General features: G+C 43.0%; 5 protein-coding genes and 2 non-coding genes across 13 annotated transcripts; 4 read left to right on the plus strand and 3 right to left on the minus strand.

Moving 5' to 3' along the window:
- The first annotated feature begins 571 nt into the window (after positions 1-571).
- On the plus strand, positions 572-30,811 carry samd14 (sterile alpha motif domain containing 14). The gene is made up of 10 exons (XM_023820860.2): positions 572-858; positions 3,484-3,531; positions 19,356-19,513; positions 20,215-20,533; positions 21,687-21,774; positions 21,864-21,932; positions 23,180-23,309; positions 26,310-26,423; positions 27,660-27,815; positions 30,032-30,811. The coding sequence occupies exons 2-10, from the start codon at positions 3,492-3,494 to the stop codon at positions 30,185-30,187; spliced, it is 1,230 nt and encodes a 409-aa protein (XP_023676628.1). The 5' UTR covers positions 572-858; positions 3,484-3,491; the 3' UTR covers positions 30,188-30,811.
- An 8,608-nt stretch (positions 30,812-39,419) lies between these two features.
- med24 (mediator complex subunit 24) lies at positions 39,420-55,404 on the plus strand. 4 transcript variants are annotated; one of them, XM_023820845.2, is made up of 26 exons: positions 39,420-39,899; positions 40,379-40,534; positions 40,732-40,814; positions 40,947-40,985; positions 41,095-41,168; positions 42,673-42,896; positions 43,263-43,374; positions 43,758-43,908; positions 44,697-44,810; positions 44,947-44,994; positions 45,119-45,201; positions 45,347-45,433; positions 45,551-45,662; positions 47,623-47,765; positions 47,984-48,021; positions 48,696-48,778; positions 49,631-49,809; positions 49,901-50,000; positions 50,298-50,473; positions 50,983-51,247; positions 51,367-51,548; positions 52,083-52,176; positions 52,564-52,663; positions 54,279-54,359; positions 54,448-54,596; positions 55,027-55,404. In XM_023820845.2, exons 2-26 carry the CDS (start codon positions 40,405-40,407, stop codon positions 55,141-55,143), a joined length of 2,964 nt encoding a protein of 987 aa, XP_023676613.2. In that variant the 5' UTR covers positions 39,420-39,899; positions 40,379-40,404; the 3' UTR covers positions 55,144-55,404. The 4 variants fall into 4 exon arrangements, with proteins under 4 accessions (XP_023676613.2, XP_023676615.2, XP_023676616.2 ...); XM_023820847.2 differs by having other exon boundaries at positions 39,888-39,936; XM_023820848.2 differs by lacking the exon at positions 39,420-39,899 and adding an exon at positions 39,905-39,917.
- Positions 55,405-56,900: 1,496 nt separating this feature from the next.
- On the minus strand, positions 56,901-60,592 carry csf3a (colony stimulating factor 3 (granulocyte) a). Its single transcript, XM_023820803.2, has 5 exons — positions 60,515-60,592; positions 59,752-59,933; positions 58,407-58,517; positions 58,148-58,288; positions 56,901-57,883 (listed from the first exon to the last, which is right to left on the minus strand). Exons 1-5 carry the CDS (start codon positions 60,525-60,527, stop codon positions 57,713-57,715), a joined length of 618 nt encoding a protein of 205 aa, XP_023676571.1. The 5' UTR covers positions 60,528-60,592; the 3' UTR covers positions 56,901-57,712.
- Positions 60,593-62,425: 1,833 nt separating this feature from the next.
- Positions 62,426-67,330, minus strand: LOC111848639 (uncharacterized). Its single transcript, XR_011991776.1, has 3 exons — positions 66,778-67,330; positions 65,168-65,305; positions 62,426-63,152 (listed from the first exon to the last, which is right to left on the minus strand). It is a non-coding gene; the product is annotated as an uncharacterized protein (transcript).
- A 26-nt stretch (positions 67,331-67,356) lies between these two features.
- On the plus strand, positions 67,357-81,674 carry kat7b (K(lysine) acetyltransferase 7b). 3 transcript variants are annotated; one of them, XM_023820813.2, is made up of 15 exons: positions 67,357-67,565; positions 68,771-68,918; positions 70,715-70,891; positions 73,647-73,886; positions 76,132-76,214; positions 76,317-76,406; positions 76,580-76,678; positions 76,814-76,924; positions 77,479-77,670; positions 78,010-78,099; positions 78,410-78,550; positions 78,698-78,791; positions 79,158-79,304; positions 79,487-79,593; positions 79,701-81,674. In XM_023820813.2, exons 1-15 carry the CDS (start codon positions 67,551-67,553, stop codon positions 79,800-79,802), a joined length of 1,836 nt encoding a protein of 611 aa, XP_023676581.1. In that variant the 5' UTR covers positions 67,357-67,550; the 3' UTR covers positions 79,803-81,674. The 3 variants fall into 3 exon arrangements, with proteins under 3 accessions (XP_023676581.1, XP_023676582.1, XP_023676584.1); XM_023820814.2 differs by having other exon boundaries at positions 76,814-76,903; XM_023820816.2 differs by lacking the exon at positions 70,715-70,891.
- Positions 81,675-82,257: 583 nt separating this feature from the next.
- On the plus strand, positions 82,258-82,369 carry trnal-caa (transfer RNA leucine (anticodon CAA)). Its single transcript has 2 exons — positions 82,258-82,295; positions 82,324-82,369. It is a non-coding gene; the product is annotated as a tRNA-Leu (tRNA).
- Positions 82,370-93,251: 10,882 nt separating this feature from the next.
- LOC111848671 (uncharacterized) lies at positions 93,252-97,049 on the minus strand. Of its 2 annotated transcripts, XM_023820879.2 has the most exons (6): positions 96,859-97,045; positions 96,642-96,692; positions 96,193-96,289; positions 94,902-94,934; positions 93,913-93,966; positions 93,252-93,688 (listed from the first exon to the last, which is right to left on the minus strand). In XM_023820879.2, the coding sequence occupies exons 1-6, from the start codon at positions 96,865-96,867 to the stop codon at positions 93,651-93,653; spliced, it is 282 nt and encodes a 93-aa protein (XP_023676647.1). In that variant the 5' UTR covers positions 96,868-97,045; the 3' UTR covers positions 93,252-93,650. The 2 variants fall into 2 exon arrangements, with proteins under 2 accessions (XP_023676647.1, XP_023676645.1); XM_023820877.2 differs by having other exon boundaries at positions 96,642-97,049.
- Between the last annotated feature and the right edge of the window lie 44,939 nt (positions 97,050-141,988).

Genomic DNA, 141,988 nt, shown 5'->3' on the forward strand with positions numbered 1-141,988 from the left:
ATAAATGGCAGTGGAATATTCCATGGGAAATTTGACTTGGAGATGGCATGACATGCTACGTTGTGTATATAAGTGTATGTACTCTGCTATGATCTGATATCGCATCCAGACTTGTGCCCTTTGCCCCCCGTATAGGCTCTGGGGCTGCCCACCACCCAGACCTGAATAATCAGCTATAAGTTGAATAAATTTAATTTGAAAAAGGCAGCCATCCGTTGCACTTTGTTTATGGACAAAAACATCTTTAATATCTCTGTAAGAGACCACAGCTCAGACTGCACCCCTGCTGCCGACCATCTTATCGCATTGGTCAGGATCTTACTATGAATCCTTTCAGCGGGGATCGAAGAGTCAGTATGGAGCAGCAAACTCTTTCTCCTCACCAGCGGACCACATTTTGCCCGGGCAGATCGATCTTTCTTCCCAAAAAACTGCAATCAGCATCACTCTCCCCGTCTGCTGCCCTCCCCCACCCTGAAACCTCCGTGCTCAGAAACACAAGAACACGGCAGCTCCAAATGTGAGACTGGGTGGCGGAGCTAAGATTTAAACGGCTGACGTGCGTGTCTGTCTTCCCTTCCCTCCGTCCCTCCCTCCCTCCCCCTCCTTCTCTCTTCAACATACTCTCTCTCTCTCTCTCTCTCTCTCGCCTCTCCTTCTCGCTCGCTCTCCTGCCTGTCCTTGGCTGAGCTGCCTCACACCGCTCGCCTGCCCGTCAGCAGATCCAGGAGGCCGCTTCACCCTGTGGATGTGTTCGACCGCGCCGTGGTCCCCAGGACGGAACGCAGGACCACGTAGAAGAGCGATGCTCACCAGCCACGTCCTCTAAGCGCAGCTGCGGCATGCCTGCAATTTAAGGTGAGTTTCAATTGCATGGCTGTCACCCCCCTGTATTTTCGAAGCCTGTCCTCTCAGATTCACATTCACACGGCATCACCGTCACGTCAAATGTCTCGCGCTGCCAGAACTAACAAGTGAAAATGAGATGGAGGGGAGGATGTGTCTCGCCCCCCTACACCCCCCCAGGTTTGTTTTGAAATTGTTGGCTTCCTACTCGGGCAAACGGGGCCAACTGAGACAATGATAGTCAGACATACAGGGGATCGGCGCTGAGATGAGCATGCTTGCTGTGTTGTTTTCCACATGAAAGTGCCCCCCCCCTCCCTCCCCACACCCCCTCCGCATCTGATAAGCCTCAACAACTATCCAAACTCGGCACACCTGCTCTTCTGAAGCTGGCTCACTATATAACACTGTGGCGGTCTCGCTTGTCAGAAGCATGCCGGTTCTGTTCGTGGCGTGTGCGTCGGTGGGACCAGCTTGGTCCCTGGGGACGGCATGATGCAAGGCCGGCCGCGTCTTGCCCGGCTGCTCTAGCTGCCACTGTGCAACTCCTCCCGAATCGGAGCTCCGGCCAGCTCCTTACCCCCCACCTCGTTGGTGCCCAGCGTGTCGCACGCGTTCCGCTCCGGAGTCCGTGCCGCGTTACCTGGATGTGCGTCAGCTCCTCCCACAGCCGAACACGTGTGTCTGTCCAACTAAACGCAAACAGTTAGAGGGGCGAGGCCCTCGTCATTTTGGCCCACGTTCCCTACTTCCCTGGGCCCTTCTTTCGCTCTCCTTTGTCCGTTTTAATCTCTCTATCAATCCATCTGATCTATGCTTCCTGGGGCGTTCACCCAATTATCTTTCATCTCCTTCGGTAGCTGGGAGCAGGGCTCTGTGACATCCCATTGGTTCGTGGCCGTGACCTTATTATTGCCTGGGGGGGGTCAGCTTCTGGCAAGCATACTCCCCCATTTGTCATATGTATTGAGTCAATTCCACAGCTGCAGGCATGACCCCCCTCCCCCCCCATTTTCTTTTTTATCTTTCTCTGAGGTTTATGCCCCTGTTGTTCATTCCTGATAGACCAGGACACCCATACAAGCCATAAATGAGCACTCACCCCACCGAAGATGAACGTGCATCACTAGGCCTGCTAACAGAGACACGATGTCTTAGGGGCGGATGATGCTTAAAAATTCACGGGGCAATTCCAAATGATTATTGCCCTCTCCGCTCCCTTGCACAGATTTCTTTGGGGTGAGCTCCTCCTGTGAAATGAATGCATTTGCATATATATTTTACTGTTAACGCTTCCTGTCCTTCCTGTCACCTGCAGAACTTAAAGCATTACCTTGACGGCCATCTTGGCAGTCTTGGGCCTGCATGACAGGATCATAAAATTGATTAGATTTATGGGCTCAAATCCAGTTTCCTGGCTACTTCCTTTATACCCTGGCCCATTACTGGAAGCCGATTGTCTTAGTCCCTGGTGGAATCCAGAGACCAGCAAGCTATTGTTGAGTGCTGGGCGTTAACCAGTCTCAGTCATATAGGAGGTGTACTGACCGCTCAGCCCCAAACCAGCCGCCGCCCCCTCCCCACCTCCCTGCTTGCTTTCTGCGCCGTGTGCGATGCTGTGGAGCCTCTCAGGCTGGACATGTCCATACCTCCTTCCGCTCCTCCATATGGAGGCCGGGACCGCAGGCAGCCGGGCAGCAGATGGTGCCGCTTCCCTCACGCCCGGTCGCCAGCCCCTGGACGATGCCTTACACGTGCCCGTGGCGAGCGGCCAGGCCACCCATCCGTGCCGCAGCTCAAAGCTGGGTGCTGCCTTTCAGTCGTGGCTTTAACCGTCCTGCAGTTGCCGCCTGGTGACAGACCACATCACTGCTGGTAATGGACAGAAGACAGTCAGGCAGAGAGAAGATCTCAGTTCACCTCGTCAACCCGCAAGGCTTCTATTATAGAGCAACAGTGATGCCCATAATCACAAAGAGTAACCAAGGTGTACGGGACCGACGCCGACGTCACGCTAAGCCAGAGACTCAGCTACAGGCAGACGGCTCCGTTCTGCCCTTCTGTCGCATTTCTTGCAGACAGGAATCTGCACAGGACTCTAATCACTGAGCTTAAGCATGAACTTCCCTCCATGATTATGACTTTTGAGAGGGTGTCACAGAAAATGGAGGCAGTCACAGTTGCCTGTGACTTAACCTATTGGAGGTACCTGCTGTTTCCATAGAATGGGATTTCCTGGGATTTGACTTCTCCATTGTATATTTTAAATCAATACAAATTTGGTCTTCATTACGACGTACACGACCTCTAAAGTTTTCCTATATACACCAATTTATTTTATTTTTTTTGGGGAGGGGAGGCTCTGCTATATGTATATATTCATCTAAAGAGCTAAATTAATCATGAAATATATTACAGTCGGGCACATGAAAAAAGGGTCTAACATGTGTAGTATTTGAATAAAATGGGGCTGACTAGCATCTCTGCAGTCAATGGAGAAGCCTCTAGTCATCGTGGCAGAGACCCACCTTTCCAACTTACCAATTTACCAGTTGTCGGTGTTTACAGTGCTCTGCTGGCTGACGCGGGAGTGTCTACAGCGATTCTTCTCTTTCTGTCTCCCTTTGTGTTTAATAGCCACTGCCATGTCTGCCTCACAGCCCGGGGAGATGGAGAATGTGTTTGGTGAGTCCCCACTAGCCGGCCTCCTCACCGCCCCGCTGACGTCACAGGTGCCATAACCCCATCTGCTGGGTGACGAAACGCCTGCTCCTTAGTGTGAGGAGAAGCTGCTACACTGTCGAATCCCTGTTACTTTAAGACTTTGAGGGTTATTTTCGATGATTTAGGCCTGCACTAAAAAGATCATTGAGTTATCCTAGATATTTTACAGCATACAAAGCAAATGCAGGCGTGAGAGACGGTAAAGGGAGCAGAGCTTTCCAAAAATATAGCATTTTATTGCACCTCTGTGCTTTCTTGCTACATCAGACAGTCAGCGGGAGCACAGATCCATTTGCACTAGGGGAACACCGGCATCCAGTTACCTGATTTGCCAGCCTGCAGGATTCAGTTTCTCCTGCCCCAGCAGCTCCTCGCTGGCCCTGCATGCTGCACTGAAATGCTTCCCGTTTCTTCTGTGTCTTTGAGCACAGAGGTTTCAGGCCCTATAAACGGCGCTGCATTCTTAAGCTTTCGCCTAAAAAATATGCGTTGAGGTCCCAGTTAGTCTCAAAATGTGAACATGGTCCTTTACTTCGTTGGAATGTATATGGTTTGTGGACATGCTGGGATGTAAGAAAACCTGCCAAACGCTGAAGTTACTAATCTGCCATACATGTATTTTCTGAAAACTGAGTTATGACCAAAATCAGATCTCTTATGCTGTGTTTTATCTTGTGGCAAAATATATCAGCTATGCTTGGTTTTGAAGAAAACACTCTCTGCTACATGTCCAGGTGGACAGTGTGCCTTTGTAGGAGAGTAATGTCAGCATTAGGTTACTGGACGGTGGGAGTTACCTTACTGGTTTCTCATTAAAATGCCTTTAAATGTTGAAGAAAGGCCATTCACACCACAGTCAGATCAGTGGGTAAAAACAACCCAGGATCCTTTCTGACACTGATGATATTAGGCATTTATGAATGCTCTCTGATTTCAAACAGCAGGTCTGCTCTGGTATTTTTGTAGGCACTAACACTTCACAAGCTGACTTATTCGGTCCCTCAGGTGGGATCTTCAGTTCAGTGAACTAATCCTCAGCAGTCATGCAAATTGTGGCTTTTGTGCCAAAGGATTGACTCCCAGCTGCGCCTGACCTGTTCCACCTGGACTAGAGGTTTACTATGGTGACCGGATAATCCCTGTCAGGGAGGACACTTCAGCTAGTAGCGGATTTGTAAACTATCATTTCAATTAAAAGGACCTGGATTCCACTTAAGAACTGAGTTCTTGCTGTGTGATTGGTCAGTTTGCTATAAGCATGTATGTGTCACTAATGCTAGAGTCTTTCAATCAAGGAAACAAACCAGTCACAGCACAAGAAGAACTGAACTATTTAGCCAAGCACAGGAGCCCTTCAGTTTCAGAGTAGTTTGTAAAACCTGAAGCAGCTCAAAGTGTCCCCCTGAAATGGATTATCTGCTCACCTTAAGGTTGCCTGGAGAGGGGCAGAGGCCTGGCTTCACAGACACAGGCATGGAGTTCATCTTACGCTGCTCCTATACCATCTTCCTGTCAGGACTGCAGAACAGACACTCTTGGGGGTGGAGCCGGTGGATTTTCAGACTGGGGGGGAAGTCAGTTTGGGGGTTTGGGGAGGATATTGTCTTCTTTTATTTATGAACCACCAAGCATCTACTGTGGGGGAGGGGGAGGTAGGGCTTGGTCAATATTTAGTGAAAATGCAGTCAAGGAAGGTTCTTGTGAGCACAGGAACTGAGGTGTGTTCAGTAATAAATAGTACTATATAAAAGCATTCACAGATTCAGTCTGTTGGTGGGGGCATTTGTGTTAGCATGCACAGACATATAAAGACATGCACCTCAAAGCTGTGAGGAAAAAATACCACTGAGAGGAGGGCGAATGCAGAGTTAGCCGTTAGCCATCCATGGCTACAGCTGCACTCTGTCCCGAATAACGAGGCATGACATAAAAATATATCTCTGTTTGTCATAGAGAATCATCATGAGGAATGACCAGAAGGGGCCAAGCTGCATCACTTCTCTTTTAGCACACAAATTTAGTAAAATTAAGGTCCCATTTAGCGCTTGTTCCCTTCATGGCCTACTTGAAAAAGCTACTTAGTGAAGCACAAATTGCACAGTAATAAAAATGATCAACAAAATCCACTGATCTTCCATATTTTGATGAAATGCATAGATCAAAATGAAATGACTTGATATTAACGCATCAGATTTTGTGCATCCGGTTCTATAAACAAAGTAAGGACCCCTTTCATGCTACTGCTGTGGCATAAATGAACCAGGGAATGAGGTCATGATGCTGTTAGCTGGTTAGTCTTGCTTCGGTAATAATTTGGTTGGCTCCATTCCTTCTGTGTGGGATTCAGCGGCGTAACTGCTGTGCCAGTCAGACAGCCCCATGGAGCTTCTTATCGTGCTTAAATGATCTGACCTCCTGAAGCCATAGTCCATTAGCCGTTTACATCACGCAGCAGAGTAGGGGCCTTCTGCTATCCAACAACCTCGCTTCACAGATCAGTTGATTTGGAGCAGTGAGTTTAGACTAAACATTTAAAACTGAGCTCATGCATCTTTAAATACGACGTGACCAGATGTGGGCAATCACGCGTGGCATTGCATTTAGGTAAGCATGAGTGTTCCCCTTTCTTTGGTGGGGAAGCAGTTAAATTCACATCAAACAGAGTCACAAAGCGATTGCGCTGAATTAGCCTCCGCTTAGACACCACAACGTTATTAGTCTGAGCAGTCGATCCTGAGATGCTTACTTTGGACAGGAGTGACAGTTACGACAATGATTTGTGTCTATAGACATGTCCGCCCTTCCACCCCAACAGCTTCCCAGCATGCCGTTGGTGCTGTGGCCAGAGGCTTACTTGCACAATAATAAGATAACTACCTAAGAGGGTTGTCAGCAAGGGGGAGGAAGGCAGACTAATTAGGTTGTGATATTGCGAGACCCGGGCTGTCCTTCGCTTTCAAAGGCCTCAGCATGCCTTTTACGAGAGCTCCAGCTCGCATTGGCCAGCCTGCCTCACCACTCTATAAATAACAGCATCACCTCATGGAAAATTCCCTTGTTTAAATCTGTGCTATTTATCAAAATGTGATGGGGAGATCTTGTAGCCCTTTCTGATGTGGTGCTCATGGAGTTATACATCTAACATCGCCTAGGGGAGACACTGACATGCAGGGTAATTTTTGGATCTAATGTAGTGTATACCTTATAGGACAATGGTGGTTCTTTGATCTGTCACCCAATGCTACTGAACTATAATTCAGGGCTGAGTTTAGGAGACACCATTCCATTGGACCCTGCAAGCCATCATGTGCCCCCCCTGGTTTTAATAGATTTAATTACTGTCCAAAGAGAACAAGACTTTGTACACCAAGCCTTCTGGATCCAAACAGTGAAGCAATTTGCATGAGCTTTTCATCTGAAAAGAACAACATAGACCAGCATGATTTTTATGAAGGTCTATGCTGGTTAGGCGCTGGTTAATGCTGGTTAGGTGCTGGTTAATGCTGGTTTGGTGCTGGTTAATGCTGGTTAGGTGCTGGTGTACCTGCTGGACCAGCATAGCTGTGCTGGTCTACCTGCACATGAAGTTGGTCCACCAGCAATATTTCATTAATGATTTTGGTCCACCAGCACTAAAAACAACAAATATGCTGATATAACCAGCATGCATTGTGCTGGTCATACTGGTATCCAGCTATGCCGGATACTATGTTTTTCCACAGGGTTTTTGCCTGTATTTTTTCTGTATTATGCACTGGCTCCTGAAGTAAAGGTTCTCTATTTATTCTAACGTGATGAATCAGATAGTAAATCCAATACACTGAGATTCTGAGAAGGTTTTTGCACAAGAAACTTATTTTTGAAGTTTTCCTTACAAATACCTGGATACAGTCATTCTTGCCTATCCTGCATGGTCTGTGTGCTCAGGGATTAAGTGAGTCAAGCTGTGGTTTTATTTCTGCTTTTGCTAATTATTACCTGAGGGCGTTGTGCTGCTGAGTTGGGGTAGTTCTCCGGCAGCGGGGCTGTTCTGACTAACTGACTCATTGGAGAATCTTCCGGAGGAGCTGAGCACCTGCAAGCGGTCAGTTGCTCATGCTAAGAGGTGCATTCTGGGTCTGCTCTGCATAAACCCCTATGCATGTGTCCTGTGACTTACAGAATGATAAATCCGCTACCATCTAGCAGAACCTGTGCTGTGTTCCTCCATGCGCCCTGATGCAGGTAGGTTCACAGATGATGAATCAAACTGCGTTGGCTCTGTCCCTGCCCTTACTCTTGTTGTCACCATTAACAAGGAGAATCATGCACACAACTCCAGAAAATAATGATGTAGATATTTCTTGAAATTCTTTAAAGTTACCTACCATGTACTGATTACACTGATTAGAATTACATGGAACGGGGTTCCCCACTTCCAGTCCTGGGGGGGTTATGACCACAGGTCTGGCTGCTAGCTTTGTTGATGGTGAAGATGTATTAGGCCATTTCAACTTCCTTGGAACAATCATAAACAACAAAGGATCCAATAGTCAAGATACACATCGCAGACATACACTGCAGACTGACACTTGGGAGAACTGCAGTGAAGGGCAAATAAATGAAATCGTCAGAAATCCTGCGATATCTCTCGACCAGAATCATTCAGAAAGTGATATTTTTTGTGACATTTACGCCTATATAGATGTGAAAGCTGGAAAATGGGACAGCAAGTGCAGCTGGTACCTGCACAATGTTGCAAAATACATAAGAAGCTACTGTATTTGGGGTATATTATGAGAATGAATGAATCAGAAAAGACAGTAAAATGTGGAAAAGCTGATGAAAAAATTGGAAGAGATGATTAGGAATAAGGTGGATGGGCTGAATTATCACAGTGATGATTGAAAACTTGGTATTAGGAACCTGAAGAGCCAGAGAAATAATAGGACATTTTGGAGAATTGCCATCTACATGGCTTCCATAATTATACTCAAATACCTGATTGAATGTTATCGATCTCCCTCTCCCTTTATCTCTATATATGGGGGGGGGGGGGGGGGTGTGGCTCAGTGGGTTATGATGCTGGGGGGTGTGACTCAGTGGGTTAGGATGCTGGGGGGGTGTGGCTCAGTGAGTTAGGATGCTGGGGGGGTGTGGCTCAGTGAGTTAGGATGCTGGGGGGGTGTGGCTCAGTGAGTTAGGATGCTGGGGGGTGTGACTCAGTGAGCTAGGATGCTGGGGGGGTGTGGCTCAGTGAGTTAGGATGCTGGGGGGGTGTGGCTCAGTGAGTTAGGATGCTGGGGGGTGTGACTCAGTGAGCTAGGATGCTGGGGGGGTGTGGCTCAGTGAGTTAGGATGCTGGGGGGTGTGGCTCAGAGGGTTAGGGTGCTGGGGGGTGTGGCTCAGTGGGTTAGGATGCTGGGGGGTGTGGCTCAGTGGGTTAGGATGCTGGGGGGTGTGGCTCAGTGGGTTAGGATGCTGGGGGGTGTGGCTCAGTGGGTTAGGATGCTGGGGGGTGTGGCTCAGTGAGTTAGGATGCTGGGGAGGTGTGGCTCAGAGGGTTAGGATGCTGGGGGGGTGTGACTCAGTGGGTTAGGATGCTGGGGCGGTGTGGCTCAGTGGGTTAGGATGCTGGGGGGGTGTGGCTCAGTGGGTTAGGATGCTGGGGGGTGTGACTCAGTGAGCTAGGATGCTGGGGGGTGTGGTTCAGTGAGTTAGGATGCTGGGGGGTGTGGCTCAGTGGGTTAGGATGCTGGGGGGGTGTGGCTCAGTGGGTTAGGATGCTGGGGGGGTGTGACACAGTGGGTTAGGATGCTGGGGGGTGTGGCTCAGTGGGTTAGGATGCTGGGGGGTGTGGCTCAGTGGGTTAGGATGCTGGGGGGTGTGGCTCAGTGGGTTAGGATGCTGGGGGGTGTGACTCAGTGGGTTATGATGCTGGGGGGGTGTGGCTCAGTGGGTTAGGATGCTGGGGGGTGTGACTCAGTGAGTCAGGATGCTGGAGAGGTGTGGCTCAGTGGGTTATGATGCTGGGGGGGTGTGACTCAGTGGGTTAAGATGCTGGGTGGGTGTGACTCAGTGAGTTAGGATGCTGGGGGGTGTGGCTCAGTGGGTTAGGATGCTGGGGGGTGTGACTCAGTGGGTTAGGATGCTGGGGGGGTGTGGCTCAGAGGGTTAAGATGCTGGGGGGGTGTGGCTCAGTGGGTTAGGATGCTGGGGGGGGTGTGGCTCAGTGGGTTAGGATGCTGGGTGGGTGTGGCTCAGTGAGTTATGATGCTGGGGCGGTGTGGCTCAGTGGGTTATGATGCTGGGGGGTGTGACTCAGTGGATTAGGATGCTGGGTGGGTGTGACTCAGTGAGTTAGGGTGCTGGGGGGTGTGACTCAGTGGGTTAGGATGCTGGGGGGGTGTGACTCAGTGGGTTAGGATGCTGGGGGGGTGTGACACAGTGGGTTAGGATGCTGGGGGGTGTGACTCAGTGGGTTAGGATGCTGGGGGGTGTGACTCAGTGGGTTAGGATGCTGGGGGGTGTGACTCAGTGGGTTAGGATGCTGGGGGGGGGTGTGGCTCAGTGGGTTAGGATGCTGGGGGGTGTGGCTCAGTGAGTTAGGATGCTGGGGGGTGTGACTCAGTGGGTTAGGATGCTGGGGGGGGGTGTGGCTCAGTGGGTTAGGATGCTGGGGGGTGTGGCTCAGTGAGTTAGGATGCTGGGGGGTGTGACTCAGTGGGTTAGGATGCTGGGGGGTGTGACTCAGTGAGTTAGGATGCTGGGGGGTGTGACTCAGTGGGTTAGGATGCTGGGGGGTGTGGCTCATTGGGCTAGGAAGCTGGGGGGGGGGGGGTGTGCACATCCATCCTTCCATCCATCCATCCATCCATCTTACATAACATTTTTCCAATACAATGTGATGCCCATTCCAAGAAGCACAAGACATTTAAACACTTACTCATCATAATCTAAAGGGTCCACAGGCTGCAACAGCAGACCAACATCATTGCTGCATGAATTCTCCACATTAAGCAGTTTTAGCAGCACTGAGACGATGGTTCCTCTGGTCCGGCTACAGGGAAGGAACAGAGTAATGCAGCAGACATTAGACCATTAGCACACGGCAAAAAACGCCTTGCCACCGCCCTGATGCATCACTTACCCCATTATTCGTAGTGATAATCTGCTGTAGCTGACAGCTTAATAGGACGACCGGCATGCAGCACCATGTCGCTGGGTTTTATGGTGCGAAATGGGAGCTCATAAAGATCACGCATCATCTGTGCACACACGTGCGTGCATTCAGGCACGTATCCAGCATGGCTGAGTGCCTGGCAGAAACTCTCACAGTTATCTGGGAGTGATATTTATCAAACAGGGTGAATTAAGTCCACTTACTGTGTGCCTTTGGATTGATTGGCACATGCAAAGCATCCAACACTAGGCAATGAAATTTTCTGGGTTTGTACTGAGGTAGCAATCACACTCCCTAATAAATACCGCAAAGCATTTCTGAAGAAGAGAAATTTCGGTATATGCTTAGAACTATAGATTAAACTAGGATCCATGTAGGAAGTCTTGGAGGTTGCATTTCAGTGCACTATGAGTGTGCATGTTACCAATTTCCATTGAAGGTTTAAACCACGCCTTGCAAAAATAAATTTATGTCCCCACTAATGTAATGGATGTTATCTGGTGTGCATGGGTGTGCATTATTGCAGAGTGGGCAGCAGAAGAAACAATTGTAATGCTCAAAGGAAGAAAAAATGAATGAAGAGTTTAATTTCAGAAAATGCCAGTTATCAGTTTTGTATATCAAAGTGTCTTCCAAAAACATTTTTCTAATAAAATGGACTTAAAAATAGAATATGTCTGTTGCTAGACAGCGAAAGAGAAATAAGTAGATTTTTTTAATAATTTGTGGTTTGGTTCATTTACTGTGGAATATAATTGAATTAGTATTCCACACAGGAAAGCTTGGTGGCATTGGATGTCCTTTGATGCAAACCGCTTCATTTAATAACAGCAAATAAATGCTGAAGGGAGTATGAATTCTGGTCCCTCTGGCATTAGCTACTGGGCACAGCTGCTTTTACACAATATCCGAACAATCCCTTGCATTCGTGCTGCGAACAAAGCAATCTCTTGGGCAGCTTTACTTGTCATTCCGGACGTGAGCGATTCATCAGTTAGCAAAGCCGAACATTTACATTAACGAAAAACAGCCACAGATCTGCCAAAACAAGTGTAGATGAAAGCGGTCTGTCAAGAGAGAGGTTTGGGGGATTTATGAGATGCGGCTGCTTTTCTGATGCCTGAGCCTCCCACAAAGTGCTGATCAATAGGCATAACACTCTGGATTTCATTCATACGAGTCACTCATTTTGTTTTAGCGATTTTCTTTCGGTTATGCTACACACTTGAGATTCATTTCTGAACAATCCCCAGTTTAGTTGGCGCTCAGTCACCAGTGCATTTCTCTCAAAGTCATGGAACCATTTTTAACCATGTAATCCAGTCATCAGCAAGCCCAAGCGAGCCCCAATTTCAATCACAGCGCACAGTGCCATGGTTCTTAAAATTCCTGTCTATTGAATGGGACGTTTGCACTGTTGTTAACGTTGACTTGTTTTGCTTTCCTCAATGGCCAATCAGGGGCTTCTTTAAGTACAGCAAAGCTGCTGTTTATACTGTATCAGTCTGCCCAGGGAGGGGAAAGGCCTTGGAGAATGAGAAAAAGCAGGATTTTATAAGAACAGTTATTGGCTTTTCTGAACAGACACTGCACCTCCTACAGCTGACAGGAGGTCATAACAAGATGATCGATGACATGCCTGCCTTTACTTCTGCATTTCCATTTTGGCCAATGCCGTTGTTCAGGCAAGCAATGTTCTGTCCTTTCCCGGTCCCTGATGGGCTGCTTTGGTACTGGGTGTATTTGCTGTTAAAATTTCAAAGCTCAGTTTGTAATAAAAGAAATATATACTGGGTTACACAGTGGTTAGCACTGTTACCTCTGGGACGTGGGTTTGAGTCTCTGCCATGACTCCATGTGTGTAGAGTTTGCATGTTCTCCCCGTGACCTCGTGGGGTTTCCTCTGGGTGCTTTGGTGTCCCCCCATAGTCCAAAGACATGCTGAGGTTAATTGGAATAATCAAATTTCCCAGTGATGTGTGTGTGCCCTGTGATTGGTTGGTGCACCATCCTGGGCTTTTTCCCTGCCTTGTGCCCATAGGTTCCAGACCCCCCGTGACTCTGAACAGGACAAGTGGTTTCAGAAAAGGGATGGATAGTATATACTGGGTTGCTGCTTAAATATAGTGACAATGCTGCCACTGACTCCCCAGGAATGAGTGGACAGAAATGTGGACTGTAGCCTGGTACTCAGATGTTACTATAGTGTGCCACAGGTTTGGTCTAACATGCTAAACCATTGAGTTACTGGGAGCAGCAGTCACTCAAGAGGGTGCCATTGTCATCTGAGATCCCCCGGCTTGGCTCCAGATCATTGCTCAGAGATCTGAAATGTAGCCCCGCCCCCTCTGCATTGGCGATCAGCGCCAGACTGGCATCCCATCCAGGTTGCACCTCGCTTTGCACCCGCATGGCTGCTGGGTAGAGAAGGATGATGTTACTGAACATATGCTGTGCGGGCGAGCTGCAGGAACAGGGTGACAGTCCCTCTGCTCGTTTTCACTTTTGTTCTCCTTTTGTGAACAAATGCAGAGACACGACATTGAACTCATGCAACATTTAACTTGAGTGATGAGGTCATAGCATAATATATCCCCATAATTATACCCCCCACCTCCTTGTTTTATTTGACTTAATTATACTGAATGGGCAATACAATTTGCCACGCGGGGGGGCAGGGTCCTGACAGGTAGACCCCCCCTGTTAAGGATCCGGGCAGGTTTCATGCGAGGACGAGGCATAGTGCGGGTCAGAACAGAAAATGTGGACGACCCACTTGCGGCTCACCAGACAGGGGTTTATCAAACAAAACAGAAGACATGAAGAACACTACAAAAACCAAAAGGACCACGAGGGTCAAAAACTAAAGGGGATAAACGAAGACTAAATTTACAAAAGGGTCAAGACAGGCAGACTACAAACAGAATATTCAAAACCATCACTGACATCCAACTATCACAAACATACATATCACCAGACACAGGAACTAGAAAAACTCATACAAATGAAACACTAGGGAACAAAATACAAAAACAGAGGGGGCGGGATTCAAACATGCAACAGAAGGCTGACAGACCACCACATGCTCAATGAGTTGAGCCATGCGGCCGACAGGGAGCAGGAGGAAAACACAAAGACTGACAACACAAGGGACAGGATGACCAGCAACACCTGCTGGCCAAACGGGGAAGGGACACAGAGTGGGACAACAGGAGCTGACCCTGACTCCCCCCAGTGCCCCAGAAAGTCTATCCATTTCTCCCACTTTATTGACGGCCCTCTTTATGACAGTTGCCACCTTTAATTAACATGATTAGCTTCACGTTGACGTTCATCTGGCACCATGAACATTCCTCTGTCACCTTTGATCAGCATGCAAGCAATACGCTACTGAGTGTATTTTGATCTATCTAGCTATGGGATTTTCTGAGCACACTGCAGAGCGGCGCTGTGGCAGATGGAGGTAGAGGAGAGCATCTCTGAATGGAGTGCCTCTCTGGCCAATAGCAGTCTGACTCAGTCACGGCGCAGGACACATATTAATTGATTTAATGCATTAGATGCTCCACTTATTTCCAGAGAGCTGGGCTGGTGAAAAATGGAAGCTCTGCAACAGACGGATATTGCATTTTTATTTTTTCTCAAAAATCTTCTCGTTGGTAATCGAATGACGGAAATGCTTTAAGTGCAAAAACAGGAAGTAACCCGAGACCAGCGTGCACATGGCATAGTCAGTGCTTCCACCTAAGGACCATGGTGAAATGGGAAACGTCACTTATTCTGCAGTCGGTACTGGGTTCAGGGAGGATCTGATTATGCTACAAGAGCTCTGATCCACTCCCAGAATGAGTGAGGAGCACATTTCCTCCATAAGGGATGGATGTTGTAACCCTCTAACCAGTTTATGCACCGTTCAGATCCTGATTTATTTTCACTGTTACTGTTTGTTCAAGGAAAATGAAAGTTACCAGTTCTCACTCAATATGACAGAGGACAGCATCCGTTCTCTTATGTTACAACGTCAACTTTCCAAAATCAATTCTGCGTCCTCTGGATAAGTCTTTTAAGTTGTACACATCTATATATGCCCCCAAATAAACTGTATATGTACACACACCCAAACCATTTAAAATTCATATAAAACGGTGGGGCTGCTGTGGGTATCGCTGTGTCCTCACATGTTCAGTGCTGGGGAGTTTCTCCCTGTCCTTTGCTCTGTGGAATTAGTAGGTTTTCCCTGGGCTTGTCTGAGTTTCCTCCCTTAGTCCAAAAACATGCGGTTTGGTGAACTGGCATGTCTGTGGCACCCATAGTGTGAGAGTGTGTACCCATGATTTACAAGCACCGTGTCAAGGACGCTCCCTGACCGGTGCAGTATGCTGCCTGGGATAGACCCCAGGCTCAGTATGGCCCTATGCTGGGTAAGCGCTTAGGGAAGATGAATGAACAAAGGAGCATTAGTTAGCTTTTTTAACACTGTTATTCATAATGTATTTTAACAGAATAACCTTGCCAATTATTAAAGAACAAAATCATATTAAGAATAGACAGAACATGCATCACATAGACTACTATATTTGTAATTCCTGTGTCTAGTTTCATGATAATCAACTGGTTTCATAATGTTTAACTTCTGTTTTTCAGTTAAAATTCCAGAAGGGCTGTAAATTTAAGGATAAGAAATGTATATAGTCTTAATTTTTCAAGTAAATCGTCTACAGGCATAAGCAGTTTTGAATAAAAATATCAGTTCATTAAATAATGGATTGTTAATTGGAAATTAGTTTTGAAAATATTAACCTGTCTTTATGGGGCATGCAGAGTTTGCTTGTTCTCCAACACAGGAGACCCCTGTCAGTATTTTAAGATGTCTGTTTTAGCACAGATAGGTATGAATGACTACCCACAAATGCAATCTGAATTGTTAATAGAAACAATTGAAAGTGCCCTTGAATTCGGCTATACTTGATTGCCAGAGTGGACAACCTTTCATATCTCTTTTTATAATTAATTACTTCTTATAAATGAAGGTGCATTGAATGAAATTGAATTCAACAGCACTGTTTTAAGATCCTGAAAGTAAATTGTATTATGTAGTTTTTTTACCAATTAACCATAAAAAAGTTTGACTGTATTATATGTTTATTGCAGTGTAATTCTAAAATGTCACTGGTTTAAATCACATAAATATGAGTCCATCTATATGAGAGTTTAACTAATATTGTTTTTCAAACAGAAGTATGGTCATTACTTTCACCTCGCATGTGTGTCTTCATTCCATCCAGAAAGGATTACAGTAGTGGCCCTAAGGTCAGTTACCCCCAGTTAATCATCATCATTATCTTCTCACCACTTTTCCTGATGAGGGTCAGAGTGTCATGTCCTGTCTGCCATGTCCACCTGACCCTCCTGTCTCCTCCCTAGCATGACCCTAACAAGCCACACCTGTTACTCATTTGTCGTACCTCTTGTTCCTAACCCTTGCGTTATTCACTCCCTGCTGCCTCTCGTTTGCTCCCTCATTAGTCCCATATATATGTGCTTCCCAGTCCTGTGTTGCCTAGTCCGGTTATTGACATTATACCCTCATATTGCCTGTGCCCTGCCTTCCTCTGTGACTCCCATTTTGATCTCTTGCAATCTGGTTTATTTCCTGTTTTATGTTCTGTGTGTTTAATTAACCCCCTTTTGTTTTGCAACCATACTTGCCATTGAGTCCTTCATCCCGTCCGACATGTCACAGTGACTTTTCAAATTAGGCCGTTCATTCCAGGGTCATAGACCCTAGGTTGTTATTGGGAATCCTCACCTATTCTCAAGGTTGCCGGGAAATATATTCCCTACAACGTGTCCTGTATCTGCCGCAGGACCTCTCAACAGAGCAGCTCCTTGCTGGCATCCTTGTGAGATCCTCGAATCACATCCCCTGTCTCCTCTTAAGGAGTACACTCACCAGAGAGTAACACCCACTCTAAATTACTTTGACTTTGTGCTAAGTATGCAGTTAAAGTGCTTACTACATCCAAATGAAGACTGTAAAGTAGCGATCTTGATACCCCATATTCCTGCAGCACCTCCCGCGTATGTATATGCTGGGGTATGCAACTAATATGCTTTCTCCACATCCACAAAACACTGATTAGTATATGGCTGCAAATAATCACACAACCCGAAGAAGAAGAATTGGTCCAATGTTCTACAGCCAGGTCAGAATCTGCAATATTTCTCCTGAATACTTGGTTCGACCATTATGCAGAATTTCCTTAGGGCTTAAGGTTTGTTAGATGCTGACCGTTGTGCTCCACTATAGCTAGAACACAGCCACTAGTCCTCCCATATTTCCAGATGGATTTCATCCACCCCTGCAGTCATTCCACTAGGGAGCCTTCTGACCAGCATAGAAACTTTAGCTGTAGTGATAGACTCTGATCTACCAGAAGTTTCCACCAGATGGACTTCCTTCCTTATGTATGCCTTTCACTGCTGCATCCCCAGAGCCGGTCAGCACTTATTCACTCCTGTTGAACACAACCTGAGCAAAGTCCTGTCTCCCCCTCACAATTACCGGTTTGTTAAAACATCTCCAAATTCCACCCATAGCCAAACTTCCTGCCTTTGTAGCAACCCTTCATGCCTGTCATTCTTTTTTATCCAACTCAGGAGAGCAGGACTGCCCTGAAGGCAGCTAAACAGCTTCCCTAGTCACTGGTGTCCAGCAGCAGGTCCTAGGGATGTCACCCTGACAAACTCCAACCTTTAGGCAACAATTGAAACCTTGAACATGTTTGACTCAGACATGTCACTGGCTTCAGTCAGCACATGGAATTCACCTCTATGTGTTGAGATATGGTCAGCTACATCCAGACAATACCTTTATGTCTCCCAAAACAGCTTAAGCTTCTTGTCTGTGGGGAAAGTTATTATATACTTCCTAATCCACTGTCCCATGCCAAGATCCATCTGCGTCCATCAGACCACCCTACAGTATACACCTCTTGGGGGGGGGGGGGGGGTCTTGGTAACCCTATTCCAGACAGGGTACCCTGATCTTTCTTGGTACCTACCCAAGGGCATTACATTGGGTTGAAGATTGGGGATGTTGAGGTCTAAACCCATTTAAGGGGCTCCAGGTGGTTCTATTGGCTGGTTTTGATTACGGGGGGGGGGGGTTACAACCCACCATCCCCCCATGATTTATGCCCATATACCTATCAGGTGGGGAAGTTTGATGGATTATAATATGTGGCTTCTTCCCACAGACCTATTCACCTAGGGGAGCCTCACCAGGAGCTCAAGCTCCAGACAATATAGCTGTAAGGATCAATGAAGCACAACCCCCCACCCCCCAACACACACACGCACACACACACACACACACACACACCACAGAGGGTCGCAGGGCTTGGAGAAGTCTACCAGTTAACATTATTGGCAAACATTCAAATAATAATTTCAAGGAAAGAAAAACTCCTGTGCCGCGATGGGTTGCCCACCACTTCCTGCCTTGCGCCCGTACCTTCTGGGATAGGCATTCTGCCCCCCACGACCCTGCAAAGAACAAGTGCCTATAGAGAATGGATGAATGGAAAAACACTACTTTCTGAGGGCTTTCTAGTGTTTCGTTTGGTATCAAAAACAATGGATAGATTCCTACCAGTCTAATCCGCCTTGGGTGTCAAGTAGGACCCAAATGTGCATGGTGTTAAGGTGAACCTGGCCGGGGATTCCCTGAGGAATGAGGGTGCTGTGCCGGGGATTCCCTGAGGAATGGGCGTGCTGTACCGGGGATTCCCTGAGGAATAGGGGTGCTGTGCCAGGGATTCCCTGAGCAATGGGCGTGCTGTGCCGGGGATTCCCTGAGGAATGGGCGTACTGTGCCGGGGATTCCCTGAGGAATGGGGGTGCTGTGCCGGGGATTCCCTGAGGAATGGGCGTGCTGTGCCGGAGATTTCCTGAGGAATGGGGGTGCTGTGCCGGGGATTCCCTGAGGAATGGGCGTGCTGTGCCGGGGATTCCCAGAGGAATGGGGGTGCTGTGCAGGATGGTTTTCAGTTCGCACACTTTACTGCAGTGTTTCAGCTCATATACCTCCCTCACGGGTGTGGCAGCACGTATCTGCTTTTGGTTACGTCTCCTTGCCTTTTCAGTCTGCTCTGATGTTGGATGGTGCTTTGAAGAGATGGCCAGACTCTGTCCTGTCTCAATATCCTCAGTCCAGAGGGGATGGGGTGGTGGGGGGTTATCATGTGGCCACAGGAAGGAAAGTGACAGGTGATGTCAGCTGGCTGGTGAGGCTGGCATCTGAGGCTTATTGTATGTATGATTGTATGGCTAATTGTATGCCTGAATGTGAAATATGCAGTAGGATCTTCCTCCTGCACATGTCCCTCCACTAGAGGGCACTCCTGTTTGATTGTGTAGCAAGAGCTCCGTTCACCTCTAGGGGGGAAACACTTATCAGGACTCAATCATGTATAGCAATAGTATAAACTTTAAATTATCTGCAAGTTGACATTGCAAGTTCTTAACTTTAAAATGGCCATCAGTAAGATTTAGAACTTGTGTATTTTCCACTTGAGTGTCTTTGATCATTAGTTTGTTTCTGCTCCGCTATCCCTATTAGATCTGAATGAAGCCATCCCGGAAACAGAGTTACTCGACAGCAGTCTGCAGAAGGCCCGCGCTCAGCTGTCCGTCAAAGCCAGGAGGCACCGCCCCTCGCGCTCGCGGTTCCGTGACAGCGTGAGCTCCACTGAGGGAGATGAGAGCCTGGAGAGGAAGGTGCTGCAGAACATGTTAACTCTGATGTGTTTACCGCAAAGTTTGGGGGAGATGGTCACCTCCACTGCGTTTACCGTAAAGTTTGGGGGAGATGGTCACCTCCGCTGCGTTTACCATAAAGTGTGGGGGAGATGGTCATCTCCACTGCATTTACCATACAGTCTGGGAGAGACCGTCTTCTTTTCTTGTAATTTATCGCAAAATACACTATTGTGTCATATTATGTCATGACAAAAACCAGATAAACATAGTGATTTAGAAGACTCATGTTTACTGGTGAAGGTGAAATAATGGCATAGGAGAAAGTTTGATATTGGGGAGGACACAACTTAATAATTTAAATGTAAAGGTCTATTTTTTGAAGGGGATGAATAAAGCCATATTAAATATTGGGTGGGAGCACATGCCCCCCAGTTCCTACACCCCTCAGTTACGCTCTATTTCACTGAATAAAGCATTTTAATACCAGCCACAAGAAGCCCAAACACGTCAGCTGCTTTTTAAGTGTATGTCAACATCCTGCATTATTAGTAAAAAGCAACATTACACATACAAATACGTATCTGCCATTATTCTGACAGCACATGACATATTTCCAGAGACAATGCGGTTTAAAGGTTTGCTGGAATGTAAAAATGAGACATACACAAAACACTCTATGCTATACTGCAGCTTGTCACCTTGTGTGTTTGCCCCCAAAGTCTATAGACAGCTATGGCAGCCCCATGCAGAACATGCGCTCTCCTCTCCACTCGGCCATCCACGGGTCGTCCGTTTCGCCTGACTCCCTGCTCTCTTCCTCGCCCGTGCTCCGGAGCCCGGCCTTCGCCTTCGACACCTCCATGGTGCGCCGAAGCCTGGAGGAGGGCGAGGCCACCCTGCCCGCCCCCCGGGGCCGCTATAAGCAGCTGACCAACACGCCGTCACAGGAGGCCCTGTGCCCCACCCCTAGGGGCTCACCCCCCAGCTCGGACAGCTCGCCCGTCTACATCCGCCGGGAGCAGCACGCCGAGAGCGAAGGTTACGCTGCTGTCACTATTCTCACACCTGACTGTCACCTTAGTGTCACTTAAAACTAGGGATTCCAGCTCTGGTACCTTAAAATGCCAGGCGTTATCTTCCATATACAGCTCTGAAAAAAATAAAGAGGCCACAGCAAAGTTTTCACTTTATGGGTGTGTGTCTGTGTAAAACTCTGTAACTCTAGCCTGGCTCTTCCCTGTTTCTAATTAACGAATGACTTTTTCCTTACCTTACGAGTCTTCAGTCCTGCTTCTAGGAGTCTGATACACACTGTCCTAGCAGTGCACTTCACACCTGCACTTAATGTTTCCCATTGTTTTTGAAGATCAGTTGAGGTCATCCTCTAATTTATGAGGCACTGCCGAATAAGTTGATGGTCATCTCCGGCATTAGAAAGTTGCTTCTGCCCTCTACCTGGCTGGTTTCTGGTCATTCCCAGTGTCTCCTGCTTCACCTTATTCTTGTGTACTGCTGTCTTAGAAATTTTGAACCTGGAAGCAACTTGCTGCTCAGCATAGCCTTCTGCCAGCAGAACCAGCATTACCCAGGATTTTAAAAAGCAGATTTTTACAAAATATATAGTGGTCTCTTCATTTTTTCCAGAGCTGTACAGTAATGCGATTGATTTTAGAGAGAACCTGCTGATGGGTTTCCATTTACCAGAAGGATGCTGCACTGCAGATGCTGTCTGTCTCTGCTCTGTATTGCAAAATCAGCCATGATAAGTTATCAAATATCACATGTGACAGGAAAATTGACTGTTTTGAGGTTGAGAATAGAGGAGTAATCATTGGTTTCATTGAAATGTAAATCACGTGTTGAGTTATAAATTGAAGGTTTGGGACATGAAAATGAAGGTTGGTATGTAATGTGTTACCAAATTATATAAAATCTTCTGTCACAAGCTTTCAATTTTTGGGAAATTCAAGGTTCCAATTTTCAGATAATTATTATTGAGAACAAAAAAATCAAGAACAGAATTACCTTCTAATGCTCAGTAGCTTTGTCCTGAGCTGCCAAGACTAGGCTTGGAATCAAAACATATTGCTACCCATTTCGGGATCAGTAATGAAAAGGCAGCTCACAGCTCAACATCACTGCTCTTTTGATGCAATGTTGTGAAGTGTTGTCAACACCTCTTCGTATTCAGACGATGGTCTCGACAGTAGCCCTGCGGAGCCAGGCAGTCCCACAGTGATCTTGGACAAAAAAACCAAGAGGAGATTCTTGGATCTGGGGTCAGTCCCTAGTGGTGTCTTGGGCGTACATTATTGATTTAACATGCTCGTTGTGAATTTTGTGACTGATCGCCTTTTTCTCCTGGCAGGGTTACACTGCGACGTTCCTATGGGAAAGTTAAGAAGGACAAGTCTAACAGGCTGTCAGTGGGAAGCAGGTGGGTTCACCGAAGTAACATTAACCCTGAGTGTGTGGGTAAACTGACTCACTGCCTTCCGTATAACACTGCATGTCAATACAGCAAGAGAGAACAACTGTAAATCCGCTGCCTCTGTGCATCTCTCAACTTGCCTTCCGTATAACACTGCATTTCAACACAGCAAGAGAGAACAACTGTAAATCCGCTGTCTCTGTGCATCTCTCAACTTGCCTTCCGTATAACACTGCATTTCAATACAGCAAGAGAGAACAACTGTAAATCCTCTGCCTCTGTGCATCTCTCAACTTGCCTTCCGTATAACACTGCATTTCAATACAGCAAGAGAGAACAACTGTAAATCCGCTGCCTCTGTGCATCTCTCAACTTGCCTTCCGTATAACACTGCATTTCAATACAGCAAGAGAGAACAACTGTAAATCCGCTGCCTCTGTGCATCTCTCAACTTGCCTTCCGTATAACACTGCATTTCAATACAGCAAGAGAGAACAACTGTAAATCCGCTGCCTCTGTGCATCTCTCAACTTGTCTGACTAACAAAAGCTAAGAGGTGCTTATTTGCACATCGTAAAAATAAATATGTAAAATGAACAAAAACATAAAAATATAATTTCATAACAATAATAATGAACTAAATCCAGTGTTCTTTACTACCAAGAATGGCACATATCTGTAGCGATAAACACCCCTACAGCCATAACTATTGTTTTTTAGCCCATTCGGAATTTACTGGCAAAAGCGCCTTAAGTGAATTGGGAAGACTAACATTTATCCAACGTGTTTCCAATATCCAAGTTTGGTATACCAGAGCCAACAGGCAGATTTGGTCTTATCAACGACTCTCTCTCTCTCTCTCTCTCTCTCTCTCTCCAAAATGTCCCCAAACTGCCGATTATGACTGACTGTAAGCAGCATTAGCAGTAACAAACTCACAGTCACTATTAGCATAATGTTTTTCATGTTGAACATTTACTTGTGAATTTAGATTCTGCCAGTATCAATACATGTATTTATTTCTTACATTGCGTTTACTAAACCGAAAATGATGTAACAGAACGACACGTGACAAATATGTGTATACTGTTACAGCCATAGTATATACCCATATGATGCAATTATGAGTGGCTTTATAACATTTCCACAGAATGTGTAACGCGGGCAGCAAGTGTGAGGAGAGGGTCTCTTTCGCCTTTTATGGAGACACTGTCTCTGTCCTTGTGGAGAGACTGACCCAGTCTACCCCACAGGGAGCCCTCTGAAAGTCCATCCAGGTCCTCTGGCCCCCCCTTCGTGCCTTTCTCCTGGTTCACTGAGAACATCAGGGGCTCTGCGTCCTCCCCCAAGGCCAGCTCACCAAGCTGCAGGTCTGCTTCCCAGGTAACCAGTAGCCACCACAGCAGCAACCTGAAACCATCTGCAACATTGCGTTTGTGTGTTTGATGGGCCTCTCCATGTGTCAGGGGTTGCTATACCGAAGTTCAGCAGTTTGTGCTTTTCCAAGGAGACAAATGACCTTGTTATTCTGGTTTTGTTCAGATATAGCATGAGATCTTGTGTGCGCGTTCTAACAGCAATACATATATATGATATCTTGTAGCAATAACCTAAAATAAATGATTGCACTGTCAAAACAAAAATGGAATATCATAAAATGTGAGGCTGAAATGTCTGCAGTGATTTTATAACATATAACTCATTGATGAACTGGATGAGGACACAATCTTTCATTGCCAGTCTCATTTTACTTTCACCATCATCTCCACCGGCATGTTGCTACCTTTAGGGCAGAAAAAAGTGTGAAGATCTAACACAAAGGTGCCAGGAAGAAGAAGAAAAATATGTAACAGTCTTTCGCATAATTTTCACATTTCTTTGAAGTTAGCTGTGGCTGCCATGTTCTCCGAGATCAAAATCTGAAACCTGAGAAGGCTACTGTCAAAGTGGAATATTTCACTTCAATGTCACATGGTTGGGAGGAACCAATCACAGAGAACAGTGGTGCTGTGGATAGTGCTTAAGGAAATGGAGGAGTAAACTGTGGATGAAGGACGGCAGCAATCAGGAGAGCCCCGCTGGGGTACCTTAAACACGTCGGAAAAAAAGCCGGAAATGGATAAACTGCTAGAGGATTGTAAGATATTTCATTTATTTTGGCAGAAAGCATCACTTAAAGTAGCAAGTACTCCAACAATAACCTTTATCTAATGGTAAAATCTGCAGCAGAATAAAAAAAAACACCCCAGAAATCCATAAATGCAAACTAGTTCAGCACTCTACCATCTCTGGAACTACAGAAAACCACCATGATTTTCATGGTGCTGAACCTTAGTATATTAGAGCCTTTTATTCTTGTTGTCCACGTCTTTATTCAAAGCCTGTAAACTGACCCACTGTCATTCCGTATGGAAAAAAAAAACTACTTTCCATCCTGGACTGTGGATGTTGGCGAGACTCTGCAGGGCTATTCTCAGAAAGGGTACAGAGATAACCCACCTACCTTACGCTTCTCCAAATGTCAGACTGTAACAGCCGCTGCTGTCTAATTCCTTTGTTCAGTGTTATAAATACAGCTGGATATTCTTGGTGCCATTATTCCATCAGCCCCATTTTAATCCCCGAAGCCAACCTGACTGCATCCCACCACAAATGCATTAATGGCTGGTTAGGTCGGTTTTGTAGAACATACATACCAATGCACCAGGTAACCCATAATGCACAAATTCCATTTTACATAATCAGAAAACACAGCAAGTCAAAGGGATTCTGGGAAGTTCTTTCTTTACTGCACATTCAGCTCTTTTGTGTATCTTCGTGCCTTTCAGTGTGAGGTTCTTATTCACCATCTGCAAATCAATTACGGGAAAGCCATCTCCATTAGGCTTCCTCCGCCTGCCCCGCCTGCCCCTCCTGGAGTAATGACTCCTTAACAAGCTTAGTAATTCTGCAGAGTCTGCTTCTGCAACTGCTGCTGGCCAGGCACTGGGAGGAAGGGACTCTGATTCTCTGCTGGGGGAGGCGTTACAATGACCCAGGACTGGTGATGTGTGCGGGGGGGGGGGGGGGTCATGTTTAAACAGCCTGTCAGGAGTCACTTTTACTTTGCACCACAATGAACCCCGGAAGCTCTCTCTCTTGTAGTCTTGCCCCTGTCATTATTTTTGTGTGATGAGCCGTGAGGAACCATCAGTGCACCAGCTCTGCTCCTCACCTGGAATCATTTCAGCAGCGATAGGACTCTTTACAGCTCCTGACCAGCGAAGCACATTGTCGTCACTGTAGCAGAAATAATTTTTTAAAATGTAATAAGTTTCCACTTCATGGAAGAATGATTCTCAAGTATGGAAATCTAATCGTGTGCTTTGGGGAGACATTTATCCAGACATATGTTCAGCCAGAACTGAGAAGTGCTTTGTGTTTGCTGTCTTTCTCTGTGTGTTGTACTGACTTACTGCCCAATTCTTTTTGTTTAACATACTTCCCCGGAAGGGAATAGCTGACATTTCGTAACTTTCATGCAAGATGATTGTTCATTGATGTTTTAAAAATGGGGGTGGCACAGGGGATAGTACTGTTGCCTCACACCTCTGGGACCAGGGTTCGAGTCAGTGCCATGGCTCTATGTGGGTGGAGATTGCATGTTCTCTCCATGTCATCGTGGGGATCCACCCCTCCTAGTCCAAAAAACATACTGAGGTGAACTGGAGTTACCAAATTGCCTGTAGATGTGAGTGTGCCGTGATGGGTTGGCACCCCACCCTGGATTGTTCTCTGCCTGATGTCCGCAGGCTCCAGGCCCTTCGTGGATGGATGGCGGATGTGTAGCTGTATTAGTCTGCCCATATAGTTGGGGCTAAAGCCGAGCTGAGGCTGAGTGGACACTCCTCCCAGCAGAGAGAGCCTGACACTGATCATCACTGCTAATTCGCTTCACCCGTCCTTGTTCCAGATATGGATATAACTCTGCTTTTTGCCCCAGTAACCCAGACTGATGTCCCAGCCCAAAGACTCCTAACACCGAGCATTTGTTTTGCTTGGTTGTCCCTGCCTCATAGTTTGCTCCCCTTTTACTTGAAAGATTTTATTTTTGGCATTTATTCGTTACAGTCCGTTACTCCTGAAAAGGAAGACCATTAAACTTGCTGTACTACCAAATCTCGTATGGTTCTGATCCCCCCCTGCCCCCCCCCATCTCAAGGTAATGGTACAGACACACATAAGCTGACGTATTCAAATAAACACAGGAGATATTGGCAATGAAATGTAATGTATTCATGAATTTATTAAATCCACCTGGGATCAGTAAAGTATATCTTATGTAATCTTAATGTCATTTGTAATAATGACTTTTTAGACTTTTCTCCATTTCACCTCCTCCAGGAGTCCACCCTGAGTGATGAATTCTGTCCTCGGAGCCCCCGCATGTCCAGTGGGTCTGGGGCAGAATCTAAGTCCTCGCACCCATACCAGACCCTCTCCCAGTCCTCGGATGAGGTAAGAGGATGCCCCTCCCCTCTTGTTCTTACCATGCTAAGGAGAAAGTCTTCTGTCTTCGCCGGTGCTCTGCTGAAGAGTTGCCCTCTTGAACTGTCCCATTTCCCCCGTCGAACTTCCAAAACACAACCTTAACAACCTTAAGCTTGTTAAAAGTGTGGCTGTTCATATTCACCAGTGCCACACTCTGGGGGTGTGATATCGTCAAGTTTCCTGGCCTCAGAGCTTCACTAGAGGCTTCCTGCCACTTAGCGTAAAAAACAAGCTAAATCCACTAGCAGCCAATGAAAGACAGGCCTGTCGGGGCATTCTCACTGCCGGGAGAAGGAGCAAGGGCACGGTTCATTTGTCACTCGGCTGGCCTGGATTTAGCCTGCCTGTCTCTGAAGGAGAGTGTGACCCGGTCCCCCCTGATGCAGTCTAACGAGCTGAGATAGTGAGGCGGGGCAGGCATTCAGACAGCAGGTCGGGTGGATAGTTGTGCGTCTGCGATCAGGGGCAGCGAAGTACCAGCTGCTTCTCTCGTAAAAGGATTAACTTCCAAATGGTTCCGTCATTACCGATCCGGCGTGCTGAATTTTTAATAAAGCACGCAAATGTGCTACGACGGATTAGCGAGAATTCTCACTGTATGGTTGTTCATCTGCAGATTATCGTCGTGTAACTGTGAGCTTTACCGTGGAAGCCATCAGAATAGCTGTGATTGAAACCGTGCCACCTTTCTCATTTCCTCACGCCAACGCAAGCCGGTGCTCGTGTGTAGCTAAGATCTGCTTTTATACACATCTCAGCTTGTCGCCAACATCCTGTCCAGGATTCAATTTGATATTAATCCAACTTACTTCAAACAGTATCGCACTGGGGGCATTCCCACCACATTGAGCATTATTATAAAATGAGAAGTCTGAATTTTCTAGTTATTTGAAGTAGTTTATATACCACGAAGTGTCCTGTGATGGGTTAGCACCCCATCCTTGCTTATTCCCTGTCTTGTGCCTGTTTTTTCCGGGATAAGCTCCAGATCCCAGTGACCCTGTACCGCACAACCGGGTATGGAAAATGAATATATGAATGAATGAATATTTACCCCGTTCTCATAGCGATTGTATGCATGACATGTAGAGCTGCTAACGTTCAGGAGTGATTCATCCATAAATAAATTGTACTGGGGCTACAGCAGCCAGATGTGACTCATGTCTGTCACCTTTCTGTCCCCTTCTGGTTCCTGAATGGCAGCTGCTGGACGAGCCGCTGTGCCTGGTGTCAGCTTGGAGCACGCAGCAGGTGTGCCAGTGGCTGAAAGGGTTAAACATGGAGCAATATATTCCAGAATTCACTGCCAAGGACATTGATGGAGAGCAGCTGCTGCAGATGGACAGCAACAAACTTAAAGTGGGTAAATAGAGGAAGACTGAAGTGGACAGAAGTGCCTAATAATTATGTTTGAATGGTGTTGTACAGCTCTCTCTGCAGTACTGCTCACACTTATAGCGGGGTGTCACTGGAAGTTCAGCCTAGCTGCACTTATTTATGCCTAGTCGACTGCTTAACAGCATGTTTGTAATGCGCTATTTCCCTTTACTTGTATGTCACTGTGGATAAATGTGTATGCTAAATGCAGTAAATGTAAATGCCACAGGATAACAGCTCGGTCTGTGCATGTGAAATATGTGGTGACAAAGTGGGCATCATTAGGTCCCACGATCCCTTCAGAAAAATCAGGGGTTTTGGTTTTGAACACCCCAATGGGCATCTATGCAAAACTTGCAAACCCTGCCGTTATGACTTGAATAACTACTCCAGGGGCCGATAAAGAGAGGCCATCTCTCTGTCTGACCCCTGTGCATCCTTACATATACATCCACAGTCAGTGTGTGTATGTACCTTAGAGTGACACACAGCCAGCGTGCTTATGTACCTTAGAGTGACACACAGCCAGTGTGCTTAGATTCCTTACAGTGACACAAAGCCAATGTGCTTATGTACCCTTACAGTGAAACACAATCTGTGCTTATGTAGCCTTGCAGTGATACACAGTCAGGGTGCTTGTGCACCTTGCAGTGATACACAGTCAGCGTGCTTGTTCACCTTGCAGTGATACACAGTCAGCGTGCTTGTGCACCTTGCAGTGATACACAGTCAGCATGCTTGTTCACCTTGCAGTGATACACAGTCAGCGTGCTTGTGCACCTTGCAGTGATACACAGTCAGCGTGCTTGTTCACCTTGCAGTGATACACAGTCAGCGTGCTTGTGCACCTTGCAGTGATACACAGTCAGCGTGCTTGTGCACCTTGCAGTGATACACAGTCAGCGTGCTTGTTCACCTTGCAGTGATACACAGTCAGCGTGCTCGTGCACCTTGCAGTGATACACAGTCAGCGTGCTTGTGCACCTTGCAGTGATACACAGTGCTTTTTATATATTGCTTTGCACACATAATGCTAATTAGCAAGGCGCTTCAGTGGGCAGCTCTTTTGCCTCACGCCTGCAGGGTCTGGGGTTTGAATCCCGCATCTGCTCTGTGTGTGTGGTGTTTGCATGCTCTCTGAGTGTCATGCAGGCTTCCCTTCACAGACCAGTCTAAAGATATGCTATTAGGTTTGCTGTCACTGCTTAACTGGCCATAGTGTGAGTGCATGTTCTGTGATGGACTGGCAGGGTGTGGCCCTGCCCAGCATTGTCTGGGATAGGCTTGGTGCCTGTTAAGTGACCAGATTACTGTGTCCCAAAAAGAAGGCCTCATTTTGGGATGACGCAGGTCAACTACCAAGCGACATTACATCCCTTAGCAAAGGAAACGTGACCATGTTACCCTGGAGAATCAAACTATCTCAGCATGTACTTTCCTTGATTCACCATGATCTTACCTTCTGATTGCAAATTGGAACTGAACTACTCCTTAAGGAATCCTAAATAGCTTAAACGATTATGACTGATGAATATATTCAGCTTTGCTCTCCATTTTCAAAAATTGTTAAAGGATGGAATATGTTACACAGATAAGTGAGGCGAGTTGGCAGATCACCGTCATCACATAGCCTTATTCACATTCACATGCAGTATATTAGTTTAGCGGACACTGTTTTCCAAAGTGACATACAATTACATCACAAGCATACAGCTGTCAAGGAGTCAAGTGCTGCTAGTCCTTAAAAGTGGGACAATGTCAACTGCTCACTCAAAAGGGCATGAGACTAAACACTAGTACTGAAGAGGATCAGCCCAAGTCAGTCCATCACACAGCACAGATGGAGACACACAAACTCACACCAAGAGCAATTTGGAGACACCAGTTCACATTGATACATGTGTTTTGGACTGTGGGTGGAAATGCCGACACACATGGGGAAACAGATGCAAATTCTAAGGGAAACAGAAACTGGAATAAAATGCACAACAAAGAGACTCACTCTTTGTTACCCACTGAGCCAACATACCTCACAGCAATATGCTATATAATCCTATAAAATCAGTGATTTGTAACACTGTCCTCTCTGCTGTCTTGATCTTTTCTATTGAGCTGTCTGTTGCTAAAACAGGTTCCTGGAGAAATTACAGCTCGTGCATCATCTATCTGCATCTTACCGTGTGTGTGCACCTGCGTAGGGTCTTGGCGTGACCAGCTCGTCGGACCGCAGCGCACTGAAGCGCCGCCTCAAGGATATACACACCGCAGCCGAGAAGGAGCGCAAGGCCTTGGAAAAGCTGGAGAAACAGAAGGAGAAGCAGCGGAAGAAGGACCAGGAACAGCGCAAGAGCTAGTAGCCACCAGGGGGCAGTGTGAGCACACTCACGCTCTCTCTGACGCATACAAGAATGAAGATGTACTGTAGAGAGTCCAAAAAATATTTTGACAAACAAAAAAACCCCACTCATATCTGGTTCAAAATGTACTTGGAAAACATTTTTCAATGCCTCATTCAGAATACCCAGTAAGTTATCGCATAAGCACAACACAGACAAGATGTTCAAAATATGTGTTTATTAATTCCTTGCTGATAGTAATGGTTACAAGTGTTTTACTCTTAAAATAAATTGGCTAACTGCCCAGAAGGAGTTCAGATTGGAAATGAAGCTTTTTTTTACGACCTGTAAAAATGACTTGTGGGACAAGTTATATGAACCAAATCCCCTAAAATCCATTTTGTAAGATGGGAGGCACTTGAATACAGATCATGAAGACAAATCCTGCAGAAACATGGAGCCTTGGAAGATGGAAAGATGGTCTAAACCAAGAGGTTGTTCGTTCACATTTCCTGGACTGGTCACAGACCTCCTTTGTTGCAACTGCACTTGCGTTGTTGTTTTGACTTGTCATTGTGGTTGTCATTTTGTTCCACTTATATAAATGCATTAAATTGTTGTAAACAAAAGCAGGTCATTCTATGAACAGTCCTGGGGCTCCGTTTCTTACACTTTCCTCTTTCCTCAATGGGCTCAGTTTCCATGTGCTGATAGTGTGATGAAGCACTGTTGCTTTTTACACATGGGCCATGGCAGTACAACAATGGTCAGAAAACCGGTTTTGGAGCGAATGCATTTAAATGAGATATTTACTGTATGCAAGTCCAGGGGTGACCTGGGCTGAAGCTTAGGGGCAAAAGTTTGTTTAGTAAAATTTAGGGCTGTACAATATATTGTTTCAACATGTGCAATAATCACATCGCAGGATGTGCAATGTCAAGTAAAGCAAATTAAATCAGACATATCATACTACAAATTTTTTGCGGCTTGATACAAAAAGAAAACTCGCACGGATCTCATTTTCCATGACAGAAGCCTGTCTGTTATGATTTACTCTGATTAAACTTTTTTAAATACACAGAGTTTGGTGCTAGTCAGTGACATGCGCAGCAAACCACCAATCACAATCGCTGCATGTTACAGTCGTGTAATTTTCATGTCCCAATGACTATCATACTTGCCTGGGTTAAGACAACAAGTTAACCTATAACAGTTTTACTTCGTCGTAGGGAACAAAACTTCAAAAATTTAATGATTGTGTCAAGATATACTGTGCCAGTCAAAAGTTTGGACACACCAAGCTGCTTACAAAGGAGTGATAGACTGTCACATGACTTGACCGGGCCACCTGACCTAAACCCTGCAGAAATGGGTTTGGAGGAGCTTGACCAGACAGTGAAGGAAAAGCAGCCAATGAGTGCTCAGCATATATGTGGAATACCTTTCAGGACGGCTGGAAAAACATCCCAGGAGGCCACCTCATGAAACTGACATAGAGGAGAAAGTAGGACCAGCCAGTCCAAGGGTCAGTTGGGGTTTTGCTCTAGAACACACTTGTGGTATCACTCTGCTGACCCAGGGATTTGAACTGGCAACCTTCTGAGTCCCAACCCATGGAGATCCCATACCGCCCAAATATTTTTTTCTTGTTTTTATTTTTTTGGTTTATAATTATTCTAAAATTTAGAGAACAATACAAATAAAGCTTTCTGTTTGTACAGTAGGTGTGTCCAAACTTCTGACTGGTACTGTAAAAAACCAAACTTTACTGCCGCAGCTTTGGAATGGGCTCTACACGAGCTCTTCAGGCCAGTTCTCATCATTTTTGTCCTTGCTGTCAGACTCATAGACAGTGTGGTGAATTTGTGAGAAGTTTAACAAAAATGAGTAAAGAGGAGAAAAGTGAACAAGAACTGCACACCAAAAGGTATTCGCCTTCAGCTGTATGGAAATGTTTAGTATTCCATACAGACGATGTTGAACAGAAACAAGTAATTTCTGTAACTGCTCATGCTGATCCTCCTGTGTGCCACGCCCCCCTCGCTACCTCGTGTGGAATCCCTGTGTCATCAGTTGTCTCTAGTTGTTAGAGTATGTTTCCCCAGTCTGGTCATTGATGTCAGTCCTGCATTTTGCTCCGTGTTCCTGCTTGTGTTCTCCTTAAATAAATCCCTTGTTTCCCCGACTCCTCCACTCCTGCTCCTGATTCCCCACTCCGTGCCCCCGCGCATGTGACAACCAAAACTTATTTGACACACTCTATTGATAATAACAAGTTCTACTTGGCTATAGTTTGTTTTCGCTAAATTTAATGTCCTTGTTTGTTTTTATAAATATTGCAGTATTATTCACAAAAAAATCAAATATTGCTGTGTTTTTTTTTTCAGTAGTGTGCAACCCTAATAAAATTCCCCCAAGTGTCATCAGCTTTTATTGTTGCTATCCCCCAATATGGGGACCTGTGCCCATGATAACGTGTCTCTGTTTAAGTCACATACTCCCATTTTGGATTGTCACTGTCAAGCTGCAGGTTGCAGTCACACTTTGAATATTATTTTATAACTGACTATGTGACCACTCACCCTGGGCATTGCAGATTATGTGGCCTATGTACCCAGCTCTTTATACATGGGAAACATTGTCCGTGTTTCAGTACATGCAAAGTGGTCTGAGTGGCCAGGAATGTCCCCACCTGCCTGACCTATAACTGAAACAATGATGCCCTGTCATCTAACAAGCAGTTTCAGTTTCAGCATCAGAAAATCCCTCTGGGATCAATGAATTCCATCTTAATCTTAACATCAGAAAAAAGAAGAAAAGTTAGAATTACTTTCGAGGTGTGGTTTTAACTGTGAAGGCAAAAAAAATAAAATAGAATTAGATAGCAATTATAATTAGTTAATAAACATTTACTAAATCTACTCAATGGTTTAGGTACATAAACGCACTATATAGACTAAAGAAACTAGTATACCTGCCTGCAGGACTTTTACTGGCAGGGAAAAAATGTCTCTCTCTCTCTCTCTTCTTCGCTACATCATGTCTTATAGATATTAATATTGTATTAATTAATTATGTATTGTATTAATATTAATATTGTAATCTCCCAGATTTGGTATAACCAAGTCTTGATCGTTGGCAGTAATTTTTAATAGTGTTTTCTGCAGATCTTCCCACAGTCTCTCATTGCTCATAATCATGCATGTCTTTCAAGCTTAAAACACTACAAACTCCAGCCCGTCTTCCAAATGTGTCCTAATGATACATAAACTGCCTTTTTCTTATTTCACCACAATTCCCTGCATATAAAATATTTTTTTGCTGTTACATACATACACAAGAATCCTTCCTTACCATTAATCAAAACAATACTAGAAGGAAATAAACACATTATTTAGATCAACCACTACACCAAACGGTTCCTCTGGTCCTGTCATTTTCATTAAGACATTTGGAACGATGCAAATAAATAATAATAAAACACAAAACGATGTCTATATAATTATTAAAATAGACACAAAATAAGATTCATAAATACATTATATGGACTAAAGTATTGGGACACACCTCTTATTCATTGAATTCAAATCTTTCATTCAGACCCACTGCAACAGGTGTATATAATCAAGCACCTAGCCATGCAGTCAGGGTTACTGCAAGTGAAAGAATAGGTCGTCCTGAAGAGCTCTGTCATAGGATGCTACCTTTGTAATGAATGAGTTCATGAATTTTCTTCCCTGCTAGATATCCCATGGTCAACTGTAAGTGGTATTATAGCAGAGTGGAAGCATTTATGAAGAACAGGAACGCGGCCGTGAAGTGACAGAGCACGTAATGTAACAGAGCGGGGGTGAGCAAGTGCTGTGGTGCATAGCACCTAAAATCTATTGATTCAGTAACTGCAGAGTTCCAAACTTCCTCTGGCATTAACCCCAGCACAAAAAAGCTTCATAGAATGGGCTTCCATAGCCAAACAGCTGCATGTAAGCCTCACACCACCAAGCGTTGGATAGAGTACGATAAAGCATGCCGCCACTGAACTCTGGAACAGTGAAAACGTGGAGTGATGAATCACGCTTCCATACAGTCGAACAGGATGATGTTGAAAATGATATGTTCATTTGTTACAGTCAACTGGGAGCAGAGAAAACACATGGAAATGATTGAAACCTCAGAAGCAGAAGCTGTGGAAGAAATGTGGACTGAGATACTGAGAATAAATGGAAAAGAGGTAACCTTGAAACTTGATACAGGGGCAGACTGCAATGCAATGTCAGTCAAAACTTTAAAAGCACTCACTAATAGAGGCAGACTCAGGGCTAGTCAAAGTAAACTTGTTGCATTCTTTGGCCACAAGATAGCGCCACTGGGTACGACAACACTAACATGCGAGTTTAAGAGCAAAGAATATAATATTGAGTTTGAAATCACGAAAGAAGTAGTTCCAGCTATATTGGGAGGAACCACTTGTGCAAATCTAGGCTTAATAAAGAGAATGCATGAGGTAGGAAAAGAATATGGCATTCTTAAGGAGTATGATGATCTCTTTAATGGCTTGGGTTGCTTGCCAGGTGAGCACAGTATTCAGATTGACCACACGGCACCAGCCATTGTGCACGCTCCTAGGCCATTGGGCACGCTCCTAGGCCATTGGGCACGCTCCTAGGCCATTGTGCACGCTCCTAGGCCATTGGGCACGCTCCTAGGCCATTGGGCACGCTCCTAGGCCATTGTGCACGCTCCTAGGAGAATCCCTGTAGCAATCAGAGAGTAACTGAAGCACTACAGCGTATGGAAAAAATGGGAGTAATAGGAAGACAAACAGAGCCCACAGAGTGGGGGAGCAGCATGGTAACTGTGGCCACACCAAAGAAAATTCGCATCTGTATGGATCCAAGAGATCTAAATCAAGCGATTAAGTGAGAACACTATCCACTGATATCTGTGGAGGAAGTTGTTCCAAGAATGGCAAGAGCAAAATATTTTTCTGTGCTAGATGCTAGTCAAGGATTTTGGCAGATAAAACTAGATGAGAAAAGCTCAAAGCTCTGCACGTTTAACACACCCATAGGAAGATACAGGTTCCTGCGACTCCCCGTTGGTATATCGTCAGCTCCAGAGGTGTTTCAGAGGGTGGTGGCACAGATGATCGAGGATCTGGATGGAGTTGTCAACATCATTGATGACTTGCTGGTGTGGGGAGATTCCAAAGAAGTGCATGACCAGAGGTTGAAGAAGCTCTTGGATATAGCAAGGGAGTACAACCTAAAACTGAACAAAAGTGCTTTATCAGGATAACAGAAATCAAATACATTGGACACATACTAAGTTCAAGTGGACTAAGACCAGATGAGGAGAAAGTGAGATTAGCGCCCCATTAAGGAATCTGCTTGAGGGAGGAGCAGAGTGGCACTGGGAGGAAACACAACAAAAAAGTTTTGAACACCTCAAACAACTGGTCACCAGTGCCCCGACTTTAAAGTTTTATGATGTCAACAAACCAATCACACTGTCAGTGGATGCAAGCTCAGAGGGTCGTGGAGCAGTCATACTGCAGGATGGACAGCCAGTTGCTTATGGCTCAAGAGCCCTCACGGATTATATCAGCGCAGGTATGCTCAGATCGAGAAAGAGCTGCTCGCTATAGCCTACGGCTGTGAGAAATTTCATCAGTATGTTTATGGAAAAAACATTCAGGTTGAAAGTGACCACTGGAAATCATCTTTAAAAAGTCTCTCCACCAAACCCCAATGTGCCTGCTGCTAATGCTGCAAAAATACAGTCTGTTATGTATAGACCGGCCAAGCAACTGCATATTGCAGACACATTAAGTCGAGCATTCCTAAAGGAGCAGCAAGAAGATCTGCTGGAAAAGGACTTGGAGGTGAACGCGGTTACGTCTCAGCTACCAATATCAGAGGAAAAGTTGCAGATATTTAGAAAAGCTATAGCAGAAGATGCAGAGCTGCAGCTATTGAGAGACATCACACTGAGAGGATGGCCAAAGGAAAGAAGTGCGGTTCCAAAAGACATTGAGCCCTACTGGACATTTAGGGATGAAATCACCAACATGTCTGGACTGATGTTCAAAGCAGTCAAAATTATAGTCCCAAATCAGTTGAGAAAAGAAATGCTTAACAAGATTCATGAGTCACACTTGGGAATTGTTAAATGCAAAGGAAGAGCCAGGGACATGCTGTATTGGCCAAAAATGTGTGCACAAGTTGAGGAACATAAGAACATAAGAAATTGTGTCTCAGTGTGAAATGAACAGCAACCCAAGAGAGCCACTAGTCCCATGCCCAGTACCAGACAGACCGTGGCAGAAAGTAGGTACAGATCTCTTTCATTACAAGGGATATGAGTTCATGTTATGTGTAGACCATTTTTCCAAGTATCCTGAAGTTGTCAAACTGAAGGATACCACCAATAACAGTGTCAACACTCCTGGTCAGGATGCGGGCAGGAGAGAGAGTCAGGATGCAAAGAGGAGAGAGATGGGAGCCAGCTGTGGTCCTGCACCACCATGAACTACCACGGACTTTTGTGGTTCGCACACCAGAAGGAAGGCAGTACAGAAGGAATAGAAAGTATCTGCGGGAAACATCTTTCCTGAGACAAAGGAACAAGACACTTACCGGAAGATGGACATAGAGATAAAAGACTTTGACACAAAGGACACAGAACGACAAGACACAGTCAGCTGAGAGCGCCAGGGAGGTGAATCAAGATAAAACACCTGTTGAACAAAGTGAAATACACACCTATCAAACTAGATATGGTAGACAGATAAGACCACCAATGAGATATAGAGAGTAGGTTGAGAAGGGGTATAGGATTCATGATTGCTGTTGATTTTGTGTTTATGTGAATGTATGATTAAGTTGCAGTAGTTACCGCTTAGTGAAGGATCTGGAGAATTTCTTGTTACATTTACAGATGTTACTGGTTTGAACAATTTGTTTATATACATACACAAGCTTGAAGGTTATGTTACTCTTCAATTCTGGAAAGGAGACTTGGTTAAACTAAAATATATATAAAAAAATTGTTAAGAAAGGGGATGTAATGTAATGGGATTTTGAGCCTTGAAGGTACCTGTCGTAGATGACGTGGCAGATGAAGGCTGCTGATTTGGTTCCAGAATTATCTATGTGTTGTGTATGAGGCACGAGCAAGTGTTCATTAAATACGGCTCTAAAATAAAATGTTGGTTGTCCAGTCTCCAATATATAACAATAACGATTTCTGGAATATTAAAGTTAAAGATTGGCTAATAATATCCCTCATCTCTTTTAAAACTATAGGTAAGATGCCATCAGGGCCCTGCGATTTATTTATTTTGAGCTTAGCTAGACTTAGTACCACATCAGCCTCAGTTACACATTATTGATCAAAGACGACACTGTATTCGTACTAAATGGTGGTAAGTTACTCATGTTCTCTACTGTGAACACCCGTGTAAAATAATCATTAAACTCATTTACTATATCAATTTCATTTTCAATTATAAGGCCCTTACCAGCCCGCAAATTAATGATTTCAAATTTTAGAGCTCTTTTGGAGTTAAAATATTGGAAGAAGTTTTTATTGTCATCCTTAGCCTCCAAAGCAATTTTTCTTTCTACATTACTCTTAGAGAGTCTAATGTTTTTTTAACTCAACCTGTAGACTTAGATACTCTTGCTTAGTTTTGAAATCATTAGTTAATTTCCATTTGTGGAACAGAGCCCTTTTCCTCCTGACTTTAGTAAACCACTTTGGTTGTAGTTTCCTAGATTTAGTTTTGCTGGAAACAGGTCCTCTTGCACTTGCAATAATGTGCTTTTAAAAAATTCCCATGCCTCTAAAACAGTTTTGCTATTTAACTCCATCGAGTTTACAGTTTCTAGTTTCAGTCTCATACCATTAAAGTTAGCCTTCCTAACATTGTATACTTTTATTTTGGACTTTGCTCTTCGGACACTAAAATTAACCTCGAATTTAACCATGCTATGATCACTACCATCCAATGGTTCTAAAACCTATAATTTTCCAACCCTATCCTGGTTATTAGAGAAAACAAGATCAAGAATGGCTTAAAAAGCACACTAGTGTTATACTACTTCATTACAGGCATAGTATTATACTAAAAACTACTAATTTCCTCTTTTTGTAAAACAGTTAATTTGGTCTTGTGTATCCGCTTGTATTAATTTGGTCCTCAAGCATCAATACCACCCACACTATCAAACAAGAGTTAAAACTAAACTAATTCACCTTGGTGGTGGGAAGCCTGGCTGTATATTATTCTTCACGATTTGGCACAAACCAGAACAAATGCGATAATATGTTGGTGGAACTAAATATTCCAAAATTATGAATGAATTGTGATTTATTTGGTAGCATTTCGTAATGTGCAGATTTGACTAATTGCAAAGTTAAAGGTGAACAAAATTTAATATTTGGTGGTCAAGGGATTTATCGATAAAAGGTCGAGTCTTATTATCAAAGAGTGAAAGTTTGTCAAGACTGATTTATTCTACTATGTTGTTGGATGTCCCAAAAGTGATAATTTCCCCCCTTTTTCTATTCTGTGCATTTACTCCTGTCTGTATCTTGCTGTATTTTGTTTGGAGCATTTGTTAAGTGTGTTCAAATGAGAACATTTGCTTGTTTGTTGTCTGGAATGCTTAATAATAATAATAAAAAGTTAGAGGTGCGCTGTTTGATGGATTTCCCCGTTCCGCCTACCTGGGGCGTCCAGTGGGGTGACCTAAAGAATTTCATAATTTCCTCATTTATGAGGAAACTTCATAAGCGAAGCCACAGATCAAATTTCACATGCGTATCTTTTATATTTCACACCCAAACGATTTAGCTTTGTATCACGATTGCGATACCGCAAAACCAAAAGAATAAAAACAACATAATCCCCAGAGTTTCCTTCTTTATCCAATAAAATTGATCTATATTGCTACATACAATATCCAATCGGCGATTGTAGTATTAGGGTCAAAGATGGCGAACCTTTCTCTAGCTTTTGGCCATTGAAACCGGATTTTATTTGAATTCTTTTCCCAAAAAGAAAAATTCATGTCGTAAATCCCGACTTCGTGCACATTGTCACTTCCGAAAATGTTACACCTACCGAAAATGTAACTTCCGCTACTACGCATGTGCACATTCATCACGCATGCGTTCACGAAACCACATTTTCCGGCACTACGTATAGTTCATCCCTTTGTATTACGCTTGCGTAATGTACACTTTCACAGGCTCGATACCGCGCATTTATTGATATTTTGTGGCAGACCGTGATTGCGTGATTCAGAGCGTGGAAGGAAGTCATTTTCCTTTGCCTGCTATGCAAAAATGAATGGAAATGAAGCTAAAAAAAAATGTTCCCCTTAGTTATGGACATGGGCATTATTTACCCTAATTCCTGTACATCTGGTTAATGTTTTTTTTTTTTATACTTTACATCATTTTATATCTTATTTTACGTCGATCGTTCTGAGGCACATTGGCCATTAATGCCCTGTGCGAAATAAAATCCTTTAAAGTGGAGTAAAAGTCGAAGGTCTCCATCATTATCCGGTTAAATCTTGTCTTTCCTCTCGCCGTCGACGTTCTCTAACGGTAACTTCCGCAACAGACGATGAAATGTGACGCGATGCCGTAAAATTAGCACGCCTCCTCGCAGAAGTCGTAAGCGTGCGCATGCGTAGTAGCGGAAGTTACGTTTTCGGTAGGTGTAACATTTTCGGTAGTGACAAACATTTCAAGTAATAACCATGCTATTGTTTGTTCTTATCTTTACATTTTGAATGTGTTAAGCATGCAAATGCCACTTGCATCACTTGGGACCATATAGATAACTTGGTCGCTATATTATTAATAATGGTAAAGTAATTCACCCGCTGTGTTGCTGCGATTGCAGTGCCGAGTACTTCACTGTTTGATAAGTAGAAACGAAAATTATACATTACAAAGTATCGCTGCTTCAGATCTCTTACATGTATCTTCGTTTATCCCTGCTTCAGTGGTCTTACATGTCTCCGTCATTTAATTTAAGTTTATCGTAAAATTCTTTCTAAAATTCGTATCTTTTTGGTTGCTGTTTCTATGTTTGATTCGATTATCATTATTATTATTTATAAGAAATTATCGTTACATTTCTGAAATTTGACGTGTTCTTCCATTATATTCCTTGTGTTTGATTTCCAGGATAGTGAAAGAAAACTACGTGCAGGATGAAAGTTGTCAACCTTAAACAGGCCATTTTACAGGCATGGAAGGAGCGCTGGAGTGACTACCAATGGGCTGTCAACATTAAAAGGAACTTCCCGAAAGGGGCCACCTGGGACTATCTAAACCTGGCAGGTCAGAGGGCAAAATACGTCACATTTGGGGCATTAAAAGTACATCAAGGGAACTATATTTACGTGTTACGTGGGTAACGTGGTTTTGTTTATATAACGTGTCATATAAACTATTATAATTGCTCTGTGACATACGAAGGTATGATTGATATGGATTGTGTACTGTCTAAAAAAGATTGGTGACCTTTTTCTCTGCAGAAGCTTTGATGGAGCAGGCAATGATTGGTCCGTCCCCCAACCCCCTCATCCTGTCATATTTGAAGTATGCCATCAGCTCTCAGGTGAGAATTGGGGTTGGTTTAAATTGCAAACTCTATACAGTGAAGAATATGTAATAATATATTGACTTAATTTGTTCGAATTGAAATGAAATCAAAGTTTTTCTTTTCCCTCTTTTCATCGCGTTGTATCAGATGGTGTCCTATTCCAGCGTACTGACAGCTGTCAGTAAGGTGAGTCCTTGTTGGCCTGCTTTCCCTCTCTTCCTGTGCCTCTCAGACCACCCTGTGCCCCTGCTTTATGAGAGTGCTGCACTAATGGTCACACCTTCTGCTTCTCCAGTTTGATGACTTCTCCCGAGAGCTGTGCGTCAAGGCTCTGCTGGAGATAATGGACATGTTCACTCATCGCCTCAGGTCTGTCCTGCTCTCACACCCATCATCAGTAGTAGTTCTGGTGCAGATGCTACAATTGTAGTTTAGATAGACAGACTAATAAATCATTAATTCCTGAGGGAAAGTGCAACGTCAGCATAACCATACATCCAATGGTGCAATTGCCAGAACAACACAGGGTCAGAAGGAAATGTACAAAAAGGCAAAATGCACAGGACCCGCTGTTGCAGGGGTGGTGTAAACATTGTTTAAGGTAGTGCTTCCCAATCTGGTTCTCATGGATCCCTAAATGGTCCATGTTTGTGCTCCTCCCAGCTCCCTGCCAGTCAGTTCATGTTTTTGCCCCCACCCAGCTCCTGGGAAGATGGGAGGGACCAAAACGGTGGACTCTCTGCTAGTCCCTGATGACTGGTTTGAGAAACACTAGAGCAGGGGCGGCCAGTCTTATCCGCAAAGGGCCGGTGTGTATGCAGGTTTTTGGGATAACCTGTAGGTCAGCTATTCAAACCCAGGTGTGAGGACTCTGCAGCGAATCAGTCCACTAATTAGTGACCTAATTAGGGAGTTGCAGTGAAAACCTGCATACACACCGGGCCTTTGCGGATAAGATTGGCCACCCCTGCACTAAAGTGTTTCAACACTTTTTTTTGGTTCTTCTTTAAAAATCCATTAGGGGTCTATTAAGGTAGGATTTAAACCGATAACTATCAGAACACAACCCACACAGTTGGGTGCAGCAATTAGCATGGCATTGCATGATACACAAATCTTGACATTTCATTTGAAAACTAACAAGTGGAATGCAGTACAGACTGTTTATTGCTTTAGTTCTGTTGTTGAAGGACAGCACTTCAGTCCTGTAATGCAGTGTTTCATAAACTGCTTTCTGCCACGGCACACCTCCCGTAAGATGGTGTTTTTCAGGCTGTAGTGTGTCATGCACATCAGTTGAAAAATGCTTCTGTGACAGATGCAGCCATTGGGGTGGTAAGATTCACTGATTTTGCATTGATGCACTTGCATAAAAGCTCACGACTGTCCTTGAAAAAATTGTGCACAATTTGGGATGAACTCGGGATGCGTCGTTTCCAACATCTTTGCACTGGTACAATCTATTTTATAATTATTACTTGAGATCCTGTGCCTTCATTATTTAGAAATGTGACCATTTTATATTTTGATGGATTTCCCCCCTCTAAACTGTTGCTGTATTTGTACCACATTGAATTGCATAGCGTCATATTTTTGGCATCACATCATATCTCTGTTGAATCCAAATGTTTCGGGTCGTACCACATCGCAATAGGGGTGAACCGTATCACTACAATAGTTGCTTCTTATGTATCTTTAACGTATCGGATCATTGGCTATGCATTGAGGTGGATATCACAGCAGCCTCAGTGATGGAGATGCACATCCCAATCACAGTCTCTTCACTGTTAAAATGCAGGGGAAGCTTTAATGCTCTGCCCTCCGCCTGTGTTTGGTTCCTGTGATGTACTGTGCAGTCACCCTCTCCCACCAGCTGCCACGGGAAGGCGGAGGAGTGCATCGGGCTGTGCCGGGCACTGCTGGGAGCGACGGTGTGGCTGCTGCAGGGCTGCGCCTGGTACTGCGAGCGGCTACGGGAGCAGGGCGAGTCGGGGGGGGGTGAGGCTGGGCTGCACGCCTGCCTGCAGCGGCTGGAGGGCCTGCTGCAGAGCACCAAGAACAAAGGCCTCATCCACATCGCCCGTCTAGAGGAGCCGGGTGAGGGGGCTCAGCTGATTCACCTGAATGCTAATATAATCACAGCTCACTTTTCACCATTAGGGGGCAGACTGGGCCACTCTCTCTCCCCTCCATTTGTTGAAACCGATCCCTTTAACTGTAGAAAGATTCATTTTAGCATCATTAATTATTCCAGTGTTTAATATAACATTTTTAAGTGGGTGGTTTCATTGTGTACCAAACAGCTACTTTCCATGCCTGCTGTTTTCGGATGCAGGCTGTAGGTCTGTGACCCTTTACATCACATCATTTTAAACCCCCTATACCCCATTTTTATCCAGTTTTGCAGTAATGTAGATAGCTTGGTCATTGTTTTCTGATTTGTCTCCTTCCTCTTTTTGACAGCCTCATGGTCCAATGTGGAGCAGGCATTGGCTAGAGTGTCGGACAGCCTTAACAGTCTGACCAATCAGACGCTGAAAGGAAAGCTGGAGGAGTGCGTGTCACATGTGAAGAGGTGAGAGCTGGCTGGGCGAGGCTGTCACAGGTCTGATTGGAGGAGAGTATAGCTTTGATGACCCCGATGGTGCGCAATTTGAAACAGGAAGATGGAATGACAGACCCTGAGGTGGGGTAGGCGGCTGCAGGTGAAATTAAGCTGAAGCATGCAGCTCGAACGGCGAGCAGGGGCTGATGGCTGAGGGGGTGTGTGCTATCCCCCCCCCCCCCACCTGGAAGTACGGGCAGAAAAAAACAAGAGGATCCCCCTGATCCTAACTAGGATAAGCAGCTGTAATATAGATGGATGGGTGTTATGAACTACTTCTGTGATGGGGAGAGTACGTAAATAAAATCAAGTTCCCCTCTAAGTAAAATGTGTGGCGTCCTGCCTGTGTCCAGTATCCCCCAGATGCTCACAGTGCAACCGGAGCCCCCCCTGCACACCACCTTCCCCTCCATCCACGCCTTCGTCATGCTGGAGGGCACCATGAACCTGACCGGCGAGATGCAGCCGCTGGTGGAGCAGCTCATGATGATCAAGAGGATGCAGGTCAGCTGGTCCCCCCACCCGCCCCCCCACAACCTCGTCCTCCTGAAAGGCAGGCTGCAGACCAACAGAGGACTGTCTGAGTGGGACTTTGTTCAGACCTGCTACTCTATTTCTATTATCCATGTGTAGATTGGCTATCAGCAGGAATCTGGGGTGTTTCCCGAAGCCTTCTTAATGCTATGTCATTTGTAAGTTCTATGTTAAAAGATGGAACTTACGAACGATGTAGTGTTAACTAGGCTTCGTGAAACTTACCCCTGGTTATTACAGGTACCCTGAGCCTTGTAATGATCAGATTCCTACAAAAAAGGACAGTAGGGATTTACATGCCAGGCATTTTTTTCCAGGTTAAAATTTATCCCCTTGGGGTCGTCTGAGGCTCCTGCTTCTAGAGGAATGTGGCCACATAGCCCCTGAAAACATGTAGCTACCACACACTGCATATTTCCTGTATGTATGACTTCTGGACAGAGAAATAGGTTGAATCTGAAGCATTTTGTGCCGGTTCTTACACTTTTCTGCAGTCAGTGCCTGTACCTACCGTTTCTCTAAGGTTAAGTAGAAAGGCCCTACTGGGATTCGAACAATCAACTTTCCGGCTTCGTATCACAAACCGTCATGGGACCTCGACCTGAAATGTCTTCTTTTGGTTTTATTGATACTCATCTAGTATCTGTGTGTGAGGTGGTGTGAGAGGATTATTAATAATATTCAGATTGTTCTCTAGTCATTTATGGTTATGGTTCCTGAGAGTTAACCGAGACCGGCCCTGTCTCGCTCCCTTTCAGCGGATCCCCACGCCGCTGTTTGTCCTGGAAATCTGGAAGGCATGTTTCACGGGCCTGATAGAGTCACCAGAGGGCACTGAGGAGCTGAAGTGGACAGCTTTCACATTTCTTAAGGTGCTTCCTGGGAGCATTGCCAATTCTGACTTTATTGCTAATAATAATAAATGAAGATTGCATTGACTGTCATATGCTATCATATCAGTCCATCTGTGGTGTGTAATTTTGGACTCCCCTCCTTTCTGTCTTTCAGATCCCTCAGGTCCTCCTTAGATTGAAGAAGTATCCACAGGGCGAGAAGGTAGAGCTGGAGCCCTAGCATTGCTCTGATTGCTTATCTCTCATTCTCATTGCGTGGTTCTTGTGTCACCTGTTGAAGCTGTAGAAATACCCCCAACGGGGTTTTTCAAACCGTGTGTCCTCAGGACTTCATGGACGATGTGAATGTCGCATTTGAATACCTGCTGAAGCTCACGCCCCTGCTGGACAAGGCTGACCAGCGCTGCAAGTAGGTCCTCTTGAGATTACGGTCTAAAGCACAACTTCACTTTACACAGTTGGTCATATTTCCAAGGTGACTTACTCAGGGGGATGTGGTGACGAGGCTGCAAGCTTCTCCATCTGCGCTGATGTTCCTCACACTGTGTTTGCAGCTGTGACTGTCTGAGCCTGCTTCTCCAGGAGTGTAACAAGCTGGGTCTGCTGTCAGAGAGCAACACAGCCAACCTCACTGCCAAGCGGTATGTCCACCCGGTGCCCACCCACCCCCCCCCCCGTCTTCAGACACACCTATTCATCCCCATCCGCCCCTCTGTCTTCTCTTACTCCCTCTCCTGCTTCCTACCTTCGCTCTCCAGAGCTGAGGACAGGGAGTATGCCCCGAGGCTGAAGACTGCAGAAAATGCCAACATCCAGCCCAACCCCGGGCTCATCCTCCGGGCCGAGCCCACCGTCACCAACATACTCAAGGTGGGCGCCACCCCTCTGCGGCCCCCCGGCCGAGCATTCTCTTAGCTGTGCATCCTCCTGTCATTTTACGGGACGTGTCCTCGTGTATATGTGTGCATGAGGCTTAGGCTGTCAAAGAAGATGATGTCTAAATGATCTTCATGTTGGTGTAAACCTTTGATGATATGTCTGTCAAAGTGTGTCAGCTTAACTATTTCAAAACATCTCCTAAATATACCTCGCTATTTGCAGCGACCATGCAAATACACCCATGTATTTTTTTACTTGACCACTAGCACACCTCATATGGCTAATCAATCTCGTTGGCTTTTTCAACTTATTTAATTTAGTGAGCTGGTGGTGAAATTTATTAAACAGCTGGAATGGCTGGGGTGCCCCTGAGGAGAGGTCTGGGAACTGAAGCGCTGTTCGTCTAGCCATCCAACTAGATATCAGTGACTTTTTCAAGAACAATAGAAATCCTTGTTTATTTGTTATGGTGTTATACTTAAATTGCATGTGTTCTAATGTTAGGTTGTGTTTTTCTATGAGGAAAAAGTATACTTACTACCCAAATAGTTAAAATTAAAAATTCTACAGAAAATCATTTGTTTTTCAACAAGATCACGACCCTAATCGCACCTCGAGGTTACATAGTATTATCTCGTGAACATGGAAAGAGATGGAGTGCTGTGACAGATGATCTGGCCCCCACAGACCCCTGCCCTGAGCCCTACAGAGCTGCTTTGGGATGAGTTAGTTTGAAAAATAACAGCAAGATTGCCAAATCGTGCCCAGAACTCGTGGAAACTTCTTCAGGCCTGTTGGAGAAGCATTCCAGCTGGCTTTGTCTGGAAGCTGGTTGAAAGAATGTCAACAGTCTGCAACACTGACATCAGACAAACGGCTACTGAACACTTCTTACTCTTTGCAGTATTTAATATGTATCACCTCATTGGCTCAAGGCCTTTCAGTATAAGGTGAATAACAGCTAAAATAGAGACACGTGCATTAAAAGGTGGTGTGTCCAGATTTTTGATTAGTACTGTATAGGTAAATGTAAAATGTGTGAATATATCTATTTCTGTTTTGTTGGTTGCCTAGTATACTTTTCCATACACTTAATTTCCTTTACAGTAAAATCCAGTTATAATGGACTTCAAGGGACCTGGCAAAACAGTCCGTTATATCCAAAGTCCGTTATATCCAGAGTTGCTGTTTGCCCAGAACACTACAGGACACCATTTACTCATGCCACACCCCAGCAGACACACTTGTGGTATAGATTATTATATTGTACATGTAGTAATCCAGCTTTACCTGACCAGATGCGTGACTATTAATAATCCCGACTACGTATCTGCGCTGGATATCACCGGCACGCCTGGCGCCTTGTAGGCGGAGCCTGCTTGTCCGTTATAGCCGAACAAAACTACAGCTAAAAGCGGCCCTGGGGACCAAATCGTTTGTCCGTTATAAGCGAAATTCCGTTATATGCGAGTCCGCTATATCCGATGCTTTTTCTGCATGTTCTTAAAGGCGCACGGCCGAGACCAGCGGACCTCGTCCGTTATAGACGATATTCCGTTATAAGCGAGTCCACTATAACAGGATAATTACTGTATTAAAGACCTGTCTATTTTATCTCTGTCTGTTTTTCTGTGACTTTTTCGTGGTGTTGCCATGTAGCGCCTCTTCCCACGGTCAGCGAGAGTCACGCTGGCTCAGCGGGGACCGATAGCACGACTTGAGGCAGCGTGGGTGTCGTGCCTCAGAGTGGGGTGTCTGTGATTGCCTTGACTCACCATTCTGGTGTGGGGTTTTTTTTTTTTTTTTTTTTAATCTGGCCCATGTATCGAGTGTGAAAAATGCTGCCATTGTTGTCATCATAAGATTGCAGGAACTGAACTGTCATGAGGAAAATGCCTCTCGTCTGTCCGAATCGTCCCAAGCTGTGAATGGTGCTCCCTCTGTGTTTCAGACGGTGGATGCAGACCACTCCAAGTCCCCCGAGGGTCTACTGGGAGTTCTGGGGCACATGCTGTCTGGGAAGAGTCTGGACCTCCTCCTGGCTGCCGCCGCTGCCACTGGGAAGCTGAAGTCCTTCGCCCGGAAGTTTATTAAGTGAGTGTGAGCAGCATTGTGTGTCGCTGATTCACTGCATGACAAGGAAAGCAGGATTTCCCCACACTGATAATTAAGGTTGTTGCTGTATGTCATAGTGTTGGGTTTGAATGTACAATCAGCACTGATGGAAATTCCCATATCCTCTCCCCCCCCCCCCAGTTGTTAGTCCTTCGTCACTCACTTGCACATGTTAATCGCCTGTCTCATCTTTCCAGATTGAATGAGTTTCCTAAGCACATAAGTGGAGAAGGATGTAAGTAACCATCCCGTCTTTGATATTACGAGCAGATGTAATGTGTCATGTTTATGTAGCTAAGTGCCCGTCCAGCCTTCTTCCGCTCCAAGGAACAGGTTTGCATTTGGGCTGAACTGAGAATTTGCCAGCTAATTTCTGGAAACATTCACCCTCTGTCACCAGCTGACAGCAATTCTGGCCTTTTCTTTATGAGCCACTAACAAGTTCACTGGCCAACCTAATTTAGATATTTGACATTAAAAACAGGATTTTTAATTTCGGTATACATTTTTTTTTTTGCTTTATGCCTTGTACAGTATATGTCCTGTTTAATTTTAATAAAATAGTTTTTTATTGTAATTAGTAAGTTAATCATTTAAAAACATAGTTTCCTCAGTATTTGTTTTTTTTTTTTTTTGTTCTCTTATTAAATCTCCTGCCAAAACACGAATCATTTGGCATCCTGACATCCCAGTGCAGCACGTGATGCACGTTGTGGGACCTGAAGCACCACATCATGGTTTGATGCATTAACTGCGTTTGGCTGGCAGGTGCATAATTAAGTGTAATTTCTGCCACTGATGTGTGGCTGATGTGGTTTGGAGAGGCGGCTCTGCCAAGCGCTCGATTAGGGCAGGGCGGGTGTGTGTATGGCCAGTAATTGTTGTGCATCCCCTCCCGCTTTCACACAGCCAAGTCAGCCTCCGTGCGAGCCCTCCTCTTCGACATCTCCTTCCTCATGCTCTGTCATGTGGTGCAGACATATGGCTCAGAGGTTAGTGTGATGAACATAGATCCTCCTGTGTCTGAAGGTATAAAATATCCATCTGTGTAAAAAAAAAAAAAAAAAAAAGACGTAAATATGTGGTTTTGCCTCCAATTAATATAACTACACAAAGGTATATTCCTTTCAATTTTTTCTTAGCTTATAGATCTGTAACCATTTTTGAGTCTGTTTAGGGGTTAAACGTTTTTTAAGGAATCTGAAAATATCTTGTTGCAGAAACCAAATATGTTTGTTTCCTGATACTGGATATTGAATGAAGAGCAGTGAAAAGCACTGTGCAATCGGGATTAGCGGCCTGGGAAAATCCAGCCCTTTGCCTGCCAGCAAGCTGACGGGCTTCTTTCATAGGCAGCCTGGCCCCTCCCTGGTTTCTGCGGTATTCCCAGTCACCTTGACGTCCTTGTGTGACAGGGCATGATGAGGTGCGGGGCCCCCCCTGGGGGGGGGACGTGCCTGTACGGACACGCTGCCCGGAACTGCGTCCGCACATTCCCAAGATCTGATCGGGTTTCACGGATTCATACCTGAGGCGTGCGCCATCAGGGCAGATGGGATCTGCGATTCCTCACCTGTGTATTTTAACAACTTATCCTCAGTTTGGAACTTGATTTCTGATTTTCGTAACCACCTTTTTCATGGGCTCGCCCTCTTGCGTATCTCTGTTTGCTGACACTGGAATGGCAGGCCAGCCCTCCCCCCAGGAGGTTCGGTATCTCCTCACTGCTGACTTTCAGGCTGCCGGAGATTGAGAAACGTGTCACGCGCCAGTGATGGGCGTGAGCTCCTCGCATGAGTTCAAGCATTGGCGTCTGACCACACGCCCTTCCGCCTCGCCTGCAGGTGATCCTGTCGGAGCCCAGCCCCTCGGGTGAGACCCCCTTCTTCGAGACGTGGCTGCAGACCTGCATGCCGGAAGAGGGCAAGACGCTGAACCCGGACCACCCCTGCTTCCGGCCCGAATCTGGCAAGGTGGAGAGTCTGGTCGCCCTGCTCAACAACTCCTCTGAAATGAAGCTTATGTGAGCTGCTCGTAGCCGCCGTTCGCTTTGAGCGTAATGCCTTTGCCACCGTGTGTAACTAATCGTAATAATGCTCCTCTCCCCACCCCAGTCAGATGAAGTGGCATGAGATCTGCCTGTGCACGCCGGCGGCTGTCCTGGAGGTCCTCAATGCCTGGGAGAACGGTGTGCTGTCTGTGGAGTCAGTGCAGGTCAGTGCCTCTCCGCCATCGGAGGATCAGCACGCCGCCTCGCCTCCCCGGCCTTCCCTTCTGCCCTTGTGCCTTTTTGCTTCTCATTTCTATGAAATTTTACTTCCGGATTTCAAGGCCGTTCAGCCAAAGCAGGACTTTCGGTGAACTTCCGTTTTTAAAACGAATCTCACGAAATCCCTCATTGCTCCCTCCACCGTCAGCTTCCCCTTGTGCCAAAGCATGTTTACGCAGTCTATGGCAACCCGCCTTTCCGATATTTACAATCTGTGCGATCTCTCGCCATGCTGAGTGCAGAAGATCACGGACAACATCAAGGGGAAGGTGTGCAGCATGGCTGTGTGCGCGGTGGCCTGGCTGGTGGCGCACGTGCGCATGTTGGGCCTGGACGAGCGGGAGAAGCCGCAGACTATGATACGGCAGCTCATGACCCCTCTGTTTGGGGAGAACATGCTGCAGTTCTACAATGAGAGGTACGGGTGCACTGTCGCTTCCCGGGGGGGGGGGGGGCTGTTATGATGGGTATGATAAGTAGTAACTTTAAGATGGACAGGGTCATTTTTTCAGGGCTGCCTGGGATTGAGTGGCAGCACCAACATATGCGGGATCACAGCGTTGATGCTTCCCAGTCCGGTCCTCAGGGACCCCTAGACAGTAGACATTTTTACTCCCTACCAGGAGCTGGGAGCAAAATTGTGAACTGCTTGGCAGGGAGCCCAGAGATGGCACGAACGTGGACCGGTTGTAAGTTCCTGAGGATTGGACTGGGAAACACCTATCTAGCTTACTGGGGCTAATTAGATTCATATGGGAAGCAAGGCCCTCTGCCCTTAGCAGAGATAATCAGGGTCCCCAGGTTCGCCCCCCCCCTCCCCAAATTTATACATTAACTTGGTTTTTCCACTTTCATTTGCCTTTTGTCTTCTCCTGGGAGTGGAGATAGGCTAAGGGTTGGCCTACTTAATTGTTACCCCGCCCTCAGGGTCCTGATCATGAGCTCCATTTTGGAGCACATGTGTGCGGACGTCTTCCAGCAGACGGGCATGACCCTGCGGCCCCCTATGGAGGGCCAGGAGCCAGTGCCGTACCGCGGCCTGCTGGCCCCGCGGGAGCCCATCCAAGAGGCGCTGAGCAGGCAGCTGCGTGCCGTGCTCCGGAAGGGCTGGGTGGACGGCGGGGCCCTGCACCTCCTCGAGAGCCTCCTGCAGATGGGCGGGGTTTTCTGGTTCACAAACAACCTGGTCAAGGTGGGTGGGAATTAAAATAATCAGGGCAAGTGACGATTTAATACCCGTCCGGCAGGAGACATGTGAGACATTACATATTGTTGGACCTGTTGTCACGGTTACTGTGCCTCCCTCCCCAGGAGCTGCTGAAGGAGACGCGGCAGGAGTGGGCCACGCGTGCTGTCGAGCTTCTCTATAGTATCTTCAGCCTAGACACCCACCAGATCACTCTCACCCTCCTGGGTCACATCTTACCCAACCTACTGACCGACCCGGCACACTGGCACGGCCTGGCGGACCCCCCCGGCAAGGCTCTGGCGAAGTAAGGCTCCAGCTAAGCTGAAACAGCTGGCCCACAAAAGTGGAAAGTTCGGGTCCAGATCCAGACCAAGGTTTTCTTTCCACCAACCAGTTGTGTACTCTCCACCTCTGTTGACCCAGCAGTTAGCATGTTTTCCCTAGATGTTCAGATTAGGTGAATTAGCCATAGTGCGTGAGTGAGTGAAGACTGGCATTCCTTCCAGGGTGCCTCCTGCCTTGTGTCCCAATGCTTTTAGACCAAGGTTTTCTTTCAACCAACCAGTTGAGTAATCTGTAATAGTGACTCTTTATGCTCAGCTGGTTGGTTGAACCAAAACCCTAGATTTGTACTTTCTGGACCTGAACTTTGCACCTCTAGTACTGACTAAGAGATTATGGAAGATGGATAATCAGAAATAAATATGCTGTTTGAAATAGACATCTTCTAGGCAAATGCATTAACTTCAAATTGACTTCAGAGTTACTTGCCTTCTCTTTCTGGAGAGCGCACTGCATTCTGGGAGCCCATGTTCTCCCTGTTGCCATCCCTCTGCAGGCTGTCTGTGTGGTGTGCACTCAGCTCATACTCCTCCCACCACAAGGGGCAGATCTCAGCTCGGCAGCGCAAACGACAGCGGGAGGACATAGAGGTGAGAGCCTTGGGGGAGGGGCATGCGCACTGTGGAGCTCTGATGTCATCTCAGTGTGGGAAATCTGCTGTCACCATGTTTGATCTAATTTCTTATGGCCAGTATGCGAATATCGATGGGTTAACTTGCCATGGTATTTGTTCTTGTCAACAATAAGCTTTATGTTGTAACAGTGGAATCTCGTCTTTGGCGTAAAAATGGATAATCATTATATAAATACAGAAACGGGTTATGTGAGGTGAAATGGTGTGGCTGCTATTAATTCTGCTTGCAGTATCAGCCTCAACATTCTCCAGCTGTAGTTCAGTGATAACTGCCTGCAGTTGTCATTGCCAGAAAGGAAGTTCTGAGAATTGTAAGTAGTCCCCTTGTTACCCATGGTCTCAGGACTACAGCTGCCTTTTCCCATTGGACGACACCCAGCCCTCCAAGCTAATGAGATTGCTGAGCTCAAATGAAGATGAACCATCCGTCCTGTCTAGCCCAGGTATGCTCGTCCACCTCTCTCTCTCTCTCTTTCTCTCTCCCTCCCTCCTGACGATCACTTCATGATGTCCCTCAAAGGCAAATCCTGGCGGCCAGGCTCATTAATCACGGTTTCGGTCAGAGAAGCGCAGGTGAATGCAGACACTTTGAATGCAGTCACTTTGTGTTCCCTCTTCAGGGAATGAAACTCCCTCAAGTCTAATGAAGCATTAAATGGAGAGTATTTACATTTATACTTGTTTACCTAGCAGACACTTTTGTCTAAGGTGACGTACAAGTGCGGCAGATAATGCATCACAAGCATACAGCTGTCATGCAACTAACTTCTGTAAGTGCAGTTAGGCTGTACTTCCAATGAATAACCAGTAATAAATTCAAGTTAGCATTAGATATACTGTGTTCCAGAACATGGAAGAGCTATACAAATCAAAACACTATGGCTGCATTCCCACTAGACAAGGGAGAACAAAAATACAAGCACATCCAGTGTAGCCAAGAGACCATAACCAAGGGATAACCAGTAAAGACAGAACAGGTCATTGTTAATTGAGGTATTTTCAGAAAAGATGGGTCTTGAAGCATTTCTTGAAGGTTTTGCTTACCGAATATGATGACTAGTTCATGCCAATATTGAAGGTCCACACACGAGGGACAGCTAAAACTAGGCTTATTTTCCCCTCGGTGGAGGGATCGCCGGATGGCGTGGATTTGCTGTAGGTGGTGATCATTTATTGCGGCTGTCGGTGAGGAATGCAGAAATCCTAGCAGAGACTGTGGTGTCTACTGGAAGGAAGATAGTTTAAGGTACAGTTGGATGGCATCAGTTAGTAGTGGTGTGAAAAGCTGTCTGATTAGATTATCCGGCTAGAGAGGTACAGGGATAAGAGGAGGGGACCAGGGACTGACCCTTGGGACACACCGGTTGTTACCTGATGCATGACACACGTGGGCGTTTTGCACTGACACTTGTCTCCGTCTGTGCTTGGTGTACGTTCACGTGATTTTGCTTGGGCAGCACAAGTTTTCCTAGGTTGCTTTAGTGAAGTGACTGGTCTTGTGGCGTCGAAGAGGAAATAAGTCACAGATTCACTTCTTCAAATCTTTTTTTCTTTTTTCTTAAAGGATCTTAACCACGGTAAATACACACTCACACACACACATTTATATATACACACAATATGTTTGTGTGTATGTGTATGTGTATATATGTGTGTGTGTATGTATGGACTTTGGGGAACATAACTACACCAGGGCTGTTAGGTAATATCTGACTCATTTTCAACTACGGACTTCCGCCTGATCTCGCAACGAGGATCCATTCCCAGTCTGCTCAAGTGCCTGGTTTTTAAATGGGGAATGTTCTCTGCGGAGGACATTGCAGCATGTCACGTTGCTTCACTACGGAAAGCTGAGGTGGATTAACTTTTTCCCAAATTGTGTGGCCCTCGGGCGTGCGTAAAAATTAGACGTCCATTGGACATGATTGCTGTATATTTGGCATTCCCCCGTCCTGTGCTTTCTTTGATGTTTTACAGTAGAAGCCATTTCCCTGTTTTATAGTCTTATTTTGACCTGTCACACAGTTACTGCCCTGGCTAATCTCCTTACCCTTGCAGGTGAACGGTCCATGAGCAGCTCTTTGTCTGCCTCGCAGTTTCATACTGTCAACATGCGGGACCCCCTTAACAGAGTCCTGGGTAGGAGCGGGGCGTCCATGGGACGTGGGGGGGGGGCGGTGTGAAACGGACAGCGCGTTTTACTCGTGTGACCGCTGTCTCTCTGCAGCAAACCTCTTCCTGCTGATCTCCAACATCCTGGGCTCCAAGACTGCAGGGTCCCATACCCAGTTTGTCCAGAGCTTCATGGAGGAGTGTGTGGAGTGTCTGGAACAAGGATGCCGGGGCAGCATCTTGCAGTTCATGCCCTTCACCATGGTAAGAGTGCGGAGGGAGTAGGGGGGCATAAGGGCACCTGTCCCTAGAGGAAGAATAGTGAATTAGTGCACTAATTAGTGGGAGGCTAACTTGGTGGTTTAGTAATCGGTATTCTTTAAATCTGGTGCTTACTTACACCAAAGCTGTCATATGCTTTGATGAGATCGACAGAGTTCGTTGTCCTTTTGGCAGTACGATATTGTATGAGCTGTAATCACTACGGTGATCACAGTTTCTTTCGGATCTATATAGCCTGTGTAGAAGGGTGACCCCCCCCCCCCCAGCTTCCCAAAATGTTGTTCAAAGCTTATTTGAATTTTACTGTATATCCTCTCTGACTGCTGGTTCCTGATGTGTTTTTCTGTCTGTGCGTCTGTATCTTGGGGTGTGTGTGTGTGTGTGTGTGTGTGTGTGTACCCTCTGTTCCCAGGTGTCTGAGCTGGTGAAGCTTCCTGACCTGGCCAAGCCCAAGGTGGTCCTCGCCATAACAGACCTCACTCTGCCCCTGGGCAGGAGGGTAGCAGCCAAGGCCATTGCAGCTTTGTAGGCCCCCTCATCCCAAGTCTGGATCACCCATGGATGCTTTCCTTATGCCACTACCCCAGGATTTAACTCTTCCTTGGACTCCCCTGTGCTATGTACATTTATTCTGAAATAATGAGAACTTCATAAGGTGGTGGTACAGTGGCTTGTTTTATCCACATTCCCACATTCCAGAGTGGAAAAGCGTCTTTTAGTGTTTGTAGAGTCACTTTGGAGAAAAACATTTAAATCTTTTCTTTGTACTTTATTAAAATATGAAATTGTGCAGTGTGTTTGGATATTGTCCTTATTGGTGTCACACCGGGTGGATCCAGGAGTACGGGGAAAGCAGAGCTTTAATAAGCCAAAGGGTAAGTTGTCACAGGCAATGGTCAGCCCCGCGAAGCGAGGAATGGAGAGAACCACCACCGGGGTAACCGGAGAGGTGGTGAGAGGCAGAGGGGCTTCTCTAGGGGCGGCGATCAGGCAAACAGGTCCAGCGGCGGCGAGCAGTAGCCGTGGTCGTAAGACGTGAGCGAGGGTCGAAAGCCGATGGGTCAGTCCAACAGGCACACACAGGACTGGGGAACAGGCGGGCTGGACGACAGGGGAAGGACGGGCGGGTCGAGGACGGGAGCTGGACTAAGGAGGTAAGGAACAAGAGGTAAGGATCTCACAATAGGTAGACAGGCAAGGGACGGGAGCAAAGGGAGACGGAAGACAGAATAACGCTCAGTAAGGCTTCTCATTAGCGCAATACTTCGCGGTTTGTTTGCGATTGACTCTGTCCTTATATTGAGGAGGTAATCAGTCCCTGATCTCCTGCACCTGTCCGATCCGCCCCCATGGGTGTGACAGTTGGTTACTAAAATCAAACTTTTACTCTTACAATAATTCAGTAGTTAGTCTTCAGTCTGGTTGCTGTCTGGATCTATATGGTCATATTCGGCAGTGTAACACACACAGCGACTATCACTTAGGTTTCCTTTTTCCTCACTGTTGGTTTTACCAGAGGCAGGGGATTTTGGGCTGGTAAATATGGAGCCCATGGTCAGTTGTTGATTTACTGAATATTTATCATACTCTGTGGAGGGGGGAAAAATGAAATGCAATAGTACTGAAACACTGAATAGCCAAGATGTACGTACTGAGGATTGAGATTCCCACCCCCGTACTCTGGGCGTCAGGTTTCCATTTGTGAACATTACATGAGTAATCACATGACAGTGTGTACATGTGACTTTTATTTCAGCTGACGTCACATGTGGTTTCACTTTTTTTATGTAGATCAAACCAAAACATTTGTACATTTCAGTTCCATACATATGCAGCAATGTGGTGAACTGATCATTTCAGGAAAAAAATACTTCTCTCACATCCTTAAGAAATTCATGTATAAATGAGAGGTAAAAAAGTATTTTTTGTCACCCATCTTAACTATTACTTTGCCTGATTTTGGGACATGCCAAAGAGACCCAGATATGTCATTCTAGGTAGTCTTCCCCTGGGCAGTTGACTGGTTATGTAACATCTCTTTATGCACAAAAAAAGTAGTATTTTGAATGGTCATATTATGAATGTAGTTAATGTTGCAACAAAAAAAAAATCATGAGATTATAGAGTACAGACTTCGTAAAACTGTAAGAACTGAGAAGTCAGTCTTTGGCAGAACAATTCTGTGTTTCACTGAGTTAAATGCAGGAAATCAATTGACCTTACAGACCAAGGACAAAGTGCACAGGTTGATAACAGAAAAAAAAAATCCCTTTTGAGCAATAGAGGCAAGATTTCTGGGCTTTTTGTCATTTATTTATAAAGAAGGCACAGACAAAATAATCAATACTACTTGTATATAAATAATTAAATACATCTTGTACACAACACTATATGCATTAAATGATTTCATAATGAAAACATTTCACAGATCAGCCCAATGGGCTGACTTAGTAGATACTACCGACTGTCAGAATTCTGCCCTTAGGGCACTACTGTAACCTTCCTCCAGCAGAAGTTGTATGTGTCATCATTCTGGAGGGTAAACAAAACATTGCATAATACAAAAAACCCGGAGGCATGATGTCATGGTGAAAATGGACTGAAGGCTGTCTGGTGGAGTTTCAGAGGGTGGTCTGCTGGAGGACTTCTCAAAATGTCTCAGCTGTTTCAATAAAACATGTGGCCATTTAAGGGCCAAGTTTTCTAAGTCACCTTGAATAAAAAGCATCTGCTGAATGAAAATACAGGACAGTTACTGTCCATTTTACAGAATGCTAGGAACAATTTTATCCTACTGACATTTAGTGTGTTTACATTTAGTGTGAGCATAACAAAGATGAATATAAATAAAATGCAATAAATAAAAATGCAAAATAAATAAAGATAAATAAGTAAAAACAAATATATACATTTTCAATCATTCGGTACAATATCAAAAACATAGAAGATATGAAGGAAATATAGCAGGAAAACATCCTCCATGGGTTAAAAAACATGTTGAGCTGATTTTCTTCTTCTTAATTCAAGTCTAATTTCCAAACAAGTTTGGTAATAAGTATTTATGGAGCTGAGGTAGCTCTTCCGGAGACACCCCCACCTCAGACCTGGGCCATGTTCCGCAGACTGCGGAAAATGTCCTGAGTAAAGTCCCTCAGCTGAGCCAGGGTCAGATGGGTGGCAACTTGGACCTCATAATCCCCAGTAAGGCGGGAGTCCAATCCTGAGCCTTTGTACTGCGCTGTGCTCTCCATTCCAGCCAGCTGATGCATCTGAGGAATAGGGACATTCCAGTCACACACATTATCAAGCCACGCCTCCTCAGCTCTGCAGAGTACACTGCCTAAAACAAAGTTGGGTGGGACAGCACATGGGCTAGTGAGAGAGGTGCTTCAATTCTGATTGGCACTGTAGGGATCTAATTGTATAATATGAAAGCTGTCACAAATTGTATTTTCCTCTCTTGAGTTTCCCAAGAGTAACACCTTAACGAAACAGGTTTATACCATCACCATCCTTCCGACAGGAAGACTGACCTTATGGATCTGAGCTGAAAGGTCTTTGACGTCAGCCTGCAGATCTCTCAGCTTTTCTGGAGAGGATGCTCGGTCACCAACGGCCTTCAGAAGGTCTTGGTACATCTCAAGTCCCTCAGCCATTCGGTCTAGACACATTTCCTGAAGAGAGAGGAGTGATGGGTTCAAAAAATAACGTCTTCCTTCAGACTCCTACCCACAGATTTCCTCAGACAAACATGAACAAGATTTTATCTTCTTTTATTTTATTTGCACTCACCACTGTAAAGTCGGCAGAGATTGCCTTCAGTGTTGGGGCAGATGGGATTGCTAAAACTGTCACCATGTAATCCAGGTTTTTTGGCTCACTGTTGGGCTGCAGAGTCAAAGTCTGCAAAAATAAACAATGGTACAATAGAAACAGGAAAATGAACAGCTGAACTGGCAGAGACTGCCACACACTGGATAACATCACCCAGACACTGTCACAACCTGGATAACATCACCCTGATTAAGCACTAGTGAGAACAGCATAAGGAGCTCCTGCTTTCAGAAGTTTCAGCAACATTTTAGCTAACAAGTCCCTCAATTTGACCAGAATTTTGCACACTATCTTGCCGTCAGTGCATTTGCAATGACGCAGAAGGCGTTCAAATGTGCCGGGAGTCCTTTCCTTACCGTATGCTTGATGTTATATGCTAAGCGCAGATGGACTGTAATCATGCAGAGCTGTTTAGCATTAATTTCCCAAAGGTTTCTCAGTTACAGACTTTAAGGTCTTTAAAATATAATGCGCCTACATTTTTCTACACCGAACAGGAAACGTACTTGATACCGAAAAGCACATATTACTGCTGTAATTTTAGAAAAAAATTGTTTCCACAATCCACAACAAAACAAAGTAGCATGATTGTACTAAAACAGCAGGAATAACCGGACCCATAATCTTGTGATGCGAAATATTTTTTTCCTGGTATGGTGCATAGAATTTTAACAGAAAACAATGTCATCTTAATTCTGACTGAAAGTAAATTAATTGTCTTAAGACGGTGTTTAAGTTGTCTCTGAATTAAACCAACTTCGACTAATTCACCAGGTAACATTAACTGGTCACCGAAAATAAAACGCAATGTAGTTTATTAAATATTTATTGATTTGAACTATAGATATTCACAGCATTGTTATCAAAGTGAAGTAAATTTCATATAGTGAAAACAAATGTGCGTTATACGGCTATAACCGAAAAGGACATCGACGATTAAGGAAAAAACGGCACATGAGATATTCCTAAGGCAGTTTAATGATCAGAAATCGCACAGGTCTTTTTCCTGCTCAAATTCATTTTTTTTTTGGAAGAAGACCAAAGAGATTGGTTATGATAACTGCACACGATAAAACTGCACAATCGTCTATATATAAAATCGTTGTTGGCTAAGGTGCAAAAATGTTATCTCTGAATTATTACCACAAGGAAATCTGCGTCACTGCGACCGAGCCTGCAATCTGGGGACAGCGGCGCCGCGCACATCATCCGCACCCCGACTGACTGGCTTTTCGGCCCCTCGGAAGCAACAAGCAAATCCCATTTTTGACATTTTTCTTTTTGTGTCACTGCTTTAACTCACCTCGGAGTTGACGGACGCCTTGTGCGCTGCAGGGATGTCGCCCAGGATTTTGTTGACGAGACTCTGACTGTGCTCCAGCGCTCTTTTGAACCCTGCGCCTTCCATGGAGATGTGAGTTTCCCCAGAGTACTCCGGAACAGGGGCCGGGTGGATGGGAGCGCACAGCCAGATTAGCAGAGCAACTGCAAGAGAAATGTTGTCACTGATTATTAACTGCTACTAGAGATTGGCGTTGATTGCGAGAGAACGACGTTATAAATAGATCGCGCAAATAAGTTTGAGGCGTCAGTGAGAAGTTATGTCAAATATACTGTCGCTGTTCCAGGCTTTGCCTTAAGAGAGCCGCTGTAACATGATCTGCCTAAAAAACACTGAGCGTTCGGTCTGAATTCCAGGGGAGGGGGTTATCGCAGATAAAGGTAAACGGAGAACACGTAGTGATAGATTAAATATCCATCCTTTGAATCCAGGGTGGGTCGTAATCGTTGACAATGCAAAGCTGTGAACTGGCAGTCATTTACAATGGATTCTTTTTACAGGCACTGCGAAGAATTTAGATATGACACCGTCTAACCTTTCATACAACACCGAAACACGTGCACGACACTTGCAAAAAAAATATCCAGTATAACTGGTCCCGGGCACCTTTTACATTACTCTCACAGCTGTCGCCTTCTGTTAGATAAAAAGATGTTACAATGAAGAAATCAGATTGCAGTGGTCAATCATGGCAATCAGGAGCAACATAGAAAAACAAACTTACTGAACAGATACATTCTGGCTGTTGTGCCTGCTAGTGATTATTCAGAGGCAGTTGTTGATGTCCTGAGTCTATGTTTTGTAAGGTCTTTGGATTTAGTTTTATAAACCCAAATTTTGGGAATTCCACTGACATCATATGGGTCCTTTATGATCTCAAAGGAAGTGGACTACTCACACTTAATTAATCCTGGTCAAAACCCTCCACTATTAGGGAGAGTTGGGTAACACCGTAGTTTCCTTTCTCTTCCTCAGTCTTGGCATGTGTCAATATGCTTTGATCCTGGACATCTTTTGTCCCCCAAGCCATACAGCTCTAAAACATGTCACAGAGACAGTATATAAGGTTTATATGTATTTCATATTTACATTTTATATTATACATATCCCATATATATTACAGTGTATAGATATATACTTTGTATATTTTATATTTTTTATATTTACATTTTTGTTATGTATTTTATGTACTAATTATTCTTGCAGTAATAATCACAATTGACGTATACAACTTTTCAGGGTATTGACCATTTGCACAGCACCCATGGATGCTGTCTCTACCTCCACAATCATTGTTATGTTATTCTGTTATTGTGACTATTATTGTGTCTATTCTTATGTATTTGAAGTACTGGATGCCTAAATTTCCTTTGGATCAATAAAGTATCTATCTATCTATCTATCTATCTATCTATCTATCTATCTATCTATCTATCTATCTATCATCCATTTATATAACATTCCACTTACTCTGATTATTTAATTAATTACACATTACAAATCTATAATCCCATTCTTGATAGTGGTAAAATAATTTGTTATAGCATTACATGCACCAATGAGCAAAGATTACAACCAGCTACCTAATATGCTGTTGCTTTTCTATGTGCCACCAAAACAGCTCGAACCTCCACAGCCCCTCTGCAAATGTCCTGCGGTATCTGTCACCAAGGTGTTAGCATCTCAGAGAATAAAATAAAAACAAACCATAAAGACCTAAAGTAACATGCCGCTGGTTTGCAGACTTTTAGCTGTCAAAATTAAATGCTTTACCAAGTGTGTGTGAAAATAATGCAGTCTGCTCTGAAGCAGTCATCTGGCCATGACAGGTTCCCTCTTTTCAAAGTCACTCACATCTTTAGCCAGTGCCTATTTCTGCTATATCCAATAAGTTGACAACGAGCATCGACTGTTCGCTCTGTCTTACATACCCCAAGCCTTGACACGAATGCCCTGTTAAGTGACAGTCGACCTTATGCACTCTGTGTGAGGGTGATAATAACATTTGGGCTTATCTACATATAGGTACCTGTATATACTTACACCGATTTCTAGTGCTGATCCCATCATGTTTGCAGTCATTCTGCAACTTAGATGCTTTCTCAGGTTACTGGGTTTTATGGAAAATGAATATTGTTCATGAAAGGTAACCTTTGTATGTCTGATTTCTTTTAGGAAAGGCAAAAGATAATTAGCATTATCCCCTGTCAGACATGCCAACCCACCTGGGGTGAAACTGAGATGAGTAATTAAAACCTGTATAACTTTGTACCAGGGTGGGGTCTCCTTAAGTAAGTCAAGGTGGGGTTTGTTTAAACTTGCCGACTGTTGTGTGTGGGGGGGGGGGGGGGCAGATTGAGTCTTCTTCCGCATCGTCATTTTGTCTGATTTGCACGCATGACGTCCCAGCAGAGTGTTACAAAACGTGAGCCTCAGGAGTAAAAACCGTGAGACTTGACACCTATGAACTATGCTACTGTACAAAGCCTTTAAAACTATTAAGTAGTAGTATGAATGACGAGGGAATGAGTTAGTCGGTGTAAAACTTGTGTTTCTGCAATTTTTAGCCTTAAGTACTACTGCAAAAAAGGCAAGCTAGCCACACAAATTTTGGTTAAAGGGTTTCAGGGTTTAATTTGATATTTACTAAACTGTACAATTGCACAACAATGGATGTAATGGCACTAGAATACATTCAATAGACTGTTGTGTAGCAGTTACATATGAAAATGACTTTCTATGTTACTTTTAATTCAAAATAATTATTAATTATGAATTGGAAATGAAAAGTAAACATGAAAACAGTTTATTGCAGGGTGCCAGTGAATTCTATATTCCTCTGAGTACAGAATTTAACTGAAGTAAAGTTTCCTTTAGTCCTGGATTTATGTGTGATGATTATTGTAACATTAGGCAGTGTTGTTATTACTAAATTGCCAGACACAGATACATAACAACCATATGTACTTACAAATTACAGAAAGACAACAAGGCAGCTTGTGTGTCAGGAGTAGGGGCCGTCTGGGCAGTAGGCTTACACTGTAGTTCTTCCGACAGCAAGTGGCCGTTCTAGCTTGTATGGTGCCCTGGGCAATCCTCTGCCCCTTTGGGTGTAGGTTTGGTTTCAACATTGGTAGGGACCATATCAGCACCCAACCTCGTAAACACAGACGCTATTCCCACAATACTGCAAGGGACATGTCCCAACCATCCATACCCAAAAAGGGGGTAGACAAGACATGTGAATAAAGAAATCAGAAAAAGTAGGGTAGAAGCTGCTGCAGATTGTGGGAAACTGTCTTCATCTTCATCATCATCCTCCAAACTTCCAAATCTTTCTGCTCCCTCTCACGTCTCTCCTGCTAAGGCAACACACAAGTCAAACTATGACATTGATACAAATTTCAAGGCACGAGTAACTTCTCTGATAAGACTGACGTATTGTCATGTTTTAAAGGCTGGATATTAGCTGTTCTTCTTACATTATGCATCTGATTGAAAAAGACGGATTATTTCTTCAGACACTCCAGCACTGCTAACATACGTTACACAAGACTGCCACCTTGTGGCAGCCTTTGCTCACTATCCCAATTAGGCCATATGTAGGACTTTGAGGGAAGATCCCCAAGGAGGTGTCCAGGAGGCATCCTAGACAGGTACCTAAAGCACCTCAGCTGGCTCCTTTTGACACAGAGGAGCAACAGTGGTACTTTGAGCCCCTCTCAGGCTGAGCCCAGACACTCAGCAAAGGAACCTCATATCCCCAATCTCGGTCCAAACCCAAAGATCATGACCTTAGGTAAGAGTAATGTAGATTGATTGGTAAACTGATGGCTTTGCTTCTGGCTCTGATCTCTTTTCCCCATCACAGACCACATAATGTCCACATAACTGCTGATGCTGCACCGATCCCCCTGTTAATCTCCCACTCCATTCTTCGCTCATTCATGAACAGGATCCCAGGATACTTAAACTCTTCTACTTCAGGCAGTAACTCATCCCCAGCCTTGAGGGGGAAATCCACTCTTTTCTGGTAGAGAACCATGGCCTCAGACTTTCAGCTGCTGATTCTCATCCCAGCTGCTTTACACTCTGCTGCAAACCGCCCCAGTGCACAATGCAGGTGACAGCAGTCAGCAGGACCACATTATCCGCAAATTGCAAAGATGCGATCCTGCAGTCTCTGTACCCTGGACTCCCTCTGCCCCGTGGCTGTGAAAGGAAATTCTGTCCATCTAAGATATCAACAGAATCGATGACAAAGAGCAGCCCAGGAGAATCCCACCACCCAGCAGGAACAAGCCTGACTTACTGCAGGCAATGCAAACCAAACTCTTGCTCTGGTTATACAAGGGCTTGCAACAGCAGGCTCAGCCCCCCATACTCTCAAAGCACCCCCCACAGGACTCCCCGAAGGACACAACTGTACAAGTTTCCCAAGTCCACAGAAACATGTAGACTGGTTGGGCAAACTCATTTGAACCATCCAGTGTCCATAAGAGGGAAACTTTACCACTGAAGAGATTTCTAACTACCTCAGTCCCAGTGATGGGTGAGTGAAGTTGAGCCAGAGGTGCAAGTTGAAGATCTCCTGATATAGGGGCCTCTGCCAAACACTCCCAGCACACTTTAACTATACACTGGGTTTACCAAGTCTGTCCAGCATTCTCCCCTGCCATCTGATCCAACGCACCAACAGGTTGTGATCAGTTGACAACTCAGCTCCTCTCTTCACTCGAGTGCCCAAGACACATGGTTGCAGATCTGCTGATACGACTACAAAATCGATCATCGAGCTACGGCCTAGGGTGCTCTGATGCCAGGTGCATTTATGAACACTCTTGTGCTCGAACGTGGTATTCATTATAGAATTGCTAGCACAGAAGTCCAATGACAGAGCACCAACAGAGTTCAGATTGAGCGGGCTTTTCCTCCCAATCACACCCTTCCAGATTTCACTGTCATTACCCACCCCTCTCGTTCAGCATGGCGAACTCCAGCATACTGGTGCCAATACAGGGGGCTAGGAGTAGACCCTCACCTGCCCAGTGTCTCTCACATAGGGCAACTCCAGAGTGGAAAGAATCCAGCCCCTTTCCAGGCGTTTGCTTCCAGTGCCTGTGCTGTACAGTTTTGGTGAGCCTGACTATACATAGATGGAATCGCCCTACCTTCCGCAATAGCTCAGGCTCCTTTCCCAACAGAGAAGTTACATTCCATGCTCCTAAAGCCAGTTCTGGTAGATGACGAACAGTCCGGCTTTAACTTGTCAATCAAATGATCAAAAGTGGTGATTAATTAGAGCCTCCCAGCTGGGGTCTCTCTCACGCACCGTGACGCTTATTACCTTCAGCAGGTAATAAGCTGCTGCTCTTACCTCATTGTAGCACTTGTTGTTGGTGAGATAAACCACCAGGAGAAGCTGGAGATACGCCTCCACCTCAGGAAGCAGAGGGGTGGCTGCTGCCTTGCCAGTCCTGGGACGGAACTGAACGTCTCCCTCTGTGTCCATAGGCTGGGCAAACAGAGCATGTGTACATGAGACAAAGTGTCAACATCTCCTCAAAGGCCAAAACAAAAACAGCAATGAAAATGGCAGCAATTAATGTACTAAATATACCAAAAAGGACAGTACTAATTCATAGCCTGGGAGCAGAAACAGGAAATAAATATGTTCTAACTGTACACATATAAACATAACATCCATCCATCTTCCAACAACTTATCCTTTTCATGATATTGTTAATATCGGTAGTACGAGGATAGCATGTGCATGTGGTGTAAAAGGTTTGAAAACCACTGCACTACACTACACTGCTAATTTGGTGATACAATTTCCTTTAACATACAAACTAAAGGTGCCCTTCCTCAGTCTTAGCATGTCAGCAAGTGAACTGCTCACACAGGATTCTTTCATCCTTGTCAAACCCGCAATCCACTACCCTGCAAAACTGGGTAACACCGTAGTTTCCTTGCCCCTCCTCAGTCTTGGCATGTGTCAATATTCTTTGGTCCTTGTACTATATTCACATTTGTATAACGTTCCAGTTACTCTACATACGTATAACAACAACAACAACAAATTTATTTTTGTATAGCGCATTATCACAACATTACATTGTCCCAAAGCGCTTTACAGCATCCCCACCCAAAGCCCCCAGTGAGTAAGCCATAGGCGACAGTGGCAAGGAAAAACTCCCAAGAAGGAAGAAACCTTGGGAGGGACGAGACTCAAAGGGGGAGCCCATCCTCCAGGGGCCAGCAGGGAGAGTCAAATACAGTTATAGAACTATAGATATTCCAAACAGGGGTGCTGCTAAAGGCTTTGGGCCCCATGAAAGCATATTATGTTGGGCCCCCAACCCACATCAATCGGCTTATATTCCAAAATGTTTAGGGCCACAGTTACTCAGGGGCCCTTGGAATCGTTCGAACTGTCCCGTGCTTTATGGCGCCCTGATTCTGATATAAAGAAAAAAGACAGAAGCTTTGTAAAATATCACTTTGTTGCTCATTATCTCTGATGTACGATATTTCACTATGGAAACTAAGCTGGCATGTTTACAGTCAAAATGTTTTGCCGAAGAAGAAAAAGAAAAAATATTTTATGCTTATTTTCTAAACTGCCTCCTCAAAAGAATCTGGATAATTGAGTACATTTTTATGAAATTTTCCAAACATTAATTTTTTACAACATACATACAGTACAATAGAAATATAGTAGGCCTACTTAAATTGTTTTGCAGTGTTTTAACAAATTACACATTGTGAATCTAAAATGTCATTCCTTATGTTTGTTGTAGCCCTATACAGTAGGCCTATATATTCACCTGTACCTAAACTTTTTTCAAATCTTGTTCTCATTGTGTCTGCAATGAACACTCGGGTTACTGAGTTTTATAGAGAATGAATTAACTCATAAAGGTAACCATTGTTTGTCTGAATTCCTTTTGTTTATAAGGGGAAAATATATTTAGCATTACCCACTGTCATACATGCCAGTCTAGCTGAAGTGAAAACAATGAGATGGATGCTTAAAAACTTGTAGATCTTTAAGTTGTCGATCGGCTTGGGGGCTGCGACGGTAAGAGGTAAGAACTAGGAGGTGGCGACATTAAATACGTCGACTGTAACGATTCTCATTTCACGCCTGCTATATAGCACATACTGTAGTCAGTCATATTGACCGGTTGAAGCGCACGGCAACCCGTGAGATTTAGATCTCACGACATGTGAGCACAGGCAAATCAACTCTAACAACGTTAACATCAGTGTGATTCCGCACCCACTGGATATTTAATCCCACCGAGCCCCCATTTTTTCAGCCAGTCTACCCAAGACCTTGTTGACAAATTCTTCTTCGTTGTTTATATGAACTTCCTTAACCCTATCAAATGGGTGTTATCAGCTCCACCAGCAATACTTTCAATGCATATGCATATTTCACTATCGCATTTACAAATACAAGGTGCAGTTACGGTGCTTGATCCCATTAGTTCAAGTGACAACAACGCGCGAAAATAAAGCGCATATGTCGCGCGCATTGCAAACACCCCCATTCCCTTCTTCCCCGCTCTCGCCGGAAGTGAGGACTGGGAGCGGAAAAATAGCCCGTGTGCGGCGCTAATCGCTGCACAGTTACGGACTAAAACAGCAACAACAACCGCAACGGCAGTCAGAATACGCCGTCTGGCGTTATATTCGCTTCGGAACGCATTAACACTCCGAAAATAGGGCTCTGTCAGCAACCCGAGAAAACCATGCCGCGCAGAAAGGTAAGACTGCGTTAATACTGTCCTCACGGCTAGCAGGCGAGCTAAAAACAAAATGGCAAAAATAGCATTTCCATGTAATTATTGCTCATAATATCTTTATTGTTGAAATGTATATATAACTGAGTGGAGATTTCACTGTTAGTGCAGTCACGGGTCCAAGCGGCACAGGAGTTTTATGTTATCAAACGTTTTGTCTGAGGCGTGAGAGACATTCATTGAGCTCACACGCCCACCAGCGAGTGAAGCCCTTGCTTCGGTTGCGGGGTTTGTGACAAGCCCGTCGGTAGAACATATACAATTCAGCTCCAGGCTTCAGTTGCGGCCTAGTAGCCAGTCTGATTTCAGTACGTCGTGATTGGGTATTGTATAGGTAAACGAAACTACGAGTGGTGGAAGTGGTTGTATGTAACCCGCTTAGCCCACCCCCTTTCTTTTTTGATTGGTTCTTTTCTTCTTCGGCGCCACAGTTGGATTGTAATAGTAGGTCCGAGGCTAATATGGCGAAGGATGCGTAACATTCTTGCCCTACATTAATCGTGTGCTACATAGTAATAATGTAGAATTGTATAGAGACATTTTGTCTGCAAAAAGTTTATACGGCCTTTTCAGTCATGTTTAATGTAGGCATGTTTCATGTGCAATTACTTTGTTTACTGTCATTGTAAGTTACTCCTTTGTGCTGGAGGGATATTTATGTTAATATGATGACCGTATTTGCTTTAACATAATTAATACCGCCACCTAATGTCTGTATTTTAATGTTCTGGATTTGAACCAGTACGAAATATATAATTACTGAATTATTTGGTGTTTCTGATTATTACGGTTATCGTTGCTTCACGTATGCAGTGTATTGAATATGTTGTAGCAAAGCCCCACTAATACATTTTCTTTCTCGTAAAATGTAAGTAATTTAAATGTGGGAAATCATTGTCAAAAACATTGGTTGAGGTACCTTATAATTTCTATCAAATTCTGTTGAAAGTTTTGGAATTGGGGAAGTTTTCCTGAAATTTACAAAGGCAATTTAACACGATTAATAATAATGTTTTACGATGGCGTAGATTTGGGTATGGACGGAAGGGACAGGTCCGTACCAATGTTATGCTAGTACCGTGTGAGTTGAAGGGGGCGGTAAGTTCGGGGATGATTTGGTCCCCTACCAGTGTTGCAGCCAAACTTACGCCCTTGACATTTTGCCTCAGAGGACTGCAGGAAGCAGCTCGGACGGCACCGAAGATTCAGACTCGTCCGCTGATCTGGAGCACACGGACAGCTCTGAGAGCGATGTGAACACGCGCAAAAACACTCGTCTAACTCGTGCCTCCGTGCGCCTTAGCCAGAGCTCTCAAGGTACGTCTTTTTTTTGTAGCAAGTCACATACTTGAAATATGTGTTGCTGTTGCATTGCTGTGCTGTGACACCTTGCAGCATGATGCAAGAAATGCCTTATCTGAGAGACATTATACAACTTTTTCAGTTTCAAGATAACTTTTATCTCTTGCTTCTTATATGCCTTATACTGCTTTTCTGAAAACGTTGGCCTTAAAATACAATTTAATCCTCAAGACGCATAGCAAACGATGCATAATTCTCTGCTGCTGTATTAATGCATTGTTCCGTGTTGTCAGAGCATGCATAGTCTTTTTGGAGTTTCGTCCAGGTCACAGTCGGCTGCATATAAATTCTTGTTGGAAAGAACTGAATTTTTGGTTTAATGAGGACAGGATTATTTATGGAATTTATGTGGTATTTTCTTGTGCTAGTACTGGCACCAACGTCTTCTTGCTCTTCTTGGCCTCTTATTGGCCTTATTCACCCTTTAGAGCCATTTGAATGGATTGGTATATCATTAAATGATGTATAACTATATTCCCAATTGGCACAGCTTGGGAGTGTGCTACTTTCAAAAGCAGGGGCGATTCATTTCATCAACCTGTGAGTGACTGCATTGTTGGTTGGTTACAACAATGAGTTATTGCATCATTGTCTAAGTGGGGTCTCCTGCATTTCTCTGGTTTCTGCTTTATAATTGCATTCTCAATCAAACGAGGAAGGATCAGAATTGTGGGATCTTTATGTTAATAAAAGGTGGTGCTAGTGACACAGAATAGCATTTCTTGCTATAGTTAAAAATTGGTATATTCCAAACCACCAGCATATCAGAAGTATGGTAGGTATCTGCAGGGTTCATTCTGTGGCTTCATTTATTCAAGCATTGTGTCATGTATCATTTTCATTTTAAATTCTGTAAAGTTGGTGCATTCTTAAACATCAGCATCCACTGATTTCCGTAGTGTCACGTGTAAACACATCAGCAGTGGTGCCTCTCTAGCTGGTGCAGCCGTGAGTAAGTATAAGATGCTGTCGATGCAGACATCAGAGTTGAGGAGATTAGAAGGAAGAGGATGCCACACTGACTTCAAAATGAAATTGGTAACTTGCTTTGTGAGATCTTGGGTCTGGAACTTATGGTGCCAGAGGTGCATGAGTGACTCGGTCAAAACGGTGCACATGACAGATTTTGTGCAGCACTACAGTGATCAGAAACTGAGCGAATTGTGAGGGGCACTGGCCATTTAAACTTCAGCAGTATGTCCATAAAAAAAAATAGTGCTATTTAGTCTCATTTTATTTAGGGGCTTTTCGTTTGTGAGCAGCCAGAAATTAAATGTATTCTGTGTGCCTGTTGAAAAATTTAAATGCTGATAATTCTTTTTTTTTTTTTTTTTTGGTGAGAAAATCAAATAGGCAAGGGTATTTTATAAGCATTTTACGGGGACAGGCTTTGAATGGACAGGCTTATGGTAACACCACCTGAATGTGAACTTCCCAATCTTGCAGTAAAAGCCTTGTGATCAACTACTGTCTTACTGTAAAACAGTACAATGAGTTGCTGCAGTTCTTATTTTTATTTTTTTAAATTTGTCATTTACTTATTTTTAGGATCAATGATCAGGCAGGTTTTAGAATACATACATTACTATATAGGCTAGGCTTTAGAATACATAAATTACTATACTATAATGATGCAACACATTAATTTAAAGTAGCGCTTATCAATATTTCTAAGACTAACATGACTCAGTGCTCAACCCCAAGGTTGGAAGCAGAAGATGTCTGTTAAAATGTAAAGGCTTTCTTTTTAGATTCCAGTCCAGTCCGGAACGTACCGGCCCTGGGTTCAGAAGATGCCGCCTTTTCCACCAGGCGCGTGACCCGTAGCCAACAACAGGGGGCACCAGTTACCCCCAAGAAATACCCCCTTCGGCAGAGTCGCTCCTCTGGGTCCGACACGGAGCAGGCGGTGGACTACTCAGACAGGGGTAGGCGACGGGGCTTCAGAACGTGCCGGAGGAGCCAGCATCGCCACACACTCTTCACCCCGCAGTCTAGCCCTCTCCATACTACAGTTTCCTCAGCTCTCCTGGGAACTCAGTTCTCCACACCCAAAATTGATCAGCTCCTATCTATTTTTTTCCCATTTTGTAGTTCGGAATTAAATAAGTGATACTGGGGAGACCAATGAAGCTAGTTCAGAGTGTTAAGTTCATGTGCTAAGCTAGTGTCTTTTTAATAGCAAATACTTAAACTATAAGGTAATTATAATAAAATATACAAAAATGATAACCTGGCATATCACAACTCCATTCTGTAGTAAAAAGGATACTTATGAATGGATATATTAAAATGTGGACAACCCAATTTGCCTGCTTGTTTTGCCATTTGAGATTTGGTTAAATCTAAAGGTTTTATCCTTAGCATTCAGGGAAGGTCTTCAGATCTGAAGTAGCATCTGTTGGTGCCCCACTTATAATGGCTACTGTGAAATCCGCTGGCTTCACCAAGATCTCAGAAACGGCTTCCCTTTTGAAGAGTCCTAGTTTGAGTTAAACGGATATTCTCAATTCACAGAGCAATTGGAAGCTGAAAACCAGTCCCAATGACTTAAAAATTTACATCAGTTATTTTTTAGGAATCATCCCGAATTAACTATTCACTAATTAGACAAATGAATTCGAACATCACTTTCTGGGAGACCTTGAAGTAACAGAAATTGTCAGTGACATCAATTTGCATATCAGTAGTTTAAGATTTTCCGTTGAAAATGTTAATCTTGAACAACAACATTTTGTCTGCTGAAAAGATGCTGAATCCTTGCTGTAAAGCTGCTATTCTCCCAACCAAACGTTTAATTAGGACTCTTCCCCAGTCCCAAGTCCACACATTATTCTGAGATCAGATCACCAGCAATGATTTCCAAAAAATAAAATCCCAATCGCCAAGCTTACTGCTCGAGTCTGACACACAAGGACACTTTGAGTCCCATTGACCCAAGCCATGATGTCATTCTTGTGGCTTTTTGGCTCCCTGTTCTGTTTCTTTGGCTTGCCTTTTGCCCCACCTAGAACTGAGTTCTTGTATTTTCCCGTGCTGTCTCCTACTGATTGTAGACACAGTACATCATCTTGTGCTACACATGGCTGTACTGAAATGCATTGCTCTTTGTTTTCCCGCTCTGCCTTGTCTTTATTAAAATTGGGGAAGGTGTGATTTTACTGCATATGTTTGAAAATTATTTCAGGGGCACATGATCCAAGTAACATTCTTGGTGAGATTCATACTCTAAGGTTCTTATGCCATAAGGTGTATCAGATGAAAGCTGAAATTCCCTGAAAGCAAAAGTTCTAACAAACTCAAATTACGTGATTCCTTCTGGTAGGTAAGTGGAGCTAATGATGTGAATATTTTTGCAACAAAGCAGTGTCTAATCCTTGCTTAATAGAAAACCAATTCAATTTCAATCAAATGCATAATCAATTTCCAGAAATGTCTTCCAATGAATATTTAAGCACTTCTTTGCATTCCCTGCAATCAGCAAAAACATTTTTGTTTCACCTAAACTACTGTGTTAATTGATCATGACGTACAAAGAGCTCTGTGACATGGTCTTTGGAAGTGTCGCTTTAAGATTTAATATTTCAGTGGAAAACGTGTGCTCGGTCTTTATCCCTTTCGATACATGGTGGGCATGTCTTGTTACTGTTTTTGTGTATTGGGGTTCTTTGCGTACCTGAGAAATAATGAAAAGTGGTGTATTCACTTTGTACTTTGAAACCGTTTAGGTCTGATGGTTTTTTTTTTGCTTTGCAAACTGCCTGCTCTTTATTTTGTGAATGCCACTGTGCTGCATTTTTGAGAGTGACATCAGTTGTATATAAATTGTTGAATCATAAACTTAGCTGGAGCTTTGGGACACAAGCTGTGATATAAGTATTTATTTTTCTTTAGCCTATTCATCTGAACAACTGCAATGAATTCTGTTCGTAAAAAATGTGCAAAATGGTGATTTCTGAAGTCTGGGTTTCCTCTGTCGTCCTTAGGATTCACAGGGTGGTTGGTATATTGCATGTTGTGGCATAAGATACCTTGGTGTATAAAAGCGAATTCTGATCGAGTGTGGTCAAGTCCTGGAAGCATATTGCTGAGAATGCAGCCTTATGGCACTCTTTGGTTGCTCAGCAGATCATTGCAGGGCAGGAAACCAGAGTTGGTTTTTGTAAAGGGAAAGAACAGTGCACAAGCACTTCAAGCTCTGGAATTTAAGGGACATAGTTTAAAAATAGGATTTATTTCTTTGCTTAAAACCAGTTATGACGATTGTAGAGTAGAAAAGAGGCATTCAAACAGTTGCACCTCGAAATGCCATTGTAGATATCTTGGTAAGTTTGATTATTGTTATTATTATTATTATTTTTAAAAATTTGACTGATTATGATTCATGAAAGTATTTTTCCAATGGCTGGAGTATGAGGGAGTGTATCTGCATGTCATTGTCACAGTGACGTCCTGGATACTGATATCGAGTGTGTGAGTATTAGCCGTGTGAATGGAGTAGTGAAGTGCCCACCTTCCCACAAAGAGCAACTGTCATGTATGCGGAACATAGTGTCTTTTCCTTTATGGGGGGTTTATGTGTGCACTGGAGAAGGTTCCTCTCCCATGTGCTTTGTAAGTGTGCGCCTATCTTTTCCCGCAGTCCCAACTTTTCTTTCTTCCTCTCTCATCCTGACGCACCAGACCTCAAGCATGCCGTCGATCACGATGAGTCTCCGCCCCGGACACCCACTGGCAACGCTCCGTCATCAGAGTCCGACATCGACATCTCAAGCCCTAATGCCTCCCATGATGAAAGCTTAGCCAAGGACATGTCCCACAAAGACTCCGGCAGTGACCTCTCCCATCGGCCCAAGCGCCGCCGCTTCCATGAGAGCTATAACTTCAACATGAAGTGTCCGACTCCAGGCTGCAACTCATTAGGTAATGCAAAGGTTTCCAACCTGTTCCTTAAAGAATATCTCTGTCTCTGCAGTATTTCTGGGTGCAGTGTAATTAGATGCATGTCCTTTGCTTGCAGGTAGAATTAAACTGTCAGTATAGTGGAAAGAGAAATGCAAATATTTATTTTGAGAAAGCAATATAATCAGAATCAGAAAAACTTTATTGATCCCAGAGGAAATTGCTCATGTTACTACTAAACTGTCACACAGACAGAGACACAAGACAAGAATATAAAAGATATAAGTCAAGATATAAGTATAAGAACTGAAATAAGATTATAAAAGACTCTGCTATATACACCATGATATATACATGAGAAACAGAAATACGATATATATAAATAGAATAAATATTGTTAAGTGTAGTAATACAGGTAAATTACCAGATGAATATTGCACATCCGAGTGGCAGCAGGTTTATTGCACAGCCTAAAGTATGGGTGTGTGGTGGGATGGAGTTTGTTTAGCGTAAGTACCCTCTTTAAGAAGATCAAAACATATACAGCTATTTTTTTTTTTTTGTAGAACAAACATAAGCGCATACAGATTAACAATGACATAATGAATAGTTGGGTAATCTAAGTCACGCACTTAATATGATGGAAAAGACACTGCAAATACAGAGCCAAACTGAAATCAGTCCCATTCTACTCCCCCCCCCCTCCCTCCCAGGAGTGCCGTTTTCCTGAAATTTGTCATAACTGTCATTAATAATGTACCTGATCCTTTCCAAATGGAGGGTATTTAACAAAGTTGTTGACCAACGATTGAATGCTGGCACCTCTTATTTGTTCCTGAGCAACAGAATGAATTTTTTTTTTTTTTTGCCTTCAGAATGTCTGGAGGGTTTTGCTGTGAGTTATACAGCTATTTGCTAGTGTGATTAACACAAGGAAGTATTTTGGTGTGGGTTTATTAGGAATTATTTTTAATCGAGCTTTCTGACATAAATCTGAGGCTGTGTGAATAATGCTGACCCAGTGGACTTGCAGAAATGGTCGTATTAAGCATGAGGCTGTAGGCAATATGAAATGTAAGCAGTTACCAAATAAGGGTAATTCACTTATTTTATTTATTTTTTTTAGACATACTTGCCATGAGCAAACAAAACAGGTGATTCATATTCTAGCATCGTAATACTGACAGACTACCTCGAAATGCTTGGTCACAGCCATCTTTCTTAAAAATGACTTTGTTTTTTTTTTTTTTTTTTTTTGGTTTAAATGTTACACTAAGTGAACTAAGGTGGAAAGAGTTCCAAGGCAAATGTTTTGTTCGGGAACATAATTGTCAGTATAGCTTAAACGACTGCTCATCAGACTGGCTTTACCCAACAAAAGCCTTTTCATCCACCCATTTTCTGTGTCCACTTATTCTGCTCATGGGGGGTCCAGAGCCTATGAGCCCAAGGAAGGAAGCGACCCAGGATGGTGCGCCGACCCACCACAGGGAGCACTCTCATGTACCTATGTGTAGTTTGGTAGCACCCAGAGGAAACCACACGATAACATGGGGAGAACATGCAAACTCCACACACACGGAGCCATGGCGGGGATTCGAACCCTGGTTCATGATGTGTGAGGCAACAGTGGTAACCAGTGCATCACCATGCTGCTCCTTTTCCTCTTTATATAGTACAAATACACTGGATATGAGAGAAGCTCAATGTGTCTTTCTAAATAGCTGTGTGTTTCAGACGCAATTAAGTATTGATGAATAATGTGTAGCCGTAATTGTGCCAGGGTCAGTTAGTACCATTCAGGTTTTATTTGGGTACGTGAAAGAACATTGTTTCTACCAAACATGAGGAGAGCCTTAAGTTCTGCATCTATGTTCCACGCCAGCCATAGTAATTTTTCTCTCAGCATTGTTTTGAAGTAATGTTCTCCTATACCACGTAAATACTTATGTATATATAGTATTCAGTGTGTGAGTACAGAACCTTTGTTTTGCTCTACTCAGCGTTTGCCTCCATCCATCCCTAAGCACTTATCTGCAGTCCTGCTGAACTTGATGCCTGTACCCAGAAGCACATGGACACACAAATGTTCACACTGGCAATCAGGAGAACCCATTTCAGTTTCAGGAGAACCCATTTCAGTTTCAGGAGAACCTGCAGTTTTTTTTGGACTGAGAGGAAACTCAGAGGTATAGTTGATAGACAAACGGCATACTTTAATAGTGATTACTGAGAAGAGCGTTTTGTTGTGTTGGCACTTCTGCAGGACATCTAACGGGAAAACATGAGAGGCATTTTTCCATATCTGGATGCCCTCTGTACCATAACCTGTCTGCAGATGAGTGCAAGGTAAGCATTACACTTTACTGGCAGGTGTCCATTGGCAATAAGAGTTACAGCCGCCGAGAATGTAAACCATCCGGGTTGAATAATCACCTTCCTTTCCTGTAGGTTCGAGCTACTAGCCGGGACAAGCAAGTGGAAGAGAGGACACTTTCGCACCGGCAGGATGAAAACAACAGACATGCTACTCGCCACCAGGTATTCTGTAGCGGGCAGTATCACTCGGTTTGGCATGGGATGTGGATTCACTGTTGGGCTGTAAGTAACTGTAAACCACAAGCAGCGTGCCATCCTCGTTTGGCAAGGAGGGCGGATGTGATTTGTTGCACTTGGCTGTGCGCTTGTAAACAGTTCTGTGCTGTCATCTCCAGGCACCGACGGAGAGGCAGGTGAGGTACAAGGAGAAGGTGACAGAAATGAGGAAGAAGAGGAATGCGGGGCTCCTTAAAGAGCAGAAGGAGAAGTACATGGTAAGGCTGGAGTCTGCGGTTACTGACCATCTTGGCAGCTTGTGGTCCAGGTATAATATGCAGATGCATACACTTCCTGCTGCTGTGATTGAACTGAAATGATTCCTTTCTTTCTTGACTTCTTGATCTTCCCAGGAGCACCGGCAGACCCACGGCAACACCAGAGAGCCTCTTCTTGAGAACATCACTAGTGATTATGACCTGGAGCTCTTTAGAAAAGCCCAGGCACGTGCTTCAGAGGATCTTGTAAGAGAGACGACTCATTACCTCCTCTCCTTTCCTCCTCCTCTTGCCTTTAGCTTGTAGTGACACCTTGGGGTGAGCTGGTAGGATGGGCTTGAGTGACGTTTTGCACCATACACTCCGCTGCACTCGTTTGATGCACTGCAACATACTAATGCATTATTATTTTGTTTTATTTTTTATTTTTTTGCTTAAGTGGTTATAACAAAAATAATCCCCAATATTTCAAGGTCAATAAAATACAAGCCACCCATCCATCTACCTACCTACCCTTCCATCCAATCTTCCAGCCACATATCCAGTACAGGGATGCTGTGTTAAATATGAAAACTTAATTTTTTACATGTACTCTTTTTTTTTTTCTTCATGAATCTAGTAAACATTGAACCTGATAGGTGCCCATGTGGTGATCACCGAATTCTAAGTAGCTGATGTACTGCGACTTCTTTCCACTCTAATTCCATCGCGAGCCATGGCTCTCCTCCTGGCTCTCTGACACTGTCAGGGTATCTAAGTCTGTTTTCCTCGCCCCTCTCCTCATCTCCCAATGTGCACAGGAGAAACTGCGGCTCCAGGGCCAAATCACTGAGGGGAGCAACATGATCAAGACCATCCTGTTTGGCCGCTATGAACTGGGCACCTGGTACCACTCGCCTTATCCTGAGGAGTATGCCCGTCTGGGACGTCTCTACATGTGCGAGTTCTGCCTCAAGTACATGAAGAGCCAGACCATTCTGCGCAGGCACATGGTAAGACAACTCATACTGCTTTGATGTTTAGTAAACGTAAGACTTTGGTCCGAAGAACGTCAGCATTTACATTGCTTCTTCAGTCACCTCTGCTTATGTGGTCTCCAGTGATGGCCAAAATGACGCTACATGAACCATTTGCTGTATTTTTTTGTCCCCACTAGATGGCGCTCTTGGATTAATTTGGGGCATGCCTTGACTATCTAGTAGGGTCAGAGCATACAGCAAATGGTTCATGAAGCATAGTTTTGGCCATCATTGGTGGTCTCTGTTCTGATAGGAGCTGGCAGCCATTGCTAATAGACATTCTATTTGTGCTCATTTCCAATTTTCCCACAGGCGAAGTGTGTGTGGAAACACCCTCCTGGGGATGAGATCTACCGGAAGGGAGCCATCTCTGTGTTTGAGGTGGACGGCAAGAAAAACAAGGTTAGGAGAGTTTCTAGATTTTCTTTTGTAGTTTGAGTTAGTCTTTGTTTACCTTGTGGCTTTCTTTAGATGTCATTACAACGCTGCCTTAATTTCATAGATTTTAGGTTTGGTTAGGTTTCTTGATTTACGACTTAGACTGCACATCCGTTTTTTTTTTTTCTGCTACTAAGCAGAGCTTTTAAAATAACACTCGCCTCACAGTAACTCTCGTAACGTCTTTAGTCACGTTTGCTAGATGGGCATGCTAATTCACAAGATGCTAACAAAGGAGATGAGGCTCATTCTGACCTGCAGTTTCCCTCCACAGATTTACTGCCAGAATCTCTGTTTGCTAGCTAAGCTTTTCCTGGACCACAAGACACTGTACTACGACGTAGAGCCATTTCTGTTCTATGTCATGACAGAAGCGGATAACACAGGATGCCATCTCGTTGGGTATTTCTCTAAGGTAGTATTCAGGCCACTAGCCCTTCTGCAGTTAATTTCAGATGTCATGTCTTGTTTTGTGTAGAGCACCTTTGTGAGATTTGTAATTTCCACAGGCTTCAGTTTCTACGCATTAATGTTTGCTGCCTTTGCTTTAATCTGTCTTTAGGAGAAGAATTCCTTCCTGAACTATAACGTGTCTTGCATCTTGACAATGCCACAATACATGAGGCAGGGCTACGGCAAGATGCTGATCGATTTCAGTGAGTGTGGCTCGTGTTCTATTTCTAGTAGTCCGTCACTCGTCGGGTTTGTGGTCTGTTGGTCTGTGCAGGTGTCTTTTGGTCTTCATTTTTTCAAATTTCAGAAACAATTTCCTGTTGAGTATCTGCCTGTTTGATAGATCTTAAAATACTGAAGTTTATTCTTAAAAAAAAAAAATAAAATATACGATTCAGTTAAATATGATTGGTTTGGAAGTGACTTTCTGAAGGATGCACTTTAGGAACGCTGTATAAAATGCCCTGCCCTGTGCCAGGTACACACAGGACATTTGACGCCTGAACATGTAACAACCACCCTGAGAGGTTTTCGCAGGAAGGCTGTATACAGTGTGCATGCTTTCTCAGGTTACCTGCTGTCCAAAGTGGAGGAGAAGGTGGGCTCCCCTGAGCGTCCCCTTTCCGACTTGGGCCTCATCAGTTACCGGAGCTACTGGAAGGAGGTGCTGTTGCGCTACCTGCACAACTTCCAGGGCAAGGAGATCTCCATCAAAGGTAGTACTAGAGGTCTAGATCTTTAAATAAAACATTGTTGTGTTGACATTTATTCGTAATTTGAATATTATCTTTATTTTGGAATCTGCTGCTTGATCATAGAGATTATTGAAAAAGCAAGTTTATATTGCATCGAATTATGATTGCATTATACTAGTGTAACCACCTTGGTCCCTTTGCAGAGATCAGCCAGGAGACAGCGGTGAACCCTGTGGATATTGTTAGCACACTCCAGTCCCTCCAGATGCTTAAGTATTGGAAAGGAAAGCACCTTGTCTTAAAGAGACAGGCATGTTCTTTTTCATTTATGCACTGGTGTTCAGTGGAGTTTAGGATTACAGAAGAACTTGCTACCTCAAAAACTCAACTTACTTGTGTTATCCTTTTTGTTTTTAGGACCTTATTGATGAATGGAAAGCTAAGGAGACCAAGAGAGGCAACAACAACAAGACCATTGACCCCAGCTCTTTAAAATGGACCCCACCCAAAGGAACATAGAATTGGTGCACACAACAGCTCACCACATAGATCACTGTACCCCGCAGATTCCCTCAACAAAACTATCCAGATAGCAAACCAGTCAATAGTAGGTGTAGAGCTGTCACTGTCATTGAGAGTAAGGTTAATGTGGGGGCTGCTCCTGTGAATTATTGAGGGATGTTTTTGTGCATTTTCAGTTTTACTACTTTGGGTATCACTACAATATCTCCGCATCCAGTTTTCTCCATACATCATTTTGCTCATTGGTTTGTTCTCAGGTTTTGATTATTATTTTTTTTTTTAAAGTTCAGCCAAAAGAAACTGAAATGTTGAAGAAAATCTTCATTCATCTTCAAGCCAGACATTAGACATCTAAATTATTTGTAAAAGACATCATTCTTTAAACCCCTCAGTAATTCATCTGAGATTCAGTTGTAGTGGGTAATGTCCCTTTGGAATACCACTGGAAGAACAGTTTTCTGGTCAGATTACTTGTATTGTTCATGTTACTCTTAAATACACATAAAAGGGAAAGCCCAGAATCAAAGTATTAAGACACCTCCTCCTATTTTTTTTTTCCCGCCCATTTGTTAGAATACCCTAATGAAATGTTAAGCTTTTTATTTTCTGTGGATCCAAGCCCTCAGCAGATTTAGTAACTGGGCCTGTGAAATCATCAATGTTCAGAGTATAAATGTCCGTGAGTGTGGGTGGTTAGCTTTGAGATGCCAGCTGCTGCACCATGCAGTGTCCAACAACCCTCATGAGATCGGGGCCATCAGCCAACCGTGTCTTCATATTTACTGATACCTGGAATTATTTTTTTTTGTTAGGATTGTGGAAGAAGATAACATTCAAGTAGTCATCCTGCAAAAGTAAAAGTTCAATAACCCCGCCCTTCAGCACTTACGTACCACACTTTAAAATATCATTCACTCCTACCTTTTAACATCTGTAGGCATGTGTACTTAATTGAAAAGATTAGTTATCTAATGTGCAAATACTACAGGGCTGGTTAATAGTTTCCTTCAGCAAAATGATTGCGTAATGATATCCTTCCCAATCATTCCGTTGGCTATTTTTAGCATTTTATAGTATTGCTGCATTTTTTTGTTTTCGTTAGGTATATTTTTTCCCTCCCAAAAATTTGAGTACCAGTATAAAAGACAGAGTAACCATTGACTGCAAACCAAGAAGTTGATGGAAAAAAATATGAAACAGCAGCAATTTTCTAATACCTTTTTATTGTTTTATTTTGTTTTTTTTTGTAGTTTTTAATATTTCTTTTATCCCTTTTAATGCTGGCATTTTCTTGAGCGCAGTGATGGTGTTTGTCAAGCTGAAATGGTATCTGGTTGTGTAATTCACCCTTAGCACAAAGGTATAAATGTGAAATACAGAAATCTGTTAACCAAATGTGTATCTGTCAGCTCCATCTTTATCCATGCATTCCCATGGCAAACTCTTGAGAAAGATTGGGCCATCGTGCATTTTTGGACATTTTGCTACCTGCTGTACTTTGAGCTGAGAACTTTAGGCTATAGCTAAGGCTTATGAAGTTGCTAGACTGCATTTTGAAACCTTTGTTGAGCTCTGTTTGCCCCATACCAGGATAAAATGGTGTGCGCTTCAAGTCACATGGTGTCTTAATATTTTCAGATATGAGCATGTTCCAGGCAGCTAATGATAGTGAAGTTAATGTAGCTTGGCTTCTCCGCAGACTCCGCCTTACTTGTGTATGGATGACTAGAGTAGAACCTTTCCATTTGCCCTTTGCTCTCACCAAGACTGTGGGCACATCTGGGTCTCAGCAGTGATTTATCAGTATCACCGTTACTTTTTTTTTTTGTACCCGCTTTTCCTCAATAAACTGAAAATGGTGAACAAATATTTCCCTGTGGTGTTGTAATAGTCTTTTTGGTGCTTACTGAAGTACTGAATTTGCTACATTTAACATACTTTTATTTGATGCGGTCTCTACATATCTGTGTGAAATCAAGTTTCTAAACTTAATCTTCCCCAGGATCAGAGGAAAAGCCTCTTTACATTTGTACTTTTTTAGTGGATGCTTTTATTTGAAGTGACGTCATGCAAAGTCACTCAGTCACTAAAGAAATTTATGTTAAGGTACTTGCTCAAAGGCTCGATGGTGATATTACTTTGCTTACCCTAGGATTTGAATTGGTCACCTTCCTATCATAGGTGTGGTATCCTAACCCACTAAGCCCCAAATGCTGCCATAACAGTAAGCATGCACAGGATTCGCACTAGCAGCCCTCTGCTATCAAGGGTACATACCTAACCACTACACTGCCACTCAGTCACTCTGGCTCTCAGTTCTGCCAGTGTATGTGGACATTCCTACACTCTATGCTTTGTGTTGTGATCATGTGGAATCTTATCATGGGGGCACATTATCTGCTTTGTTCAACTGGGGCATGAAAACCATTTGATAAGACTTATAGTAGTATGTGTCAGGATGGCTGAGTGGTCTAAAGTGCCAGACTCAAGGTTATTCCTCTTCCCTGGCTGGTGGGGCTTCTGGCCTCTGAATAGAGGTGTGGATTCAAATCCCACTTCTGACATGCTATTTTGGGGGTGTTGTCTGACCCTGCTTTGTGAATCATCTATCAAAACACTGGAAGAAGGATGACTGAATTCTGTTTGTGATGCACAGCATTTTCAGGATACATTTCAGATCATTTAGGCCTGTACATGGGTATTTTTGAAAAGTGTTTTTCCTTCCCTGTTAAAAAAAAAAAACAATCTCCATCCCTTACTGATGTAGTACTTCAGATTGGTCTTGGTCTTGAGACCAGTCTTGAGACCCCTTTTTAGCAGTCTTTTCTAGTAGCTTCAACAATTTACCAAATGGATGCAAAATCAAATATATTCATTTCCGCTTGGTACGGACCCTGAATGGTGATATGTCATTATTAACACCACAATCAACAACAAAAACCTCACTATTGCAAGCATATATGGACCCAGTTCTGATGACCTCGCTTTCTTCCATACGTTTTTTGAGTCATTATCCAATTTATCAAACTCTTGGCTTTAATACAGTGATCAACCCTACTTTAAATAGTTCATCCACTACCGTCAATCCTAGAAACTGGCATCCATGGATATATTAAAAGTTTTGTCTTGGCGATAGCTGGCGACTAAAAAATCCTAATATCAGACAATACTCACACTTCACTCCACCCCATAAATCATACTCCCGTACTGATTTTTTCCTTACTAGTAACTCAATTGTTTCCAATATCCTAGAACCCAAAATGTATCCCATTCTAATCAGTGATCATGCCCCCGTTTCAATAAAACTAAACATCAACCAAATCAAACAACCCATTGGTCGAGAAAGATTTTATATATCTCTGCTTAATGCAAACCCCAGACTTCAAAAAGTTTGGGGCTGATTTACCACTGCACTGGACTTGCCTGTAAATTAAATCCAAGGAATGACACACATAATTACACTCACACAGACACACACATTGACACTACAACTCCTCAATGCAATCATACCTCAATGTATCTCATAAGCTCTCATAACTTCACAGAAAATCCCTAAATATCCCAGTGAGTGTAAGGGTTTGCTTCATCCTGCCCTACCTTGTGTGTCTACGTCAATCTGCTAGGTCTTACAAGTTTACAACGTCATGTCTTGTCTGTCTTACCTGCCATATCTTACTTGTCTATCTGTATACTGTGTTGTCATAATGGGGGATGGGCAGGGGGTGTGCTGGTTTGGAGTGGCTTCACTTAATGTATCGATTTGTTGCTCAGCTAATTAAAAAATAAAGTTGTCCTTCATAGAGGGTGGTGGTGGTGGTTGGGCATTTAAAATATATAAATAAATAAAGACCAGAGTGCATCAAGACCAAGACCAAGGCAGGGTGAGACTGAGACAAGACCAAGACCAAGACAGGGCTAGACCAAGTCAAGATCAGAAACAGACTAATGTTTGAGCCTACATAACACAACATACTGTAAAATATGAAGCACATACATCATCAGGGGGCTAGGCAGTATGGCCTAAAGTTTGTGTCACAGTATCATTTGAACCTTGGATGTTTTATCTTAAAATTTCTGTATAAATGCTTATGTGCAAATGTAGCAGTTTTTCAAATAAGACGCACCTGATTGGTTGCATTTGAACTTTGAAGCAGGAAGTTTTACACCCAATCACAGTACTGTGTTAACCCTTTGAACCCTATTTTTGGGTTTTTCTATCCCTTTGATTTTAGGCTTATTACATTATATGTACATGAGTTAGCCACATATGCTTCACAGTTTTTTTTTCAGGACATTCTGAGCTACTCAGTTATGTTATAATTTTATGTCTTGATATCCTTCTTATGAGGAAAAAACTATTTTTTTTGTCTCAAATATGAAAATTTGCAGGCACTACAAATATAATCTTATAAATATTGAGATTAGAGTTTCTCTGATGGTGGAATGCAGTGGTGTCATTGGAGACCTTTCTATGGCTTAGTACTGTGAAGGAATACATGGTTAGTGCCAGTTGCAAATGAATATCTTAGATTTTGTATTCATTTGGGAACTTGTTGAAGTTATTTAACAAGACTGCTAAAAAGTGGTTTCAAGACTGGTCTCAAGATCAAGACCAATCTCAAGCACTACAACATTAGGGGATGGAGATTTTTTTTAATAACAGAGAAGGAAAAACACAGTTTTCAAAAACATTACATGTACATGTGGACAAAGCCTAAAAAATCTGAAACTTATCTTGAAAATGCTGCGCATCACAAACAGAATTCAGTTATCCTTCATCCAGTGTTGTGATGGATGAATCAAGAAGCAGAGTCAGGCAGTAACCTGCAGGGTCAGACATCACCCCCAAAATAACATGTCAGAAGTGGGATTTGAACCCACGCCTCTATTCAGAGACCAGAAGCCCCACCACCTTGGGAGAGACAACAGCTGTAGACCGCTCAGCCATTCTGACACACATGCCTATGTGAATGTTTTCAAATGTTTTTCATTTTCATCCAAGGGTTTGGATCTTAATCATTCTAAGTGTGTTGGCATACTCCCTATTTGCTTATTTCAGGTCATTTATCCAGCTATCCAGCTTCCAACCACCGGTCCCGGACAGGGTCACCATGACCTAGAGCCTATCCCAGGCAGCATAGGGCACCAGACAGGGGTGCACCCAAAAAACAGAGGGAAGGGCCTCTGCTAACGGACACGGACGAAGAAGAATGTGGCCGACCTCCAGCTGACTCCTGTGGAATGTAGCTCAAACCATCTTCATTACCAAGGAGTTCATAACTTGCTTATAATGCCCTCGACTTCCTAGTTCAACTGAGATTGTGTCCATTCTCTTCATGCTTTGGAATTTTCAGGTCAGGATCTTCCTTTTGCATCCAATCTAGCTCTGAAAGCTGGAATTAGTTCTCCATTGATTACTTGGGCACAGCACTTATTAAATGCTTGAAATTAAAGAACTCCACTTTACATTTTAATGTGACCCTGACTTTCTTTGGCATAGAATCTAGACTGACAGCTCTTCTGAAAGCCAGCTCTGAAATTGTTTTCGAAACAATAGCATTCTGAGGTGGTTTTGTCATCATTTGATTGTTTAAGCACCTATTGCTGCTCCTGAGACACTATGTGACAAAAAATACATGGGCAGATTTTCTAGGACTACCTATGACAACCATGATAAAAATGACAACCAATAATGGCATCCATTGGGTCCTGATGCCCTTAACTAAAACAGAGTTTCTCTTGTATGTGTGAAGTATGAATGTCCATTATCTCTAGATTATATGGCCTTGCATCACTGAACAATTGAAACGGTGGTTGTGACCCCATGCTGCCCAATGTTTTCTGCATAAAAGCAGTTTAAATCAGCATCATCCATCTTCCATATAAGGGCGTGGTGAGCCAGGGGTCTTCCTAGAAAACAAAGGGCACAAGGCAGGGAGAAATGAAGATGTAAAAGCAATTTGGGGGTCCATCTATCCATTTCCTGAAACTACTTGTCTTATTCAGGATCATGGGGGCGGGGGGGACATTCGAGGGCGAGTCACCAATCCATCACAGGACACACTCACATCTACAGACAATCTGGCAACTCCAACTAACCTCAGCATGTTTCATATTGGGGGGGGGGGGGGGGGGGGGCTGGAGTTCCCTGATGAAACCCCTTGATGTCACACAGTGAACATGCAAACTCCACATACATGGGGCCATGGCAGACAGCTGAACCCTCATCTCAGAGGCATGAGGCAACAGTGCTAACCATTGCATCACCATGCTGCCCCCAGTTTGGGATTGTTATGGGAATTTTAAGAGAAGCAACGGGTTTAAAATAAGCTTATAAGATCTCAGTGAGCATTGATAGCTTAATAGTAAAACAGTGTAAGGTGCATCAGACTGCATCAGACACTGCTTAGAAAAATCTGTCATTCAGAACACATCAGGGGGGCTAGAAGGAAAACTACTGAGACACAAGCAACCTGTCTGAATGAGCCACGTAACCCAGTGTAATAAAGCTGCATCAAGCAGCGATAACAAAACCATGTGTAATACCGGTCTGTGCAGGAAGGTGGCGAGAGAGAAGCCCGTACTGAGAAAGAAACCATCCCAGAGCTTCATAGTGCCTGTCCTATTTTCCTAAACTCTTCAGTCCACCATTGCTGTAAAACAGTGATTTTGTTCAAATGTTCCACAATATAAGCAACACGAAGAATCGCACAGGGCTGAGATACAGTACAATTCAAACAGAGAGGAGAAAACCCCCTTTTTCTTGTTCGCTGGTGCCACATTCAGTGAGGAATAAAGGGTAATTGTACCCTACATATCCAGTATGTTGTTGATATACTTCAACTTAAAAGCCTCATTCATGGTTTGATATCTGTCCACGTGAAAAGCATAATGGAGTTGTTCTAGTCACTGTGCAGTTCCTGGATAGCTGCCATTTGTCATGTACCTCTTATTTTAATGGTTGGGCAAATGGCATTGGCAGAGCCTAATCACCATCTCCAGTGGAGTATGTATGTAATATTCTCCGAAGTTGGTGTGCGGCCTGGTAAGGGAGAAAATGATTCTGAGAACAACAGATTCTGATATGGCCATCAATTTTTGTGCCCTAAGTATGTGATGCATCTAATTAAATTAAATAATATCACAGCCTATCAGATATATCTCAACACTTCCTTACTTTTCTTTGTCTTATACCCATTCCAACAATCCACTGTACACCACTCAATGCCGCACATAAAAGCATGAAGTTCAGATCATTTTTTCTATGTCTGTGACAGATAGGCGTCGGTGTAAATCGCTGTCATGTCATGCCTGGATCACTCAGGAACAGCGAATCAGAACCTTCACAGAGACCTTAGAGCCTTTAGCTGTCATGCTGCATAGTAATCACTAAGACCACGCACTGCAGCCTAATGGCTCTATTAAGTCCATCTCAGGTCTTTAAAATCCTTATCAACAAGAATGGCCATGACCTACTAATCGGAATTTGCTGTAACTTGCCAAGTCAATAGAATTGAATGGCTGAATATTCACTGAAATGTGTAAGTCTCCTACCCTCAAGCAGGGCCACTGCTAGAGATTTTGGGCCCCATGAATGTTTATCATATTGGGCCCCAATCTCTGGGGAACTGGGGACCATTACATCCAACGAAACTCCAGACACATGCCCCTCTCCTTAACAGTACACTGTAGACCAGGGGTGGGGAACCTGTTCCATGGAGGGCTGGTGTGGGTGCGGGTTTTTGGGATGGCCTCTCAATCTGCCAATAATAAAACAATGGTTCCCAACTCCAATCCTGGAGACCCACTCTTATTGGCTGATGGAGAGGCCATCCCAAAAACCCACACCTACACCAGCCCTCCATGGATCAGGTTACCCACCCCTGCTGTAGACTAACGAGGGTTGCTGAGTCTACTCCAGTCTTCTGCGAATTTGCATTTAATTATACACAATTTTCCACTTGCCTCTTTTACCCTATTTGGCTGTCAAGTGCACAAAAAGTGTGAGTGTATTTTTAAGACTTTTTGTCTTATGCCATTAACTATAATTAATTTATCACAGATTTTACAGGTGTCTGATGGCTGATTGGACAGAACATGTCTAAAATGTGTTATTTGAATGTGAGTTAAATGTTTTCTGGGTTCTTAAACTATACTTAAACAGTCATTGTCATACCATTTCTCCTAATTTTGCTTTCCATTCTAATCGATTTTTTAAAAATTAGCTCGAGAATATACTTTTTAGGTAACACTACCTGTTGGAGCACAAATACTTAGTAATAACCCAGTTACTACTGAAGTACAAATTATGAACAAATCATGAACAAAAATAGTTCCTTCTTTAGAACGGTGTTAATTTTGACAGCGAATTTTTATTTAGTTTTAGTCATAATTTAGTCTAGTTTTAGTTGACTAAATGTCATAAGATTACAGTCGACTAAAACTACAGTTGATTTAGTCAACTAAAATTAAAAGTGTAAAGTGTTATGTTTAAAGTTTCCCTTAAATTTGATGTCAGAAAGTCATTATGTTCACCATTATGTTCACATGTATTTATTTACCCGGAAACTGAGTACAGTACTGTAAAATCAGTAGTGCCATTAGTGCAAAAATAAAATCACTTCAAAGTGCATAGGCAATAATGCCACCAGGCCTGCTCTCTCTGGATATTAAAATAAAAATATTAAAATAAATATTTGTAGGCGTAGTTTAATAGTGATTTCATGTTCGTTGAAGTTTCCGCTTTTTAACAACTGTATGAAGTAATGTTTGTTATAAAAATCAACTCAGGTGAAACAAAAAATGTACGTTTTCATGGCTGCCAAATCTCAAGAATCTGGCATGACACATGATAAACGTCCAAAGTGTATTTACACGGTTAAATACAGAAGCAGACTATTTGCAAGGTAAGAACTGTTTCAGTTGTGTCCAGACATTTCAAATTGAAAATCTCACTCTGGCCAGCTGCCCGTAGGTGGCAACCCCGCGTTTTATTTGAAATAAAAATGAAAATGCGCTGTTTTCGCTTGAAACGGCTTGTCATTCCGTTTGCGTTGTTACTCCGACAAATATAAAGCTAATATGAGAAAAACACGTCACGTTTTATATATTTTCGAAATAATAAGACCGTCCATATATCCTACTCTAACAGCGATTAAAGTGATAAGTTCGTATGTATTTATATTAAAATGAGACTTTAATTTTATTACCGGTGTGGTATTATAGAAAACCAATACTTAAATCCATGATCACTAAAATATATGACATAGACACGACTGTATTAGGGCGCGTTTACGGCTTGAGTTAAGCACTTTATTTAAACATGCACAATTATCACATTTTATTTATTTTCTCTTATTTTGAAATGCAGCCCTACCTATTTAGTAGATGTTGATACAAATAATAGCGGCTACTTAAATATATGTCACACTAAATAGTTAGACATTATGATCTAATGGACCTTTGCTTCAGGAAATTTTCTCTAACTGAACCCCGCCTTACGCGAACTACGGTAGTTCCAATTGTATCTCGTCTCTGGCGAACATTTTCGTCTCGTTTTTATTCTCTTACGAAATTGTCAGTACACTTCGTCATAGTCTTAGGCGTCGCGAAATCATTTTTATTTAGTTATCGTTTCGTTTTAGTATGAAAATGAAGGTCGTTGACGATAACTGACGAAAAAATTTCGTGAACAAAATTAACACTGCTTGAGAAGATATGTCACGATTCATTAATGATGAATAAACATGATCAGTATTTCACTTTTGTTATTCATGACTTGTTCCTTCAGCAGTTCACAAAGGTTTGCAGAAATAGACAGATACAGTGACAAATATAGTAACTGCTTGATTAAATATGCATTATGATTTATTAATGATGAATTAACATGAGATCAGTATGTAACTAAGACTTAGTTTGTGGTTAATTAATACATAAGTAATAGTATATAATACTATATTTGTGCACTGTCAAGTAAAGTATTACCACTTTGGAGAATACTTGTAATATATTTTACAGCCAGAGTTAAGCCTCTAATTGCCGCTATTAATATTAATAACTATAACCATCTCTGTAGAGCAGATGGCTTTTAAAAATTTATCTGTGTTGTTTGAAGCCCACTGCTATTAACGTTTGTAGAGCTTACTGCTCTGTTTGAGCATCTGCCTCGCCAAGTTTTTATGAATTACCTTGTGGTTTGACGGATAATTTGCTGTCTGGCAGTGAACGGTTTTGTAGCAAAGTGGTGAATGTCATTCACAACGTATGCCTGCTCTGAAGGCTAGTGCAGTGCTCCACTTCGGTATCTGAAAATAACATTTGGCCTGATTTTGAAATGGAATAAACATACGGTGTTGTGAAAAAAGAGCGCATCAGCCTCTCATTACAAGTCTAGCTAACTTATCCACTTACGTGTTCACCTGTTAGTTACCTAATTGACCGAACAAACAAATCTCCTGATTCTCAATTTTTGGAAAATCTCTGACGTTTATTGAACCTATTTGTATTCTGCATATTATGTCCTGTAAACGGTATATTAAATTACACAGAAAACATAAGAAATGCATAGAAAATAAACCCTTTCTGTATTAATAGCACATATGATTCACTCGCGCTTATATACTCAGTGACAAAAAAATGTCAAGCACCAAGAATTAACGGTTCGATTCGGATGTAATTTGGCGCACGTGCAGACCAGAGATGGGTATGTAAATGATTAAATTTGCAAGAAGCTGGGATGTATAGTCAGCGGACACAGAGGATGCCTCCTGGGTGCATTAGACAGCACTACCAGCACCTGAGGGAGTTTGATTGGGGTCACATTGTGGGTTTGCATGAGCCATTACAGAACCCCATGACATCTGCGTCTGCCATCCAGACACAAGTACTGGACTCTCTGCAACACCCCGTGTCATCCTGCACCGTGTCTCATCAACTGGCATCATCCGGACTATGGGTTCACCGTCCCATACTTAGGCTGCTGTTAACACCAGCGCAGAGACGACTGCGTTTGGAGTGGAGTGGTAACCAGGAGACATGGACTGATGACGAGTGCCGTCGTATCATGTTCAGCGATGACTCCGGGTTCTGCATTACCATGGATGACCGTCATGTGTGTGCATATGGCCGCGCCAAGGGAAGAGGCCAAATCCTGCCAATGTTGTGGAGCGACACACCTACGTTACTCCTGGCATCATGGTGTGGGGAGCCATGGCGTATGACATCATGGTGTGAGGAGCCATAGGGTATGACATCATGGTGTGAGGAGCCATAGGGTATGACATCATGGTGTGGGGAGCCATAGGGTATGACATCATGGTGTGGGAAGCCATAGGGTATGACTTCAGATCATCTCTGTCAGTGATTCGGGGGACCCTGACAGCACAGCACTACGTCAGTGACATCCTGCATCCGCATGTCTCCTCCTGAGACGGCACCCTGGTACAGTCTTTCACCCAGACAACGCCCGTCCACACACAGCATGCGTGTCTACTGCCTGCGTCATGTTGAGGTCCTCCCATGGCCAGCCAGGTCCCCCCATCTTTCCCCAATCTAACATGTGTGGGATCAGCTCAGACGTCAACTCAGACCCAGTGCCAATCTGCAGGGTCTCGAGGGCCAGTTACAACAGCTGTGGGCTGACTTGCTGCAGGAGAGGATACAATGGCTGTACCACTCCCTACTGCACCTTATCACCGCGTGTATCCAGCTCGGGGGGGTGGGGGGGGGATGGGGGTTGTCACATCATACTGACATGGGACCTGCAGTATGCCCATACAAAAAAAAAAAAGTCACTGAGTATAATTAATAGTTAATTAATCAATGAGATTAAAATGTATGCCAGATCTTTAAATTGCATATTCTGTCACATGATTTTAACATCATTTAACATCATCTCAACCTAATGTAATAATTTAAGTCAGGTGGACCTTATGTCAAAACTAATAAGAAACTGAGTATTCCAGAAAATAACTGAAACTTTCCTCTGTCTCTAGGGAAGGGCAGAAATCACAAGTGATTGGTTCTATTTATGGCTAAACATGCACAAATAAATTAGCCCTGAGACTAATTACTTAAGTTAATAAACTTAAGTGAACCTAAAAAGATGATTCTCCCCTGAGCCAGGAAACATATCTTGTCAATATGACAATATCAGAGCATCAAAGCACTGCTAAATTATGAAAATGGGCCCTTCCAGTAGGTTTTAAACTCACTAACTGGCCAGTGTCACAATCAAGCACATCTTCTTCTGGAGAAAAAGGTGGCCACTGTGTGGTGACAAAAGCAGAGATCTGATGGAAGACGACACATGCGGGGGATAGTTTAGCAGATTGAGTGTCCTGTGCATTACAGCAGCTGAACTAGCAATACCACAGAATATAGAGCTGCAAAGAAAGCCAGATGGAGCTCTTTAATATTGGACAAAAGATTTACTAAGAAAGACAGAATGGCGATGATCAATAGGGAACAGTAATCAGATTCTTATGTCGATGGTATTTCACTTGACGGGAGAATGAGAAAGAACATCACTGAATCCCAAAAGGTTGGGATGCTAAACCTAACAATGTGACTCAGGGATTAAAATAGAAAACATAAGTTTGTTCAGGAAAGGGACTGGTTTGAAACAATGCAAACAGGAAACGTACAAAAGCCCCCATTTTGGAAGTTTGTCACAAATTCTCTCAGAGCGGGGAATACTTGAGTGTGATATGAAAAGCCTTGTGGTTGCCAGCCCAATCCCCCCCCCCCCCACCAAACATGAGAAAGAATGACAGATGCAACAAATCAATAACAAAGACTAACGGGTGCGACAAATGAATAGAATTGATCCTGTTTCATCACAGACTCAGGCATCATGCCTCCCAGTAATCTTCCCTTACCAGTGAGTTATCAATTATTTAGAAAGAGGGCCTAACAAAAAGTATGTGTGTGGGCCTGATTAGACCCTGAAAAACTCCACCGGTGCAGAAGGTGAATCTTCCTGGCCCATAGCCTGCTAATCATCTGCTTAAGAGTGGCCGTGGACTGATTGTAGCTAAAGCTAGGCTTTCATTTTACAAAGACTTTCACCACTCCTTCAATCAATATTGTCAAGAAAAGTCACATTCTGCCAGAATTCTTTCCCAATTTCCCCATTTTCACAATGATGAGCAAACTTGCAGTGGACAGTGATACTGAACTACAGGACATGCTTGGTATTTGCACTCATAGAGCAGGAACCCACAGTATGACCAGCATATGAGAATAACAGATGCTATGAAAGCAGTAATTGTCACAATACTGATACCCAGAACTTTAAGTAATATCTGTATGGTTGTCACCCTGTCCCCCGCTGCCCTGGTTAGGTCAGGGTAAGAGGCAAGCTGGACTGATTCTGGCACTGGACAGCATCTTCTCCCAGTATTCTTTACTGAAACGGTGACTGAAACTTAATCAGACACTGTCACATCAAAGTAATCAATCTTTTATTGTGTTAGTAACTTTGTTACTACAATGCTGAGGGAATTCCTTTCAGCAATAGCTAGACACAAATATACATATTCAGTCACAATTAGCGAATAATCATACAATAATTTTGCTTGTCAATGGACTGTACTATACAAAATTTAAATGGATGTAGGACAGTTTTGAAAGTGTGTTTCTCCACTTGGTGAAATGCCAAGGGAGAGTATAAGGATGACCATAGATTAGAAATCCTGTTGTTACATTCTCCTGTTTGTTACTGTTACATTAATTTTTAATAGGAATTGATTGCATAATTCTGATGGGCTCCCAACAAGTTGAACAAAAGACAAAGGTAATTAAAGAGAAATATTGTTAAATAACAATATCTTTCATGGGTAATCATCAGTAGAACTGAGGTTTGTCCCACTCCTCTTGAAACTCTGCCAAATAAAAAAAAATATATTTTATGATTATTAATTACAGAAACTGTAGACTCACATAGTATGTTATATTAATGATCCTTCAAAATTTATAATTATGAAAACAGAGTCATTAGATATCGTTTGTTTGATCTTCCATAAATCGAGTACTGGAAAAACTGAGTAGGATTTCTTCAAAAAGAAGTTGCATCCCTTGTTATCTGAAAGAGAAATCCGGATTCTACCTCCACTGGATGATCTCCTTCCCATAAGGCCAACAAACATCTCTCCTTTATTTCCTGTCGGAAGAGTAATTTGAAAAATGCATTCATGCAGTACAACATGCTTGCTGTTGAAGCAAAAAGTTCAGTATATTTAATAATATTTTTGACATATTTCAACATTTTTTAAACTTTCATTTTAATAATACTTTTTTTCATAAGTACCATGACTAATTAGAGTGCTGCTAATTATTTAAATTACCATTAATGAATGATGTGCAATCTGGGCTTTGTGTCAAAAAATGTTTTTTGGAATAGATTTTTTTACCGCTGTAATTTAGCACACTGTCACACGTCCTTCGTAACTCGACAGCAGAACTCTAGGTTGTAATATGCAAGCACCACTTGAGTTGTGCGTAATATTAATCTTCTTAAATTAAAGTTAATTATGAGTATAATTATTTATCTACTGAATACTTTGTAGATACACTGTGTTACTTCATTGGAGAGGGAACATGTTGCTTGACTACTTGTCACTAAGCTTAGTTACCAAAGCCATTCTTAAATGACCAACACAAATAAAATAAATTTTCAGTTATTCTACACAAAAAAGATAATATAAGGAATATGAACAATATAACATTAGTGTTAGAATTACTGAACCCAACAATTTGACTTGTTTTGAATTCTTAAAATATGATTCATGTTTATACATATTAACACATTTGTCCATGTAATTTGGAGACTGGATTGAGGTCATTTAAATCATTAAATGTAGCAGAACATGCCCCTATACATGGTCTATGGAAAATGCTTCATGTCACAAGCAAGATGAGTGATCGATAAAGTCGAGACAAATGATGGTGCAAGAGTCTCATGGTGACGGCAGCTTGGTAACTGACTGGTCCAGTATGCATACTTTTGGGTTTCAAAAATAATTTATTATCAAGTATTTGTGAAAGTGGCATTTAGATTTTACAGTAAAACTAGTTAAACAGCTGAATTAAACTTACTTTTTCGACCTTGACGTGCAGGTAGTTGGATGCCTACAAAGAAGGTTTTGTTTTTCATCAGTTCAACTAATATTTAAGGTAACCTACACATCTACACTTAAGTATTCACTAGAGCACACTGACATTCATATTGCTATTATCACTACTTTGCAAGACAAATTAGAACTAACAAACTAAAACATGCACCAAACAACAGTTTTATATTTGACAAGATAGGATAGCTTGGTGTTCCTTAGAAGATGCAGTAGCAATGTAGGAAATTTTACAAAATTTTAACTCCAGCAGTCACACATGTGAACGCAGTTATGGTGCACACTGCATGCTATCATGAAGTAGCCTATGCATGAAAGAGACTGAAGGATTCATGGTGAACCAAGTATCAGAAGCTGTGAGGAGGAAAATGTGCCGTGTTCCTCTTAATGTTCAATTAAATTTATATCTCCCAAAATGAAGCGTGCATATTAATAATATTGATGAGGATGATGGCATCTGTCCTAAACCACTGCAGTCATTAATAATCATGCATAAAACAGTCGGTCAGCATGGTGGTTACTCATCTCATATGTAGAGATTGTTTTCCCTACATTCTAGGTCTGATATTTTCCCATTGTAAGACAGACTTGGGAATTACCTTTATTTTATAACATCTGTATACATTTCTGATATTGAGAAAGCAGTGTATACACACACACACACACACACCCTCGTAGGGTAAATTTACCTAAATTTACTTTTGGATAAATAAAGTATCTCTATCTCTATCAATCTATAAACATATCTTTGGGGACCGCTCATTCATTTCTATGGGAAAACTGCTAATGCTAACCGTGACAACCTTAACCCCTAACCAGCCCTAACCATAACCATAAACAACCAAGCAAGTTTTTGCATTTTTAGTTTTTTTCATAGCAGTCATAGATTTTTATTAAAGGTAACTGGTCCCTATAAGGGGAAAAAAACGGGTATTCATCATGTTGTGGGGACATTGTGTCCCCATAAAGCACGCACACACACACACACACACCACTACATGTATTCAAAGACAAAAAGTAAACAAAGTGATACTCTTCAATGAAAATGCACAAGTAGGCTATTTAATCTTATTTTCATTTTAAATCGGATTTGCACAAATGATTCTTACTTTGGTATATTGGTATACTGGACTGTACGCAAAATGAACATCAAAACATATGTGCCAAATTTTGAAGAGCATTTAATAAGACGACTACATGATACCAACTACAGGTAATGCCTCCATCTGCCTCCTGCGGGCGAGGAAATGTCGCGTTACCTGACCGCCTGCCCATGAGGCCGTAGAACTGCTGCGATTTGGATCTTTTTATTAGGTCTGCCACTTTGCTGGTGAAGCTGTTCTCGGAAGGTTCAGTCTGCCACGAAGAAACACGAAGAGAAAGCACTTATTACTCATTGTGCACATATACAACAACAACAACATCAATAATAATAATAATAATCATTATTATTATCACTTTTAATAATAAATCAGTAAATGTTGGAAGGCCTGCGTTTGTCATATTGTTGTTTTTTTCCGTGTATCGCCCTAAGTAGGATTTTTTTTTGAGCAATCACTCCTTTCCGTTAAAGTTCAGAACCGCCCCGCCCCTCTCTCCGAGGTGCTGAAGCGATGGCACACAGAATCGAGCCCACCGCAAGCTTCCATCATAAACATACATTTAATACTGGCGCTGTTTGCAGAGAGGATGCGAAAAGCGCAGTTACCTGCCAGCTCTCCGCCAACCAGGACTCCTCGCCGTCACTCACCGATGATCCCTGAACGTAATATACAACCGCAAAGACAACGGCAATCAAAGCCAGCAGTTTCCACGTTTCCATTTTGACTTCCCTTTTTCTAAAGTCCTAAAGAGAAAACTAGATTTTGATCTTTTAAAGAAAAATGCAAACGTGAACAACTCGCTGTACGTTCACACAATGTTACCCTATTCATACGCCCACCGCTGTGATGTTGGGATCCTTTCTCTACCTCGAGTCCCAGTCGTACTTATAGAGGCGCAGCCCCAAGCCAGCCCCCTCCGCTAACGGTGATACACCTCCTCCCCCTTGTCCCACAAAGGGAAATCGGTTCGGGACTTTTGAAAAGAAAATGATTAATGACAAAGCCGTTACACAAAACGTCCTAGTATTGTCCTAATTAACTTCACACCGATCAGGTGTTTCTTTCCACGTGTTTACGGACTTACAGAGACACTCGGCGTACAGTGTATCGATATACCGCGCTTCTGTCGCTTTTAGAAAAAAAACACATCTTTATTGAACTAAATTTTTGCTTCTTGTGTTTAATATTTTAGCGCTTAATACTAAGTTTTATTATTAACATTCTGAGAAAAACACGCAAACACATAGACATATACGACTGAAAGTTCCCAGAAATTGGTTTTCTGCCATTATTATTATGAAATTATTACAAGTTGATTTAGATTATTTTATTTTAAATTATAAATGACTGTGTGGATGGAGGGACGGATTCCCCTTAGACGAAATAAATGTCACTGATGACATGTCCACCATCAAGATGGTTGAAACAGGTGTGTTATTTCTTGAATAGAATAATCTCTCTGCTTTGCATTTTTAGCTATACCAGAAGGTAAACGCCTTCGCCCTGCTGCTAGAGAAAGTGCCAGCTCTATGCTGACCGGGAACTCAGCTCCGCATAAACCCAAACTGACTCTTTTACTGGTACAATAACAAACTGCTTCACGGATGAACGTGTGGAATTATGTGCTCTGGTCCTCCATTCAATACCTCCCAGAATACAAATTTGTCAGAAAGGAAATGACATCGAAAGCAGCCAACCGAGGTGGTTTAGGTATCTGTCTCGGATGCCTCCTGGACGCCTTCCTGGGCAGATGCTTTGGGTATGTCCAACCTGGAGGAGACCCTGGGACAGACCCAGGACATGCTGGAAACGCCTCAGGTGGCCCATAAATGCCTTGGTATCACTCTGGAGGAGCTGGAGGATCGAGGTGGCTTGGAGAGGGAAGTCTGGGCATCTCTGCTGGCCCTGTAAGCCCGACCCAGATGAGTGCTGAAGGATGGATGGATGGATGGATGGACAGATGGACAGAAATGCAATTTGGGGGACACCTTTCATTTCGCACACTGACATCTACAGCCTTGAGATGCTTTGAAGGCTGAGAACCCCTTTGGCCTTCAGAAATTGCTCCTCCCTTTTCCCTCCACATCCATGCACTCCCCGAAATGTTGTCCAGCCCTATCTTCTGATAAATGATCCCAAATTCAGTTCGCTGTCAAACCCAGCGGCATCCTGTGGTGCTTATTGTTCCCTCCTGCATTCCTTTGGTACAGTATGTGTGCTTGGGCTGATTATGTAAAAACTGGGGCATCAAAGAAATAATCGAATCTTCTTGGAAAAGACATTACCGGAGTAATCAACTTCGTTTTTGCTAATGCAAACACGACATTAGAACAATTTGTGAAATACGACACATCATTTTGTGTTATTACATTTATTCTCTTAATTTTAATGTATTTGTTTCTTAGAAGCACTATTCACCACTTTTCTGTACAACACAGATTATTTCAGTCCTCCTCAGTTTTTCTACTATTTCAATTTCTATGTTTTGACTATAAAAACAGGCACATGTTTTACAGGTCTGCAGATATATAAGGTATTACCAATAGAGATGGTTTCCATACTAGATCATGCATTGATGTGTTTGTCTTGTCATTTTTGTAGGAAACACGGGAAGAGTAATGAAAGATTTTTACTAACGTGGACGCAGTCCGTGTGTTCCGACCAGGTGAGTAAACAGCGTGTAATCAGGCATATTTGTACTTTGAAGTGACAAGATAAAGGCGACAGCAAATAGGTTGGGGCATCCATTATTTCATTGTTATTTCATCCATTATTTCATTGTTAGCCATTTTGTTCCCTAATTTGGTTTATTTGATAACTTTATTTGAAACCAAAAGAATATCAAATGTATCTTACTGGCAAATATTTAAAAGAAATACCTAGTTTGTCTTTTATATAATGGTTGCAGAACCTCCCTGTATTAATACCATTCTGACCCAGTTTGAGAATTGTCCTTAAATGCTACTTAACATTACGGTGTTAATAATTTTATCTATTTTGTTCTTTATTATAACATGTTATGATCTGAAAAGCAGGACAATCCTACTACCATGCATTTCAGGTGAGAAAGGTGGGTATTAGATAAAAGCTGGCTCTAAAACAGATTTAAAGCTTTTAATGTCCGTAGAACAAAATCTTGATGTAACCAAAAACTGAAAAAAAAACTACTTATTATCAATATCTTGAATAATTCTGGTAATCAAATATACTTATCATGCTCCATCGATAGTATTTCAAGTACCAGATGATGCACTTATTTTCTCGGGGGGATTTCAGACAATGTAATGTTGTGAAGATACCCTATAGAAAAATAAATTGAATTGATTGAATAGAAATAGCCACACCCTAGGTTGTACCAAACTTCCCGGCAGAAGCCTGAAGCCAGAACCCCTGCTACCCTGAATAGGACAAGCGGTTACAGAAAATGGATGGATGGATGGATGGATCAATTGAAATATCATGCTAATAAGCTAATCAACCTGCTTATATTGTGGCAGATTGTCAAGTATACTCTCAGATAAAAGGGTAAAAATTCGAACCGCTGCACCCTTGTAATTGTACCTTCTAAGGTACAGAAATGGACTCTGAGGAATTTCCCCAAGGTACAAACAGCATTAATGTACCATCAATGGTACAGAACCGTTCCTCAGAGTCCATTTCTGTACCTTAAAAGGTACAATTACCTACAGCTACAGAGTACAGTTGGCGGACCCTTGAGGGTACAGTGCCAGTGACAAGCAAAGGTACAAATCATTACCCTTTTTTCTGAGAGTAGAGGTTTGCTACATGAGCCTGAAAGAATCATAGGACAACAGGGTTCAATAAAACTAAGGCGTTATTTAAAAAAGAATAAAAACAAAGGGAATGGAGCACTTTTAAATTGAAAATAAAAAATCCTTCAGGCTAAACCCCCTCTCACCACAATAGACTTCTCTTGCCCCAATTCTTGTTCAGAATTCACCCAGCTGATCCAGTTTATCTCAAGCACTGTGATAAGGGTCAGCTGGGATTCGTTAGCCGAAGGCATCTGGATCAATCCTCATCCCTTACTTTTCTTGCCATCAGACAATATCATAAACTTTTATAAGTGCTTTAACTGTAACCTATTTTGATATCTGTGCAGTTCACACAGTGGCTATAAGATAGAATGCAGTCCATATCATACATAAAACCCATATAAGTAATGATCCTACAACAAGAAAGCCCGTCATATACTGTAGTTCACTGGACTACATCACAGGACATCCCATTTTTCCACTGGCAGTTCTGTAAATGACCGCCAGGTGGTGCAAAAAACACTTTTGCTACCACAACGACAAAATCAGATCAATTTGACTTCAATTTAATTAAATACAAGCCTAGTATATTTGTAGCACCTGTTTAGCTGTTTAACTACTTTCAAATATTGTTTATACTGATAGAGACTGTAACATGTCAGTACCTCAATACAGAGTAGCCTTCTAGACAGAATTGATGATGTTCAATTACACTCTTAAATTTGTAAGATTTTTTTAAATGTTATTTTAGTAAAGTTAAATTGATTTAAACCCTAAATCATTCAAACCATATTTTAGAGGGAATTCAGGAATGTTATGAAATATTTGTTGCATTCATTTATTAATGTATATATTGACAGAAAACTTAGCTAACACACACACGTGAAAATAACCTGAGCATGACAAAAAAAAAGCTGTACTTGTGTGGGTGTGGTGTTGTAACAACAGCAATAAACATCAGAACATAACAATACAACACAAACAACTAGGGTATATTTTGGCCTTTTAATGGTTTATAGTTTGCAGCGGTACATTATAGATTTATTCATGAATATGTAAATTATACAAATAAACAGACACACACACACACACACACACAGGTTTGTAATTATATCTTTTTGTGGACTCTCTATTCATTTCTCTGGGGAAAACTATAATCCCAACATGACGACCTTAACCCCTACCTAGCCTAGCCTTAAGTCTAGCCTTAACCATAAGTAACCAAACGAAGTATGAGACTTTTTTGATTGCATTCACAGATCTTTGTGGGGACCTGAAAAAATTGTCCCCACAATGTTAAAAGAAAACAGGTTTGTATTACATTTTGGGGTTCATTTTGCCCCGTCAATGTAATATAAACCTAATCCACACACATACAATGTGCAAATTCACCAAACTACATTTTTAGACTGTGAAATGAAACCTTAGTGACTGGGGAAAGCATAACCTGCCTTTCTGCAAAGCCCTAGAAGGGGTTGGATTTAAGTAGCACTACTTACTGTGCTGCTAACTGTGCACCACACTGATACTCTGAGATGATCCGATCCTCTGCTTCCTGACCAAAGGGATGCACAGGAAACCTTTGCTTTGATTTTGTTCTTTTTAGCAAAGGCTGCAGATGGCCATGCTCCCTGCTACCCTGTCGTGAGCTTCACCTCCCATCAGCGCTCCTCAGTCAGATACACGTACCCCTGAACATGTTCTTATAGAAAAAAGAATGTTTACAAACACCATACATTGGACTATTAAATAAGTTAACAGAATAAAGTACTGCAATCTCTAAAACTAGAAGTGTTTCCACAATTTTGGCTACTAATGTATGTCTGATTCTGTGTCAGCTGACACATTTACAATACAATACGGGTGACTTCCATAAGTTCATACTTGTATCCCAGATTAATCTGGTCTCCTGTGGCACAGGGGCCTGTGCATGTGTAAACTCACAGAACTTCCACTGTGAATTTTTTTTTGCATGCTAAGTAGGAACCCAGGCACAGAGTTTCATCACGACGGGAACATCGTGTGGAGGGCGATCGCATCCCGGGTGACAGAGGTGCTCTGATGTGAGTGGCATTGTCTGCCGCATGCTCTGAAGTAGCCATGATGGTGTGGGGGACACTTTAGGCCTGGCCAATGAGGGCTGAAAGGCTGGGACATGCCGCTAATGACCGGGCCCGGCGTGGTCTCACTGTCCAGGGGCTTTCTGCTGGAGTGTGAGGCTCATTGTCAGACGCCTGCTTCAGGGACAGCCATTCAGCCTGTACTCTTTTGAGATGCATTGTGATGTGTTTCTGGATGTTTTTTCCTGGTATGTAATAAGAACCTGCTGTCCCTGCATCCACCGAAAAAAAAAAAGCCCAGTGTTCCATATGACATGACAATTAAAGCATTACACACATCATGTCATACACATTATTGTATACAAAGATGTTAACCCTAACCCTAACCCTAACCCTAACCCGATCCTTTGATCATGTTTTGACTCAGAGTCCTTGTATTTTGGATCATGCTGAAAGTTGTCACTGAATGCTACCCAGTAGCATTGATAAACAAATTTTTACTTTTTTTTTATACGAATCAAAATAGGTGAATCTTGTAGATTTTTGTGTTGAATTCATATACACTGAACAGCCAAAACATTATGACCACCCCCACATGAAGTGAATAATGTCGACTATCTAGTAAAAATGGCATGTGTCAACGTTTGGGCTTTATTCGGCAGTAATTAGAGTGGGGTCCAAGGAGGGGCAAACCATGAACTGCTGACAGGGTGCTGGGCGCCCCGGACTCGTCAGGATGTGAATGAAGGCTGTCCCATCGGGTACAAAGAGAATGGCTATCGTGGCACAGATGGCAGATGATTTTGATGACGATTACAGGAGTATTGTGTCATGAGTAGGTTTGGGTACTGAAACCTGGCGCCAATATGGCACCGGCTCCTAAACAACCATTATGTACTGATCTATTAGCCTGTAGGCTTTCATAGAACATGATCCAAAGCTACTGTTTCTCTTTAGGTTCTGTTTGCTAAATTTGACAGTATTCATTATACAGTACATTAATTCACGGTGCTCTGCCTGGATGTGTAGACGGTTCCTTTGGAAAGTTAAGCTAAGCCCTTGTTTGTTAGGCTGTTTAATGTGTATGCCTGCCTGGTCTTCATGTGTGCAGATGCTGATACTCCCACAGCCTGTCCATATGGCTGCATGTTGTCAGGAAATGTGCGTTTTAAAAGGCCAGTCAGTGAGTGCTCCGATTCAGTCCGCCTGCCCCTTTCTCTGCTGGTGACGTTAACCTGTCCATTCGTCATCTATCTATGATGTCTTTTCAGTTTTTACTATGGTTTGGTGGCGTCGGGGACTTCAACTTTGAACGTTGCCTCTCACTGTGCTATCAGTAGTTGGGTATTTGATCATTTTGAATATATAATTGTCTTACAGTGACCCTTATTTATAATCTTTACAATAATTTTTAGTTTAAATGTTTTTATGTTAGTAATAAGGCACTGGTCAGTTAAAATGCTGTCTTTATTCAGATTAAGTGGCTGTTGAGTTATTTACAGAGTGCTTCTACACAAGCCAAAAGCCTCTTCATACACACTGACAAGTGCAAAGATAAATGCTTAATTGTCTTTAACTCTGGCAAAGTTTTCATATTTTGCAAATACCCAACGGCATCTTGTGAATGCGTATTAGAAACAGCTCATGCTTATTTTGCATGAATTGATATGCAGACACTCAACAAATTGTTAACTTGTGGCAAATTATTTTCTTGACCTTTAAACTTGCTTAACATGATAAATATATGGCTCATCTGTGCATAATACAAAAGGCTTTTTGTTACTGTTTACTTAGTGTGGCAGCATCTTTCAAAGCCGATTATCAACATGCTGTTCATTTTGTCGAAGTTATCATTGAGAAACTGATGACATGAACATTGGATGCTTTGATCTTAGTACTAGAGGTGGATCTGATTCACATTTCAGGATGGTCCAACACAGGAGCATAATCAATAGGCTGACATGATGATTACACCATGTTTCCAAGATATGGTGGATGACAACCACCTTTGTTATGCGAAACTGAATAATTGTAACTGAATGTAAGATATAGTAGATAGTTCTTTAATAATCATTGCACATTTCACAGTCGGTTCCTTGATATGTCTTGTATTTATTAAATGTGATACCTAAATATTTACTGCCATCTAAGAATTGCATAATTAAAACCGAAATTGTAAAAGCTACCTAAGAACACAAATCCATTTATGTGTTGTGCTTTGGGCCCATATTCCCTGGGTGATGGACAGTTAGACGAAAAATCCACAGGTACTTTCTCTCACCACTCAGCTAAAGGATAAGCATTTGATTGTAACTGAAACTCATTGTCTGAAAGGCTTCCATCTGAGAACAGGCCCTAACCTCTGTACTGCTCCGGGCTGCTGGAAGCCTCAAATCACCCAGAGTTTCCTCTCACCCGTACCCATTACTGGTAAGGAATGATTACTCCGGATTTTATAGCTTCTTCTGAATGCGCTCAAAAATTTCTATTAGGATTGCCTGACTGCCAGTGTCACCACGGCTCTGAGTACATTGTTGTGATATATTACTGCTGACTGTGACGATGCAGACCCAAATGACATCAACCACCCTCTACGTTAAGATTTGGGTAGGTGTGCTAACAACCCATAAAATTTTAGAAAAAAGAAATCTGTAATTCCCTTTTGCCTGACTCCTCTTTACCTTGTTGAATTTCACCTATATTTTAACTCCTTGTCCTCACAGCTAACAGTCTGATGTATAGTTTGTACTTCAGTTACCCACTAGCAAATGGTTTACTCTGCATGTTTTACAGTATCCTTTCAGACTCCCAATACCTAGTGCATATTTTGTCTTCATTTTTACTCTATTGATGTAACTCTTTGTTCTCATTTAAAGATAGACTTGTGTAAACACCATTCGAAATTCAATAAGTGCAGACTGTTTACAAAATTGTTCTTCTGTCTGAAGATGAAAAGATTTTGCCAATTTTAATGAGCTAGATCTTTATGTTTACATAGTAATTGAGTCAATATTGTTCATGTTCCTGCTAATGGAGCAGAACAACATCAACACACAAACCCACTGAAATTATCCAAAAGATTTTGCTTTCGCTATAAACCACACACACACACACACGCACACACACACACACACTGTAACACTGTATATACTCAACATAATGTACACTGCATTGTGTGTATAATGTATCTGCTTGTTCATTTTATACTTGGTAGTTTATTCAATACTCTGCAAAAGTCTTAGGCAGTCAAAGAAAATGTTTAAAGCTATTTGTCTGGATAGTAGGTGTATATTTGCTCAAAATAAAAACACAGCTTAACATTAGGATATATCCAAATTAAGAATAGCATGATTTCTTCTGTTCCCAACAAGTTGCTGATGTCTTGCATGATGGCGAGATGAACTGCTGCAGTTCCCAAACCTCTCCTCAGGGGCACCCCAGCCGTTCCATGTGTGTGAAACATTTCACATCCAGCTCACTGAATTAATTTATAAAATTGTCAGTGATGTATCGATTAGCCACACAAGCTGTGCTAGCGGTTGAGTAAAAAAAATACAAGGGGCGTATTGGACAGTGGCTGCAAATACGGGGGTGATTTTAGTAGAGGTTTTGAAATGGTTAAGCTGGTACGCTTTGACAGAAAAATACCACTGTTTTACACCAACATGGAGATCATTTAAACATCATTTCCATTGACTGCTTAACACTTCTGCACAGTACTGCATATGCTAAGTATTACCGAATATTATGGACATTTTCTTGAAAGACTGATCAGTGGAATTAAACCAAAGCTATGATAATGTTAAATCCAGTCCAGTCAGTGTAGATGAAGGAGAAGAAACAAGTTAATGGTGAGATTTTTAAAGGCTTGAAGCTAGTGAGCCATGGGTTGCATACATGAGGGTGAACAGACAATGGAGGGCATGACAGATGGTATCAGGTGCTGAAGACTGGCAAGAACTGTAATGCTGCTAGACTCTTCAGCTTAGTGGTGTGTCATATGGACATGAAATGGTGAAACAGGCTAAAGACATCCGACCGAATCAGCAGAAACGCATGTGAATCAAAAGGGACGGGATCTCTGCGGGAGACTTTCTATACCTTGTTGGGACAAAGACTTCAGGAATCAGGACTGTTCTGAAGGTAAAATCACGTGCAAGGCAGTACTGGGAAGGCATCACAGTTGTTTGTACATGTACCATACTGTACATTATGGTATACTGTATATTTCGGGTATAATTTAAAATCAATATTGAACATAACTCTATTTTCAGACACTAGCATGTTCTCTGCTGAAGGGCAAAAGCATGAGGCATTGCGATGGGCTGGCATCCCACCCAAAGTATTCCGCAAATAAAATATGTCTTCTGGGATAAACTCCAGACTGACAGCGACCCTGTACTGAGTAAAGCGATGCTTACTTACTTTACTGCTATTACAACTGCAAAATGAGCTGTTTGTCTTACAGGTTTTGTTATCCCACTCAACAACCACCTTCAGTATCTAGCCTATTTCCTGTCTTATGATCTGCTGATGCAGCCAATGGCGCTGGTCTGCCTGTGAGCCCGTGGACTTGCCTGAGTGTCAGCCATGATCAGTAGTGAGGTATGACCTTCACCAATGTCATTTTATGATCTGTGATTTGTACATCCAAAGAAAATGTTGGTTATTTTGTCATTTCAAAAATAGCCGCACACTGCCAGTAACATCACCAAACATGAGCAATCTAGAATCGGAATTCACCTTATTGGCCAGGTGAAAATGCATGTACTAGGAATTTGTTTTGGCAGTATTGGTGTCTACATTCACAAGTAACATAGAACAAAAAGAACATAAATTAAGAAAAATAGAAAAGTAGGAATAAAATAATACAATAAAATAATAAAATAATACATATAGGTATGAAAAAAAGGTATGAAAGTGCATATAAGGGTATGGAAATATATGATATCCAGTAGATGAGAAAAGGTGTGCAGAGATGTAAAATCAGCTAAAAAGATTATTAAAAGTGTCACGATGATTTGACATTTTAAAAAATCATAAATTGTTGATAAATTACTTGGAATGTTACCAGTTAGTAATTAGTACAAAATCGATAACTTTGACAGTGCTATTATATTTGCAGTCTCTAATAAGTATTGTGGATATTTAGTTGTATCTTCTCTCTGAAATACCTCTTAAGATATATTTATGTCCTTTTTGTAGAATTTTGTCTGGCATCAGAATGCACTTTTGAACTGCTCATGTTTATTGCTCATCAGTGTGGGTTTGGTTCAGAAGTACAAATTGTGGTGTAGCAGTTAGGTCGAGTCAACTATCCGAAAAGGCAGCTGGAACATGCTGATAAGATCTCCCAGCTTACAATGGAACTGTTGGCAGATATTACTTTTATATATGTCTTCCTTGTGTTCTGATTTTGTGTTTAGTGGCTTTTGAAACTACCAAAAAGTTTCAATTCCTCAGCATATGACTGAAGTCCTTTGAGTATATAGTACCCTCTTGTGGTAAGATATGGATCTGTAGTTTAAGTCAAATATTTTAGGTTTTATCTATCTATCTATCTATCTAGAAGACTGGAGGGGAAAAATGGCAGTAGGCATATTTGGAGACGTAATTTCTTAGTTGAACAGAATGACATTTACCTGTGGGAAATTTGTGTTGTTTTAACATATTCCATCTTGCTCTCCATGAGAGGCACAAAGTAAAGTGTGTGGTGAAAGCACAGGGTCAGCCTATGGCCAGCAGCCCAGGAGCAGTTAAGGTTAAGGCCTGTTCTCAGGGACCCAGCGGCGATATTATTACGCTGCTGAATCTGAACTCTCGACCTTCCAGGCACAGCCCTCTAAATCACTGACCAACACTCTGTGTCTCAAATAGCACGGGGCTGCTCTGGATGGGATGCAGTCCAGCGTTTAAAAGACATAAATGGACTGCTTAAATCTTTAACATTTTGGATTTAGTATGATCACAATGGACAAGTGGTTTAGATTAAATGATCTAAGCATGTCAAAAAAAGCTGTACTTGTGTGGGTGTGGTGTTGTAGCAACAGCAATAAACATCAGAACATAACAATACAACACAAACAACTAGGGTATATTTTGGCCTTTTAATGGTTTATAGTTTGCAGCAATACAATATAGATTTATTCATGAATATGTAAATTATACAAATAAACACACACACACAGACCTGTACTCATATCTTTGTGGGGATTCTCCTTTCATTTCTATGGGCAAAACCCTAATCTCAAAAATGACAACCTTAACCCCTACCCAGCCATAACCTTAACCATAGGTAACCAAACAAAATATAACACTTTTGGCATTTTTAGCTTTTTGATTGCAGTCACAGATTTTTATAAAATTGAATTTCCCCTTGTGGGGACAAGACATTGTACCTACAACATCAAAAAAATAGGTTTATATCACATTGTGGGGACATTTGGTATGGTTTATGGTGTTATTACTAATGATAATTTAATGGTATAAATTAAGCAGATCTTAGCTTTGCAACTGTAAATAAAGATTTAATACCTAATGTGCTATTTAGACGGGCATTCCATTTCAAACTAGATGCTTAGAAAACGAAGGCTGAAGTAACGAAAAAACTGGCAAGTTGTGATGTTCACCAACGCTCCAGTGGCTACAGACTTTGCATATAAATATATACTAGCAAGCGCATTCTTCTGTGAGGGAAATCCCGGAAAGCACCTGTGCCCTCGGGTGACCTCATCGCTGCTCGACCCTGAGCCATTGCAGGTCAGCGGGATCAAAGGCGCTACACAGATCAGGCCTCCGCAAGTGCTGACAAGGAGGTTATCGCATGTCACATATCACCACTCCCCGATGCCCACTTTCCGGTCACTGAAATTTTCAGCCCGGGATGCTGTATAAAAAATGCATCTCTGTGATATTATTTTTTTATGGATAAATCGTAACTGTGCAGTATAAGGTGAATCATACCTGGAGCACTGTGCATGTTCCTCAAGAACAGCACTGTTCATTCATGTTGTAAGTGCAGCGAATTAATTGTTTTCACTTTTTATTATTACTTTTGGACACTAATATCACATATTCACTTATTTGCTCGGCAAAAACTCTGGTCATAGTGGTAAAAATAATCATCAACAGTGTACAATGGCAACACAATGCTAATCAGAGAAGTTGAAATTCAGGAAGTATCCTCAGCAAAGTGAAAGGCACGTGTGCTTATAGCAGGAGCTCTGATGGCTGTCAGTTTCATAAAGATCTGCAAGGAAGAATGGAGGGCTTGTCCCCCCCTTTCCTTATTTCTTTAGGGGCAGAATTTGCCCGAGACATTAGCTGACCTATTAACAGGTCGCCTGAGCTGCATGAGCTAGTGGAAGATGAATTCCATGAATACAGGACTCATCGAGGCAAACTGGATGGTTGCCATGGCAATTCATCTCACGCTATCGTGAAATTTACTGTAGATTAATGAGAAATGCCCAGCTCCTGTTTGGAGAGCTGGTTGAGTCTTCACAAAAACCAGGCGGGCAAAGATTTTTGGGGGGACGGGGAGACTCCTCATCAAAACCGATGTATCTTTTGAGAGAAGTACATTTTGCATCACAAATTACATTTAAATTAATTTGTTTAGCATATGCTTCTTTCCAAAGTGGTGTACACGGCGATTCTTTTTTCATCCACTGGGTGTCGGCCACAAGCCTGTTGTTCTGTTACACAGGCTAATGCCACAACAACAGAATCGGATGAAGAAGAAATTGAAAGGTTTTATGTTTCAAGCAAGGGCAGAGGTTTGAACTTACTATCACAGTTGGATTTGGAGACGTAAACAAAACTGACGAGCAACAAATCAGTTTCTGCAAATCCATCAACCACTTCACTGCATGCAAATTCTTTAAATAACCGAAGCATCATCTTTACACCTGAACATCACCTGATGAATTTCATTTTTCCAATCAGTGGAAAAGCTCAATCGAAATAGCAAAGACACGGCCTGGATATAAGCTATCAATATGGCAGCTCCAAGTGAAGCAGAAAAAGGAACAAGGCTGTCTAACTTCTGAGAAATGAAATGGAGATACCCACTGCCTTCAACGAAAACACCAGTAACTGATTTTAAATCCTGGACCTACTTGTTAGAGAACCAGAGGAACTGTGGATGGAATCAAAGAACAGATGGAATGAGTGATGACACAGGCATAGTGGAAATTGCAAAGACAAAAAAGGAACCAAAATCAAGAAAGATAAGACCAATATTGCAACATCTACAAAGTCACAGAGGATCAAAATAAAAACAGAAGATGGAAAGAATTTAAAAGGGATGCCAAGAAAATCTTAGACCTCTCTCTCTATCATACAGACATAAACAACTAAAATATATGTGACGAGGTCAGATACATGGACGAAGCTTCAATAATGGAAATAGAGTACAGAATAACCTGAGGTCACTTCCAGAAGGAAGACCAAGGGGACAGATGACATCAATAGGAATCTGACGAGGAATTAATCTGCGCATTGAACAAATTATACCAACAGTTTGGAAAACAACTTGATAGCATATGGATTGGAAGAGATTAGTTTGCATTCCATTACCAATGGAAACCTATTGGAATATACAAGGAAAATTCCTTAATATGACAGTAAGATGATGCAAAAGAGCATTCAATGCAATTTAGAACCCTATGCAGAAAGAGAATTGCTTGAGGTACAAGCTGGATTCAGGAGAGACTGAGGAACAAGTGACATCATTGCTGAGACATGATGAATAATCAAAAAAAAAACAAGGAATACCTGTAGGGAGAGGAGTGGATGTGGTATTCAGCTTGCACACAGAGCATATAATGAAAGAAGTTGTACACGAAGAAGATCACTGTGGACTCAGCATTGTAGGAGAAACATCAGAAATGTTAAAGTACAGTGAAAATATGGGACTCTGAGAAGCCAGAAGACTGGAAGAGACGTTTTACATGGTCATCAGTAACTGACATGGACTGCATGGGACATAGCAAAAACAATTCACATAAAAAATTACAATCTAGTGCGATTTAAATGCTATCATAAAAATTGCTCTTGCTACATCCCAAAGCAGCACAGTATGGCCTGTTAAATCTAAATAAACAATGATATCTGAGCCAATTATATCTGAAACCAATTCACAGCTCCCAGTGTCTATGAAGCAGGCCATACAAGCATGCATCTCATTAAAAACATTTTTTTGAATGTTTCTCAAAAAATTGATCTGAAAAGATATTTGTATTAAAACTGCGATTCAGCATAAGAATCATGATTTTTTTTTTAGCAAACATTGCAGCCACACTAATGCTTTTATAACCACAAGAGTATTTCACCGGGGAAACTTTCCCACATGATTTATTGAGCCCGGCCTGCAGATCACGCGCACGTCTGCATGGCGCCGTTCTCCGGGTGCCCTCCCCACCCCCAATCGCCACTCCGCCCATCATATAACTCTGAAACCATTATACTTGTCATGCCCTCTGGCAGGTCCCAGCAGCTGTGCCCCCCCCCCACCCGGAAGAAAACCACAGACCCAGCTGGGCCTGGCAAGCGATGACTGATACCGACTTTCCTGCAGAAAATGCATTTTTGCTCCTTTTAATCCTAACCATGAGCACATTTCTTTTGTCTAAAGTGAAGGAAAGGTCTTGGATACGATCAATGAGGAAATGATTTTGTTTTACGTGTTTGGCATTCTGTAGAATTGTTCCGAGAGATGTACATGCACTGTTCTAAGCAATAATGCTTTTTTTGTTTTAAAGTGTTTTAAACACTATACTTACTGTATATACACTACTGGCCAAACATGTCCAATGGAAGTTCCCTGTGGAAACACTTCCAGTTTATAGAGATTGCAGAAAATTATTCAGCTGTTGCTCCAGTTACTTATTTAGTCGTCCAGTGTATGATATTTGTAAACATTCTTTGATTGTTTATAAACATTACTGCCAGTATTCATGTAGTAATTCTTAAAGTGTAATGCCAAAAATGCTAGGTATTACCGCAGTTTTGGCCACTAGTGTACCGTGTGACTGAATTATTTATGTAGCATGTCATTATGCTAAGTAATGCTACGTTATGTGATGTAGTATGGTGTCACCAAGTTTCTGTTCTTTACAGTCGTTTCACTGTAGCACACGCAGTTGCATGCCTGCTATCCAGAGGTAAGATTCCTCACTGGAGCCACTGTCCCCCCCCCCCCCCCCCCGCAAAAACCCCCCACCCAATCTTCAGTATCCACCCATCCAGCCCTGCATCATCTCCGCCTGGGGCTGCTGGCAAAGCAAAGCTAGGCTTCTGGTTCCTCAGAATATGTGCAAGAAGCCAAAGCCGTTTAGCTGAGGTGTTGGCTGTCGGTGCGATTCTCCGCGCTCCTTTTCATTGTCTTCGGGAGGGCGGGCGCTTCTGCATTCCAGAAGCCTGTCTTCATGCATTGCTGAGACGTGGCCTTCAGTTAATAAAGACAGGAATTTCTACCTGTTGGAGAGGAGGCCAGCTTCAGCTTGAGTGCTGGGGGGCATCCCGCCCCCCACTGTTGTGACAACGGCAGATGTTAATAGAAAGTGAATGACAAGCGTTGGAGGGTGAACTGGGAGAACTGGTCAGATTCCGCATTACATGTTGTCACAAGCAGGTATCACAAGCAGCTACAGTCAGTGCTCCGCTGCAACTTCGGGGCTAAATAACACTATTTCACTAGTAAATGCCTCAGTTTCCTGAGATAATACCTCAATTAATCATTCAGGGATCCATTAGGGGCAGCTTTGTTTACTTTCGAATGTGATTTCCAACTCAGAAATTGCATTTATTGCAATAAAATCTACACCTGTGTAGGTTGTGTTATAATGCGTCGACCTGTGAAGTAAGAAAACAAGTTAGTGCAGAGAAATGATTTCTTCACTTTTATTTTGGTATAAACCCTGTATAAATATATTTGCTGTATAAAAATAAATGCTGTAATAGGAAGTGATTCAACATTTGAATAATGTATCAATATCTCAAAAGTTACATCCAAATAGCTTTAAATGTTTTCTTTGTGCAAAAATACCTTTAAATGTTTTCTTTTTCAATTTTGCCTTATTTTATATGTATATATTCATTTTATCATATTTTTGTAACTTTGGTTGATCACATCTATTAATTGAAAAAGACATTTGTAATAGTCCGTTGATTTTTTACTACTGCCTTTCTAAGTGTCATTTCATAATTCATCTGAAGAAGAAAGCCTTAATTCTGAGGTAAAATCCAGTTGTTACAGTACTGGACACTAGATGGCACTGTGCCCTTAGAAATAGGACATGGAAGCTGAAGGTAAAAGAAGACTTAACCTCTTAGCGAGGTTTTGCGTGGTCGCTAATTTGGGCAACCGCTGGTACATGTGTGCGCATGGGTTCAGTTACACAAGAGGCACTGCGTTTTGTGGCGATTCAATGTGATAAATTCTGCTGAGATAAAAATGAGACACCTGATAGCTGGGACCCACCGCTTGACATCTGGAGATGGAGCAGAATGTGAATCTTCTACAAGCTAACCATTGCAAAGAATTTATTATGTGCTGTGTCGCAACCATTGCTGTAAATAAGACAGTGGGTTGAGTGGGACATTGGCTTGCAATGTCTCAGGCTGTAAAAGTATAAAAAAAATAAAAAGAAATGTGTGGGGCTGTGTTGTTGCTTGACTGTGGTTGTGGTTCCTGTTTGGGACCTCAGAGATGCCTTGGTGTCAGCATCTTTCTGGTACTCCAAACTTAGGGGCTCTGCTGCGCAGACATTTCATGCTGTTTATTGCGTTCCTCCAGCTACGCACACATGCACGCTCATGGACAACTGAACGGGCAAGAATCAGGAAAGAAAAAGAAAAAAACTCACACAATTTTATGTCTTGTAGTTTGAAAAAATGAATTTATTTACCCTTATTTCTGGAATAGCTACAGATGTCATTGGTAGGAAGCTATTGTGTTGTATTTGTATCATTGTAGGCATCAGAAGGGAAGTGGATTTACCCCATCATGGAGGTACACGGTAAATACCTCCACCTGAGTTAAAAAAATAGCATCCCCAGTCACACAATCTAGTACTACTGGCTATCTGAGTCTTTGTGGTAAAGATCGCACAGGCAAACAGAGGAATGGCCTCCACACATTACAGCTGGAACACATAAACCCATAAATCCCTGAGTTGTCACAGTTCAAGCTGACCCAAACGTCCGGCTAAAAAGTCGATCTCGCTTTGTGTCCTCAGATGCTTTATGTGGTTGTGAGCGAGGGCTGTAAATTTTGACCATAAGCGAAGAAGCCTCACTGTCTGGCACCAGGGGGCTGAGGCTGCGGTCTGTGTGGCACTGCGAGAATATTCCGGGGGGCATCAAGACCCCATTCTCACAGGGTGGGGCTATAGTCTCTCTTCAGCAGACACTCGGCCTGTGATATGTACGGCTTCCAGAAATGAATGTTTGGCCTACAGCACGTTACCACTCTTTTCTTGGCTCATTCATATTATATTTCCATCTCTAGCCCAGTAACCTGTTGTAATATATATTTTAAAGGCCCATTATATGCATTAATTTCAACAGAACTATGTTTAAGTAGTTGTATGACATCACACATCATGCTTGCATGTATATTGCAGATCCCACATTTTGGCAGGTACAGCCTTTCTGCAAGGATGGTGTTATTCTGACTGAACTCATTCATATCTCACTGCTTTTTGGGGTTGTGCTGCAGGATCTGACACCATGAGATGCCACTGCAGCAGACTCTTATAGAACCTGCAGGACAGCAGCGTCTCGCGAGAGCATGCTTCCGTGGGCCGCTGAGACGGCAGCCTTATCGCTGCCGTTGCGCTGGATCACCACGCTGTCTGCCGTGTCTCCGTGCTGCACCAAGGTCTTCGGCAGGAGCAGAGTATCTCCTTACCTCCGATTAAAACACTAGAAGTGAAGACAGCAATGACTGACTGACCTTCTGATCAGCCATGTATCAAGCCGGGGGAAACTCGAATCAGGTGACGTCTTATGAGTGATTTGTAACTCCCCCATTGTGGCATTCAAATATTAATAAATTTTACTCATGAAGGATTGACACAAAAAGGAATTATCAAATGATGTTGGAAAAGTAACGATGGAACCGCAGAGCAGCTACATTCTCACCTGCAGCTTCGTTCATAAAATAATGACGGTAATAAAGGGCAAGTAAGTGCGAGTGAAACTGCTAGGCCAGACATGGCCATCTTTGAATTAGTTGTATAAAGCTTGGTCTTGTGGTATGGGCTACTCAAAGGCCAAAAACTGAAGCCTGGTTAGATTTTGGTTAAACCTCATAAATAAGGACCGCTGTCCTGTGCTTACTTTGTATCCAGGCCAATACTGAGCTCTTATAACCGTCTCCGATGTACAAATAAAGCCAAGTGTATAATTGCCATCTCTTCAAAAACTGTGAATTTCCCACCATATACAAATTTAGTCCATTTGGAGCTGGAAATGGCAATACTGCGGGTGTGATCGGCCTCTCCCCCTGCCATATGAGGGTGAGGTGCAAGCGGTTTGGCCATGTAGACTAGGGGGCTGTGAAGGCAGAATTGCAAGAGCTAGAAAAATTCTAGAACTAGAACTTTTTTTTTTTTTGGGGGGGGGGGGGGGGGGAGGAGAAAAACACCAAAATGGCAGAGGAATACGCATGCTGACTGCCCACTGCGTAGAATCACAGCCATATAATTAAAATCACTTTATTAGGCCATGCCTGATAATGCATGTACTGCTTTGTCTGTTGTATATATTCAATAAATAGCCCTTCTCCATTCAATTTTTATTTCAAAAGCACTCTGTACTGAGCTTTGGAAAACAGTGCTTGTTGTCAAAATAACTTCTTATTGGTAGGAGTTAGAGTGACTGATTTGGCTTTCCCACCCTGCAGCGAGTTCATCAAGGTGCAGTCTGTGGGCCGTAGACATGTTTGACAGAGGATAAAAGCGGAGACAGCAGTCGCGATGCGCTGTCTCTTTAAAAGGGCGGGGCTTCTCCCTCCCTTCAGCCTTTCTACCTTAATAACAGCCCATCTCCACGCAGGCTTTGATGGTGCCGGCTTTATGGGCCTTGTTTAATATACACCGTGCTCGTCTCCCTCTCGCTCTCTTGCTCTCTCTCTCTCTTGCTCTCCTCCGCTGTATTTGTAGCCGGTCTCAGTGCCAGACACCCTGAGGCAGCAGCAGCGCCAGTAAGTCTTCCCACCTCTGTTTTTGTGGTGGGAGATGACATGTTGAAGCTTTGAAGGGCAGGAGAGAGAGAGGGGGAGGAACACATCACTCTGCGAAATACTGAGATGTCATGTGGCCTGTAGTCCGCCCAGATTCTCTCACTGTCTGTGTGGGCAGGCTGGAATGGAGACTGGATAGGCTTCTCCTCTCTCACCCTCCCTCCCTCTCTCTCTCTCTCTCTCTCTCTCTCTCTCCCTCCCTCTCTCTCTCTCTCTCTTCCTGTGTGCTAGTGTTTGTTCTTTATTTCTTCAGCATATAGGCTACTAAATGTTTGAAAATGGTTTAAAAAGTCACAACGGCTAATACTGAAAAATCTATTTTGATCCTAAAAACACTACAGATGTCATATATATTTATTACTCGCATACTTTACTCTTGTGGATGACAGAAACTTTTTATTGGGCCAAATTATTTTTTGGAGGATTTTCGAGTCTTTTGGGTTTTGCGTGGCCTGAATCACACGTGAGATCTTGCTGCATATGAATGAAGCACACGCCCCGTTTCCGTTCGTTTGTGAAACTTCAGCGTACCGTTGACAGCCGAAAAGGCATCGGCTGTGAGGCAGCTTTTGGAGACATGTTCCATTTTATCACCTCTCTGGAATGACATGAGAACTCATTTCAGGTTAAAAAAACAGACAAGCAGACAGCACACCTACTTATGTTTACCTAGGGTTAAGAAGCCATGGTATCTTTCCTCCGAGAGACCACCTGTTTGGAAATCCACATTGCATATAGGCCCGTGGGAGCAGCCTTGCTGAGTGGCGTGAGCTGTGGGTTAGGCATGGAAGGAGGGTGAATCGGGGGGGGGGGGGTGTCTATGCTGTTGTATCATGCAACTTTTTGGCAACATGTTTTCTCACAGTCTCTTTATTTTTGTTTTGTCTACAGGGGCGAAGTCCTTTCTGGCGAAGGCGTGTTAGAGAATGGGGATTAAAGTGGAGGCAGACTGGCGAGAGAGTTGCAGTTTACAAAGACGAAGCTTCATTCCTGTCTGACGATTGCATTACAAGGAGCCTATGGACGCATCCCTTTCGAAGGGAATATGGGAAAACAATGGTGTTCTGTACCCTGATGATCAGGATCAGTTTAGCGCCGCGTGTATCAAATATCTTAATATACGAATTATAGTATATTTACATTTAATGGTAGTTGCGATTCTAAAAATAGCACAAAAGTAGGCTTTGTGGTATAGCCATGATTCTGCTCCATTTGTAGAATCTGCATAGATTCATTTCATTTCAGATACAAAAATATCATTAAATGTCATTGAAAAACCTCACAATTTTCTATTTCCAGAAGCAAGATTAAGCATCAACAGATTACTATATAATGCTTAAATTTTACCAGGGTAGGCCAACCAAGACTGTTTATGTGTTTCCTACTGGCCAGAGGACAACAGATTCAATAGATTAGCTTTCAAAATAATAGGCAAGCTAAGTACCTTGCTGAAGGGAACTTGAACCGCTAAAATTTGGCGAATGAGCCTGTGTCTGTTCTGTCTTCCCTACTTTTTTGTCTCCTGTTTCACAGCCGTGTGCCTTCATGTACTCCTGCTGATCACTTTCCTGCCTTCGGTGACACATCAGCTTTCCTTGAGCTAGCTGCCTTCAAACACTGCCTGCATTGTGCTTTATCCTAAAGACCCACATTTTCCTATTGCTCTTCCCTTTCAGACCTGAATGTTTACCTGCACACTGACCACCTGCCCTCTTGACCCGATGTCTCTTACATCCGATCCAAACCCTTGCACATTGAATCCATTCCTGAAAATATCTATTCTTACAATTTTCATAATGTGGTTATGGTTCCTTCAGCTTGTTTTTCTCCACTCACATTTTGGCACATGCACTAAAACCTCTGGATGTCTCACCATTCTTGCATCCTCTCTCTCCAAAACACTTCTTGGCAAGGTCCTGGTCATCTCTTTTCTGGAACTGCCCCCTTTCTGCTTTTGTGCAATGAGTTCCTTCCCATATCTTTCCTTCTTTCGACTTCCATAGATAAAGGCTCATGTCTTTTACTGCACGATGGCTGTGGTTCAAAATGAATATCAAACTTTTGTTCTTTGGTTCATCACCTTCAAGAACAGAACAACACTGACAAAATTATGATATGGTTATGCTGGTACAATAAAGATTGCGACAAATCATGTTCAACGCTAGATTGTAGATTGTTATTATAGTTAGATGCTGTCGAGTCTTGGTGACCATAACAGAGAGCATTCTTCCCGTATGTTCTGTCTTCTGACTGAGTTTTCAGGCTTACCAATGCTGGGCACTGTATAGCCCCTTCCTCCAATAGAAGAATCAGTTCTTTTGCATCTCTGGGATGTAATAAAGATTCCTTACACTGCAGCCTTGTCAGCAGTATGTACAGTAAAAGCTCTCGTATCTGGCATACTCAAGTAACCAGTACAATTCTCACATATCAGTATAAAAACTAAATATTCATAATAACACTATTCTATAAAAAATTTACACTAAACTAAAAAAAAACACTAGAAATAACAAAGAAAAGCATTGAGCCATACAAACGTCAGTTCCTACGCATACAGTACCTCCAGAGTGGCACGCTTTAGTAGTCTTTCCCCTTGTTCTGTCATTGTTTACCTCGTGATCTCTTGTATTGTATCACATATCCAACTTCATCTGACATCACCTCATTGTTTTGTCATCGTTAGTGTGTGTGTATAAAAGGATTAAAGTATGTGCAAGAAATGTGATAAAATTCAGTGTTCTTCAGGAGTAGCATTCAACTATCCAGAAAATTCAGCTATCCTACAGTACATTTGTCCCGAAATTGCTGAATACGAGACTTGTTTCTGGACCTGCTAAGCAGTTAACATTGAGAGCAAATCCATCCAGCTGCAGGTGAAACTGCTACTTTAACAACCCTTTAGCTTTACATACTTTGTGAAATTTTTGAACTTGTTAAATTTATAAGGGTACATAAGCAGAGCGTCATAATACATCAGATCTATTTCCTCTACATTAATGGTCAAAACTGTGTGTCCACAGTTTTAGCCACTAGTGTATAGTGGAATTTTTCACATGCAGTAACATTTCAAATCAAATCTATTTTCATACAACACATCTATGGTCAATTCAATAAAATAAAAGTGGGCTGTGCCGCCCAGGCAGTGCTGAACGAGGCTGACGGGAGGCTGACGGGAGGCTTCCCGTGTTTAGCGACACGTGTCCTGCCTCTGCGTCGCTGTTTAGCGGGTGCCAAGCAACTAAAGGGCAAGTGTAGGATGTTCATCTCTGGCGTCGACCCAGGCAGGGAGTCAGAATGGCACCCAAAGAGGCTACACTGAGCTGCATGCACACACTGGCCTATCTATGGCTGACACGAGACACCAAGCCTTCACCTTAATGAAATGAAGAGAAAAGGGGGGGGGGGGGGGGGTTCTTTGTTGATATAGTGCACCTAGTGTCAAACTGTTACTTTTTATTAATGAGGCGGCATTTCGCCGTTAAATATTTTCTCAAATAGCTTGGAAATGTTTGGTGCCAGGAGTGATACAAATCTGACAGCCGTGAAGCACGATTGGTGGCCGGATTAGTATGGAGACCCTTCAAGCACGGAGCTGTGGCTTCCTGTCCCTGCATGTAGGTTTAGTGCCAGGAAAAGCTGAGGTGGGGATATTCTCCACAGTGGAAATGCGCTTCACGTGCCGGTCGGCGCTGCGGCCTGTCAGAGCCGTTGCCGCCGTTGTCCGACCTTTGCAATGAATCTAGGGGTCTTGGACTGAGAACGCCTGCCTAATGGCCTCCATCAGACGGCTTCTGCACAATCAGAGTGATCTGGTGACAGGAATCCCAACGTCTCCCCAAGTTAACCAGCCTTCTGTGGTACAATATAATCATATGATCTGCTGATAGTGGGAGCCACAAAGGGTCAGACATCTGCACACTTTTTACACTAACTTGGTCAAAATAAAAGAGATATAAACTGCTTTGATAGACAAAGTTTCATTTCTTTATTTTATTTTCCTACAAAACATGCATTTCTGCTGTGCTGTCTCGGATCCGTTCTTAGTTCTTTATGGGGTTTCCCATCACTTACCAGCTCCCAATCTATTCATCTCCACAATTTCCATGGATACGCATGGTCGCAGATGAAAAACGATGTAAGAGGAAACAGTTAAAAGGATTTTTAGGTAGCAGGAATGCTCAGTTGCTGATTAGAAGTGAGTGTTCCTACAGCCATAAGGCTATCGTGGATTAAGCCCATCTGGAGCGGTCAGAATGTGCGCCAAACATGTGAGATTCACTGCCTCGCCGTACAATGGGAAACGGGGCTTCACCGAACAGATTAAATGTCTGCGGGAATCGGCTCTGTCTGGCTCAATTTAAACACGTACCTTATAATGTGGGTGGACGTGAAAAAATAGTGAATAAAAGTGCTGAAAACTCCTGGGTGCACAGCGGTGCTGCTGTACTGGTGAAGAGTTCAGGGAGGTGTGCTGGAATGTCTGACATCGAGTCGCACGACCAGCAGAACTGTGCTCACCAAGCACTGGGTGACACATTCCGGAAAAACCACCTTTGGTTTTCCTCCCTTTCCAATATCTACAGCTTTGTTGAATGTAAATTGTGGGTAACACTTTACTTAAAGTAGTCATCATAATGCATCATAGATACTTTCGTAATGCATTATAATGCATTCATAAAGTATTATAATCAAGGCTATAACTATTTATAAAAAGGCAAACATTACAGCCATGTTTTTTATGCATTACGTAATGGTCAGTATAAGTCATTATAATGCATTATGAAGGTATTTATAGTGCATTATGGATGATAGTTTCACAGAGCATTCATAATGCATAATTAACATAGCTATAATGTGGTATGCCTTTTTATAAATAGTTATAGCCATATCTATAATAATCTATGAATGCATTATAATGCATTATGAAGGTATACATGGGTGCTTTAACACTCCTGACGCTTTGCTACATGCTCTTCCTGATGGCCTTTCACTCCCCCAAACACTTTTTTACATCTTTGACCTAATATGGACATTTTTGTTTCCTTTTTCATGCTGGCATTTAAAGTTTTGGTCACCTTTCTGTGTGAAAGAACTGCCGAGAGCATAGTCGGGCTGTAATGGGAACAATAGCTCATGCCAAAGTATTTTTTTAATACACATCCCAGTCTATATTTCTCATTGCAAGAGACAGGAAATATGCAGGAGTTGCTTGTTTTATCCGCGCCTGTAATTACCTTATGTCACAGACTCAAAGGATGTTTTCATTTAAAAAAACATTGTGCGGGTGTTTGGGTCAAATCGACCAGCCGCCTCTTCTTTGCAAGCTAGGGAAGATGCAGATACTTTGTCTCCATTTGGCTGCCCCCCACCCCCCCACTCCACATGAAGTGAGTGTTAGATCATTGCCACAGAATGACTGGAAAACCCATCACATAATTCATCCCGTGGACCTGGATGCAGTTTGATACATCATTGTGTCATAACTGCAGCCCCAATCGCAGAGCCTGATTTAGTACTGGAGGTGCTGTAAAACCTTGTATCGATGATCTATTAACGTTCCATCTTCTGATGCCCTCTTTAGCTTTGGGAAGAGTCACAAAAATGTCCCCTTTTCCTCTTCTGCATGCACATTCCACAGATCTGAATTTTCTCCATGCTGTGCGAGATCCAGTCTCCAAGGAATAACCTTCAACTAGAAGTCTAAGCCTGATAATCTTTGAGACTCTTTTTCTGTTTTCTTTAGTTGGATGTAGAAACCAGTTACATTTGCCTTTTTTATTTATCCATTCATAAATCATGCAAAGACAGATTAAAGGGTGAATTTAAATGGTCAATAATCATTAGATGTTTTAAAATCAATACACGTTATTTCACTACCAGACATTTTTACATGGTTGTATTTTAAAACCCTTCACAATATTCCATTTCATTTTAATGCAAAATTAGCAATAAATACTTGTCGCACTGCATGACATTATCTTCTGTTAGACTGTAGCTCTCCAGACCACATTTTAAACAAGCCTATTAGACTAAAACATATTATTTGTATTTCAGTAATTTTATTTGCTTTTGTATAGAATGAATGGCCAGGTTGTGGTGCCCTGTGACAGAATGGCATCTGGCTCTGGGTTAATGACTGATGATTCTTAGAATATGATGTTTGTGTCATAAATTTTATCAAATGTGCAAAACATTTTTGCCGAGTTAAATTCTATTGTGCCCAATGTGTTAGCTTTTAGTTTTCTATAAACCTCAGTGTGCTGCATCTGTAAGTGGTTGGTATAAATCCAGGCAGGGTTTCCAAAGTTCGACTTCATGCCAACTGAACATCTTGATAATTTGCACACAGTGTACGTTATTTTTAACCTGCTGGTACAAATGTGGCATCTGTGATGACAAATCCTCCATGAATATGAAATATGAAAGCAGATTTGGAGGAGTAACTTTTTGGCATATATACATTTTTGCTGAGCTGACAGACAGATCAGGTACACAGTTAGCTCTATGTTCCTGTGTGTGCTCCTGCCCAGGATACCTTACGCCCTGTGCTCCTTTGGGTGCTGCTCCCCAGAATACCTCATACCCTGTACTCCTCTGAGTGCTCCTGTCTAGGGTACCTTAATCCCTGTACTCCTCTGTGTGCTCCTGTCCAGGGTACCTTAATCCCTGTACTCCTCTGAGTGCTCCTGTCTAGGGTATCTTAATCCCTGTACTCCTCTGTGTGCTCCTGTCCAGGGTACCTTAATCCCTGTACTCCTCTGAGTGCTCCTGTCTAGGGTACCTTAATCCCTGTACTCCTCTGTGTGCTCCTGTCTAGGGTACCTTAATCCCTGTACTCCTCTGTGTGCTCCTGTCCAGGGTACCTCATACCCTGTACTCCTCTGCGTGCTCCTGTCTAGGGTACCTTAATCCCTGTACTCCTCTGTGTGCTCCTGTCTAGGGTACCTTAATCCCTGTACTCCTCTGTGTGCTCCTGTCTAGGGTACCTTAATCCCTGTACTCCTCTGTGTGCTCCTGTCCAGGGTACCTCATACCCTGTACTCCTCTGCGTGCTCCTGTCTAGGGTACCTTAATCCCTGTACTCCTCTGTGTGCTCCTGTCTAGGGTACCTTAATCCCTGTACTCCTCTGTGTGCTCCTGTCCAGGGTACCTCATACCCTGTACTCCTCTGCGTGCTCCTGTCCAGGGTACCTTACACCCTGTACTCCTCTGTGTGCTCCTGTCCAGGGTACCTCATACCCTGTACTCCTCTGCGTGCTCCTGTCCAGGGTACCTTAATCCCTGTACTCCTCTGAGTGCTCCTGTCTAGGGTACCTTAATCCCTGTACTCCTCTGTGTGCTCCTGTCCAGGGTACCTTAATCCCTGTACTCCTCTGAGTGCTCCTGTCTAGGGTATCTTAATCCCTGTACTCCTCTGTGTGCTCCTGTCCAGGGTACCTTAATCCCTGTACTCCTCTGAGTGCTCCTGTCTAGGGTACCTTAATCCCTGTACTCCTCTGTGTGCTCCTGTCTAGGGTACCTTAATCCCTGTACTCCTCTGAGTGCTCCTGTCTAGGGTACCTTAATCCCTGTACTCCTCTGTGTGCTCCTGTCCAGGGTACCTTAATCCCTGTACTCCTCTGTGTGCTCCTGTCCAGGGTACCTCATACCCTGTACTCCTCTGCGTGCTCCTGTCCAGGGTACCTTACACCCTGTACTCCTCTGTGTGCTCCTGTCCAGGGTACCTCATACCCTGTACTCCTCTGCGTGCTCCTGTCCAGGGTACCTTAATCCCTGTACTCCTCTGAGTGCTCCTGTCTAGGGTACCTTAATCCCTGTACTCCTCTGTGTGCTCCTGTCCAGGGTACCTTAATCCCTGTACTCCTCTGAGTGCTCCTGTCTAGGGTATCTTAATCCCTGTACTCCTCTGTGTGCTCCTGTCCAGGGTACCTTAATCCTTGTACTCCTCTGAGTGCTCCTGTCTAGGGTACCTTAATCCCTGTACTCCTCTGTGTGCTCCTGTCTAGGGTACCTTAATCCCTGTACTCCTCTGAGTGCTCCTGTCTAGGGTACCTTAATCCCTGTACTCCTCTGTGTGCTCCTGTCCAGGGTACCTTAATCCCTGTACTCCTCTGTGTGCTCCTGTCCAGGGTACCTCATACCCTGTACTCCTCTGCATGCTCCTGTCCAGGGTACCTTAATTCCTGTACTCCTCTGAGTGCTCCTGTCTAGGGTACCTTAATCCCTGTACTCCTCTGTGTGCTCCTGTCCAGGGTACCTCATACCCTGTGCTCCTCTGTGTGCTCCTGTCCAGGATGCCTCATACTCTGTGTTCCCAGTCACAGGCCCCAGGTCAGTACAGCAGAGTATCATTTTCTCTCAGATTATGTCCTATACCAGTCAAATATTCTTCAGGAACATTTGGCACAAACTAAAGAGTGAAGAATTGAAATGTTTTGGTCAGTATGGCACCACATTGATCAGCCTCTCCCATACTTTGGTACAATCTCCACTGGTTTCCTTCCTACTTCCCCATCACATGGACTACTTGTTTGAGACTCTCTGTGTATCAGTGCTTTTCTGCCATCCACAGACATTATACACTGCAGCTTTGATTGTTTTTTTCTTGCTCAAATGACCCGATTAAGCTAAGATTAAGATTTATGTCTGTAATGTGAAATTTCTCATTTTCGCATTTTTTGCTTCACTGCATGAACCAAGGAACCTTACCCATAGACCTGCTTTTAATCTGAAATCATGAGCTGATGTTCTGAAAGAATATAACTGCCCCGATAGTTGTGTACTCCATTAACACCATTTATACCCTATAAATTATCATAAACACCATATTTACTTACGCAGATAGATTTAGGTTTGCCAGATGGTCTCAAATATTGTATTTATTTCTTTATTTGTAGACCATGAAATATAATAGTATATCTATCCTACAAGTTGAATGAATTCGTACTGAGATGCAATGCAGGAAGGAGATACTATGAACGGATCATGAAGCCTCCCTACAACATATGTCCCGAACAAAATTTCCTTTGGGATCAATAGACTACCTAACTAGCTATCATCTGTCTGTCTGTCTAGTGATGGTATAGGCTTATGTAGTCACAGATTTTAATGTAACAACAGCATTGATGATAAGTTACATTGACCAGATTAATGGTGCCTGAAATATATGAAAATAAATCCCTCTATCACCTGCTTGTCCTGTTCAGGGTCATAGGGATCAGGAGTCTGTCCTGGAAGCTATGGGCACAGCCCATGGTAGAACCAGCCCCTCAGCACATCATTCACACCTACCAACAATTCAGCAACTCCAATTCATCAAAGAATGTTTTTGGACTGTGGAAGGAAACTGGAGTACTGGGGGGAAACCCCATGCTGACATGAGAAGGACATGCAAACTCCACATGCAGAGCCATGGCAGAGACTCGAACCCTGGTTCCAGAAGTGTGAGGCAACAGTACTCTTCACTGTGCCACCAAGAAAACCCCAAAAGGAAAAAAAAAATATATATATTTTTTTTAAGAAATAAACAGTCACAAATCACAGACACGTCTGCAAAGGTATGCAAGTACTGAAAATGTCGTAATTTTCGTCGTGACAAATGATTTCTTCCCTTATTTGACTTTTTAATGTTTGTACGATTACTTAAGAAATAACTGACATAGAAATAGCTTTATCTTTCCTTGTATGCTAAAGGCATTAAGGCAGTGAAGACTGCCGCAAACGTGAATGAGCACATTAATTATGGCTTCTTTTTTCCCTCCTTCTGCTGCCAGGGCTAAATTTTCCATGGCTCAGAGCCCAGCTGCTGAGAGGACTGTTCCTCGAAGCTGCAGGGTCAGGAGAAATCATGAGGCTCCCCTGTGCTTGGCTGGAGTCTGGTTGCTTAGCCCGAGCGAGGGAGCTTTGGCCCTGAGCAGACACTGGGGGGGGGGGGGGGTACAGTAGGACAGAGCACATGAGGAGTCCCACAATAAACCGTCAGTCAAAAATGCAGAGGTGTGCAAAACATGTACAGTATTCCTGGTAAAGCTTAAAAATGCCTTTTGTTTATGAAACTAACAGACTTGCCCAGGATCAGCTGGTGAGTGTAAAAGCAGGCTGCAGAAAACTTTATCACAGGATCTGATTACATCCATCCATCCATCCATCTTCAGGAGTCTATCACAGGCAACAGCCAGGATAGCATGCCATACAATCACAGGGCACATACACAGAATTACCCACTATGGTGAATTCAAATTGGAGTTTGATTTACCATGTTCCATCCATCCATCCATCCATCCTTTTTCTGTACTCACTTGCCCTGCACAGGGTGGCGGGGGTCTGGAGCCTATCCTGGAGGCTACAGGTGCAGGGCAGGAAATTAATCAGGGTGGGGCACCAACCCATCGCAAGACTGATAAGTTCCCCATATATATCAGAAATTTATATATACATATATATATATCGCATAAAATAGAGAGGGAACCCGGACAACCAAGAGTGCACTGCAGTTGGACCTCACAGGTGTGTTTGCCAGATCGCATACCTGCTGTCACACCTCCCAGGCCTTTGTTGTGAAAACACTTGGATATGTACAGTAGATATGTATATGTTGGCTGCCAACTCTCCTAAGATTAATGTCAGCATAGTAATTTACTTTGGATAAGGCAAGTAGATTTAGATGGCTATTGAGATCAACACAGATATGCAAAAAATGCATTAACAAAACAAGTTTCCAGTAGTTTACTTAAATGTTGTCTCTAAATATCACTCATGACCAACAATTAAGTAAACCAGTGACAAGCAGCTGTCAGCTTCACTTTAAAAGATCTGGTATCAATCATGGACAGACGTGCCAACTGGCCCTTCAGAGCCAGCGAAAGCGTCTCATTTGTGTGTTTTGTTGCACACCACCTCCCACGCACTGGTCATGTTCGAAGACAATGTGGGCCTGCAATTAGGCTATGGCTATGGAAAAAAAACCTCAATGATGTCATATCCTTCCGTGGAATGTATAGAATTGCAGCAGAGGACAATTCCCAGTGTTTGCTTGAACCCTAACTGGAAATGAATGGGAGTGCTTGGAGTTCAATGCAACACATGCCTGAACTGCAACTGGATTGCTGCAAGAAGGTTCTGGGTGACGCAGCGTGGTTAACTCCTGCTAAAGAGCTTGTGGATTCTCAGTTTTTGTTATTTATGCATTGTGAAACCCTCACTGCGAATCAGTATGGGGCTGTTTGTTTGGGCCCCAAAGGCAGGCCCAGATGTGCCGAGATATAAAACACCCAAACAGGAAACAAGAGATTTTTCTCTCTCTCTTCCTCTCTCTCTTTTTAAATTGGTTCCATACCATGGCAGACTGTGACATGATTAGAATGTTGACACTTTTGGGGGGGCAGGGGGAGGGGGGGCAGATGGAGGCAGTTTAATGCGACACAGTGCGTCTGTATTACTTTTAACCATGCAAATTATATGACAACATGCTTTTTGAAGAACGCCACAAATTATTTCTTAGCCATTGAACAGGTATGAATTCTGCACTCCTTCAGCTGCAGAGTACAGAGCACACACATGGATTTGCCATTAATAAAGTTTATTCCTATAATTGTGTCATTGAGCATTCAATAAATCCCATTCATCTGTCTTCATCCTCAGCTGGAATATTCTCCTGGGGTCTAGAAGTCTGGGACACAAAACACGAAAACCCCAGAAAATATAAATAAATTGGCAAGATTTTTCTTGTGGTTCCGTCTGTCCAGGACGCACTCTGTGAATGCTGCCAAGCTGAGCGTCTACATTCGGGTTTGGCTGTTCCCTCTCCCGGCGGCTCAGCCTTCAAGACCGCAGGAAAAGGAAGCGAAGGCCTTCTATAGGCTTAAAAAATATTGTTCTGGGTAAAAATGGCCATGAAAATTGCAGCATCCAACTTTCCTATGCAAACAAAGGCGCTTTGAAAACGGAGGAGTGGCTTCCTCTGGGTCTCCAGAGCTCCTGGTGCCGTCGGACACGTAACAGTTCCTTAAAACTTAAACGCAGCCCAGGTCACCGTCTCTCGCTGAAATATTGCTCTCCAGTTACATAAGAGTGCACTGCATTTCATTCTGTGGTGTTACACTTACTAAATGTTACTTTTTCATATGGATGACAGAGCCTCTAACACTCTATCATTATTTGTCATCAGAAAAGATTCGTAATGTTTGTGTGTGTGACACCCGAACTGTCGTATAGTTCAGGGTTTGAATGTGAGGCTGCTTGACGTGTGTGTGGCTTTTGTCTGATGGGGTTTGCCTCTTTGTCTGGAAGTATTGTATAATGTGAAGAAAACGTTTTGTTAATCCTTTTCTGTTTCCTTCTCTGTGATCAAGCTGGTCTTATGTTCAGTGCTGGCTGGCAAACAAAATGCCTGTTTAAGCTACATTAGCATTCTGTATTGCCGACGATCCCACAGCGGACCTTTGCGGCTCGTTGCCTGTGTGTGCTTTGGATGTGCACTGAAAAATGTCCTGAGAGGGCATTACCAACTGCCCAAATATTCCCTTATGACAAATTTCCCCCCTCAGGTCTTCCTGAGCTGCCAGGGTTTTGGCTCGGCCTGGTCTGCGACCTTATTAAAGGCCAGTAGGGCCTCATGCGGGTATTTTTCTTGGCGCGGAGCAGTGTGTTTTGGGTCGACAGGCAGTAAGATTCAGAAGGGGGATGCTAACCACTTCAGATGAGTGTGTATGACCTCCGCGGAGCAGCGATCTCCAGGCGGAGAGGCCTGCCCTGCTTGCAATACTGCGGAAACACACCAGCACCAGCCAGACCGGCATCTCCATTAAAGCCCACTGCACCAATGCCGTGTGCCAAAACAAAGGCATCTGAATGACAATGCTTGTCATTGGCTTATTCCGATTAGCCACATGAGGAAATGAGAAGAGACGAAAATTCTATAAACATACAGAAGTGCCACCACCAATTCACCCATCTCACAATTACTTAATGTCACTGAACAGACAAAGAACAATCAAGTATGTAATTATTGTCCATCCATTAACTCATTGATCCATGATCACTTGTCCTGTTCAGACTGGTAGTGAGTCTGTAGCATATGCTAGGAAGTACAGGCCACGAGGCAGTAGCCGCCCTGGACTGGATGGCAGTATATCACAGGGCACACACTCACACAGGTATAAAATACTGTATCAAATCAGATGCTGGTTGCTCTCTTTAAAAATCTCAAAGTCGGGTAAAACACACAATCGCAAAATGCTAACACACTCCTAGTAGTGCTGCTGCTACCTCTGTGACGTGGAGCATTCCTTACCTGCGAGCTACTTCAGACTCTTTTGCAAATTATATGTTTAAATAATACTCTGACTAATACTAACAGTAAGAATAGGACAGTATTGAAATGATTCTTTATTTGCTATTTGCACGAGTACAGGTACAATGGAATGCTAATGTGCTATTTACTTCGCTTAATGTGTTACTTGCCTTATTCACATGCAATTTGCCTCACTTGTAAGTCACTTTGCACAAAATTGTCTGCTAAATAAATAAGAACATAAGAAATTTACAAACGAGAGGAGGCCATTCGGCCCATCAAGCTCGTTTGGGGAGAACTTAACTAATAGCTCAGAGTTGTTAAAATCTTATCTAGCTCTGATTTAAAGCAGGAAGCAGACACTAGCAGGAAGACTATTCCATACTCTAACTACATGCTGTGTAAAGAAGTGCTTCCTCAAATTTGTTTTAAAATGTTCTCCCGCTAATTTCCATTTATGACCACGAGTTCCAGTATTTAAAGTAATATTGGAATAGCCATTTGGCTGAACAGCATCCAGACCTGTTAGAATCTTATATACCTGGATCATGTCCCCCCTTAGTCTCCTTTGCTCGAGGCTAAACAGATTCAGTTCAGCTAACCTCTCCTCATAAGACATTCCTCTAAGACCAGGAATCATTCTCGTAGCCCTCTGTTGCACCTTTTCTAAGGCAGCAATGTCCTTCTTAAGGTATGGTGACCAAACCTGCACACAGTATTCTAGGTGGGGTCTTACCAAGGAATTACAGTGGTACCTCAGAACTCGAACTTAATCCATTCAGAACTCCAGATCGAATCCTAAAAAGTTTGAGTTCTGATAGAATTTTCCCCATAAGAAATAATGGAAAAACATTTCATTGGTTCCCAGCCCCAAAAAATTAAACCGAAATATGTTTTTTTTAGCATTTAAACACAAAATGAGCCGGACAAAACAAGAAGAGCATATACTGTACTAAACACATCTAAGCACATTTATCAAAACAGTAATTTTTAAAGTAAGAAAATAAATGTATCTAAACAATGTGTCCTGTCCCGATCGTCCGCTCCTCCCATGTGCCACGCCCCCTCATTAACCCTGCATGGAATCCCCGCGTGATCAGCTGTTTCTGGTTGTTGTCATTAGTCCTCTGTATTTCATCTTTCTCATAATCAGCTACCTTTATTTCAGTGGAACCCATAAAATATCTGTACTTTATATTTCTGCTCCCTGCATGGATTACCTTACATTTATCTATGTTAAATTTCATCTGCCAGGTATCAGCCAAGTCGGTAATTGCTGCTAGATCAGTATCTGCTACACCACCCACCTTGGTGTCGTCTGCAAATTTATCCAGTTTACTGTATGTATTGGTGTCAATATCATTAATGTAAATTAGGAACAATAGTGGTCCTAAAATTGAACCCTGCGGTACCCCACTATGAATGCAGGAAATGTACATGTAAAACAAAGCTTTTTGCATATCCCATTGTGCTCGTGTTTTTTCAGACATACACACACATATATAGAGTTCAGAACAAAACTTGGGGTCTGAGCGCTGGGTCCAGCTAATGTATACCGCATTCCAGGAGAATTTTGAGGGGTTAAAGGCCTTGCTCAAGGGTCCACTGGACATGTGACTCTCTCACCAAGGTCTGGATTTAGACTGGAAACTTTGCGATCACAGTCACCATGCATGATCTAAGCTACTGGGCCGCATGGCAGCCCTCAGGGTGGCACTGTAAGCAGAAGCAGTACAGCCACTGGTAGATTTATTTTCAGTAATAGTTTTGTAATATCTGTGGTTATTGTATAAGTAATAATAGGTATAGTAAAATAATGGTGGTCTACTTCACTATACTTGTAGCAATAACATTTGAAGTACCATGCTACACTATACTATCACTTTCTGCTGATAGTAGCAGCAACAACAGAGCATCAATACTAAAGCTGTTACTTATAGGAGTCACTGTAATGACGCTGGCAGAAACTTGATTTATAGTGTTAGTTCAGTTGTAACAGCTATAAAAGCAGTTTGAGCACTAGCAGCTAAGGATGTAGTGGATCATAGTTGTGAACCATGGATTAATTGCAAAGTTTAGCCATGATAGTGCAAAAGAGAGTATATTGCGAAATGCTCTTTACAAAGAGACAACTACTTTTGTTATTTTGTGATTTCAAGAAGACATCCAGAGAAATCATCCAAAGAAAACATGTTTTCTATGTTGAGATCAGGAGAAAAATAAGTCTTAATCTCGACATAAAACAGAAAAAGATAATGGTGGAATCCTTGGACGATGGAGAGTTGCAGTGAAAAGACAGATGGGGCCTGATAAACGTTAACTGCTTTAAGTATTCTTTGAGTTCATTAAGTAATGTCAAGAATTTGCTGATCCGAAAAATGATCCGATCCGTGACTCAATACCGTGATACGATCCCAACCGTGAGTTTGTGATCCGTTGATCCTCTACTAGCAGCAATAGGTGTAAAGGTGACCTTGGCGTGTTTCGAGGTTATAGTAACAGTATAGTGCAGTGAAACATTATAACAGGCCAGTGGAAACGTAGTCAGTAGTGGTGTGTTTCGTATACGATGGTTTGATGCACTTACTCCCTCTTCAGAGCTAATACTTGGGCCTTCCTTCTCATGCTATATACTCGCTTGCCTTTGCTCTCTTCTGCTTCACCATGATAATATAATGTTACACAGTCTGGGTTTTAGTTTCCATATTAAATGTATCCACAAACATCCACAGCTTTTTAAAATGACAAGACTTTGCCTTGTTATTTTAATGAATCACATTACTATGTTTAATATACTAGCCCACAAAGGAACATGCATATATAGTCACCGCAGTTTGAGTCGCTGCGGGGCGCAGTAATGGCACAGGCTTCAGCTAGGCTGATTGTCCAAGTTGCCATGGTGAATGTGCCCACAGTTAACCCAGATAATCAAACCCAGCTGCCCTTTTCTGGATTAATTGCTTGGTGAGGGTTTTAAATAAGGTCAGCTGGATGGATTGGGGTGTATTAGGAGAGTGTGAGCATAGGCTGGGGGAGGTGTATTCCCAGTAAGCTTTCCCCAGTTTGTGTAGTGTGCCTGGCTTTATTTGCTACATTTAGTCAAATTTTTGTGCTGTCTGTTAGGGGCATTTGGTCAGCCCTTTTAAAAAGGACTTCATCTCCCATATATGTTGTAATTTTGGCGTAATAATTCTTTTTTCTTTAATTCTGTTTTTCTTGTTCCTTTTTTAATAACATGTTTTATTCGCGTTTATAAGTAACTGCCTATATAAGGCACAGTCACGTTTGGTGTTTTTCCTAAATAATATCCATCAAAGTGTACTCCATATTGTCCTCTGTGTGAGCATACTTAAAACTCACAATAGACAGGAGTAGCATTCAAGTCTGCAGTATGGAACCTGGCCGAAGGCACGAAGCCTTCATTGGAATGGGAGCAATTCTGCATATTCTGCCTGTTATTAATATGACAGAAAAATTCAGGAAAACCATTATGTAACAGAGTTAGCCATTGGCTGGTTGAACAGTGACTACTCTGGATTTCCAGTTGAATTATATAACCCTTTCTGCCTTGTTTGGTGATTCAGATCAGCTGTGGATGTTCGTGCAGGTCAGCCTGCGAGCATGAGGATGCAAACCTTGTGGATCAGTGTTTTAGATTTATTTTTCCTGGAGTTGCTATTAATAAACAATGCTGACATGGACGCGATCATGAAGTATGTCATGATTATAGGTTAAAAAGTATCAGCCCGGTTCTTACTTGTATATTCTATGATAATTCATCATATCTCTGTGGTTCATTATCTCTGAATATCAGTCATGGTGGATGAACTGCTACAAAAAGACATTGAAGTCATGGGTGACGTCTCTACTACTGTATCTATTATTTCTTGGCCGAAATATTTCTACTAACTACATCAGTAGTATTGACTGTTCTATAACTGTTCATAAAGTCCTATTAATTATGTATCAGTAAACTGTCGAAATAAATACTTTTTTGTATGTTTGTAGTTCCTGAGCATTTGCTCAGCATTTTAACCACAAAATTTCTACTCCTGAGTTCAGTTCTCTTGAGAAGCATTTCCATATTTTTGTGATTCTGATTCCATTCTTTTAACAATTATTTAAAATATTTATCGATCTATCCAGCTAGATTCATCCATCCATTCCGCCTGGCATCTGTCCACTCACTATCCACTCAATCCACATTACTATGCCTATAACAGGAAGCACAGGGTGCAGATGGCAGGGCACACAATTGTGTCCTATGGGCAGTTTAGAGACATCAGTTCAACTAACTGCATGTATCTGGGGAGCGGGAGGTAATCCATGCGACCTGGGGAGGACCTCAAACACAGAGAGTGACGAGTGGGACTCAAACCTGCAAGTTCTGGTGCAACATACTCAGCCACCATATCACTCCGTCTTTGTATTCATTGAATTTAATTGTAATTATTCAATATTGACTTTGATTATTAATATTTAAAATTTGTGTAGGAATATTTGCTGATTGGCCATTAAGTCCTGGAGTTGTATTAAAGTAGAGAAGTTTGTAGGCTAAGTTGCTGCCTCACGCCTCTCGGACTGGGAGCCTGAATCTCTGAGTGTGGTTTGCATGCTCTCCCCACCCTGTGCAGGTCTCCTTCAGGTGCTGCTTCTCTCCTGCAGTCCAAAGACACGCTGGTGGGCTGACTGGCGGCTCTAAATTGCCCATAATGTCTGATTGAGTGTGTGCGTGTACCTTTCAGGTTATAGCCGAGTCATATGTCCCCCCCCCCCCCCCGTGACCATGACCAGGGTAAGTGGTAAGAAGATGGATGGATGCATGAATGGATGGATGGTGAAGTGTGTACTTTGATGGAACCGCCCCAGTCCAACAAACTAGGGTCTTTCCCATGACTGGGTTCCCTATAATGACTCACCCGCTGTTGCCAGGATACGCTGTCAGACTTGTCAAGGGCAGGTGTTTGAGGCTGATAGCTTAATGCTTCCACAATTTGCCCCACAGCATTGTCTTTAAACTTGTACATGGAGAGATAACAGGGGGCTTCTTTCTGGTCTCTCTTCTGCATCTGTGATGGAAATCCCCCCTCCCCGGGAAGATATTTGATCACCCGAAACAGTTAAATGGGGCAGAGCCCAAGGGTGCTCCCCTGAGCGGGGCCATCTGGTCACCGCTGCGGTCCCCTTGAAGTGCTGCTGGCGAAGCCGTGGCGGTTTCCCATGGCGACGGGAGGCTTGCTGCACAGCACTTCCAGCCTGGGTCCAAACCTCAGAAAAGGAAATCTGGGTTTCAGAAATGGAGGGCTTGCTCCTGAACTATTTACAGAGCCTTCTGTCGGTCCAGTGCCACCCACGATATTCCACATGAGAGAGAGAGAGAGAGAGAGAGAGAGAGAGAGAGAGAGAGAGAGAGAGAGAGAGAGAGAGAGAGAGAGAGAGAGAGAGAGAGACCTATCTCTCCATACAGTCCATATCTCTCCCAAGTATCAGGATTTACTTGCATACACAGTTAGTTTGGTAAACTAACAATATAAGCCAAATAGTTTGTATACATATTATGAGATTGAAGCCATAAGGCGGAGTGAGACCCTTTTTCATTCAGCGTCAGCCATCGGCATATGTTTCAAATAAGGGAGACGTTCATGCTGATTCATATTCTGAACTCAATGAGAAAATGTGTAGCTACAACAGCAACAAAACCGCAGTCTTAGTCAAGTTCAGTCTCAATTGTTCATGATATGATGATAATAACGATACTTCCAGCTAAGCAGACAAACTTTATTAGCATTATATATTTTCCATCAATTTTATCTTGCATGTCTTTTTAGAGATGGGATTTTCCTTTCTGATTGAACAGACATGCAGTATAAACACAATCTATATTTGGATTATCCATCTGGACATCTACCATAACCACTTATCCAGTACCGGGTCGTGGTGAGCCTAGTCTCTCTCCCAGGGCACAGAGCAGGGGAACACCCTGGATGGGATGCCAGTCCATTGCAGAGCTCACATTAATGGACTATTATTGTTTCATATACATTATTATTATTTTCTTAGTGCATATTGTTATATTACAGGCCAACGGGTCATATTGTCAAAAATAGGTCATTATGAGGAGGTTTTTTCTTGAAGCAGCAAGAAGTTATTTATTTAGGCACAGAAAACTGCATAAAGGCCAGAATTAGAATATTGAGGGCCCTTCAGCAACCTTTATAGCCAAAGACACAAGCTCAATCATGTGTTTCATGTATTTTCTTTTTACACAACAAAATTTTCTAGGCCTGTGATACTTTCGTTTAGGGAGGCAACAATAAAGCTGTAAGCAGAGGTGGAAAGTTCAGGTTCAGAAAGTACAAATCCAGACCAGGTTCTGTTTCAACCAACCAGTTGAGTAATCTGTGACTGTGACTTGTTATATTTCACTGGTTGGTTGACACGAAACCTTGGTCTGGATTTGTAGTTTCTGGACCTGAACTTTCCCCCTCTGGCTGTAAGACAGGGATTTCGCTGGGAGGGGTGAAAGCAAAGCCCTTTTTGGTGGATTACCATAAGGCCAGATTCTGTTTATCCTCCCCAAACAGGACCAGCAGACCCTCAGCCTGCTCTCGGTTGAAGTCCATCCAAAGACCTGAGAGCCGTTAGGTTTTCCTGTGTGCTTCTCATGTCCTGATGCTGCAACACCGTTTCATCTGTTATTAACAGCCACCATTTAGTTAAACCTTCTTCACTCCCGCACCCAAATAACGTCCCTGTTCCTTCCTCCCATCTTCATGTCACATGGCTCTATTTGCTGTCCCACCCAGAAAAATTCTTACAAAAGCGAGTGACACGAGTAACAATAAAATAATACAGTCTGCCTGCAGCATAATTACATACCTTTCTGAAGTATGTAGACTTGTACTGGATAAGCAGTTAGGGATGGATAGATGATGCTCTGCACACATAGCTAGTAATTTAAATTAGATTAATAACATGATCAAACTTTTAGTGCAAAATCCTAAATTTTTATAAACAAAAAACTCAACTTATTTGTCATAATTCATCATAATATAATTTCAGTTATAATTAAAAAAAATACATACATTAAAGCAGCGGAATTCAGGCCCCTAATCCTACCCCTCCATCGCCCCTGACTTAAAGATTCCCTGCCTTGTATGTGTCAAGGATGTCACAAAACATACTTTCCTGTATTTAAAATGATTGTATTCTAAAACAATTCTGTTTGGTTAAAACTGCTTGCCTTAATTTGGTTCCTTTGCTTGCTTGAGGACACTAATCCTGCCCTCTGAGGACCGACAGTGTTTCATTAAGCTTGAACCAAACCATTTCACATGTTCTTCCTGTAATGTAGGCACAGCCTGTCCCTCTGCCCAGTGGTCTGCCCGGTGGACGGGCATTCAGGGTGGTCAGGAGTTCTGGATCGTGGGTGCGAGTGTATGTGTGGACAGCGTGTGTGTGAGTGCCTGTGGGTTTATGTAGATATGTGTGTGTGTGTGTGTGTGTGCTGGGGAGTTGTGGGCTGCTGGAGAGGCATAACGGTGAACCACCCATGAAGACCTCCGGGCTTCAACTCCAGATCATGCAAACCTCCATGTGCTGGTTTGGTTTCAGAGGATGCTGTTATTTCAGGCTACCTTTTTCCAGAGGAAATTACAGTGCAAGAGTGTAAAATAGAGGAAATGGTCCATCTACAATATAATTTGCCGCTTTAAAGCATGACATATATCAACTGGACGGATAGAGTGGTTTGCAGCTCGCAAGCCGGTTAATTCTTTGTTGCCATGGAAGATTTTCCAAGTCTTTATCAGCAATGCTGGCTAGTGGCTACAGGCAGGTTGGAATAGTCCCGGACCATGTCTATATTGATGCAGTTTGATCAATGTTACATTCTCTCCTCTCACTGAGAGAACATGCCCTGAGCGTGTGCTGATCTGACAACCCTCAAGAATGCTGGTGTGAAAACCAAACTCAACTGCCACAAATATGAAGTTTGTAGTATCAGAACTGTAGAGTTTCATTTCCGTCTTAGCCAATCATTAACTAGCATTTTTGTGACATTAGCATAAAGTTCATTGTGGAAATTGATGACTGGACAGTAGACATGTAGAATAGAATAGAATAGAATACAATAGAATAGAATAGAATTTTTTTATTGTTCATGTACACAACAAGTACAATGAAGTGCAATGTGTAACAGACATGTATAAAATATGTGTACCTAATCATTAATTAAAGTGTATTAATAACTTAACTAAATGGTATGATATCAAATAAATATAAAATTAAATTAAATATAATGGTTATGAAACAGGGACATATGATGCATACAATAGTAAAATCTGTAAAAAAAAAAAAAAAAGATTGACTGTATATAATGACAGAATATTGCAGAGAAGGCATATGACATGAAACACTAAGGAGGTGATGTCATGTCAGCGTCTGGCGCAGTCTGGTAACGGCCCTGGGAAGGAAGCTGTGTAGGAATCCCACACAAAGAGTGGGGGGGGGGGGGGGGCTGGGCTGCTGGCTCATGCTGCTCACCTGATCCTGCCTGTGTGGCCGTGGCTGTCTAGAAAACAGCAAGCCCCCCCCCCGTCTTCAGTTCTGTACCCCTTGGACCACCCCCCCGCCTACTTTGTCTTTCACTGTGTTTCTCACACGTCTGCCACCCTAAGCACCCTAAATCCTTCCAAATTGTAGACCCAAGTCCCTCTGCACAAACAACTCCACAGAAAGACTTTGTGTGTTTTTTTGTCTTGCCAACCCCCCCCACAAATAGCACCCTTTAAGGACTTTGGCATTTATACCTGCCTGGGCAGGAGATATGAGAAGAGAAATATGAAAATGATTACTGCCATGTTGAAAATGTTCTGCCGATCTAGACTCGGTAGATACCTAGCACTGGGTAAAGGATACTAGCACTGGGTAAAGGATACCTAGCACTGGTTAAAGGATACTAGCACTGGGTAAAGGATACCTAGCGCTGGTTAAAGGATACCTAGCACTGGTTAAGGGACACCTAGCACTGGTTAAAGGATACTAGCACTGGGTAAAGGATACCTAGCACTGGTTAAAGGATACCTAGCACTGGTTAAGGGACACCTAGCACTGGTTAAAGGATACTAGCACTGGGTAAAGGATACCTAGCACTGGTTAAAGGATACCTAGCACTGGTTAAAGGATATCTAGCGCTGGTTAAAGGATATCTAGCGCTGGGTAAAGGATACCTAGCACTGGGTAAAGGATACTAGCACTGGTTAAAGGATACCTAGCACTGGTTAAGGGACACCTAGCACTGGTTAAAGGATATCTAGCACTGGGTAAAGGATATCTAGCACTGGTTAAAGGATACCTAGCACTGGTTAAAGGACACCTAGCACTGGTTAAGGGACACCTAGCACTGGTTAAAGGATATCTAGCACTGGGTAAAGGATATCTAGCACTGGTTAAAGGATACCTAGCACTGGTTAAAGGACACCTAGCACTGGTTAAGGGACACCTAGCACTGGTTAAAGGATACCTAGCACTGGGTAAAGGATACCTAGCACTGGTTAAAGGATACCTAGCACTGGGTAAAGGATACCTAGCACTGGTTAAAGGATACCTAGCACTGGGTAAAGGATACCTAGCACTGGTTAAAGGATACCTAGCATTGCTTAAAAAGCAAATGGGCAATCTACCTGCATTCCCCTACCAAAGTCACATCATTCTGTTATGCTAAAAGCCCTTCCCATCTGGTACTAAGGCACATTTTAATTTATTCTCAATTTTTTCATGCTGTCTTTGACAGCTTTTTAAATGTCGTAGTTTTTCCTCAGTGTCTGGTCATATGAAACTCTTGAGAAAGGAGCATTCTGGGAGTTTTAATGTCAGAGTTTAACAATCGAGACTGAGCATGCTATTTGATATATTGCCTCCCATGTGGCTCTGACTCTGTTGTATTAATATGTACGCGGAGCCATTCGCCGCCCCCACAGCAGCAGTATTAAGAGCCATCCAAGGAACTGTGGGATGAGTTGTGTAGGCCGTTTTTTTCCCCTGCTGCTCCTACAATAGTATTTTAGAGTGCTGTGGTAGGGGAAGGGGGGATTGAGGCGTGCTAGCTAATTATGGCCCTGAGCTGTAGCCCAACTGGCCTGGGCGGGTGTTGGAGCCAGTGGGTCTGGCACGGGGAGGTCTAGCCACAGACCCCAGTGGTGACGGCATGAAGTCTGGGACAAGTCGGAACACCATCCCAGGCTTGGAGCATTCCTCCGGTCCCTGCTTTTGCCAGGCCTGCTTCCCAGACGGGGGGCTCCCGTGTGTTTGTGCAGCCTGTCTATGCACAGTCTAAATAAACACAGTCGCGGCACAGCTCAAACGCAAGGCAGTGGCCGTGGAAGCCTGATGCTTGGCTCCAAATTACTGCTCTCCCGTTCGCCCTCATTGAGAGAGGCTTGTGCGAATGCATGTGCGCGTGCATGTGTGTGTGTGTGTGTATGTGCGTGTGTGAGCGGGCCCATGGGTTGTAATTAAAACTGGAGACGTGACCCTGCTCTGTTTAGAATGAAGGTCACCCACTCCCTTGCCGATTCAGAGACACGGTAGTTTGTGTATGTGCTGGAGTGTGCATACATGCGGTCGGCAGGGGAACCTGTGATTATATGAGGACGTGTGACCCTTTCAAAGGCATTGTGTAGATGATTTTTCTAAAGGAGCAGCGTCAGAGTATTTTCAATCATTTCAGTTCCCTTTAGCTGAGTTAAACTTGAGGGCTTCCTGCTGGAGTCGTATTGCTGAAATTTACTGAAGCATTCAGAGCATCATATAATTTTAAATCTATCCACAAGAGAGAGCCATAACTCCTTGTGAGTGGAAACAGAAGATGCATTTGCTAATTGCAAGTTTTCAGCCATGCCCAAAATTGACCCATAAATTTTTAATTGGCATAGTAGCAAGGTTGACAGACGAACAGTTTTGACCATATAGGCTTGTACAGGTACTATGCATAAAAAGGCCATATTTTCTTATTCTCTTTGAGAAACTTAGATTTAGATGGCATTTTATTAAAATAAACATTCCAGGTCTTCAGCTGGCACTCAAAGTAATTTGTTTATTAGGATTCTGGCGCAGAAATACAAATATTTTTGCCCTGGATTTTGACGAGAAGGCAGAAGGGTGAGTACTTGTCGCTCTTCTCAGTAAAGATGGTGAAATAATGATTAACTAATGCCAAGGTCAAATGTAGGTCACTGCTGTGACTCCAGGCAGGTGATTCTTGGCATGATCTGGGCAGGCTCACCTGGAGCCAGACAGGCGTGTTGTTGAGAAGCAGAGGTGTGGTTCATTCTCTCCCAAAAAAAACAAGACCTACCGTAGGAAGTGTACCGACAAGCAGGGTTAGGTTTCTCCACCAGAGAGGTTTTTATCAAAACCTCCCAACCCTTGTCCCATATAAAAACTAAAAATAAAGGTGAAGGATGGAATATGTTAGCTCAGTCCTGACATTACTGGGTCCCTGCTTTGCGCTGCTATCCTGTTAAAAGACTAGGAAGCCTTCAGTTCAAGCCTTTTGAGGGCAAATGATGTTAATATATTTCTTTGTTTTCATTCTGTAGATACCTTATTTGTTCTTATAGAAATTTTTTGCTAGGCTGCGTCCCCCAAAGCCACCAAATGAAATTGTTTTGCCTGAAATAGTCATTTAAGGGTTTTTAATGCAAATGAATAGCTGCAGAAGTTTTGTAAAACGACGTGGGTCAGAGCACAGCTGGCCAACATCTGTTCTGTAGGTGGTGTCAGATACTAATTCTAGTGGACTACTTCATGCTAATCAGAAAGAGGGAATTTAACACAGAATTAACATAGAAAACCATGCTGTCTCCAAGGTCAGGATGCTATGGTATTTATTAGTGTAGTCTTATTTAAAAACGAACCTGGAAACAATATTTAAAGTTAGCAAAAGCTAGACCGGAACCAAGGTTTAAAGTTAGCAAAAGCTAGACCGGAACCAAGGTTTAAAGTTAGCAAAACTTTAAATCCTCAAAATGTTTTTTTCCCCCCATTTGCGTGTGAAAGATGGCTTCGCTGTTATACACGAGTGGTGTAAGGTGTGGCGAACTGTACAAACGAAGAGAGATTGCTGTGTGAAGCAGGCCAGCGGATGTGCAGTTTTTTTCATGGTTTCACTTGGAAAAAGTGCTTCGCATATTTTTCTAGCTTTTGCGTTTTGCTGTTAATAACAACAGGAAATCAGTGGTTGGAAGATGAATGGATGGATGGATGGATGAACAACAGGAAATAAAATGGCCATTAAGTGTATAGAGAGAGAAAATGAAAGCAATGCCTATGTTTAATGAAAAGAACTTATGTATTTTTTCAAACCCTTTATAAAACAATACATTTCCAAGTTGTTCTAAGTTGTTAAAAGAAATAAAGATTTCTGTGCTGCACAAAATATTTTGTGATGGAGCAACAAAATAAAGTGTTAAACAGAAGTTTAGGCACTGGTAATAATGTGTCGGTTTTTCTTTGTAAAGAACAGTGCACAACTTTATTTTAGATGAAAGTCTCCTTTTATGTCGTTATTCAT

Source organism: Paramormyrops kingsleyae, chromosome 5 (assembly GCF_048594095.1).
Source record: "Paramormyrops kingsleyae isolate MSU_618 chromosome 5, PKINGS_0.4, whole genome shotgun sequence".
Classification (NCBI taxonomy): Eukaryota; Metazoa; Chordata; class Actinopteri; order Osteoglossiformes; family Mormyridae; genus Paramormyrops; species Paramormyrops kingsleyae.

What these genes read in the sequence shown, in the direction of transcription:
- csf3a (XM_023820803.2), bottom strand. An exon ending in AGGCGTCCGTCAACTCCGAG is followed by an intron (nt 58,518 to 59,751) that starts GTGAGTTAAAGC and finishes TTATTTTTGCAG; the next exon opens with ACTTTGACTCTGCAGCCCAA. An exon ending in TCTCTGCCGACTTTACAGTG is followed by an intron (nt 58,289 to 58,406) that starts GTGAGTGCAAAT and finishes CTCTCTCTTCAG; the next exon opens with GAAATGTGTCTAGACCGAAT.
- samd14 (XM_023820860.2), top strand. Translation starts at nt 3,492, where the DNA reads ATGTCTGCCTCACAGCCCGGGGAGATGGAGAATGTGTTTG. An exon ending in GGAGATGGAGAATGTGTTTG is followed by an intron (nt 3,532 to 19,355) that starts GTGAGTCCCCAC and finishes TATCCCTATTAG; the next exon opens with ATCTGAATGAAGCCATCCCG. An exon ending in AGGCTGTCAGTGGGAAGCAG is followed by an intron (nt 21,933 to 23,179) that starts GTGGGTTCACCG and finishes TCTACCCCACAG; the next exon opens with GGAGCCCTCTGAAAGTCCAT.
- LOC111848671 (XM_023820877.2), bottom strand. Translation starts at nt 96,755, where the DNA reads ATGGAAACGTGGAAACTGCTGGCTTTGATTGCCGTTGTCTTTGCGGTT. An exon ending in CCTCATGGGCAGGCGGTCAG is followed by an intron (nt 94,935 to 96,192) that starts GTAACGCGACAT and finishes CCTTCTTTGTAG; the next exon opens with GCATCCAACTACCTGCACGT. An exon ending in TGCACGTCAAGGTCGAAAAA is followed by an intron (nt 93,967 to 94,901) that starts GTAAGTTTAATT and finishes CTCTTCCGACAG; the next exon opens with GAAATAAAGGAGAGATGTTT.
- kat7b (XM_023820813.2), top strand. An exon ending in GGTGGACTACTCAGACAGGG is followed by an intron (nt 70,892 to 73,646) that starts GTAGGCGACGGG and finishes CTGACGCACCAG; the next exon opens with ACCTCAAGCATGCCGTCGAT. An exon ending in TCGTTGGGTATTTCTCTAAG is followed by an intron (nt 78,551 to 78,697) that starts GTAGTATTCAGG and finishes ATCTGTCTTTAG; the next exon opens with GAGAAGAATTCCTTCCTGAA.
- med24 (XM_023820845.2), top strand. Translation starts at nt 40,405, where the DNA reads ATGAAAGTTGTCAACCTTAAACAGGCCATTTTACAGGCATGGAAGGAG. An exon ending in CTGCAGTTCTACAATGAGAG is followed by an intron (nt 50,474 to 50,982) that starts GTACGGGTGCAC and finishes CCCCGCCCTCAG; the next exon opens with GGTCCTGATCATGAGCTCCA. An exon ending in AGTTCATGCCCTTCACCATG is followed by an intron (nt 54,597 to 55,026) that starts GTAAGAGTGCGG and finishes CTCTGTTCCCAG; the next exon opens with GTGTCTGAGCTGGTGAAGCT.